General features: G+C 39.5%; 4 protein-coding genes and 1 pseudogene across 10 annotated transcripts in view; 2 read left to right on the top strand and 3 right to left on the bottom strand.

Moving 5' to 3' along the window:
* The window catches only part of INSL6 (insulin like 6), a 7,487-nt gene extending 1,603 nt beyond the window's left edge, over nucleotides 1–5,884 (bottom strand). Inside the window, exon 1 of the mRNA XM_033122115.1 lies at nucleotides 5,602–5,884. Within this exon, the coding sequence (XP_032978006.1) occupies nucleotides 5,602–5,884 (283 nt within the window). The remainder of the gene's footprint in view (nucleotides 1–5,601) is intronic.
* A 6,149-nt stretch (nucleotides 5,885–12,033) lies between these two features.
* Nucleotides 12,034–13,812, bottom strand: LOC117032388 (prorelaxin-like). Its single transcript, XM_033123892.1, has 2 exons — nucleotides 13,504–13,812; nucleotides 12,034–12,454 (listed from the first exon to the last, which is right to left on the bottom strand). Exons 1-2 carry the CDS (start codon nucleotides 13,721–13,723, stop codon nucleotides 12,120–12,122), a joined length of 555 nt encoding a protein of 184 aa, XP_032979783.1. The 5' UTR covers nucleotides 13,724–13,812; the 3' UTR covers nucleotides 12,034–12,119.
* Nucleotides 13,813–28,835: 15,023 nt separating this feature from the next.
* PLGRKT (plasminogen receptor with a C-terminal lysine) lies at nucleotides 28,836–70,703 on the bottom strand. Of its 3 annotated transcripts, none has more exons than XM_033124013.1 (5): nucleotides 69,694–70,703; nucleotides 65,730–65,816; nucleotides 32,304–32,434; nucleotides 31,626–31,735; nucleotides 28,836–29,227 (listed from the first exon to the last, which is right to left on the bottom strand). In XM_033124013.1, the coding sequence occupies exons 2-5, from the start codon at nucleotides 65,808–65,810 to the stop codon at nucleotides 29,106–29,108; spliced, it is 444 nt and encodes a 147-aa protein (XP_032979904.1). In that variant the 5' UTR covers nucleotides 65,811–65,816; nucleotides 69,694–70,703; the 3' UTR covers nucleotides 28,836–29,105. The 3 variants fall into 3 exon arrangements, with proteins under 3 accessions (XP_032979904.1, XP_032979905.1, XP_032979906.1); XM_033124014.1 differs by lacking the exon at nucleotides 69,694–70,703 and adding an exon at nucleotides 69,478–69,650; XM_033124015.1 differs by lacking the exon at nucleotides 69,694–70,703 and adding an exon at nucleotides 66,060–66,078.
* Nucleotides 50,412–51,697, top strand: LOC117032457 (tubulin epsilon chain-like; annotated as a pseudogene).
* Nucleotides 70,137–104,416, top strand: CD274 (CD274 molecule). Of its 5 annotated transcripts, none has more exons than XM_033124008.1 (8): nucleotides 70,137–70,274; nucleotides 83,261–83,459; nucleotides 88,915–88,980; nucleotides 90,469–90,810; nucleotides 96,565–96,849; nucleotides 98,813–98,917; nucleotides 100,440–100,499; nucleotides 101,714–104,416. In XM_033124008.1, exons 1-8 carry the CDS (start codon nucleotides 70,260–70,262, stop codon nucleotides 101,734–101,736), a joined length of 1,095 nt encoding a protein of 364 aa, XP_032979899.1. In that variant the 5' UTR covers nucleotides 70,137–70,259; the 3' UTR covers nucleotides 101,737–104,416. The 5 variants fall into 5 exon arrangements, with proteins under 5 accessions (XP_032979899.1, XP_032979898.1, XP_032979903.1 ...); XM_033124007.1 differs by having other exon boundaries at nucleotides 70,214–70,274; nucleotides 83,258–83,459; XM_033124012.1 differs by lacking the exon at nucleotides 90,469–90,810 and having other exon boundaries at nucleotides 70,214–70,274; nucleotides 83,258–83,459.
* The last annotated feature ends 27,079 nt before the right edge of the window (nucleotides 104,417–131,495 follow it).

Genomic DNA, 131,495 nt, shown 5'->3' with positions numbered 1-131,495 from the left:
TACTTCATTGAAATATAAAGAAATGGAGAAGTGGTTATATTTTCAATCAACTAAAAACCCAGTACAATTGGAAAGAAATTAAAACAACTCCAGAAGGTAATTATTTGGGGCTTGTTGAATTTCTATTATTGCCCTAGCCCATACATAGTCCTTTCTAGGAAGTATTTGTCTATAGCCAGCCCTTAGACAGCCATGTTTGGAAGCACATGACTCCACCCTATAGCCACAGTTGAACAGATTGGAGGTTGGCACCTGACCCCAAAGAAACCAATCTACTACAGTGGCCAGTAATCCATGCCACATGAAAAATATAAGTTGGCCCAGTCAGATATCCTTCTCTTTGAAATTAGAGCTAACAATGAAAAAAAAGATGAGTCAGTCAGAATCAAAACTGAAAGGATACTATGAGGCTTGTCATGACAAGCTAAAATCATAAAGGAACATAGAGGAGAAAAGACTCAGAAAGAAAGAAGTGGCTTTTATAGCTGATGTGATTCCTTAGGCTTTCCAGAGCCTTTTAGGTCTTGATCTTGTTTTTATAGTAACTATCCCCTTTTTCTTAAGGTTATTTAGGTGAATCTCTATCCCTTATAGTGCAATGAGAACACTCTTTAATAACTTTTTATTTAATAAATGTCTGAGATGAACTGTAGAACATTAAAACTTTAGGATACATATTAAAGAAATAATAGCAATTAGTCATCTAAGACAGATATGTACGTGATTAAAATGTCATAATTAACAGAGTATACTGAATTAGGTTGTCTTCGCAGGTTGAAGAAAGGGCTTCCTGTATGAGATGTGCCATGTTCTGTCACTTCAGCGGGGGAAAAGCAGACACTAAGAAGAAAACTTTTTCATAAATGAATGCAACTAGGGACTAGTTAATGAAAACTACCTGTCAAATTGGGAAGGGAATTTAAAGAGAAACAAGCTGTACTCATCAGTAAACAAGAAAGATTAAAAATAAATATTCAAATCAATGAATTTGAAAAAAAGCAACAGACAGAACCCAAAGAAGGAAGAAGGAATCAGTAAAATACAGAACCAAAATATATAAAAGTTTAAAAAGCCAAAGTTGGTTCTTTAAAGGATTAGTAAGGTAGATAGAACTCTAGCCAGACTAATCAAGAAAAAAGATGAAAATGAACAGGAAAAAAAGAACTACAGATATAACAGATTATTTTTATAAATGATTATTATGAGTTCTTATACATTTAAAAAATCAAAGTGAAATAGATGAATGCCTAGAAAAATACAAGATGCCTTAATTGTCACATGAAGACAAAGAAAATTTAAATATACCAACAATATTCAAAGAAATTAAAAGGGTAGTCATGGTTATCACCTCCCCAAAATGACAGATGTAGATGATTCGGAGGTGGGTTCTACCTACTTTTGAAGAACAATGAATTCTAATCATATGCAAGTTGTTACAGGAAAAGAGAAAAAGAGCAAAAGATGCCCAGCTCATTTTATGAAGCTGGTATAATCTTTATTGCAAAACTAGATAAGAACAATATGAGATTAAAAAACAAACTCATAAACCCATTTTACTTACAAATGTTTATTTGTAAGTCCTAAATAAGATATTAGTTAACTGAATCTATAAACATATTTTACAATTATATTAAGAAAGGGTTTATCTCAGAAATATAAGGATAGGTCAAAATCACAAAATCTCTCAATGCAAGTTACCACATTAATAGACTCCCATCCTTACTCCCAGCTGATTTTGCTTTCTGAAAAACTGAAGCAATCCGAAGAGAACTTGCATTTACTTTCTTCACCATTTTTTCTTATTCATCTCTTAACATCTGTACCCGTATAATCTGCCTTCCTACCTATTTCCATAGGTGAACTATCCACTCTAAAGCCAGTTCCTCCACTTATCGGCTAGATCTCATCTCCTCTATTCCAGGATATCATCACTCCAGCAATCCTTCTCTATATCCTTCATCATCAATTTTTCACTTCTATTGAATCACTTCTATCAGCAAACAAATACTTCCACTAAAAAAACAAAAACAAAAACAAAACCACTTCTCTTGGCCCTATTTACCCTGCTAGCTACCATCCTGTTTCTTTTCTCCCCTCTGTAGCAAAACTTCATAGTTTTCTATATTTACTAATTCATTTTTCTTTTCTCATTCTGTCTTAAACCCACTCTAATCAGGGATGATTTGAACCAGCAATTTTGAAGAAAAGATAGAAAACACCCAATCACAACAGCAAAAAGAAAAATGAATGCAAAATATTGTGGCTAATTTAAGGGGCCTCTGGGACAACATTAAGCATATCAACATTTGCATCATAGCAGTACCAGAAGGCGAAGAAGGAGAGCAAGGAATTGAAAACCTATTTGAAGAAATAATGACAGAAAATTTCCCTAACCTGGTAAAGGAAATAGACATACTAGCCCAGGAAGCACAGAGTCCCAAACAAGATGAACCCAAGAGGCCAACATCAATACACATAATTAAAATGCCAATGGTAAAAGACAAAGAATTTTAAAAGCAGCAAGAGAAAGACAGTTAATTACCTACAAGGGAACTCTCATAAGACTGTCAGCTGATTTCTCAACAGAAACTTTGCAGGCCACAAGGGACTGGCACAAAATATTCAAAGTCATGAAAAGAAAGGAACTACAACCAAGATTACTTTACCCAGCAAAGCTATTATTTAAAATTGAAAGAGAGATAATGAGCTTCCCAGACAAGAAAAAGTTAAGAGTTCATCACCACCAAACCAGTATTGCAAAAAATGTTAAAGGGGCTTCTTTAAGAATAAGGAAAAAAAGATCAAAACTATGAAAAATAAAATGTCAACAACTACATTCTTATCAATATTTACTTTAAATATAAATGGATTAAATGCTCCAATCAAAAGACATATGGTGGCTGAATGGATAAGAAAACAAAACCCTTACATATGCTGCCTACATGAAACACACTTCAGATTGAAAGGTACATACAGACTGAAAATAAAGGGATGGAAAAAGGTATTTCATGAAAATGGAAATGAAAGATTAAAAAAAAAATGGGGTAACACGACTTATACCAGACAAAAGACTTTGAAGCAAAGGCTATAAGTAGAAACAAAGGAGGACCCAGAAATCCCAATTCTGGGTAATTATCCAAAGAAACCCAAAACACTACATTGAAGGGACATGTGCATCCATATGTTCATTGTAGTTTTACAGTAGCCAAGATATGGAGGCAACCTGGATGTCCATCAATGGATGAATGGATAAAGAAGAGGTACATGTACACAATGGAATATTACTCAGCCATAAAAAAAGAATGAAATCTTGCCATCTGCAGTAACAGGGAAGGACCCTAGAGGGTATTGTGCTGAGTGGAGTAAGTCAGACAGAGAAAGGCAAATGCCATATGATTTCATTTCTATTTGGAATCTAAAGAACAAATGAACAAACAAAACAGAAACAGACTATTAGATACAGAGAACATTTTGATGGTTGCCAAAGGGTGATGGTTGCCAAATGGTTGCCAAAGGAAGGGTGTCGGGCGTGATGGGTGAAAAAGGTAAAGAGATTAAGAAGTACAAATTGGTACTTTTTAGTACCAATTAGTCATGGGGATGTAAATTATAGCATTAGGAACATAGTCAATAATACTGTAATAACCGTGTCTGGTGTCAGATGGGTACTAGGTCTATCGGGGTGATCACTTTGTTATAGAAATGTCTCATCACTATGTGTACACTTTAAACTAAGATATGTCAACTGTAATTGAAAACTAAAAAAATTTAAAGAATTAATGTAATATATAAATAACCGTACATAATGGAAAAAAAGAGAAAGACTATGGGTATTTAAAAAACAAAAGAAAGAAAATATTCTCCATAGTAGGCTTTGTCAGGAAAAAAGATTCCAAGCTCTTTTAAAATAACAAACTCAAGCTTGGATGCCTGAAAGTAAAATTTTGACTATAGAATACAAGTAGTGAAAGCACAGTGTTTGATGTGAGAGAAATGCCCACCCAAAATGAAGTAGAAAAGGAAGGTACTCCTTGCTCTTCAGGGAGAAAAGAATAAGGAAGGGAGAGAGAGGTGTACTAGACTCTCGTTACTTAAAAGCATTATCCAACTGGCAGCATCAGCATCACCTGGGAGCTTGTAAAAATGTAGATTCTCAGTCCCCACCCCAGATCTACTGAATCAGAATCTGTCTATTAATGGTATCCCCTAGGTGATTCATATGTACATTAAAGTGTGAGGATGACTGAATTAATGTACAAGGGGAAGACTTCAGGAAGAGACACTTCATTATAAAAGAAGGATAAAATGAGTTTATATGTAGGTAGCTTTGATGGTGGAAAATGATTAAGATTCAGTCTGAAGGTTTCTATTATTTCTGACTTTAAAAGTTTTCATTCACTTAGCAGCACTAATCCTTAAGTTCCATCCATCCATTCATTCATTCAGTCATTCAAAAAGAAGTTAACGAGTACCTATAACCTGCTTAGCACTGTTTTAACTTTGTTTCAGTCATCTGTATCAGGGTCCCTTTCTTGGCATAATAGTTCTATCTCTTCCTTAATTTCAAAAATCTTGACTTTTGCAAAATTTGTCCAAATCAAATAAATTGAATTACTTTTAAAAGGCAATAATTTAAATTATATGAATGCTATGGACAGCCTACAAATAAAGTGCATTTCCTTTTAAAATGACAAACCTTGTTGGGACTAAAATGTTAGTCACAAAATATAAAAACATAGTTGGACGATAACAATAGCTCTGAAACAAGAATATTCTTCCTAAAGACTGCTTAAAAGGATTAAGTATAAATTCAATATATATTAAGCACATATAATGTGCTAGGCCCTCTGCCAGGCATCTCAGATACAAACATGCATGAGATAGTCCCTAAACTATGGTATAGTATAGGAGGCGGGCATTATAGTAAGGAGACTTGTGCAGTGGCACAGACACAATGCTTAGAAGGACCCTGCATTTTAACGGTCCATTTATTGTCGCAGTCTTGAAGTTGTCAATAATTTTACCTTTGAACTTGTAAGTGAAGTCTGATGGGACAACGGACTGTGTGTGAGCAGAGAAGATAAGCACAAGAAAGGAAAACAGCTTTGTAGTTTAGTAACTTTAATGGCCCTTTCCTGCTTTTTTGAACAAGGGGCATTTTCATCTTGCACTAGGCAGGCTGGGCCAATTACGTAGCCGATTCTGATGGTAGTCAGAGAACTAAGTGTTAATAACTGGGGTCGAGCGGAGAATGGAGTGAGTGGCTATGAAAGAGTCAGTGGCGACTCTACAGGGAAAATGATACCCTAAGGGAGCCTTTGAAGGACAAATGAAGTTTGCCAGGTGACCGGTACTCCAGAAAGGAAAGGCTAGGGAAGCAGCAGCATTCTTACAAAAATGGGCAGATTTATATGTGCACGTTTATTTTCTCGGAGTTTAAAAAACCTTGTGTACATCCCAGATATCCTGGTTTATAAACATGTATCTGTGTACTAGGCACAAATCCCATTTCCTGGGGAAGCTCACCGTCTGGCAGAGCAGATTCGGGGCTAAGAGATGTACAGAGAGGAACAAACATGCCCTCGGTATTTAGACGTTTACCTGCGTTTGTGCCTCTCCCCCAGACCGGGAAAGTGGTTTGGGAGCTTTCTAACCGGTCGGGTATGAAGCTTTCAACCTTCTCGGCGACCTGGGAAAGCAGCTGCGTGAAAGGGGGATTCTCCTGGAAGTGGCTCCAGTCCTCTTGGCCACAGAGTTTTACTATTCCTTCCAGCAGGTGCCTGCCGCACAGCTTCCTGGCTCTGCTGCTGTCGCTCTGCTCACCGGAGAACCGCCCCGGCAGGAGCCCGAGCCACAGCAGACCCAAGCAGAGGAGCCGCGGCATCCCTGGGGCCCTCGGCCCGTTCTGCCCGGCGCACTAACTGCCGGCCGCCCCCGCGCCGGCCGCCACGACCCCGCCCCGCGCACGAGACGCGCACGCGCACGCCCCCTATAGGTCTTGTGAGCGCAGGCGGACCTCGTGAGAACGCCAAGTCGAGGCGCGAGGTGGCAGGTGTGTCCGGGCTTCCCGCGGGCTATCAGACCGTCGTAAGTAGCACGATTAATTTCATTTTTCTTGTTTTCTAAACTAGGGAGACTGATCAAATGGAACACGGGGCCCCAGTAAACCGAAAAAGCCATAAAAGATGTTGCTCCTTCTAGTGTAGCCAATTTTGCATTTTAGTGGGGCGTCACTTCAGAGAAACCTCTCGTTTCCGTCTGTGGTGTTTATCTCGGTAGGTTTGTTCACATGTGTGTGCTTGTTTGATAACTTCTTTCTCCAAATCCCCAAGCTTCATGAAGGCTGTGCCTGTGTCAGTTCTTCCTTCCCATTGTACCTTAGGGCCTGACTCGTAGTTGGCAATGAAATATGTTGAAACATGTATGTGCTAGAGTATTTGTATGTGTGTCACATGGGGCGGCCTGCAGGATCTCTGCTCCTGTTCCCCACATAAGAACGCAGGATGTGGCTAGGCCAAAAAGGAGTCATAGCACTATAGTCTCACTGGAGGCTGGATTGACACGACGTGCCACCTGCTGTCGCCTTTCCTGCCAACCGACTGACTCTCCTCGACTCCACTTCCCAACGCAGCCGTGGCAGTTATATTAGTGGCCAATGGCTCAAGGGTTACAGCTGACGGCCAACTGGCCACAGCTGACAGCCATCTACTACCCGAGCCAGCACCTTTTCACTTGAGGCCGAGAGCCTGGAAACTGCTCTCTGGGGCTCTGTCCCCACAATGTGCTTTTTAAAGTCAGATTCAAAGCTCCAGAAAATTGCTACCAGTTCTGCAGGGAGAAATGGGCCTAGGGTACCTGGTATGATAACCTTTCGGTTTGTGGGGACAGAGCCCCAGAGAGCAGTTTCCAGGCTCTCGGCCTCAGGTGGAAAGGTGCTGGCTCGGGTAGTAGATGGTCATCCGCTGTGACTAGTTGGCCACCAGCTGTGACCAGTTAGCCATTGGCCACTGATATAACTAACTGCCATGGCTACTCTAGCAAGCGTGGATTGCGGATTGCAGAGAGGTGGATTGCAGTTAGCAAGTGAGGTTGGTTGGCAGAGAAGCGGAAGGCGGGTTGCGGATCGTGTGGCTCCTCTTTCCTGTGTCTCCAACCCAGCCGCCACCGAGAATATAGTGGTATTCTCTATACCTATCGATAGCTCCGTGGGTGTTCCTTTTTGGCCTTACCATATCCTGTGTTCTTATGTGGAGAGCGGGACCAGAGACCCCGCATGACACCCTGCATGACACGGTTATAGATCATAGAGGATTGCCTGTTGCCAAATTGTAAATAGCTTGTGGTAGGGAACCCCAGAGGATTTGCCTTCTAAGAACGACAGCATTTTGCCAAACTAGGTGGGAAGGGGCAGGGAAGTGCCTCGCAAACGGTATAGGTGGCTTTGTCATTTTAAATAAAATTTTATTCGTGTGTTGGATCGGAAGGATGTACTACTAGCCACAAGGGGGCAGCCAGGGGCCATCTCAATAGTTGACTTCAGGATGCCAAAGCTTCAGGTGCCAATATTGTCAATATTCTCACCACTGCCCTTTACAATTTTATTTTTTTTCTCCCTCTCCTTTCTGTCTCCTGATTCTGTATCTTTTCCTTCATTTTTCGTCCCTCCAGCTTTGTCCTGCTGCACAGTAGTATCCATGAGTGCTGTTAAATTAATTGGTAATCAGATTTTTTTTAAGGTTGATATAATTTGATGAGCACAATTTCATTGCCTTCCTTGAAAAACAATTAATTTCCAAACTAGGGTGGGCCATGAATCCTAGAAAGAACTTTATCAGGGAAACCCTGTGAGAAAGGAAAATATTCGTTACACTGAGAAGAAGATTTAAAAAAACAAAAAATACCTCTTAAGCAATGTGCCAGAAACTGACAAATTTGATTTATTCTCATTCTCTTTGCACTTTCTATACCCTTGCCCTGCTTTATATTTCTTCATACTATTAATTACAAAGTAACATACTATATATTTTGTTTCTCTATATGTTTACTGTCTGTCTCCTCCTACCAGAATGTAAGCTCCATGCAGGCAGGGATTTTTGTTTGTTTTGTTTACCTTGATGTCATCTGCCTTCAACAGGCCTGGCCTATAGTCAGTTCTCAGTAATAACTTAATATTAATGATATTAATAACAAATAATAAATGAAATGTTAATATCAACAATCATATTTAGTGAATGAATGGATGAATGAATGAATAAGCTACCTAAGAATTGACTACTTGTTCTTTTATGCCCTATTTCATACTTACGTCATAATAATAGTTCTTTATTGCACTCTGGTGAATTTTGAAACAATCATTTAATTTTCTCTACTAGGTGTAAGCTCATTAAGGAGTGGAACCATTTTTGTTTAATATTTATTATCCAATGCCTAGGACAGTACCTGCTAAACAGACCCTTAATAAACAATGAATGAATGAACACATTCTAACTGCTAAGACTACTTACTATTTTCATTATAAAGATTCAATGAATTGATTGAATTAAACAAATTATTAGTGATAAAATTTATTTTGAATGAATATTACTGTTCTTTCTGAATGAATTCCTGACTTATTAGTATCCCATCCTAGGTATCTTACTCCAGAACATTATCATAAAATGATATCGACCTAATAGACCACATTTGGGTATTTATAAATGAGAATTTCATTTATGAAAGATAAAATGTGGGATTTTTAAGAATTATACTAGAATATTTGTTTCTCAAAGTATTTTAGCATTTTGTGTTGATATCTTGATATGGGAAATGTTATTTTCATGATTTAATCCTTTAAATTTTTAGTTTAGTAATATTAATTGTGGGCACAATTAATAATAATAACTAAAATAATTGCTTGATTAAGATACAAGTAATGTCTCTTTCATTTACTTTTCTACATTCTGTCCAATTCATTATCTGCCCCATTGTAATGGTGTTTTTCTTGATGTTTGCACCAAGTACGTATTCTTGAATACATACAAATGATATGTATTGAAAGATGTTTTGAAAGAATGATGATAATACATCATTTCTTGAGTGATTCCCACATCAGGCATTATTCTAAGTGCTTGTACACGATTTACCGCACACACTCCTTGTAACAGTCATATCAAGTAGTCCTGTAATTTCCCCCATTTTATAGAAGGAACTCAGACTAGAGAGATTAAGAAATTTGCCAAAGATAGCAGAGCTAATGAGGGGCAGGGGCCTGAGTCATTGAAAACTATGGGTCCTGGGGACTTAGAAATAGTTTGTCTCCGCAGCACAAACTCTCAACTTATTTTATATAACCATAATTTGTCAAAAAAAGATCACAAAAGCAAGAAATCTGGTTTAGTGAAAATGGTACATGATATTATAATAGCAAAGCAAATCTTTTGAGACTAAAACCCTAATCAGAGAAAAATAATAATTTGGACCCTCCACACACCAAAAAAAAAAAAAAGGATACACGAATAAACAAATAAAAACCAACTAAGGTAGTTGCCTCAGAATGGGCTTTAAAATTCACTCCATTGGTAATAAAGACATGTAGAGGCACAGCTACTAAGACTAGCTACATATACGAACTTCCAGATATTATATACTTCAAATATACTTATGTGTGTCATGAATATAAGAACATGTGGCATAGGTTAAAGGTAGATAATAATAGTACCTTCTGATAAAACTATTAATGGATTAAATGACATAATACATTAAATGAAATAATACATGAGATAATAAATGTGAAAATACAGGGCCTGAGATATAATTCTCAAAAAGTTTTAGCTGTTACAATTATTGCCATCAATGTTTTGTTGGAATGTGAGAATTAAGTGAGAGAATAGGTACAATGCTCTTTAATATAAATGTTGTATTCTTTTATATATCAGATATCAGACTACTATCTGGCAAGAGTTTGAGAAAGTGAGTTTGAAATTATTTTTCATTTTTTAAATTTCTGTTTTATACAGGATAGTATTCAGTCAACAGAGTCATGGTATGATCCTAAAAGAAGAGATTTCCCATTATTTCAGCGGGGAAAAACGTCTTTGGTATTACCAGACATAAATGAAATAAGTGAAAAATAAATAAATAAAAATAAAAAATAAATAAAATAAGTGAAATATGTTTAAGAACAAGAACCTTAGACTTCTTATTCTAATTATGTTGAAAACATAATGGAATAAAAACACTACTGGTTAAATGTTGAAATGAATGTGGAGGATTTAAATTTATAGAAGGGAAACAGGTATGGGCTGCCGTGGTCTTAGAAAGCTTCATCGAGGAGACAGGACTTAACTGGGCTTTATGCAGAGGGAGAAAGAGGAGAAGTCTGATATTTCAAGAAGACGAGAAGATAGCAGATGGAAGGAATAAAGGTATGGGAGACATGAGCAGGGCAAAATTTAGGGAAAGAACCCAATAGTTTTGTTAGGGATTAGTAGAAAATTAAGTATGGCTAGAGAATAAAAGGCCTTTAAATTCAGACGGTCCTTTAGGAATAAGAAAGGTAGGGGGTCATAGCTCACACAGGTAGGAACCAGAGGTGTTACATTTGGGGGCAGGGTTCCATCTAAAATAGAGGAAAGCGTAGGCCAGGAGTAGTGGTAGGTACTGGAAGATGAAAGTAACTGAGTCACCGGTGGTGATAAAAGACCTCAGTGTCCCACTGAAGGCCATATCATCAGAGGTAGTGATGCTGATTGTGGACTAGAGGTCCTGCCTCCAGGGCTTTTGTGGGGGAGCAGATGAGGGACGTGGCCAGAGCAAGGTCTGGGGCGATGTCTCCTGCGTCCAGGGAAGCCTCTTTGTCTGTCTGGGCTTCAAGTTTCCTGGTCAGAGCCCTTGTTGTCCTGGGTTGAACATTTCAGACAGCACCCTTCCTGGCTTCATGAGATGGCTAATGGCCTCTGAGGTTGTGCATCAGAAGTTTTACAAGTTGGTCTTGATGAAGACTTAAAAAACTTTAGAGGCCTGGTTATTATTAATCACGTATAGGATTTGAAATATGGCAGTTGCTGTCTCAATCCCTTTAAATTCTATTTGTAGGCTTTAGATGGAGATTTACTTGTTATTTAAGTTCATTTTTCTATAAATGCTGTCTAAAACTTTATGTGTATGGAATATCGAAGGAACTGCTAAATACTAAGATGAGAACTTTGTTAATTTACTACTCTAACAAGTTTCATATGAATTCAGTTGCTTTGTTACCGAAATGTTTTGTAAATTCTACAATAGTGAACAAAAAGTGCATTCTTTCCTAAAGCAGGTTTTCTGTAATATATGACATAGAGATGTTTCTTCTCTTTAGGTATCTATTTATTCTCTCCTGAAAAAAGATGATAGTGTCTTCGATGATAGAAATAAGAGAAGAACCCTAGTTTGAAATATAGCTGGGTTCATATGGCCCCCACTGAATTAAATTGATTTAGTGTCCAATCTAATTGTTTGTAATTAATAGCTCAATGCAACAGAAAAAACTTTTAAAATCTATTAGAAAAGTCCAAGATTTGTGACTCTTTGTGTATCTGATATGAGTTAATATCGATAAAAACATTATGGTCCTTTTTATATAGCCAGTGTTAAGCATTGTGTAAGTTGAGTTATTTTTAATTTTTCTTTTGCTTTAAAATCATTTGTTTAGTATTAAGTAGTGAAAGAACATGTGGATAGTAGGTCTATAGGCAAAAGTGGGTGACGGATCATAACGTATCAAGTACAAATTTCAAAAATAGACTAATCCATTCTCACTAAAGCAAGAAACAGAGTTGAGAGTTTGACTATCTATTTAAAAACAATTTTTAAGTTGACTTATTGTGTGTAAAGTGATAAAGATTTTGTTATTTTAAGTTAATAGTATTAAAAGAGCAATAACAATTATGCCATTAATAAAAACATACTTTTTAGCATAAAAGTATTTATTAGCAGTAACTACAATAATGCAAGGAATGATTTCTTACCCGCAAAATTAAAACCCAAACACTAATAATGATTTTTCTTATTCCAATAATCAGTGGGGTGACAGAGGCGTCAGTGAATGTGAACACAGGTGAGAACACAGGTGATTATTAGACGAAATACACATGAGCTTCGTCTCAGCAGTATCGAGCCAACTCTTTTCTGTAGCAGCCGTAGTTACAACACCTATCGACTATGACAGTACCGGCGCTTCTCTTTTGTGGGTAATGTTTAGCTGAGCCTGTGTTCTTTAATTCCAACTCACTGCTGTCGTCTGCTTCACTTTGTCGAGTAAGAATATTGTCCTTAAATTCTTCAGCGTTAAGATTTCCATCCTGTAATGCAGCTTGTTGCTCTCTCAGCGATGGCTGCCTCTCAGACAGTGCTGTCTTCCTCTCTTCTGACGAAGCAGGACCGGATTCCAACATACTTAAGGTTTCTGCATCTTTGGCGTCGGTCAGTGACATGATATCTAAGTTAAATAAATGGGGTGGGGGGAGAGAAAACACACGTGGATGAACATCGGGAGAACTATAACATTTTGCGTAGACACAAGGAAAGCATTGCCTCAAGAGAATACACATCAGAACAATCAGAAAGTATCCTGATACCTAAACAACTTGGTTTATTATAATTGGGCCGCTTATAGTACTACAGCCTTACCCAGGTTGTGCTTATTCCAGAGGGACCCTCTGTCGTCTCCCATTATGTCCCCTATGCAAGTTCCACGTGTTCCCAGGAAGGGGGCCTATACCTCTGTGAAACTTTTCACTGCTACTTACACTTAGCTTCCAATTTACCTTTATAAATGCCTTATAGCTAACAAAGTGTTTGCTTTTTCTTTTGAAATATATTCTAGATTTGAGCTGCGTTCAATTCTGAGGTTTTGCTTTGAAAGATAGTCCCTTGCAGCTTCCAGATGCTTGAAGCATCAGTGGGCTTTTCTGTTCCTTGCAGCTGTGTTTGTCTGCAGGACAAACTCCCCTGGCCTCTTGGCCCCTTGACGCTCAGACATGCTTGATAACCAGCTCCCACCTCACTGTCTGAGCCCTGCCATCTCAGTCACGATGCCCCGTGCAGTGGGCCCCGCCACCAGCATTCGCGCCGTCCGGCCCACAGACCTTGACTCTGGGTCCGGCGCGTGCTTCCTGCCTCTTGCGGGGCTTTGGGCGGCCTGGCCTCCTCTGTGGCTTCCCCCTCACACCCCTCCCCCTTCTTACCCCCCACCGTGCACCACGCTGTCACCCTGGCTGCCAGGAAGTAAAGGGTACCAAGTGAGACCCTTTGCTGTTCCCGCCGCTTTCCCTCTCTCTGGTGACATCTCCGGTGAGACACTTGCTAGAAAAGCAAGTTCCGAGGGAAAAGCCCCAACTTTTAGGCACCAGTCACCTGAGCCAGGTTGCGCTCAGTCAGTCAATGAGGTCTAGAGCCCGGCAGTGTGGGCCGCGGTTCCGATTGGTCGGCAGCTCGATGGGAGCCACCAATGGGAAACGTGGAATGGCCGGGGGCGGGAGCTCTCACCTGCAAGCGGTCCAGATCTGAGCCGAGGCTCCTTGGGGCTCAGAGCCATCCTGTCCCAGTTGAGATTGCCGCAGAGCCGGATCCAGTAGAGGGCTAATTCGGAGCCGCACAACTTGATAAACTCATTCTTCTTCTGGTTCCTCTGGCCTTGGATCTCTGCGGGAAGTTGGCTCAGTAGCAGGCAGAGTCCTAGCAGGTAGGACACGAACAGGCGCGGCATCTTGGCCCTAATCTCTGCTGTTCTGGGCGTGTCAGCCTTTTCCTGGACCCTGCGGGCTGCTGTGGACCACCAGCGTCGGCCAATGTGCCAATGCTGGCCTTCAGGATGCTTTCCCTTGGCTCCACCAAGCTTTTATAAGACCTAGAGTCATGTGGTCCCAACTCCACCCCTTTCCCCACCCACCTCCTCGCAATCCAATGCTCCCATCCCTCAGCCCCAGCTCTGGTTTATGCTTCCTACCTTTCCTCCATTGGCCCATCCTTCTCTTCTTGGACCTTTTGTAGTTCTGTTTTTTCCTTTTGTTTTTCTTGTCCTCAAGCGGTTGTGTATACTCATGTAAAGTTAGTCGATATTTGAAGCCTTTCCTTTATTATAAAGTTAAACATGGCCAATAGCCTGAATTATATCAACAAAAATAAAACAGAAATCATTTATATCCTCACAATCCAGATCTTTCCAGCGTGAACATTTCCTCCGTAACCTTCTAATCCTAAAAAGATTACAGATGGTTGAATTAGTGGTTTAATTATCTGGTATATCAATCCATGGAAATTAAATGAATGAATGAATGAATGAATGAATGGTTGACAAGAGAGGGAAAGCTGACGAATTTTTATCTAAATCCTTGTAAAAACATTAAATTTCTGAATGCATCTCTTAGTCTTTTACAGTATCTTAAGATCACCATGTACTTTTCCCACTGACTTTCCTTCACCTCCTCTGGGCGGTAGTTTGACAGTAATAGGCTGCTTGGATAGTTTAGTTTGAGATTTTGTTCTGTATCTATAGAGAGGAGACAACACACACACACACACACACACACACACACACACACACACAAACACAGAAACAAACCAGAAAAGAAAAGGATAAAAGCAGTGAAATCCCACAATTCCAGAAGGAAAATATGGGTAGCATGTTACAGCACCAACATCATATATATTTGTTTTATTATACTCTCTTTGCTCTATTTCGTGAGGTAATTGTTGTTTCAGTATAGCAAGCCTTTTAATTTCATTTCTTTAGAAACATTGCCTGGATAGCAACATACCGAGTAAAAGAGGGTTTTGTCGAGAAAAACAATAGCTGGATATGGAACAGCCATTCAACGTGACCTGGGAATCATGTGTAGCTCCTAAACCAGTTTCAAAATAAATGGTTCCTCCCAGGAACAGCAAACATGTATCCAAAGATTTGTTTACAATATGATACACATAGCTGTGTAGAATAATTTCATGTGTAACATGCAATTGGAATCTTTCTTTTGTCCACATTTCCAACATAACCATCCAAGTATGAAGTCTCGCTGTGGTGTACTCTTGAAATAGAGAATTGCAAAAAATGCATAGTTTGTCTGACGGACTCAGAGTCAGTATAATATGTAAATATTAGATGACATATTGCTTGAAAAGAACAGTGAGAAAGGATATCAGACCAACTAGTAATTTTCACAATCATCTCTTTTAAAGATTCTAAAAATTAAGGATCTTTTCAAAATTTCCAAAAGAATTTCTAGATTAATTAAATGAGCAGTGGGTTCAGTAAACAAACAAAAAAAGTCACAACTAGTCAGTTAACAAGAAGCAGGGAATTTGTATCTAAGGATGGTAGTATGCAAAACTATGCCATGACTGACATTCACTTTTGCTATAACGAGTATGTGCTTTGAGAGCGAGCAGGGCTGTAGGAAAGCTAGACCAGCCAAACCTGACACCATCCCCTCATTTCCACTCCAACCCCACTTTGTACAACGTAGGCTCCTGCCGGTAGGGATAAGTGTTATAGAAAATCATAACCTGTGGAGAAGTATGTTTGACATGAGTTCCCTCTCCATTCAGCTTTTTTCCAGGTGACTGTTCCCCCCACCCCTCAACTCCACTAAATTCGTTTCTGGAGATATTTATGCTGAACTCCAGGAGCACAAGTACTCTGTCTACCAAAGTACCCTGATTACCAGGGTAGGTCTGGGCGGGTGAGGAGCAAGATCCAATGAAAGAGGATCAAGTGAGGAGAAGTTAGATGGGCCTGGATAGAGAGTGGACGTGGCTAAGGGTGCAGGACCTCGGGAGGGGGTCACGCAGAGCATTCTCCCGGGTAATGGCTGACTGAAGAAACTACAGTAGTGCTGCAGACGTGGAATTACTACGAAAGACATGTTGTAAGTTACGTAAAAATGAGTATGATCAGATTGAGTCGTGTTGAAGGCCAAAGGCAAGGAAGGAAGAGAAGTACTTTCAGACTCTGGCCGTTGGCTTGAGGGCAGTGTCCAGATACAGTTGTACAAGAAAGCCTTAAAGATGGGTCTCCAAGTGGTGTCACAGACTTTGCCAACAATTGACAATACTGTCATCAGGTAGGTTTTGGAGAAAGGGCCCTTTTCTGCAGGAACTAAGCGGGAGCTTCTCTAGTCAAGGGTGGCTAGTCCCTTAGGTGGTATGTGCAAGTCGTAGGTCTCCAACGACAGAGAACTTGATGTTTGGCCCTAGCAAAGAGGCCAATAACACAGGGTGGTCATTTTTAACGCTTTCTAATTTAACTTTAAAAATTATTCTACATAGTTTAAAATAATATGCTCATTAAACAACTTTTCTAGATGGACAGTAAAGTTTAAGTGCAAATAGGTTCATTTTTTTTTCAATAAATCATTTACTCATGTTCATAATGTACTCAGATTACTTCAGCTCCACCAGGTTAATTAGAGAATTGGAGGAAGTTAGTACCCTTTGAATTAAAATAATAACTCAACGATCACTTAGGTACAAATACAGCTACGGCATGCAATAATTCTAATTTCTAGATTGCTGCTAATTGCCACAAGGCCCACTGAGCATTGGTCAAAAGCTCAGCATTATGCAATTCTTAAACAAACAAACAAACAAACAAACAACCTGCCCAAAGCTCTTGGATGGCCAGAAGTAGCGCTTTGAGACAGGTTTTCAGTAAGACAAGCAGTTTGGGAGCGGGTTTTCAAAACTGAGGTTTGAGGTATTTTTGTGGGTTGACTGTCCTTGGTGGAAAATAATCCATTTGCAAAGCTCTTCTCTGAAGTAATTGCTCCTTTAAAGTGTAAATTTAGAGAGGGTCATTGTTTGACTTTGCCTAGATGGTCTCAGAGTCCTCACAGCTGTCCAGTGAAGTGCCCATTCTCCTAGTTTTCAGAGCAAGGAGGCAAGTTGAGAGTAGTCCAGTAACAAGTGCAGCTTTGTTTCGCACACGTGCCGGGGCTGCGCTCCTCTACCGGTAAGGTTACCAGGCAAATACAGGCGTCACAGCCTTTACAGGCACAACGAGAAGACATGTTGTGTTCTTAAAACAAACAACCAAACGGAGAAACCTCTTTAAAGCCATGCACACATACGCATTTCATGTTCTGCAAAAACAGTAAAAACCTCCAAAGAATCCTTTCTAAAGGCAAAACCCAACATGTGCCCCAATAGCCAGTACTCCGTATGTTTGTAATTACTTATTCCACCCACTCAGCCGCTGGTCCGTCGTGCGATAGTATAGATTTGGTGCTACGTTCTGGTCCGTGCCTATTCCCATAGCCTCTCTGCTGCATTTTGCCTTCACCTCTGCTGGGACACAATACACACTACGCGCGGGGTAGTCAGCAGCCTGCCGTCAACAACAGTCTCTGCAGGCAAGATCTTAACTGTATCCGTCTTCCTGTAGGAGCACAGCTGACGTCACGTTGATGGCGTCCTCCTCGGAGGAGATTTCTTTGACACACTTACTGAGAACATGCAAAGGAGCTCACAAAAGGGACGGGTGGGCCATCGCCCCTCACAAGTGCAAGACCCCACCACCTGTCTTCAATTCCTGAAAATGATGTGGTAAACTGACGGCTGCTCCATCCCTGACTCTGTCAAGAAAACGCTATTGACCTTCTCGGGCCCCACAATATTGATACAAGCCCAACACCTTGACTTGTAGGGTTGTGGAGGCCAAATAGTCCGTATTTACACTATTACATAATCTCACCTATGTTGTGACTTTCACATCAGCCCGCCTGGAATGGGCCCCCTTCAAAAAACATCTAGAATCTGTCCAATTAGAAACAAAGACACCACCGTCAGTGACCTCTGAGATACCTTCACTGGAGAGGCGTCAGTCACCTCCTTTCATGCCTGTGCACCACCTCAAATGGCCATAAGTTGCCCCATGGACTTGTGATGCAAGGAACTGCGCTCTGAGGCCTTGCACTATATGCCGTTGGAACAGCACTTGCTGGCCACATTCTTAGCCTCTCCTGGAAATAGAGGCTGTCAGAGAGCCTGCGACCCGCCAGACCGAGCTGCCCGTTACGGCTTGGGTCCTGAAAGCAGCACGCCACAAGCTCAGCGTGGCTCCCGAGGACTGTCTGCTGCAGGATGGAGCCAAAGCTGGAGTCAGAGGAGCAGGTAGCCTTCCCTGTCCTCGGACCCGACCCCTTGGCACCTCGGGCGTCCCTTGGGATCAACTGAGTGAACAGAGATGGGAACTCACATACTTCCCAGGTGCCTCACCACCATGTGTGTTGCTGCCCTGTGTCCCTTAGTCAGGATGTCCCTGACCACGACTGGACCCCACCATCAGCACAGTGGGCCAAAGTTCAGGTAGTTATCTGTGCACTGGATGCCCTGGCCATTCATTACATGGCTCCATCTGCACATTTTTTCAAACTCTTAAACTCTTGGGCAATTCTGTACGAGGGCCCCAGGATACTTCTTATCCTATGTAGAATCTTCTCTTCCGTGGAATGATTGATCCTTCAGATTAGACAGTGTACCAGAGCCCCCACTCCCAACCTGGGCCCTGACCCCAGCGCAAAGTTTTCCCAATGTTGCAGCACCTTAGAGTCACCTGGGGAGCTTTAAGTACGCCTAATGCCTGCGTTCTCTGCCCAGTCAGTTAGACCAGTATGTCCTGGTATGCGAAGCAGGCATCAGTATCTTTCAAAGGCCCTAGTTGACTACTGTGTGCCAAATAGTTGGAAAGCTATCACGTCGCCCCTGCCCAAAGAATCTGGTAAAACATTTTTGGAATAATTCCATTGAATCTGTTCCTTAATGCAATCCTGAAGAAATCAGAAAACGAAACATTTTAAATGTACTTGTTTTGCCCCTAAGTGGGTTATGCAGTACTTTAAATGTGTTGTGAAGAGCTAATCATGTCAGTAATGTCAGGACATGCTACGGAATATGGTGGAAAATGTGTACGATGGAAAGGGAGATGAATTTTGTAACTTGTCTAAAGGTTCCAGCCAAAGTTTTTTTAATGAAATTTGTTGGGGGTATAACAATAATTTGTTATTGGTGAATAACATGATGTGTGTTTCAAGTGTACCATTCTATGACACTTTCTTTGTATGTCGCACTGTGCACTCACCACCCAAAGTCTAGTCTGCCTCTGTCACTATATATTTGACCCCCTTTGCTCCTTTCATCCTCCCCGTACACTGCGTCCTCCCTGGTCACCACCCTTCTGTCTGTGAGTTTGTTGGATTTAGCCTTGAAACCCTGCTCTCTGCTCACTGGCATTGCCGTAAAAACTCACCGGAGTACTTTTCTCCAAGCAGCATAAATACTCTTTCATGAAATCCTCTATATCCAAATTCTAAATTACAGGATCTGGCCTAAAAATCAATACCATTAAGGTACAATGTCAAAGTAATTTTGTTTCAAAAATTCTAAATGTGTGCATTAGTCAGATAACAAATGTTAAAATTCATTTCTTTCACTCTTTCTTTTGCTATCTTTCTCTGAATAATTTCTTGCGAAATCCATTTGGAGGGGCAGAGCAAAGGAGGTGTCCATGCTGGCGATTTGAATTTTCCCTTTTCCTAAAGCATTCCTATTCTAGTAGGAAATTGATGTCTCCGCTTGAATTGCTGAAGAGAATTTATGAAAGTCAGAAGTTGAACAGAACCTCCTTTGTCTGCCTCATTCAACTTCCAGCCTATTTCCTAAGGTGCAGGTTCAGATGAGGAAGCCGGATGGAAGGTCAGTCCAGTACCCTGTGTTTCTCTTGGCTGTTGAATTCAGCAAGTAACTATCGAGAGGCACACATTGTATTCCACCCCAGGTGTGTCTTTTTATTAGTGCTAGTGTGAAACACGTAGCGTTAGTTGGACTCATTTCAAAATGCTTAGTTCCTTGAAGGTGAAGAGAAAAGCATTGCAGAGGCCAAGTTTTCTCTGGAGTATTTTGAGAAGCTGTGTAATTGTTGAGTGTCTCAGAGTCCAGAGTGGGTTGTGAGTGTGTTGTCTCTCTCTCTCTCGTTCCATATCCTTGGTGGATACAGTTGGTTCTCCTTCTACTTAGATCTTCATCAGCAGAAAATTAATGGTTGTGGGAATGGCGGGAAGATAAGGAAAACCAGTCGCCTGTATTCCTCGCAGCCAGGCCACAGTACCCTCACATCCTGCGAGCTTTCCACAAACCTCCCTTGTCACGTTTCAGTGTCCGTTATGACCATATCTCTGATCCATTGACTTTACATGTATTGAACAGCTGTCTTTTACAGTTTTTTGAAACCCTCACCAAGCTAGAACCCAAGATTGCCAGTCTTCCCAAGGACTTGACTTCATGTACACACGTCCTGAATTCAGTTCTCCTAACACCAAATGAAACGCCCAACCCCACTCAAGCTCAGGGTCTGCTCGTCCCCATATCCTGGTAGAGCAGAAAACATGCACAGAGCGCTGCTGTACACAGAGGAAGTCCTGCAAGAGAGAATGTAAACTGAGGTTAGCAGTCCATCATTCCAGCCCGTGACACTCATGGACTTAGAAGTTGTGGACCAGAAATGTCATCTAACCCTCAGACTCAGCGACCCCACTGAGTGTCAGTGGGAGATAGGTTTCCAGTTTCTTTTGTCAGTGGTCCTGATGAATTTGTGTCGCTCCAGCCACACTTCTTACTGTCGTCCAAATAGCCAGAGGAACAAGTTAGCACACCAAATATAACTGGTGTACGAGGGGATCCTATGGGTGGCCTGGGTACGTGGGGTTTCCTTGTGCTGCACAAAGGCTGAAGGCCCGGAGTACTGAAATAACGGGTCACTGATGTGCAGCGCTCAGTGGCAGTGCCCTGGAGAGATGAAAGCTTCCGAGGGGATGACTGTGGTCACCCGAGGAAATAGGACCCTGACCAGAGAAACAAGCACCCTTGGCAAAGTTCTGCTGATCCCCAGGAGGGAGACACGCACCTAAATTGAGGGGACCATGCAGGCTAGAGTAGCCGGTGTTACGGTGGGCGTCACTGAAAACTCGGGGTCCGGCAACCTAACGCTTTGGTGCTTTTGGATTTGAAGCACAGGTTAGTGGGTAGCTCCATTAGAATAATGTGTGATGCTGAATTCCCAACTCAGTGACAGAATGTGGATTTATATTGATTTGTTAAAAATGAAGAAGTTAGGGACTTTTTTCCACATCAGACACTGCTTGCAAGCTTATACCTGTTATACCTAGACACGGTCTTTTAGGAATAAGAAAGGTAGGGGGTCATAGCTCACACAGGTAGGGACCAGAGGTGTTACATTTGGGGGCAGGTTTCCATCTAAAATAGAGGAAAGCGTAGGCCAGGAGTAGTGGTAGGTACTGGAAGATGAAAGTAACTGAGTCACCGGTGGTGATAAAAGACCTCAGTGTCCCACTGAAGGCCATATCGTCAGAGGTAGTGAATGCTGATTGTGGACCAGGGGTCCCGCCTCCAGGGCTGCTGTGGAGGAGCAGATGAGGGACGTGGCCAGAGCAAGGTCTGGGGCGATGTCTCCTGCGTCCAGGGAAGCCTCTTTGTTCTGTCTGGGCTGCAAGTTTCCTGGTCAGCGCCCTTGTTGTCCTGGGTTGGACATTTCAGACAGCACCCTTCCTGGCTTCACGAGATGGCTAATGGCCTCTGAGGTTGTGCATCGGAAGTTTTACAAGTTGGTCTTGGTGAAGACTTAAAAAACTTTAGAGGCCTGCTTATTATTAATCACGTATAGGATTTGAAATACGGCAGTTGCTGTCTTAATCCCTTTAAATTCTATTTGTAGGCTTTAGATGGAGATTAACTTGTTATGTAAGTGCATTTTTCTATAAATGCTGTCTAAAATTTTATGTGTATGGAATATCGAAGGAACTGCTAAGTACTAAGATGAGAACTTTGTTAATTTACTACTCTAACAGTTTTCATATGAATTCAGTTACTTTGTTACCGAAATGGTTTGTAAATTCTACAATAGTGAACAAAACGTGCATTTTTTGCTAAAGCAGGTTTTGTGTAATATATGACACAGAGATATTTATTCTCTATATGTATTTATTTATTTTCTCCTGAAAAAAACGTAGTTTACTTTTTAGTGTCTTCGATGATAGAATTAAGAGAAGAACCCTAGTTTGAAATATAGCTGGGTTCATATGGCCCCCACTGAATTAAATTGATGTAGTGTCCAATCTAATTGTTTGTAATTAATAGCTCAATGCAACACAATAAGCTTTTAAAATCTATTAGAAAAGTCCAAGATGTGTGACTGTTTGTGTATCTGATATGAGTTAATACCGATGAAAACATTGTGGTCCTTTTTATATAGCCAGTGTCAAGCATTGCGTAAGTTGAGTTAGTTTTAATTTTTCTTTTGCTTTAAAATAATTTGTTTACTATTATTAAGTAGTGAAAGAACATATGGATAGTAGGTCTGGAGGAAAAAGTGGGTGACGGATCATAAGGTATCAAGTACAAATTTCAAAAATAGACTAATCCATTCTCACCAAAGCAAGAAATAGAGTTGAGAGTTTTACTATCTATTTAAAAACAATTTTTAAGTTGACTTATTGTGTGTAGTTAAATTGTAATGATTTTGTTATTTGAAGTTAACAATATTAAAAAAGCAATAACAATTATGCCATTAATTAAAACATACTCTTTAGCATAAAAGTACTTATTAGCAGTAACTACAATAATGCAAGGAATAATTTCTCACACGCAGAATTAAAAACTCAACGACTAACAATTATTTTTCATATTCCAATAATCAGTGGGGTGACAGAGGCGTCAGTGAATGTGAACACAGGTGAGAACACAGGTGATTATTAGACGAAATACACATGAGCTTCGTCTCAGCAGTATCGAGCCAACTCTTTTATGTAGCAGCCGTAGTTACAACACCTATCGACTATGGGAGTACCAGCGCTTCTCTTTTGTGGGTAATGTTTAGCTGAGCCTGTGTTCTTGAATTCCAACTCACTGCTGTCGTCTGCTTCATTTTGTCGAGTAAGAATATTGTCCTTAAAGTCTTCAGCCTTAAGATTTCCATCCTGTAATGCAGCTTGTCGCTCTCTCAGCGATGGCTGCCTCTCAGACAGTGCTGTCTTCCTCTCTTCTGACGAAGCAGGACCGGATTCCAACATACTTAAGGTTTCTGCATCTTTGGCGTCGGTCAGTGACATGATATCTAAGTTAAATAAATGGGGTGGGGGGAGAGAAAACACACATGGATGAACATCGGGAGAACTATAACATTTTGCGTAGACACAAGGAAAGCATTGCCTCAAGAGAATACACAGCAAAACAATCAGCAAGTATCCTGATATCTAAACAACTTGGTTTATTATAATTGGGCCGCTTAGAGTACTACAGCCTTACCCAGGTTGTGCTTATTCCAGAGGGACCCTCTGTCGTCTCCCATTATGTCCCCTATGCAAGTTCCACGTGTTCCCAGGAAGGGGGCCTATACCTCTGTGAAACTTTTCACTGCTACTTACACTTAGCTTCCAATTTACCTTTATAAATGCCTTATAGCTAACAAAGTGTTTGCTTTTTCTTTTGAAATATATTCTAGATTTGAGCTGCGTTCAATTCTGAGGTTTTGCTTTGAAAGATAGTCCCTTGCAGCTTCCAGATGCTTGAAGCATCAGTGGGCTTTTCTGTTCCTTGCAGCTGTGTTTGTCTGCAGGACAAACTCCCCTGGCCTCTTGACGCTCAGACATGCTTGATAACCAGCTCCCACCTCACTGTCTGAGCCCTGCCATCTCAGTCACGATGCCCCGTGCAGTGGGCCCCGCCACCAGCATTCGCGCTGTCCGGCCCACAGACCTTGACTCTGGGTCCGGCGCGTGCTTCCTGCCTCTTGCGGGGCTTTGGGCGGCCTGGCCTCCTCTGTGGCTTCCCCCTCACACCCCTCCCCCTTCTTACCCCCCACCGTGCACCACGCTGTCACCCTGGCTGCCAGGAAGTAAAGGGCACCAAGTGAGACCCTTTGCTGTTCCCGCCGCTTTCCCTCTCTCTGGTGACATCTCTGGTGAGACACTTGCTAGAAAAGCAAGTTCCGAGGGAAAAGCCCCAACTTTTAGGCACCAGTCACCTGAGCCAGGTTGAGCTCAGTCAGTCAATGAGGTCTAGAGCCCGGCAGTGTGGGCCGCGGTTCCGATTGGTCGGCAGCTCGATGGGAGCCACCAATGGGAAACGTGGAATGGCCGGGGGCGGGAGCTCTCACCTGCAAGTGGTCCAGATCTGAGCCGAGGCTCCTTGGGGCTCAGAGCCATCCTGTCCCAGTTGAGACTGTCGCAGAGCCGGGTGTAGTAGAGGGCTAATTCGGAGCCGCACAACTTGATAAACTCATTCTTCTTCTGGTTCCTCCGGCCTTGGATCTCTGCGGGAAGTTGGCTCAGTAGCAGGCAGAGTCCTAGCAGGTAGGACACGAACAGGCGCGGCATCTTGGCCCTAATCTCTGCTGTTATGGGCGTGTCAGCCTTTTCCTGGACCCTGCGGGCTGCTGTGGACCACCAGCGTCGGCCAATGTGCCAATGCTGGCCTTCAGGATGCTTTCCCTTGGCTCCACCAAGCTTTTATAAGACCTAGAGTCATGTGGTCCCAACTCCACCCCTTTCCCCACCCACCTCCTAGCAATCCAATGCTCCCATCCCTCAGCCCCAGCTCTGGTTTATGCTTCCTACCTTTCCTCCATTGGCCCATGTTTCTCTACTTGGACCTTTTGTAGTTCTATTTTTTCCTTTTGTTTTTCTTGTCCTGAAGCGGTTGTGTACACTCATGTAAAGTTAGTCAATATTTGAAGCCTTTCCTTTATTATAAAGTTAAACATGGCCAGTAGCCTGAATTATATCAACAAAAATAAAACAGAAATCATTTATGTCCTCACAATCCAGATCTTTCCAGCGTGAACATTTCCTCCGTAACCTTCTAATCCTAAAAAGATTACAGATGGTTGAATTAGTGGTTTAATTATCTGGTATATCAATCCATAGTAATTTAAGAAATGAATCAATGAATTGTTGACAAGAGAGGGAAAGCAGGTGTATTATCTAAATTCCGTAAAAACATTAAATTTCTCAATGCATCACGTAGGCTTTTACTGTATCTTAAGATCACCATGTACTTTTTCCACTGACTTTCCTTCACCTCCTCTGGGAGGTGGGTTGATAATAAAAGGCTGCTTGAATAGTTTACTTTGAGATTTTATTCTATATCTATAGAGAGGAGAGAACACACACACACACACACACACACACACACACAGAAACCAGAAAGAAATGGAAGAAAGCAGTGAAATCCCACAATTCCAGAAGGAAAATACTGGTAGCACATATTACAGCACCAAAATCATATATATTTGTTTTATTGTATTCTCTGTGCTGTATTTGGTGAGGTAATATTTTTTCAATATTGCAAAGCTTTCTATTTTATTTGGTTGGAAACATTCCCCGGATAACATATTAATTAAAAGAGGGTTTGGTGGAGAGAAACAATAGCTGGATATGTAACACTCATTAAACATGACCTGGGAATTACGTGTTGGTTTTAAACCAGTTTCAAAATAAATGTTTCTTCCCATGTACAGCAAACAGGTATCCAAGGATTTTTTTAATATGATACACATTGCTATGTTGAAAAGTTTTATATGTAACATGCAATTGGAATCTTTTTTTGTGCACATTTCAAATTTAAACACTGAATTGTGAAATCTCCCTTTGGTATATTTGATATACAGAATTACAAAAATTACGTAGTTTTTCTAATGGACTCAGAGTCCATATAATATATAAATACTTGATTACATATTGCTTCACAAAAAGTACGGTAAGAAAGGATATCACACCACTGAGTAATTTTCTTAGTCTTCTCTTTTACAGATTTAAGAAATTAAGGATCTTTTCAAAATTTCAAAAAGTACTTCTAGATTAATAAAATAAGCAGTGGGTTTGGTAAGCAAAAAAAAAAAAAGAAAAAAAGAAAACTAGTAAGTCAACAAGAAACAGGGAATATATATCTAAGGATGATAGCATGCAAAAATATTACATACACTCACATAGTATTTTGCTATACCGAGTACATGCTATCATACCGAGCAGGACTGTAGGAAAGCTAGATCAGCCAAACGAAGAGAAAAAATAAACAGATTATCAGTCCATAATTCAACCCCATGACACTCGTGGACTGAGAAGTTGTGGACCAGAAATGTCATCTAACCCTCAGACTCAGCGACCCCACTGAGTGTCAGTGGGAGATAGGTTTCCAGTTTCTTTTGTCAGTGGTCCTGATGAATTTGTGTCGCTCCAGCCACTCTTCTTACTGTCGTCCAAATAGCCAGAGGAATGAGTTAGCACAACAAAATTGACTGGTCTATGAGGGGATCTATGGGTGGCTTGGTTCCCTGAAGGGTTCAGCTCCCCCAACCATGCCAGTCACTGAACCCTGGTAAGCCATTCTTGTGGTATTTACTGTGAGAGGCATTTGAGTGAAGTCCATGCCTTCATGAAAACTACTCTTCTTGGCTCTCTTATTTTCTAGGCATTTCTCAGTCCTCCTCCTTTGCCCCCAGCCAGTCTGAGCTTCCTGGTACACCTGCAGCCCAGGTACTGCTCCAATCTTCATAAACTCCATGACTGACCCAAAGTCACCAGTAGAAAAATCAACAGAGATGCTAATAGTTATCCCCGAATATTAAAAACTACTCTCTGCCAATTGGACAGTTGGTAGCATGCAGGGAACTTCTGAAATCTCCATGAGACCAAACGTAAAAGCATTTCCAACCCTCTTGCAGAACAGTCTCCAAGGCCAAGAGATACCTGAATTACAGGCCTCATTTAATAATAATTTCCCAGGAAGAGTTTGTTCCTTTCCCAGAAGAGTAGAGCAAAAAAAAACTAAGTTCTTACTAGCATCTCTAGAATATCACAATTGAACATGCATATATTAAAATTGTTGAAGTCTGTAAAATACAGTATCAAGTTCATATTGCTCATATTCTGATTACATTGGTTATTGGTTATTTTTGCCATCTGAGTCTGCTCCCTCCCCATCCTCTTCTAACCTACGCCCTTCTAACCCCACCCTAAGACATTTTCTAAGGCTATGAAATTGAGCATATATAAGAGATTTTAAAAATTATTTCTGATTTTGACTTTGTGACTTTCCTTTCAGAGTCAGGCAGCATGTTGCATTGGAAAGAATCCTTCCAGGGATACCAAACACCAAGGCTTTAGTACAAACTACCATTACCAGATGTGGAAGTTTAGGTAAATCACTAAGGGCCTCCATTTTCTCAACTGTAAAATGGGGGACCCATTTCTAAGGGTCTTCCTTTCCTCTAACATCTTGACAGTGGTTTTAGTATTTGTCACTAAAACTGTTTGGAGTAGATTTGGTGCACTGCTGTAATCTTTTACAAAGTGTTGTTAAGTAGTATACCATAAAGGATCCTTCAGCCTTACCCCCAAACACAAACTAAGTTAGGTGGAACACCATATAAAGTCGCTTGATTTGTAATCTTAGTCCCTCTACGATGGAGTGCAAACTCCTTGTTGTTGCACCCGAGGGCCTTCACTAGTTGAGCCTTCAGGCTCATTCTTAACAAGTCCCCCAGGTAAGGAATCCCTTGCCGCAGGCAAATCTAATAACCAGCAGCAAATCCCTGGGCTTGGCACTCAGGGTTCTGCCTTTAATCAGTCTCCTTCTGCAGCCCAGGATATACTTCCTCTTCACCTTGTCTTCATGGAGAACTTCAATGCATCCTTTAAGAACTGGCCCAAGTCTCTTCAACCAAAATTGTATCAAAGCCATAGGTTCATATGTCGTCAGCTGCTTCAAGGTACCAGCTATTGTATCCATGCTTGCTTCTCCCCTGCAGATTTCATCTTCTGTTCTCTTGGCCGTCTTTCTTGGGAAGTCTTAGAGCCTCTCCTTTGGCTCTTCCCTTCACCTAGAGATCCCTTTCTTGTCCCCATACCTACCTACACTTCATAGGACCGACTCATTCATCACTGTTCTCGGCTCACACGTCACCTCTGCAGAGAGGGAGTCCTTTCTATCCCGGGTCTAAAGTAGTCCCCCGACCAACATTCTTTGAATCATTCCCTTATCCCTGTTTCATTTCTGCTGAAGCGTTTGTCACTATCAGAAATGATTTTGTTTATTTCCTTACTTCTTTGTTCCTCTCCCCAGTTTACCCCTCACTAGAACTTATGCCTCTGCCTGGGGTGCAGCGACCTTGCCTACACATTCACTCATGGAGCTCCAGTGCTTACAACAGCGCCGGACGCTAGTGACAATCAATAAATATCTTCCAAATTAGTGTATTATGTGTGGTGTTTGCAACTATAGGAATGGGTATAACTCAGATTACCTCATGAGTATAGCTTTCCTGGTGAGTGGAAATGAAAAGATGGGTATCCTAGTCAAATTCCCGTCCTTCCCACTTCTCTAGCAACTCTGCTCGGAGTCGGTATTTGAATGCTTTTGCCTTTTGTCTTTCACATCTGTCTCTGCATGTGAAGAATGCTTGATGGCCTAACTTTGTCAAGGCCTTTTACAGCACAGACACTGGAGCCAAACGGTCTAGGTTCAAGTCCCAGTTCTGTCTGTATATGACCTTGGGCAAGTAATTCATCCTCTCTGGGTCTCCGTTTCCCCCTCCGTAAAATGATGCCTCATGAGATTGTCGGGATGACTACAAGTACATATACATCCAGAGCAGTGCCCGGCCGTGTGCGTGCTGGTCACTAATAGTCATCGTTTCCGTCCTTTGGAAGCAGGACACAATTGACAAATCCGAATACAACGAGTATCTGTGAGAGACGAATGTGATGGGGAAAGCATGTGAGACAGAGAAATGAGAGCAGCAGGACATTTGCTTTCAGGAATTTGAAACAATGTAGTTTATTAATTTTACACTTAGATATTTGTAATATACATACATAGAAATCTGAAAGTTATTTAGAGTACCTCCATTTTTTGTTGAGTGTTATAAATTTTATTTTAAAATAGCTTAACAAAACAGATCTTGCATTTTAACATTTTAAAATACTGAATCCATGATATCAAAATTTTGAGCATTTAAAAAGTTATAAAAACCATGATTCAAGTCAACAATTCTGTGTTTTGAGATTCAGTGGGTAAACATGATTTCATTTGTCTATGAAGAATTTACTTTGTTCCCTTCTGGATTTTTCAAGGCTTTCAAAAGTAATCATTCCTTTTGGCAGCTGCAACTTACTCTTTTCTGTTTCCAGTATGTTCTCAGCTTCACCTTAAAAAAAGTACAGACACATGCAAGGTGACAAAGGGGTACCAGCATTTTGTGAGAAGGCCCACTTGCTGTGCGCCAGTGACAAGCTGTAACACTGTGTGGAGGGGTGTCCCCAAATTTCACAGTTAAATATTTCACCCATTGTCCTCAGGAAAAGTGGCCTCCCAAAGGAAACACAGAGATGAATTCTGAAGACTCAGAGAGAGATAAATCAGATGGCAGGGATTTTATTTAACAGAAGACAACATTTAAAAATGTAGAAGAGAAAGCATACCAAGTAATATTATTTTTCCCTGAAGGAAAGTCAGGATAAGTATTAGTTGTGTTTGGAGGGGTTTGAGGTAGAGAAACTACCTATAGTCTGCTTCCCATTGCCCCTTAACATATCACAAGTGGCACGAGAGAAAATCAGGGTACTAAAAATTCTAAATTTTCAGGAAAGTTAATCTTTGACCTGAAACTACTTATAAATACCTGAAATAATATTAGATGTTCTTTAGTCTGTATATACATATATATATATGTATATATACACACACACATATATATATACATACACACACATACACAATTTCATAAACAATTCCTCCTTCAGATAACAGCTAGTACTTTCTTTGACAACTTTTATTGTTGAAGAAGAATTAGAAAAATTAATAAAAAATGATAATACACATTGACATTTCATAAACTTTGGAAATGAAGGCAAATAAATGTTTTCTTAAGTTCTCCTCTTTTAGCACACAATGTATACTCCAAATTCAACAGGGCAGAGTACAGTTTTCAAATTGTAACAGCATTTCAACCATCTGCAAACACTTTTTTCCTTAATCTTAAATCGTAAGTAAAGATCATTATAACTTGTATATAATTAGGCCGGCCACCGATGACAGACTAGATGTCCCCATGTGAGAGTATCACACATATGGCAAATCTCAGTACGTATTTACAGAATGGCTGATGATAAATTCAGCCCAACAGGGATTGTATATCTTGGGGTTTTCACTAGGTAACAGGGATAAATGTTGTAACCTGAACTTTCTTATTTTTTTCTATAATTTTTTTAATTAAAGTTTATTGGGGTGACAATTGTTAGTAAAGTTACATAGATTTCAGTTGTACAGTTCTATATTACATCACCTATATATCCCATTGTGTGTTCACCTGAACTTTCTAATGTGGTAAGTTTTCTGGTGGATTCCAAAGTTGTATTTTTTTTTATAAGAAATTCCCACAACATGCCTTGAAGGTTTAAATATTCTGTAGACTCTGATGGACCTGTAATAAAATTACTGCCAAAACATACAGTCAAAATGTTCCTAGAAAAAAACTCACTCTCCGTTAGTAATATGTTCAAAGGAATGCTGTGTAATAAGAGTTGACGCATCTTAATACTGCATATTAATTTTTATGAGGCATTGAGAATTCTAATGTCCATATAAACAATGAGACATAGTTGAGAATGATGAGAAGACCTTTGCTGTTTCAGACAACAGTTTTTAAACATTGGGAGAATATTTCCTCAATTTTTTTATGCTGTTCACAATGTAATAGCTATGGACACAACACACTTGTAAGCATAACCTACATTATTAACATCTCCTTCATCACTTTAAGTCTAGACCATAGGTTGACAAACTTTTTCAAAGGGCTAGACAGTAAATATTTTAGGCTTGTGAGGCCATTCATCTCTATTGCAATGACTCAGCTCTGTCATGATAATGGGAAAGCTGCCACAGACAATTCAGAAATGAATGGGCATGGCTGTGTTCCAATAAAACTGTATTTTCAAAAAGAGTTGGCCACTCCTCAGGCCATAGTTTTCCAACCCCTGGTCTAGACAAGCAACAACAAAAAATAAGTCAAGTCTTGATTTGGCATTTGCAGTTTTCCATGGTACACGTACTCCCACCACAGTCAACTGCAAGGTCCCAGTGGGATGTCACTGAAGTCAGAGTTGTAGCTGTCTTTTATTGTGTCTGTATATTGTACCTGCATTTCTATCATACAGATCCAATAGATATTCACAGCTTAAGAGTATAGGTAGTAGTAAGATAATTAGAAACCTATGCGTTCTGAGTATTTTTACCACTGTTTTAAATATAATTTAATGTTTATTTTTTTGCAATTTATTTCACTGTAAGTTTATATAATTTAACTTTTAATAATTATTATATTTAACAACCAGCTTATAAAATTCCTGAAAATTTGACAGTTGGTTCTCGTGAGCTGGTATGAGCTGGCTCCGGCATACCACAGTGCGTGAGGGGGCAGAAGTGTTGGTCATGGGGAGCTCAGGGTGAGGGTCTTATCAGAATCTTCATATGTCAAGGGATTATAAGGAGAGGATACTTTAACCAGATGAATCAGAAATAGATCCTCTGGTTTATCAAAGACTTACCTTTCATTCTTTGTAGAAGGGTCCCATAGCCTAGGTCATACTGGTAGGTAAGGACAAAGCTTAAGGGAACGAGAGGGAAGAGGAAGGCTGGTGTCTTCCTTTTTATTGCTCTGGTTCAAGAACAAAGAAGAATAAGTATCAAGAAATGTAAATACATATCTTTATACTCCATGAAAAAAAATGTTTTCCTGTTTTTTGAAAGAATGGCCTTCATTTCAAACGTTACTTAATCATTTGAATCTTCTTTGAAAATAGGATTTTCTTACCCATAACCCCTCACCAGATTCTGCAGTTCTTAAGGACAGGTTCTTGCTCATTTTTATTTGCTGTCGAGGCTCAGATTACTCATTGTATAACTGGTTAAATATTGATATCTATCCTTTAGGGACTGTGGAGGTAAACATGTGAATTCCTTCTATCTCGGGGTCAAGTCAGTCCTCTCTCTAACTTATGAAATGGAGAAAGGACAGAAGAAATCTAAGAAACTAAAGGCAGAAGTAACTATTACTACCATGTTTCTACAGAGTTACCTCCGAGGACTAAGCTATAATGGGGTACTTTGTTTACATATACACTATTTGGACCGAGTCCTATCTTGGCCAACTTAATAATAATACAGTGGCAAAGGCAAAAGAAGTAAATTATTTGAGAAAATTTTAAAGTAAACAACAAACATACCCAGCTGTTAAAGAGATGGCTGCAATGCCAAAAAATGTTCCAAAATATTTGAGGAATTCCCTAGACCAAGCAATCTGCATGGCCATTTGTCTTTCTCTCATTTCATTCTGCATCATTAGCTGCCTTTCCAGCTGAGGAAAAAAGACAAAATGTGGTTTAGTCATCTTTTGAATCTGAGCACAGACTTAATAACCTGCTTTTCCAGTGGATTTTCATTCTTCAATTGCTTTGATTCATTTTTTTTAACAAAATGCTCAATAGACTTTTGAAAAAGTCCCTCTGGACAGCTATCCCCAACTGTCACTTTGGCAGTGAAATCTTCCTGGAATATGTACAGAATAGGAATGATATTCACTTTCTGTGTCCTGAGGTATTGAACACATGTGGTCTGGAGCTTTTATCCAAGCCTAAAATATATGTTCACTTTAATATATCACGGGTGAGGAAAGATCTGTGTGTCTTTAAATGCAGATGCTTCCTATTGGCCTTTATTACAACGTTCACTGAGATCATTTAGCCTTCCAAATCCATCCAGCTCCAAATTGAAGTTGATTTGGAGTATCAGGTCCATATCGCTCCATGATGGTAGGGGAGTATTATTTTGAGACATCAATAGAGACTTTTCTTTGCCACCATTTTCTTGTTGCTCCAAGTCCTTCACCACTTTAGTCAGTGCCTCCCACAGCTTTGGAGTAGAAAGCAGATACAGCCCAGAACACAGGACACTGGATTTCTGCATGTATTTTTGAAACCCCAAGCATTATTTTGGGAGAGTTAGATACGTGAGAGAAAAAAGTTGTTTTTAATTCTAAAATCCTGGCATGATGTATTATTAGCAAAGCATAGAGGATAGCAAGCATAGAATTTATGATGTAAACCATAGGGTGGGGAGGAATGAGTAATAATATGACTCAGTTTCCCCTCCATTCCTTTTTTCTACTGTGGGAAGCAACTGGGAGAGGAGAATGAGATTTTTAGATATAAAGATGGGGCTTGGCTCCTTAGCCCCTCTTAGGAGTTGAAGCCCCAGGGGATGTAGTGAATTTGGGGTTTGGGGATCCCCAGACTAAGAGCACTTGTGGTCCTGCCTCCTGTTGAGAACTCCGGGTAGGGAAAACTAAAGTACAGCAGAAATGGATGCAGGGCAGATCTAGGCCTAGAGCAGACGTGAGAGAGGCCACCTCAGTCTCCCTCAGATGCCACAAGGTATGCAAAACATTTGTAAGGTTCTCGTGTCAACCTGGAGAGGGTCACAGGAGGTAACTAAGAATTCAAAGCAGGTGGCTTACCAAGGAGCCACCACAGCCATAATAGACACTTGGGTAGAGACCATAAGCCAAGGGGTGGTGGAGGAAGGCAACTGGATGTCAGAGGATCAGCAGCACCTCAGAGCACAGCTTGAAAATGGTCAGACACCCTCAGAGAAAATCACCTGGTACTGCCCAGGTTGGTCAAACAGAAAACAACAGCAGAAAAGCCTCCTCCAACCAGATGTGCCTTCTCCAATGCCCATGAGACCTGAGACCACCTGGACCTAAACCTAAATTGGTCCAGAAAGAAAGGGACAGAGAAGGGGGGAGGGCAAGCTAATTTCAACTCTTTATCTACAAAGAAATGAGTTTTACCCTAGAAATAATTGAGTCTCTTTGACCTGTCAAAATTAAATTTGCCTTCGGCAGCAGAAATTGAAGTTCATTTTGAATTCAATTAGAGGGTCAAAAATAGTGTTTTTGCACACATAATTATTTAGTATGTGAAATTCATCCTTAGTATATTACTTACTCAAATATCTTACATGATAGTTGCTAATATGCCCCCAAAGTGATTTGGTGCATCAATTAATTATTTGTTTTGTTATCAAAAGGCAACTAAAGCCAGTTATGACACAGACAAACCCAAGACCAGTGGTTCTGATCTTGGTTGCACATTGTGAGCATCTGGGGAGCATTTCAAAGTCCCAATGCCCAGGCTCAGACCTCAGACAGTTAAACCAGAAGGGACCAATGAAACCAAGACCAGTCATCAGTATTTTTTAAAGGTCTCCAGGTCACTCCAGTGTGCAGCGAGGATTGAGAACCACTGCCTGAGATGAAAGACTTCACAACCTAGGTTTTTTCAACCAAAGATCAGGCTGAAATAGTGTGAAAAGTAATCCTCTGGGAACTCTCAAACAATTGTGAACAAGTAAGGGTGGTCGAACTAACATGTATGGTACTGTCGTGGATACATGACTCTCTGCATTTGTCAAAACCCTTAAAACTTTACAGCACAGAGTGAACCTTACTGTATACAAATTTACACGTCACCCAGAAGGTCGGGGGATACACAGGATAGAATGTGGACGGTGACAAAATAATCTAATTCTATTATAAATGTATGACAGAACTTCACTGAAGGGGATAGAGGAAAAGGAACTAATCTAACTTGGGAAAATGGTATTTTGACTGGAAACTGTAGATCTAAAGATAAAAGGAACTGTACATAAATATTGTACTCTAGTTACTAAAGTGATTTCTCACAGGGTATGGGTTAACAATTCTGAAACTACACGTATAACTGGAAATGAACAAACAATAAATTCATGGCAGATGGTGGGAGTCAGGTTTCTTACAATTAGAAAGGGAGATTACAAAAAAGCAAGGGGAAAACACTAGAATGAACCATGGTATATTGGACTAGAGGCAGTGACATCAGTATGAACTCATATTTAACTTAATATAGGTACAGCTAGACAGATAAAATTATAGATATACATGGTTAGTGGAACTGTATATATTTCCTAGCTCTGTCCTCTGACACCCTTGTAGCAAAGAGCACACCCAGCAGCCAGATTTTGGTTTATAATATTACCCTCCAATAAAAGGAACCAGGGCTCCTTGGAGAAATGGCTGACCTAAGACTGGAACAGGAAATATACAAAATGAGCAAGAGCATTTTATGGTGCCAGAAAAAAAAAAAAGGGTCATGTCAGAGGGACACAGGAGCCAACCTAAAGGAGCTCCCAATGACCAAAACTGGAACAATTTGAGCAGCAAATATATAACATAGTATTGGATTACGACCCAAAGTATAAAATAAATATCCATGAGTCCATACTGACATAAATGCAGGAGATACATATCCTATACAGAAAAACTCCAAATCATTTGTGTAGATCCTGCCCTGCCAAGTTCAAGGAGGTGGAATTTAATTCCTACCCCTTGATGGTGGGCTTTGCTGTTAGTTGCTTCCAAGGAGTAGAGTCTGAGAGGGCAGGAGGAGAGAAGGGAAAGGAATATTACATTGGAGGAACCTGGCAAACACTACCTTGGCCAAGTGATCATTAGTGATGAGACATGTTGGTAGCAGGTGTCCTTGATGTGATGTGAGAAGGGCGCTTCACCTCTGTGGTCTTCCACCCAAAACCCCATAACCCCAATCTAAGCATGAGACAAACCCAAACTGGGGGACATTTTACAAAATACCTGACCAGTACTCCTCAAACCTCACATGGTCATCAAAAACATGGAAAATTGGACAAACTATTACAGTCCAGAGGAGACAAAGGAGACAAGAAGACTAAATGTAATGTGGCATCCTGGATAGGATTCTGGGACAGCAAAAGAACATTTGGAAAACACGAATGAAATATGAATATGGAATTTATTTAATAGTAATATACCAATGTTAGCGTCTCAGTTGTGACAACTATCCATGGTAATGTCAGATATTACCTGGAGAGTATATTAAGTACAGGGTATTCAGGAACTCTGTATTCCTTTTCTATAACTCTAAAACTATTCCAAAATTTCAGTTTATTTTTTTAAATTGTTATGAACAAATCTTATATTCTGGATCTCTAGTTTCCTATTGATGAGAATGGAGGCAGTCATCTCCGTACATCATAGATACATTGTGAAAACCAGCGAGACTGTATCTGCAAAACCTCTTGAGCATAAGGTTAACAAAAATCTGTGCACACCCTCTCCATGGGCAAAAAAATATTGATGAAAAACATCATTGAGCTGTAATGTTAATTACCAATTAAAACTTTGTTAATTACTCCATACTTAATAAGATTGTGTTTAAAGTCATATGTATAGATCAAACACATTTTAAAATTCAGATCAATAAATTTTGTAATTATATTAATTCAATCGTTAATTTACCAATAATAGGCATCATTTAACTAAATGTACATTCATTTTCACCCTTCTTCCCCAAATATTAAGAACTAAGAAAAAATAAGCAAAAGAGAAATGTACAAGTGTCCTTAATAATCTCTAACCCAAATCATAAATATAAATTTCTTTATTCTATTTTTAAAAATGTTAGACCTTTCTATAGAAATAATTTTCCTATCTCTGTGACTTTTTATGTTGCTTTACAGAACAATTTGAAATTTAAATGTTCCTGATTATGACTTCAGACTCTAATGATGTTATAGGCTTATCTGATACTAGTTTAACAACTACAAAACCACAATTAATTTTAAAGAGAACATAATAAAAGGGAGCTAGCTTATTAAAAGTAATTGTACATAGTAGGAAAGACCACATCTAACCACCTTTATAAAACTGTTACACCTGTTACATCTGTTCTTTCCTGTGTTACAGCTGTTAAAACTGTTACATCTGTTCTTTCTTGTGTATTTTGATTCTTCAGTTTCTTTGTTTAAAAATATTAAGGACAGCCACAAAATTACTGATCTCAGTAATTTGTCAGTCTCTTGAGCTTCAGAAGGGACAATTACATAAAGGTCCACAGACCACTTTATATAAGTTTCCCCTTAATACAATAATAAAATGATTAAATTTCACTTGGACACAAATGTTTCACAAACATTTTCAGAGTACAAAGAAGTCAATGACATTGTCCTATAAATTATCATCATTGAAGTTTCTTTTTTTAATTGGAGCCTTTCCTAGTTTTGAGAAATAATTACGTGAGCCTTGAGAAAAAAATCAGTTTACTTCTGTGTTTTCAGTTTCCAGTGGTCTTTTAGTTTATGCATAATGTGTTCACATGTAATAGAAAAGTTGTCTTTGCTTAACTGGACAATACTAAAAAGTTATTTCTATGTGTCTGCCACAAAAGAGGTTTTGTTTTCATCAGAAATGAGAATATTTTACATATGTCTATGCCTTTGTTAAATTAACAGAACCATTATAATTTTTTTAATTTATGAATTTGTCTTTTATTAAAATATATTGGGGTGACAAGTGTTAGTAAAGTTGCATAGGTTTCAGGTGTACAGTTCTGTACAGAACCATTATTGATACCATCTAAACTAAAAGTAAAATCAGAATTTCAGGTAAACAAAACATAAACTAAGATCATTTAAAAAAAAAGGCAACCATAATGAAAGTTGTGACAAGTGGCATTTAATTTTAACTTGTTTTTCTCAACAACCAGTAAGCAGTTTGGAAAGAATCTGAAAGGGGAAATGAGTAGTAAATTGAAGCTTTAAAAAAAACACACTATTTTTAAATCAATGACTTATGAAAATAATCGAATATGAACAAAATTGTAGTATTATTCAGAAGCTTAAATGCTTTGGTTACATCATCTTGTTACATAGCTTCCAGTAACTATTACAACACAATTAAATACATTCTTACTGTCAGAGGTTTGTAAATAATGAGGTTACACTAAGTAAAAAATCAGAATTGGAGTTTGGCAAAAACCTTTTATAGTAAGGTATGGATTCCAAAGTACTTGCAGATGGAATTTCCCCACCAAGACTAGAACATACTGACAAGATGAACAGAGCCTGGGAAAGAACAAAAGACCAATGATCTCAACCATTATCTAAGATTCTTTAAAGACACAGCTGCTAACAGTATCTGGTATATTAAAACACTATTAACTGAAGTCGAAGACAGTTCCACAACTGAAATAAAAACAACAGTTAAGACTATTTTCTTTTATCCTGGATTTCTTCATTTTAAAAAGTACATGTCTCTTAGTTTGATAATTAATGTTCCACTATGTCAGCCCTAACTGCACAAAGCTAAGACAGACCTCTGTGCTATGATACTTGGAACTCAGAAGCAAAATATGCTTCAAAAAATAAAGTCAGAAAGCCCTTAAGAAATGGCAGGATGTTTGTTTCTACTATATTGTGGCAGCTAATGCTGTGACCCACCAGGTGCTGAGTATTGTACTAGTTTACATACAGATTTTCCTACAAAACTGAGGTTGGTCTATGAGTTGAAGACAATGGAGTCCACTCCTCTCATTTAGTTGAAACAAAATGAGTATTATTGCAGGTTATTTGGCAATTTAAGAATTTTGAGGGGAGCCATAATGTTAATTCGCTTTCCATACTATCAGGAACAACAAAGCCAGGAGAAATGCTCAGCCTGGGTATGGAACTCTCCTAGGGGCACCCCACAGCTGCTGCTGCTTGTCACAGATGCTCAGGACCAAATACTCAAACTCCACCTCCACATTCCTAAAATACTAATCACCTCCACTACGAGGGTTATAAGAAGATACAATATCTTCTTGAAACTTTACATGTTCAAATCTACCTCCCAAGTTTCCTTCAGGATGCCTATTTGGCAGAACCAGGTCAGATGTAAAACTCAGCTGCAAGGGAGTCTGGGAAATTTGCCTTTCCAGCCTTTGTTCTGTAGGCAGGTATGTTATAAGGAGGTAGAAATGGATCTGAAGTTGAGTAATCAGTATTACCTGCCACAAAGGTATTATTTCAATTTACAGTTGAGGAAACTTGAGGATCAGAATTGGAGTGATTTTCACTGTGGCCTGTTATTAAATGGCAGATCTGTGATTCAAACCCAGGTGTGCCTGTTCCAAAGCCTAAACGTGCAGTCAACTATAACTAGTAATCAAGTCAATGTGGAAAATAGGGGCAAAGTGCAAGAATTTTATAAGGACGCTACATAATGAGCTCTAACTGACCTGGGGTACAGACTAACTGAATTATTCTGTTCAAGTCTTTTTGAAAGAGCCTCTACACATACTGTTGCCAAGTTCTCCCCCGCAGCATTTCAAGCCCCCCAGCCCTGCAGTGATTTCAGTGACCTCCACTCTCTGAATGTGAGCCTACCCATGCCCCCGTGACCCTCTCCTCATTGCTATATCTAATTCCTCAGACAACTGGAAGAGTCACCACATCCAGTAATGACCCTGGCCTGTAGACATGACCTTCTGAACATTTGAGATATGCCCTCTCTTACCCTGTTGCACAAGCATGGGTTCCGGGCTCCAGGCCAAGGGCCCTGGGAGAGATCAAGTCCAGCCTGTGGTTTTATAAGGAAACTACTATCTGTGCTCAAGGTGAAGAAGCTAAGGAAGTTCTGAAAGGTCAAGGCCTGCTCCCCGTTTATAAATGGGACACAAAGGGAAAAGGCAACCCTAAGAACAGATGAGCACTGGAGCCTTTTCTAGAGAAAGTCCTTCACATTCTGTATTTGTTTACTTTCCCCCAGAATTTCCCTCGCAGCCATTTCCTCTGGGTCTTCTCAGTTCCCCGTGATATCATCATCTTCCAGGCTCCAGCTACCATTTCTTGCGGGTGACTTTTGAATTCTAAATCTCCGTCCTAGAACTCTTCAATGGGAGATCGTATTTCCGACTGCCTTCTGGACATCTCCACTGGCAGATGGAGAGCCACCGTGTCTCTGCAAGTCTCTTGAATCCAGTCTCCTTCCTGCTCTCCCTGCTCCAGCTCCAGCTCAGATCGTTGCCCATCAACAAAGCACTGCATTACTGCCAATCTGTCTTCTCTATTCCTAGTTTCTTCTCCCTCCAACCCATCTTTATACTGTTCTCTTTATATTTATTTATGTTGATATTCCTGTCTCAAAAACAATGTGATGCTACTTTCCTGCTTTAAAATTTTCACTAACTCCTAAACATGACATAGTCCTTAGAAATCCTATTACACTTTACCTCTTGGGCTTCATGTCCTGTCCTTCATGTCTTCCCCTAGGCCCCAGCCACCAACTCTCACCCAGGCCAGGAATGTCCACCTTTCCGCTCCTTCTTACTCATGGAAAGAGACAGACTTTGGAGTCACATGGACTGGCTCCGATTCTAGCTCTGTTACTTACTTGCGGTGTGACTGTGGGCGAGCCCCCAAATCTCTTGACTTCAATTTCTATCTCTAGGAACAACATAGTTACTTTACAAGGTTCCTCTCCTAAATAAGATGGCATATTTGCAAGGGCTGGTGCACTGCAGGCATTGGTATGTTAACCCCTTTGTCTTGCCTTTTTCTTTGCGGGGGAGCAGGGGGGACAGTGGTTACCTAGACTTAGAGCCTTCTTCCTTTCCTCTTTTCCCTTTCCCTTTCTTGGATAGTTCACCTGTTTTCCTGACTTCGAAGTTCCTCTTTGCTGAGATCCCCACATCTCTCTCCGGAGCCCCATCCGCTCACTGAGCAAGGCTGCCAGGGGCAGCCGGCTCACACGCATTCCTGGCGCTACCCCAGATTCAACATCTCTACACTCTGACTATTGTTGCCTCCAGACCAGCTCCCCTGCTAGTTCCTTGTATTCCTCAGAGGCTCCACAATTCTTCCAGAGGAAGAAAACTTTAGTTTCATCTTCAACATACTCCTCTTCTTAATCCCCCAAGTATCTAGTTAGTCCAGAAATTCTACCAACTTTTCTTTTGAAATCTCCCCCATTTCTCCATTCTTGCTGCTTCCCCTGAAATCCAAGCCCTTTTCAATTTGGCTACTGCAGTAGCCCCATGCGAGCCTTCTATGTCCAGCCTGTGGTTTATGGACAGTAACAAAAGCCCAGAGGTTAATACTGTGGGCACTGGGGCCAGACTGCCTGTATTTGAAGCCTGGTTCCATCACTTGCAAACTGTGTGGCTTTTGGCGAGTCTTGCATCTCTCTGTGCCTCAGTTTCCTCATCTGTGAAATGCAGCAAATGACAATGCCTACCTTAAAGGGTTAAGTGAGAAAATACATGCAAAAGTTTAGAGCAGAACTTTAATAAGGATTCAATAAAAGTTACTATTATTTGCCTAGAGGATAGATATAAAATTATAAGATTGATTATTTAAAAATGTAAATTCTACCCATTTGTGCATCTGCTCAAAAACTTACAATGAACATTCTCAAAGATAGACCATATGTTGGGACATGAAACTAGCCTCAGCCAATTTAAGATTGAAATCATACCAAGCATATTCTCTGATCACAAGGCTTTGAAATTGGATATCAACTGCAAAAAGAAAGCAGGAAAAATTACAAATATGTGGAGATGAAACAACATGTTTTTAAAGAATGACTGGGTCATAGAAAAAGAAGAGAGATCAAAAGATACATAGAAACAAATGAGACTGAAAATACATCCTATCAAAAGTATTGGGAGGTAGTGAAGCAGTAATAAGAGTGAAATTTATATCATTACAGGCCTATCTCAACAAACAAGAAAAATCCCAGATAAACAACCTCATGTTACACCTTAAAAAACTAGAAAAAAGATGAACAAATGAAACCCAAATTCAGCAGAAGGAAGGAAATAATAAAAATCAGAGCAGAACTAAATCAAATAGAGAACAAAAAGGCAATAGAGAAAATAATGCAACCAAGAGCTGGTTCTTTGAAAAGATTAATAAAATTGACAAACCCTTGGCTAGACTCACTAAGATAAAAAGAGAAAAGACACAAATAGACAAAATCAGAAATGAAAGAGAAGTTACTATGGATACCACATAAATACAAAGGATCAATCAAGAATACTATGAAGGACTATATGCCACCAAATTCAATAACCTCAAAGAAATGGACAAGTTCTTAGAAACATATAGCCTTCCTAGACTGAATCACAAAGAACTGGAAAATCTAAATAGATCAAGCAACTGTAAGAAATTGAATCAGTCATCTGAAACTTTCCCAAAAGCAAAAGTCCAGAACGAGATGGCTTCACTCGTGAATTCTACCAAACATTCAAAGAGGATCTAATACCTGTCCTCCTCAAACTCTTCCAAAAAATTGAAGAAGAAGCAATACTTCCTAACTCATTTTATGAGACCAACATTACCCTGATACCAAAACCTGGTAAGGACAACACAAAAAGGAAAATTACAGACCAATATCTCTGATGAATACAGATGCAAAAATCCTAAACAAAATTCTAGCAAATTGAATACAACAATGCATTAAAAAGATTATACATCACGATCAAGTGGGGTTCATCCCAGGGCCACAAGGATGGTTCAACATAACACAAATCGATCAATGTGATACACCACATAAACAAAATAAAAGATGAAAATCATTTAATTATATCAGTAGATGCAGAAAAAGCATTTGACAAGATACAACATCCATTTATGATTAAAACACTTAATAAAATGGTATAGAAGGAAAATACCTTAACATAATAAAGGCCATATATGACAAACCCTCAGCTAATATCATAATTAACAGTGAAAAACTGAAGCCCTTCACTCTACATTCAGGAAAAAGACAGGGTTGTCCCCTATCATCTCTGCTTTTCAACATAGTATTGGAAGTCTTTGCCAGAGCAGTCAGGCAACAGAAAGAAATAAAAGGTATCCGAATTGGGAATGAAGAAGTTGTCAACTTTTTGCAGATGACATGATGCTTTATATAGAAAACCCTAAAGGCTCCACCAAAAAGCTATTAGAAACAATAAATGATTACAATAAAGTTGCTGGCTACAAAATCAATGTATAAAAATCCATTGCATTCCTACATACTAACAATGAAATTTCAGAAAAAGAAATAAAAAACAATTCCTTTTGCAACAGCAACAAAAAGAATAAAATACCAAGCCGGCCTGGTGGCTCAGGCAGTGGAGCTCCGTGCTCCTAACTCCGAAGGCTGCCGGTTTGATTCCCACATGGGCCAGTGGGCTCTCAAGCACAAGGTTGCCAGTTCAATTCCTCGAGTCCCGTAAGGGATGGTGGGCAGTGCCCCCTGCAACTAAGATTGAACACGGCACCTTGAGCTGAGCTGCTGCTGAGCTCCCGAATGGCTCAGTTGGCTGGAGTGCATCCTGTCAACCACAAGATTGCCGGTTGGACTCCCGCAAGGGATGGTGGGCTGTGCCCCCTGCAAGTAGCAACAGCAACTGGACCTGGAGCTGAGGTGCGCCCTCCACAACTAAGATGGAAAGGACAACTTGAAGCTGAACGGCACCCTCCACAACTAAGATTGAAAGGACAACAACTTGACTTGGAAGAAAGTTCTGGAAGTACACACTGTTCCTCTCTAAAGTCCTGTTCCCCTTCCCCAATTAAAAAAAAAAAAAAGAAAATATACACCTCATTAAAAAAAAAAAAGAATAAAATACCTAGGAGTAAACTTAACAACGGATGTGAAGGACCTATATACTGAAAACTATAAGACATTTTTAAAAGAAATGGAAGAAGACACAGAGAAATGGAAAGACATTCCATGTTCATGGATTGGAAGAATCAACATAGTTAAAATGGCCATATTACCCAAAGCAATATACAGATTTAATGCAATCCCCATCAAAGTCCCAAGGGCATTTTTCAAAGAAATAGAACAAAAAATCATCAGATATGTATGGAACCACAAAAGACCCCCAATAGCCAAAGCAATACTAAGAAAAAAGAACAATGCCGGAGGTATCACACTCCCTGACTTCAGCTTGTACTACAGGGCAACCATAATCAAATCAGCATGGTATTAGCAGAAAAACATACACACAGACCAATGAAATAGAACTGAAAACCCAGAAATAAACCCACATAAATATGGACAGATAATTATTGACAAAGGAGCCAAAAACATACAACAGAGAAAAGAAAAACATACAACAGGGAAAATAAATGGTGCTGGGAAAATGGGAAAGCCACATGCAAAAGAATGAAACTAGACTGTTATCTGTCACCAAGTACAAAAATTAACTCAAAATGGATCAAAGACCTAAAGTTAAGATCTGAAAAAAAACTGCATAGAAGAAAACATAGGTACTAAAGTTAGGACTTTGTGTTCAAAGAGGATTTTATGCTTTGACCTCAAAGGCATGGGAAATAAAAGTAAAAATAAATGAATGAGACTATATCAAACTAAAAGCTTCTGCACAGCAAAAGAAACCATCAACAAAGAGGCAACCAACCGAATGGGAGATGAAATTTGCAAACAATGCTTCCGATAAGGGGCTAATATCCAAAATATATAAGGAACTCATACAAATCAACAAGGAAAAGATAAACAATCCAATTAAAAAATGGGCAGGAGACATGAACAGAAACTTCTTCCAACAAGACATACAAATGGCCAACACATACATGAAAAAAATGTTCAACTTCATTGGCTATTAGGGAAATGCAAATCAAAACACAATGAGATATCATCTCACACCTGTTAGAATGTGTATTATCAACAAGACAAATAATAACAAGTGTTGGAGAGGCGTGGAGAAAAAAAGAACCCTCATACTCTGTTGGTGGGAATGTAAATTGGTATGGCTGCTGTGGAAAACAGTATGGAGGATTCTCAAAAAATTAAGACTAGAATTACCATATGACCCAGCAATGCCTCTCCTGGGTATCTACCCCCAAAATTTGAAAACATTTATCTGTAAAGATATATGTACTCCCATGCTCATTGCAGTGTTATTTATGGTGGCCAAGACATGGAAACAGCCAATGTGTCCTTTGATAGATGATTGGATAAAGAAGATTTGGTATATGTACACAATGGAATACTACTCTGCCATAAGAAACGATGAAACACGGACATTTGAGACAACATGATGGATCTAGAGATTATTATGCTAAGTGAAATAAGTCAGACAGAAAAAGTCAAGAGCCACATGATTTCACTTATATGTGGGATTAAAACTGAAGGCAATAAAAGAACAAGACAAAGAAAGAAACAAACACTCACAGACACAGATAACAGTTTAGTGGTTACCAGAGGGTAAGGGGGAAGGGGAGATAGCAGAAGAAGGTGAAGGGGGTCAAATATATGCTGATGGAAGGAGAACTGACTCTGGGTGGTGAACACATAATGCAATACATAGATGATGGATTACAGAATTGTACACCTGAAACCTATGTAGTTTTGTTGACCACTGTCACCCCAATAAATTTTAATTTAAAGAAATTCACATTCACTGGAGGATTTGACTAGCATTTGGTTTCATTTACAAAATTAGATTGTTAAACCTCTTAAACATTTCAAATTGCATTTTAAAATTTAATATGTGGGCTTGAAAACTTCAAAGGCCTGACTAACAAACAAAATGTTCCTTGATTATTAATCCTAATAAATCTAGTCAATTAGGAAAAAAAAGAAAATAACGTTTATGCAGTACCTAAAAATCAGAGTCCAGTTAACATCAGAAACTTAATCTCGTGATATAATAATTGTTTTTTTAAAATAATTTTTTATTTTTCAATTAGAGTTAACATATAATATTATATTAGTTCCAGGTGTACAACATAGTGTTTAGACATTTATATAACTTATGAAATGATCGCCCTGATAAGTCTAGTCCCCATCTGACACCATATATAGTCACTACAATGTTATTGACTGTATTCCTTATGCTCTACCCTACATCCCCATGACTACTGTGTAGCAACCAATTCTTTGTCCCTCCCCTGGTGACCCATTCCCCCCAACCTTTCTCCCATCTAGCAACAATCAAAATGTTTGCTGTATCTATAAGTTCATGTCTGTTTTGTTTGTTCATTTATTTTGTTTTTTAGATTCCATATATAGGTGAAATCACATGGTACAATAATTGTTAATAGGATGAATTCCTAGGGCAGGTGATCTCCAATTCTAATTAATTTTAGGCAAGGCTTTAAATTAGAAATTTCTTATTTAAACCTGATTTCAATGTGAAAACAAAAGTAGATTGTGGAAAGAATTCATTATGTAATTATCCACTTCTGGGAAATAACATTTCCAATATTCATGTTCACATGGGATTTGAAAAATAAAATAGCATCTCATTATTATAATAACCATTAATTCCTGAAATGGAAAAAAATAGTTATTTTTACATTCTGTCTTTATGGTTCTGATTTGTATGGGTCTAAGTGTTCTACAGAAAGGTGAGCCTGACCCAGTCATAACCAATAAATTTTAGATTTCCTGTTGTTTAATCCCTGTAGTGACACTTATTCCTCCTTCAATACAATGCTAAATAAAAACCCAAACTGAATAGCCACAGGTAGGGAGAAGTCAAATTGAGAAACATAAATGTAATTAGAGTTTTATGTCAAAACTTTCTTTTATAATCTTCCTGAATGTTCTTTTCTTAATAAGAAAGAGGTGCATTTTTTTTTTTTACTATGGGCTGTTTATTCACACTGACTTCTTTTGCTGCAAACGAAAGCCTAATTTGATAGTATTGACAAGCAAGCTAAGATATGAAGTAATAAAAACAATAGTGGCTCAGTTTCAGCCCTGGATTGGGGCAGGCGTTGGGGAGAGACCACAGAAATGAGAGGATGGTGGAAAGCGAAAGGCCTGAGCTTTCATGAATGACCGACTAGCATTATTGACTTTCAGTCTGGAAGAAGATAGCACTTCCTATTTCAAATCAGACAGAAAATGAATTCCAGGTGAATCAAAGCCCTAAATGTACCAAATGAAATGATAAATATATTACGAGTAAAATTTGGAGACTGTCTAACCTTAGGAAGGCAAAAAGACCTTTTCAAGGAAGAGGGGAAACTTGAAGGAAAAGATGAACAGATCTTATACATTACAAATAAAAAATTCACCACTTCATACCAACTAGGATGGCTATTACTAAAAAAAAAAAAGAGGAGGAGGGGGAGGGGGAGGGAAAGGGAGAGGAGGCGGAGGAGGAGAAAAAATGAAAGAAAATAACAAGTGTTGACAGGGGACAGGATGTGGAGATATTGGAACCCTTGTGCATTGCTGATGGGAGTGTGAAATGGAGTAGCTGCTGTGAAAAATCATACGGAAATTCCTCAGAAAAATTAAACAATTACCATATGATCCAGTATTTCCACTTCTGAGAATACACCCTAAAGCAATGAAAGCAGGGACTCAATTAGATAATTTGTACACCCACGTTCACAGCAGCATTAGTCATAATAGCCAAAGGTGGAAGCAACCCAAATGTCCATCAACAGCTGAATGAATAAACAAAATGTGGCATATATACATGGTGGAATATTATTTAGCCTTAAAAAGGAAGGAAATTTCTAACACATGCTACAACATGGATGAAACTTGAGAACATTATGCTGAGTGAAATACACCAATCACAAAAGAACAAGCCAAAATAAATCTTTGTTCTTGGCAGTTGCGGGGCTCTTAAGCCTTGCTCATCCACCCTAAAGAGAAGCTCTTGTGTTAGCATATGTTGCCCATCCCACAAAGCCCATAGACTGTAGAGAAAATCCATGCCAGTTACTTACGTTAACAACCTACTCACTTCATCATCTATATGAACAGGCAACAAAGGGCTACTAGACATTCAAGAGCAACCAAGAACATAATAGAGAAGGATCAAGGTGCATAAAGAGAACAATTGGAATGGAGGATAACAGAGATAATATGGGACAGAAGAAAACAATGTAAAGACTTGAACCTTCTTTTCCTATTCCTGGATGTATCTCTGAATGGAAAATATTAAATAGTTTTTTAGGAAGGACAGAAACCTAGCAGGAAAATACTTTGCCCTCTGGGTAATCTGTACTGGAAGGCTATGTAGAAATCAGTATTATTTTGTTACATTTATATCATTATTAGTCTTAATGTAACCAGTGGAAACCGGCTTGGATAATTCTAAGATACAACAAAGATTGAAACAATTTATCTCACCAAAATTAGGCACTTTGTTTTCTAGTAAGTTGAGGCATCATAGAATGATTCTCATACTTAAAGTTGTAAATTTTGAAGTGTTCATGCTTAATAGTGAAGATAAAGGCATAAATAAGAATATTCTCCTCCTAAAACAGAATTGAAAAAATTAGTTTTAACCAAAAAGTTTAAAATGTCATTCCATTGTTAATTTCTCTGTCGAGTAAACTTCTATCATAGAAGCAAATATTTTAGTGCTCAGTACGTATGTGAGGGCTACAGAACAAAATTGTGGGCTACCTGTTAGTGGCAACAGATGAACCACCCTATGAGGAAATGAGCTCATGTACTTTCCTCCAGGAAAGATAAAGTAACCTACCTTGCAATTTGCTTCATCTTGCACATGGCTTTCTCCTCACTCTACTGAGGTCTCTGCTGAAATACATCTTCAGAGACAGGCCTTCCCCGACCCCACATCCAGCCTTAGTGTTCATCATACTGCTTATGACAACATTGTATCTCCTTGTGTGTTGTCTGTCATCTCCATTAAAATGTACACTCTGTATGAGCAGTGACTTAGTTCAATTTCATATCTCCACCACCTCGGATAGGTGTTCAATAAATATTTGTGGAGTAAATAATGAATAAATGTATACACAAAGAAAAGAATGAGGTAACAGCCAGGCATGGAGGGGGCTTGCAGAGATTTGCCTAAACAAGTGCACCGTGGCCAGGTGAGGAGGTGCAGTAGCCTCGGGGAAGTTGTCCAAGGTGCTGCCCTGGGGCTCACTGAATTCATGGGGCAAAAAGACACAGTATTGGCTAGCACTGCTGTCAGTGGTACTCCTCACACCCCGAAGTTTGTGAACTTCTTCGCCATCTCTATGCCTAGTTCTGAGGCAGTTTGGAGGGAGCCCTGATTACTTCTTTCTCCATCTGCTTTCCTTGTATTTAAAGGGCAGGACTGTGAGCACAGAATTTGAAAGGCATAGTTGAGATCTGTGCTTTGTAGCTACACCCCTTGTTTCTGAACATGATTCATTCTTTCTTTTTATCTATCACAACTGGCAAATTTTTTCTTCATAGTTGTGTTTTGGGTTTCTATTTCTTGAAAGTGACAGTTCTTACAAATGAACGTTCTACTTGACGTGTTTATTAAAGGTGCATAACAACAAAGTGTTACTTAGAAGGGAACAAGTTTTAACAGTATTTTTTTAAAAATCTAGGTTAGATTAATAGAATTTTCTTTGCTTTCAATTTCCTAAAGCATCTAACTATGCAAATATTTAAATACTAATGATCTCTTATGGTGGTATTGATTTTTATTATACTATGTGCCAAAAAAAAAAAAAAAAAAAAAAAAACTTTTTCCAAAACCCTGCAGGTAGATTAGCAATTGCTGACGTTGAGGTACAGGGCCTACAGCTGTAGCTCTCACAGTGCTTTTGTTTGTTTGTACATAGAGGAAAATCACCCATAATCATCCATTCCAATATCATTTCTTAAGCTTTGAAGTTTTCATGTTCAAATTTTCCTCAAAACAAATATGGCTTCAACCTAATATTTTTCTTTTTGTGTATATGACTGAAAATAAATATTTTACATTATATAACTTGGCATCCAAACCATGTACAGTGATTTAAAAATCAAGTGAACATGCCCATACATAACACAAATTCAAATCCTAAATTATAATTCTATCATCATTAATATAATAAATCCAAAATTGAATGGCTCACATATTTCTTCTAATGTATCATCAGTAAATATCCTTGAACTGAACCTGCCCATGAACTTAACATCATTAATTTACCAAATAAATTCAAAGAGAACACAGAGTTTTTCTTTATTGAAAATGATCCAACCACTTCTTCTTCCAAGACAAGCACTGCATGAAATAATGTGAACCATTTCGGAATACATCAATATTATAAAACGACTCAACTTTGTCTTTCATCTTTATATGCTCATTGACTAGCACAACGCCTGGTATGCTGTCATTGCTCAGTAAGCAATGAATAAGTAAATCAGTATCAGAATATTCTCTTTGGGGTTCTATCCTGTACGTAAACATTAGTAAGAAGCAAACAGAAATGCCGACATGTCGATTACAGTGCTAGGCAGCAGCAGAATGTAATTTTCCCAGAAACATTCTGAGGCATTGCTTTGCAAATTCATGCCTAAGTTTAAGCACAAGTATAGGAGAAGGAGGCTATTGGGAGACTTTACCATCAAAAACCCTAAAAACCAAGTTAGATAGATCATAACGTAATCGGGTTAGAATTTTAAAATGTTTTGATGCAAAGGCCAGTGCAGGCTCCCAAGTGCCCTGGGGGGGCCTCCCTGCAGCATGACCCACTCGGTGGTCGTACAGGTCGGCCAGTGCAGAAACCATTTCAGCTGCTACTTTTGGGACGTGGCACTGTGGGAGCATGCCACAGTTAACCAGAGAGGAATTTATGATGAGGCAATAAGCAGCTTCTTTAGAAATGTGGATAGCAGGCTGTCTTGATTGACCTGGAGGAAGAGGTAGTAAATGAAATTCTGCAGGGACCTTTGAGATGTTTGACAGCAAGCAGCTCATCACTTATCAGTTCCTGGCTCAGGGAATAATTGGGCTTTGGGTCACAAAATTTTTGGCAGTCTTCATCAAGAACAGATTTTAGAGAAACTCAGAAAGTCCACAGAGCAGTGGTTGTCTGCAGGGTTTTTTTTTTTTTTTTAATAATACATTTCATGGGAGGAGGAACAGGATCTGGACTTGGCACATTTCTTTAAAAAGCGCTTCAGGATGAATCCCCAGAAGAATACAGACTCGTGACTTCAATATATCCTTCTGTCTTTATTTGACATCATTAGCAAAATTGACCTCATGGTGAATTCTGGAAAGTTGGGTACAACTATAAAGCCAAAGAGTCTGGATACTTCGAGTGCTGGGGCTTTTAAAAAGTGGCAGCAGAAGCCCTTTGATGCAATGACCAACACTGTGGCCAATATGCTGCTTAACCTAACACACTCTGCGAGCTTTGAAGGATCCCTTAATAGGGACCTTAATGAAATCAGCGTGAACTTAGTTCCTTTTCCTCAACTGCATTATCTTGTGTTGAGCCTAACACCTCTGTCTGCACTGGCAGATGTTAACATTCCTCCTTGAAGGTTGGACCAGATGTTTTCAGATGCCTTCAGTAAAGATCACGAGCTAATTGGGGTTGACCCCAAACATGGTTTCTACCTCACTTGTGCCCTCATGGTTAAAGGAAATGTCCAGATTTGAGATCTTCACAGAAATACAGAAAGATTGAAACCTTCTCTATGGTTTGTCTCGTGGAATCAAGAAGGCTGGAGGACCGGCGTGTATTCCGTACCTCCTGTGGGCCAGTCCCATTCATTTTTAGCTTTTGCAAATAACACATGTTTGTATGTGAAGCCTGCTTTCATGGAAGTTAGCGAGAGATTCATGAGACTCTATACAAAACAGGCTCTCTTCATCACCATCTACAAATTGAAGGGATGGAGGAAAGCTTTTTCACAGAAGCTGTGTCATGTTTTTCAGCACTCATACAGGAATATAACCAACTGGATGCCACAGAAAGCATGCCTGTGAAAGATTTATCTAGACTAAGCATAGCTGTGTAAAAAAGAAACCCAAAATATACTTTTTCTTAATTTCACATTGTTTTTGTCATCTTCATAATTTTTGTGATTCAGAAAGCCCCGTTTGTGTTTTTCATGTTAGGAAGTATTTTTATCTGAATGAGTGGTTCCATTTAATCAAATTTGTTGTGTGAAATTCATAAAGTCCTAGTACCTGAACTTCAAACACTTGTCTTCAGAAAACCCCCATTTTCTATAATTGAGAGAACAGAGTTCTTCAGCATTTTACTTTATTTATGAACTCATATTTAGGCATTTATACAAGGTAATCATGTATTCGGTAAAAATCTTGTACATATATATTTTTATATTTATTTATAAGTTATGTTTTTATATTCTGTTTAGATTCAGCTGGTTCTTTGAAAGTACTTACAGGGAGTTGAAGAACACAATATAAATATTTCTGTGTAATACCCAACAACTTCGGGGATAGATTTTATCACAACTATGAAGAAGATTTTGTTTCTTCTTTGGATAACCACTTGTTTACACTCAAAAGAATCAATTAACATTTATTTTAAAATGTATTTGTAGTAAATTATTTTTAAATATAATGCTTTATTATCAAACCAGTTGCTTTTATAACAAATTGTCCATAATTTTAAACAACAAAGATGTTTTGACTTTAAAATCTTATTTTTGAAAGGAAAGAAAATTTGCTATTGCTGGAGTTGATTGTACCTCTTTGTGTGTGTGTGTGTGTGTGTGTGTGTGTGTGTGTGTGTGTGTGATTGATATGAGCATTTAAGGCTGTCATTTTCAAATACAAAAGTTTAGTGTTCTGTCATCCACTCTGTGGCATAAACATTACTATAAAGTCAAACGTGGAAAAGAACAGAAGCTCACCAAAAACAAAGAAATAATAATTTAAACAATAAGTTTGAATGTAGGAAGGGCTGGAAAAATTATGTTTTAGATTATGCTTCTCTACGTGAAGCTGAAATTTTTCACACTGAAACTTTAACGTGATTGTCTGTTGCATGGCATTTGGAATGCAGATCCACAGTAGAAAATGACAGTGGTTCATATGTCGTACAGTGCTATGGCCTGTACCCCAGAGAAAGATTAGAAATGGCTCCAGTTCAATAAGCTCACAAATGAACAAGAATATTTTATCTTCAGTTTTTTTTTCAGAGCCTTTCACCTAGGGACCAATGTGTATTCCTCATGGATGAAATAAATCAGCATTACTTACTTCAGCCTGATGTTATATTGTTAGCTGTTACATGGCTGAAGTAACTAGGTATTTATGGAAGCTAGTATTTATTAGCTTAACTTTGTGCTAGATATGTACATAAGTTGTGGTTTTATAACTCTCTGTAGTTCCAGTATCTGTATCTGAAAGGAGACGTCAATGTTATTAAAGAAGCAGCTGCTCTGTTGTAAATTCCACGTAACATGCTTGAGTTTTAGGTCTTTTCTCTTTGGTCAGCAGTGACTCTTCTCATTTCATATGATGTACACACCCAAGGTGGGAATTGGAAAAGAAGTTATCACCTAGTTAGAGAGCTCAGTTGAGCTTAGAACAAAGTCTGACACAAAATCTCAATTTGTAACTTTAGAATGTATCTCATACAGTTTTGAGAGCATCACACTAAATCTGTAGTTGCCAGAAGCATTGTTACAGTTTAATGCATATTAATTAAAAAGTGTATTTTTAGTGATAATGATAAATGCGGATACCTTTTACATTTTAGATAGTTGTTCATAACAAAAACATGAATACTCCCATCCTTTTGTTTGCATGGTGTTGACAGGAGGTAGAGAGCACACTCCCTCCAAGAGTTTAACTGACAGGATTGTACTCTTTGTGGGCAGGGTTTAACGTAAACCACAAGGGGTAGTGAGGCCCCCAGGGGCTGAGAAGCATCAGGAAGCCATTAACACTCCTAGGCTAAAAGGGGAAAGGGGCAGACACAGTGTTCACCAGAGCCTATGAGAGATGGCTCTACGGGAGAGACAAGGCCTGAAAAGAGCAAAGGCTGTAGGAACCCACTGCCACCTCCAGAGCCACATACCTGAACTCACCATCTTGCCACCTTCCAGGCTGGTGTCTCCCACTGGCTGAGTCTGACCTGAAGCCCAAGGGTGAGGGGACCTGGAGATGCAGGGCTGAGGGTCAGACCCCCAGGATGCAGGGCAGAGAAGGGCAGAGAATGAATCTAGGAGGAGTAGGGAGAGGGGGTCAAACAGAGAAGGGCTGACAAAGTGGCCACCTGATTTGTATGTACTGATGGTTTGATTCTGCGTGAGAGAATGTTTTCAGAGTTCTGGTTTGAATCCAAGCCAAAAGTCTTAGAAAGTATTAAAGATGGCAACAAGTTTTAAATTGCTGTTTTGTTACATTTTAATGAGAAATTATGGTTATGTACCAATCAATAGTTGTGAAGTAAATGCTAAGTACTGAAATAGGTGTCAAATCTCTTGCCAAGAAAAATTGGAAACGGGAAATATTTTTATTCAATGATTATAATAAAAGCATATTTTAAATTGCTATTATAGTCACCCAATTTAAGTACGTGGTTCCTAGGAGAGAGGAATTATGTTCCCCCAAAGTACTCTGCATCTCCAGGACAATGCTACTCAGTACCTTCCTAAATGTGTGCCGAGTCCTTTGCAATGTCCCAAATACATCACAAGTAAATTGGTATTTAGTGAATTCATTTTAAACTCAGATTTCTTTTGTTGTTCTGAAATTTCCCAGGGGGAAAAAAAGCATAACAATCCTGAAATATCATATGTGCAAAAGGAATGAACAGGAAACAATTCCTTTTTGTACTAAGGTGGGCACATAGGAATACATCTATGTCCTCTGGGTCAGGTGACAGGAACCTTTTGGAATGACTTAGGTTCTGCCATGGCTCTAGAGGGGACACTTGCAAATGTCTCGTAGTGTCTCAGGGCTGAGCATTCCCAGTGGGCTGGGGACTACCCTCGAGAGGCTGTGGGGCTGACAGGCTCATTGGCCCCCTGGTCCCACGACCAGGATTGATTATTTGAAGTGCTAAACATCCTGCAAGGCAGAGGGGAACGGGAACTAGGAAAGCATATGCATGACCACAGCATTGAAGATACAGAGATGGGGAAAGATAAAAAATGATAAAGAATGAAAAATGGAGAACTAAATTAGACATGAAAGACAGAATAAAGTAGTGACAATGAGCAAATAAGAGAGAGGAAAGTAGATAAATGGGAAAGAAAGGAACATTTATTGAGCATCTCCTCTGCCATACAAGCTAGTATGTGGGTATCCTTCTCCCCATTTTAGCGATGAAGCTGAGGCTCAGAGAGCCTATGTCATTCATTCAACGTCAATATAACCAGCAGGTGAGAGAGCCAGGGTTGGCCCCAGGTGTGTCTGACTCTAATGCCTGTGAACGTCCCATTGCACACAAGGAGCAATCATATACTGGCCTTAAATCCAGCAGGCAGCAGTCTGGGGCCCTGTTTTCCCTTCTAGATTTCCCATGGTGCCACCCCAACCTGCCTGGAAGTTCTGGAATTCTCTCTCTTCCTACTCTTCAGTCTTGCACGTTGCAGAGTAAGACTGTCCCTCCATCATATGCACTGCTAACAGAGTCCCTTGCCAGGTACACAAGGACTTCAACCGCAAGAATGTTTTCATAATCATTTACAGGAAACTGTAACATAAAATTTTCTTTTTTACACACACACACACACACACACACACACAAAACTGGTTTAGTCTATAATTCATTTATGAACTCCTGAAATACATAAAAATAGACTCAAACGAATAGAAAAACATCCATTCTTGGATAGGATGACTCAACAGGTCTTCCTAATAAACTTATCAATGATGCAAACCCAATAAAAAAAATCAAACTCTTTTATAGAGTTGGACAAGTTGAACTAAAGTTTCTATGAAAAAGCAAACAGGTAGTAAACATTGAAAAGGAAATATTGAAAGGATAAACTACAATGGTATGTATTAGCTTCATTAGGCATCAAAACATACTAAAAAGCATCTATAATTACGATAATCTGGTACTGGTACATGAAGAGACCAAGTGGCCAGTTGAATAGCAGGTACATATAAAAGCTTGGTAAAGGTGACATCTCAAATCACTGGGAATAAAGATGGACTTTTTAATAAATGTTGTAGGTACTACTAGGTCACCCTTTGGGACAAGGTAAAATTAAATCCACATCTCACACCATACACAAGAACAAACTCCAAATGAATTAGAGATCTGAATGTAAATAAATGAAGCTATACAAGTAGCATAGGGAGACATGGTGACTACATCTTTAACTTTGGTACAGGGAAAGGCTTTCTAAATAAAGACTCAAAATGCAGAGGCAATAAAATAAAGTATTGTTAATTTGAATACATAAAACATTTTTTAAAATTTTCATGGCAAAAAAAAACCACACCATAAACAAAGTCAAAGACAAATGATAATCTGGAAGAAAATGTTGGCAATATATTCCACAGACAAGAGGTCAGTATCCTTAATGTATAAAGAACTCTTAAAATTGAGGGACAAGGGATTGGAAAAAAAATGAACAGACAATTCACAAAAACAAGATATATAAATGGCCCTCAAATATCTAAGAAAATGTTCAAGTTCACTAATAAAGAAATGTAAATGAAAATAAGACCGAGATACAACTTCTTGCCTATCAGACTGGCAAAAACTAAAAAGCAAGACAAACTCTGTTGGTGAGACTTTGGGAAAATAGGCGCTCTCAACTCGGTACAACCTTTCAGAAGGGAAATGTGGCAATATCTAACAAAACTACATAAACACCTGCCTTTGACCCATCCCACTTCTAAAAATATACCCTGAAGATAGACCTCCAACAGTACCAAAGGTTATTCATTGTAGCTCTGTTTGTAATAGCAAAATATTGGAAATAATAAGTAGCTGTGGTAGGCAGAATAATGCCCCCCCCCAAAGAAGTCCATATCCTGAACCTATGGCTATGTTACCTTACATAGCAAAAAGGGACTTTGAAGGTGTGATTAAGTTAAGGATTTTGAGATGGGGAGATTATCTGAGATTATCCAGATGAGCCCAATGTAATCACAAGGGTCCTTATAAGTGAAAGATGGAGGCAAGAGAGTCAGAAATTCAGGTAGCGTCTAGGAAAGGTTTCTCACTGTCTGGGAAAGAACTTGCAAATAAAGGGGAAAGGCTCAAATTAAATGTCATGCTGGATTGGAATCATACATATCAGTATAAACTCATGGTTTAGAATATATATACTTACAGGTAGATATAGAAATAATATAAGTATATGCACATGCTAGTTAGTATATGTACATATCCTTGCTGAGAGAATCTAGGAATGCCTAGAGCCTAGATCTTGATGCCATCCTCCAACAAAACGAACCAAGACTCCTTGAATAAGTGATTAATTCCAGGTCTGGGGCAAGGACAGTATAAATGGAATATCTTATGATCACAGAAAATAAGCAAATATTTTTTAATAATGGGGTATGTCAAAAGGACGTAGGAGCCAACTGGAAGGAATTCCCAATAGCCAAAACAACAACTTAAGCCATAATATAAAATAATGATGGTACTAGATTATAACCCATAGAATAAAATGTCCATGAGACCATATTTATATAAATAATTGAATAACTATGTGGAGAAGGAAAAGCTTTCCCAATAAACAAATATAAACGGAATGAAGGAGATAAAGCACAATCAGGCAAACATCATAGTAATAAGTGTTGCACGTAAGAACCACCAGTGGGTGCTAAAATGAGTGGGCAACAGAATGAGGAGAAGCAAGACACTAACATTCTCAACATATCTACCCAAAGGTTTTTATCAGTTAGAAAAGAAAAATACATTTACGTGAGTGGAGAAACCTGGTGGCCACCACCTTCATTGAGATCAAGGTTAACATCACCAGAAATAAGATATATCATCAAGTGTTCTTTGATACGACGCAGTGACAAAGATACAACAGCATTCTGTGGTTTAAGAATAATATGTAAAAAATGCACAACCTCAATCGAATCATGATAAAACATTGGAAAAATCCAAAGTGAGAGCACTACTAAATACCTGACCAGTATTTATCAAAAGTACTTATCATGAAAGCCAGGGAAAGAATCAGAAACTGTCACAGAGTGGAGGAGACAGCAATTAAATGCAGTGCAAGATCGTGGGGTTGGGTCCTGGAACATAAAAGGGACATTCAGAGAAAAACTGGTGAAATTTTAAAAAGATCAGTAATTTAGTTCATAGTATTGTACTAATAATACGAATTTCCTGGTTTTGAGCATTGTAAATTGTTACCATCAGAGGAAGCTAGACAAAGGGTATATGTAAACTCTCTCTACTAGTTTGCAACTTTTCTGCAAATCTAAAATTATTTCAACTAAAACATTTCTTAAAATATGGTTTCATTATTATTCTACATTTAGTTAATTTGTTCAAGAATAAACAAATTTGTGTCTCAAACTCTCTATATACTAGGCATTCAGTAAATGCTGTATTGAGTTAATAAATAAATGATCCTCTCCCTTGCTCAAGCAATCAAGAACTAAAAATGAATTAAAATTCACTCTGATCAGATTTATGAAACTAGAATTATAGTTGAGGGAGAAAAAGAAAATCTTTCTGATAGGCTACAACTGGATTTATTGGCCTCATTTAAGTTTGTGAACAAACCTAAAACCAGTGTGTTACCCTTGGAGAATTGAGTGTAGAAAGGGTCCTGGACCATATGATTTCAACTGATATGTGGGATATAAAACTGAAAGCAACAAAGGAACAAGACAAACAAATAAACAAAAATCAGTGGTTACCAGAGGGTAAGAGAAGAGAGGGTGTTAGATGATGATAAAAGGGATCAAATATATGATGATGGAAGGAGAACTGACTCTGGGTAGTGAACACATATACAGAGAATGTATACAAAATTGTACACCTGAAATCTATGTAACTGTACTAACATTGTCACCGCAATAAACTTTAAAAAAAAAATAAAAGAAAGGGTCCTGGAACCTTGGAAGGGCTAAGAAGCAAAGAATCGACTTAGTGGCTTGACCTTTCTTTGTCATTTTTTTACCTTTAGAGAAGTAAGAGCCTGTGGTACCAGGGACCTTTATTAATTATTTTACTTTCCTACCATTCCTGAACATAGACAGCGTACAGAAAAGTAAATCTTAAGAGTTATTTTCATTAACTCCTCTAAGTGATCCCAGACATGTTAATATCTTGCCCCACATTTAAAGAGACTTGCTGAACATTTTTAACAGTCTCTTTAAAAATCAAATAACTCATTATATTCTTTGCATTTAGACCCAGCTCTTCATGATACAGTTAAAGGAACTTATTTCCATCTGTTCCAACTTTGGTAGAGAAAGACACCTGCAGGTTGGCATCATCTTGAACATTTTGGTGGTTCCTCAGTTAGTTCAACATAAAATTATCACATGATCTAGCAATTCCACTCCTAGGTATGTATATACTCAAAAGAATTGAAAAGCAAGTGTTCAAACAAAAACTTATATAAGAATTTCCATAGCAGCACTATTCCCAATAGCCAAAAGGTGGGAAAAAAACAACAAAAACCTTAATGTCCATGAACCAGTGAATGGTTAAATAAAATGTGGTATAGCCATACAATGTAATGTTATTTAGCCATAAATACCGTGTTTCCCCGAAAATAAGACCTAGCCGGACAATCAGCTCAAATGCATCTTTTGGAACAAAAAGTAATATAAGACTTGGTCTTGTATTATATAAGACCCGGTATTATATTATATTATATTATATTATATTATATTATATTATATTATATTATATTATATTATATTATATTATATTATATTATTATTGTATTGTATTATAATTACATAAGGCCTGGTCTTCTATTATAGTAAAATAAGACCAGGTATTATATTAATTTTTGCTCCAAAAGACGCATTAGAGCTGATTGTCCAGCTAGGTCTTATTTTCGGAGAAACAGGGTAGGAATGAAACACTGATACATCAGTCCTCAGGGCTTGGTCAATTCCAGCCCAGCTTTAGCTGCTTGGGTTCACTTAACCTGTAAGGAGGAACCCATAGGTCATTTCAGGGGTATTGTGAGAACATAATTCTTCAATTTAGTGATGGGTTCATTGGTGTTCATTTTATTATGCTTCAAAACTTATAAATATATTCTCTTGTATGTATCAAATATTTCATGGTGCTTTTTTGTTTTCCATAAAGAAGAATAGCTCTACACCCTAAGAATAATGTTAGAAGTTTAATTCCTTTGAATGGGGAACATTCATGGACCAAGTAGATCTTCCAAAATGCTGCAGATAAGTGTGTTTCTCCCCCGGCTTCCCCAGTTGGGATCAGAACTCAAGCAGATTTAGGGTTGGAAAGCTGCTTCAACTATGGTGTTCTATATTTTCTTTGTCTCCTTCCTTGAAATTAGAAGATAAGTAATAAAGTACCTGATCAAGAAGGAAAAACTAATCATCTTAACCAACACACATGTTGGGAGAATCAATCCACGTGGGCCCTGAGCATTCCTGGACTTTCTTGCTGGGGAGGCCACGGATGCAGGCCCTGACTTCTCTTTACTGGGGCCATTTCTCAGGGTTGTGTTTGAGGAATGATGATATCTCTTCCCCAAGAGCAGCCTTGCTGACCACTCACCATAAACGTGGTGGATTCCACAGCTCACTGTTCCTCAGTTAAGTCAGAAACCTACTGCATCCCCCTCAGTGTCCAACTAGGCCCACCTCCATCTCCTCGGTGCAGTTTGGGGTGCATAGAAAACATGTCATTTTCATGCTGCCAGCATCCATGAAACACTAAAGGGCTAATCTGTTAACTTGCAAGTAGGGTAAAATCCCAGGCCCTTCACAGGACCTGCCTGTTTTGGTGACAAAGATGGGATGCTGATGGAGACACGGCATTCTGAAAGAGAAAGGACAAGAACCCTCTTGGTAGGTTATGGGATGTGAGAATACTCTGACATCTGGTAGGATTGCTCTCGCCTAGGTGGTAGTGAGGGTGGGAGGGTAGAGTAAGGCTCTCTCACTGTTCTGTGTGTTAAACGAGGCTGAGCAACAAAAGGTCGGGTCGAAACAGGCCACCCAGCAGGTGCTTTCGTTGTGGCACATGTTCCTCTGGGGTGAGAGATGGAAGGACAGTGGGGCATGACAGTGGGGCAGCAAGTCACACGCCCCAGCCAAGAGGTAGGCAGTATGGCTGCGGCAGATGGGTCAGGGGGTCCACAAAGCTGAAATAACGTGTCAGCACTGAGGTTACAGAACTTTGGGTAGGCTGAAACAGCAGAAGCCTGTTTGTTGAACCTAGTGGTGGGGGCCCCTTGAGACGGAGAGTAGATGCAAAGGCTTGCTTGCTGGCACCAAGCCATTCTCTCCCTCCATCTCTCCCCCAACGCCAGCTGCTTCAGGGAAGAAGGCTGGCTGTGCTGGCGAATATCAGGGAGGGGAGAGGAGGGATTCAGATGTTTATGGCTCTGTTGGATGGAGGTACCCACGTCTACTTGGTCCCTTACGGCTGGAGGGTGAGCTAAGCATCAAGTTGGCCCAAAGTGCTGAGGATACATGTATGGATGAAAAAGGGACCACATACTAAACCTGACTAGCTCAGGGGAGCCTGCATGGTGGACCCTACAAACTCAGAGAGCGAAAGTAACCGCACAGGATGGTCTGAACACAAAAATTCCTAACTGAAAGCAGATCATGGTGGGTAGTCACGTCCTAGGCCTGTAGCTTCTTTCTATTATCTTTTCGTATCTCAGATAACATGCCTTTGAACTCTCAGAATAATCTTTTATAGCCCCTCGTGGCACAACCGCTGCACCAGAGCATGAGGCCACAGAAGCCCTCGCTGTCATCTTGCTCCCCACAGAGCATCTCTGTGTGCTGCAATGTTAATTACTAACTATCTTGTACCCAACAATCTAAAAGAAGTATGTGTTTTTCCATTTTGCCTTTTTTATCTAATCCCAGAGATTTCCCTGCTTTGCTTTCTCCCATCTTTAATCTATTACCATTTCATGTAACTTTCCTTACTCTTCTCCTTTTATTTTAACGTGTAAAATAAGCCGCAAAACTGCCATTCTCCAGAGCATTTTCTCAATCTATTGAGATTTTGCTTCCTGGCATATGTCATCAGTTTGGCTCAAATAAACTCATAAAAATTCTCTACAGGTTTGGATGTTTCTTACATGGACACAGGACAGAGCAATGGCACCAGGAGATGCTAAAAGAATGATGCCCCTGAACCCCAGTGCTCTCCAGAGGCCAGGGGTACCCAGGGTAGGAAGCAGCACCTATTCTGCGATAAGGAGCCAAAGGGCAAAAAGCTGCCCTCGCCCCTTTGCACCACACAGGTTCCCCGAGCTGGGAGACAGCGTGATTCCTGAAACTGTTACGACAGCCCCTGAAGTACCTGTGTTAAACTCTTTGGTCTGTGTTCCCACACAGAAGAAAAATCACTGGAATTCAACTGATAGGGTTCGGACAAAGTTTGCAGCAAGGAAGGGAAATTAAAATGACCTTTGAACGGCTTCAAGACACTACAGTTGTGTCCCCCGCATATATGTGTATAAAGAAATTGATGTTACTTGCTTATATTGTAAATATTCATAGTGATGAGAGGACACGCTGCCATTCAGGGATTCCCTGACCTCTTCCAGCTGGTCTAATAGAAACAATATAGAATCCCAGAGAAAAAGAAAAATCACAGCCAATCTCCAGAGGCCATTGCTAAGTACAGCAGCACCACCTGCCGGACACAAGCACCAAATACATCCTATGTTAGTTTCTAGGGCTACCATAGCAACGTGCCACAAAACTGAGTAGCTTAAGCAACAGAAATGTATTGTCTCAGTTCTGGAAGCTGGAAGTCCACAATTAAGGTGTCAGCAACGTTGCGTCCTTGCGAGGGCTGTGAGGGAAAGATGTGTTCAGGCCTCTCTCCTTGATTTGTAAATGGCCAATTTCATTTTCACATGGTATTTTCCCTGCATGAGCGTCACTGTGTCCAAATTTCCCCTTTTTATAAGGACACCAGGTGTATTGGATTAGGGTCCACCCTAATGACCTCATTTCCACTTGATTATCTCTGTAAACACTCAATCTCCAATAAGGTCACATTCTGAGGTAGTGGGAATTAGGACTTTAACATATGAATTTGTGTGTGGCGGGCAGGGGGGGTGACAAAATGCAACCTGTAACATGCCCCTTTCAAAAATGCAAGGCAGCTTTTGTCCATTACTGACCTCTTGTTAAAAATGACCCATGGAGGCCTTGCGACTCTCAGACCTGACATCCCCATTTTGGGGTGGGTTAACTAGTTAGAACAAGACAACTACAAGGAAAAGGGCCCATTTGCTGCTCAAATTAAAATGTATTTGAGGGCACGGCTGGCCTGGCCTTACTGACGTCGCAAATTTGCATAAAGTAGCAGCTAACCCTCTGGGAAAACCTTGATCCCCCCACTCTGCCACCTGAAGCAAAGCTACTGGCTTAACAGGGCCTTGGATTCACAAAGATTCTCTGAAATGCCTGGGCCCGGCTCCCCTTTGATTCAGTTCAGCTGAACATTGTGTTGTCGACAGTGCTCCTGACGGTTTGACCTCGGCGTCCGCTATGGTGGTCGCTGGGATCAGTGGGCAGAAGTCAGGGCTGTTCTCAAAGCTCTGGTCGTTGGCGCTGAGGGGCAGGTTGTCAGGACGGGCAATCCGCCAGAGGCCCTGAATGTCCCAGCACATTCTTGCTGGGTTGGCCAAGGATGCAAGGCCCAGACTGCTCTTTGCTCAAGGCCATTTCTCTGGGTTGTGTTTGCAGTGAATAGGGTTTCCAGGTGGGACTTCCCACCCGTTCTCAGGAATATTTTTCGCTTTCCCGTTACCGAATCCCGAGAAAAGTTGGTCAGGAAATCGGGAAAATCGGCTCCTTGAACCCAGTAATACCCACAATGGGAAGTAAATTGCTAGGGTTTCCAGGTGGGAGTTCCCGCCCATACTTGGGAATTTTTTTGCTTTTCTGTTTGTGAATCCCAAGAAAAGTTAGTCGGGAAATCGGGAAAATCGGCTCCTTGAACCCAGGTGCTTGGTAGTATCAGCTGTCACTTTGTGGAAACGATTCATCGTGGAGAACAGACAACAGTTTATATCTCAGGATTCAGGAATGGGAAAGCAAAAAAAATTCCTGAGAACAGGCGGGAATTGCTGCCTGGAAACTAGCAGTGAACAGCCTTGAGGAATGAGGTAACCCTCCCCAACCCCACCAGCTCACCACTCACGATAAAAGCAGTAGATTCTCCAAGTCCAGTATTTCTCCAAGGTGCCACAAACCCACTGCAGGCACAGCACCAATTTAAACCCATCTTTGTCACCTCTGTGGGACTTGCGGGGCATGGGGAATTGACACCAGCTGCAGGCTTACGCTGCTTGCTGTGCTATGAGTAATCAAGTCCTCTGTCTCTAACACAGGTGTCTCCTGTATTCTGCTAGCGTCCGTGAAATAGTAACAGGCTGATTTGTTAGCTTGCAAGTAGTGTAAAATCCCAGATCCTTCACAGTCCCTGAGTTCAGGGGAAATGATGTAAGAGTAAAAGCCATGTGCTTTCCAAAGGTCCTGGACAAGGATTCTCTGAGCATGTGACGTTCTTGGCTGGTTTGTATGCCTAATGTTTGGTCTCCCCTAGGTCACTTTGTTCTGTTACAATAATTCAGTTGCCCATTCTTTCAATTGTTCAATTCCCCCAAAAGACATTAGTATCCTGCATAAGACACTCTTACCACTTTTTAATAGCAATAACAGCAGCAAAACTTACAGAGTGTGAGACATTGTTCTAAAGGCTTGAGGCATTGTTCTCTATACCTTCTCTATACTACCATCTTTACTCCTCAGAACAACCCTCTAAAGTGGGTACTACCACCTCCAGTTTACACATTAGGAGACTGAGGCGCAAATCGTACAGTTAGTCAGGGCTAGAGATGGGATTCAAACCCCGGCAGTCTGGCTTCAGTGCTCACTTTTCACCACTCATTAGACTGCCTCAGAGTAGGCCTTTTTTATCCCAGGGCCATAATGAATGACAGGCCCAGAGATCTTGGTTTGAAATCTTAGGAAGATAATGCCAGTGAAACTTTTAACACTTGACTTTGACATACAGCATTTTAAACTACTTTTTGACACTGTATATTAGACAATTAGACAATATTCCTCTTTGCTTTGATCTTTTCTATCCAGCCTATGTATAAATGCAGTCTCCAGTTTTCATACTCTGTATTAGTTTCCTATTGCTGTGTAACAAATTATCAAACTCAGTGGCTTAAAACAACACAGATTTATTATCTTACAGTTCTGGAGGTCAGAAGTCCAAGATGAGCTGGTGGGACTGACTTCCTTCTGGAGGCTCGAGGAGAGAATCTGTATCCTCGCCTTTTCCATTTTCTAGAGGCTGCCTGAATTCTTGGCTCATAGTCCTTTACTCCATCTTCAAAGCCAGCAGCATAGCATCTTCAATTCTCTCTCTCTCTCTCTCTCTCTCTCTCTCTCTCTCTCTATCTCCCCCTCCTCCCCCACCTCCCCCCACTTCCACCGCAGCCCTCTTGGTCAGTCTTTCCTTTATAAGGACCCTTGTGATTACATTGGGCCCATCCAGATAACCCAGGATCTTCTCCATCTCAAGCTCCTTAACTTAATCTCATTGCAAAGCCCCTTTTGCCATGTAAGGAAAAAATATTCACAGAGGGGATCAGGATGTAGATATCTTTCTTTTGGAGGGGTATCATTCTGCCTACCCTACTCTCTAAGCAGTTGTCCCTTTATAGTATGGAGATTTTTACACAAGTATCTGCATTGGAGATTTAAACAAGCCCATTTACTAGATAATTAACAATCCATGTCGTCTTGGCTTTGAGAATGTAGCCCCGAGAACATTTTACCTTTTGGGGTCAAAGAGAACATACTGCTAGAACACATGTGTTAGAAACCTTAACCAATGTAACAACATAAAAGCTTAACTATTTAAAAATGTACCTGAAGTCGAGCATTCATAAGCATGAACTCCTGTTGATTTTTCATGTTTTCATTCATAGATTTTGAAAATATAAACCCCATCTTGACCTAAAATATAAAAAGGAAAAGAGGTTTAATTAAAACAATATGTTCTACATGCATCCTTGTATGCTCTGAGTGGGTCCTTCGTGAGCTTATGGCAATGTAAAAAAAAACAAAAGAAAGAAAGGAAAAAAAAAAAAAAACAGAAGAATCTCTGAAGTGGCAACACAGCATGGATTCTAGTCCCTGCTCCTAACTAGCTGTCTGATCTTGGGAAGGCTTAACTGGCCGGGCACATCATTTACTCACCCAAGACCAGCTGATTGAACTGGATGACTTCCAAAATCTTCTGCTCTATAAGCAAACGGCCCCATGTCTCCTGATGTTGCTTCCTACTGTAAATCTTGAAGACTGAATACTTAAAAACAAACAGAAAAAAAACCCTCTCTTTTGTGAGGTTCAGGGTAGAAACCATCTATCCTTTCACCTTCTGTCCAGTTAGATGAGAGAATCTTTGTTTCTGAGGAGACGCCGTGTGCACCTGGAGGATAGGTTTCTCTGTGCTCCTGGCATTGTGTTTCAGGACCAGGTTTCTCAAGGTCACTATCGATTCTCTTCCTGTAATCCCTGCCCCTCTCCACATACCCCCTATTTCCATCCACCCACTGCTGACATCCCTTGGCCATCCTCCTCTAACCTCACCTTTGTTCTCTTCAAGCTACTGCTGACGTTCTCAAAATGGGAAAGCAAGGATAAATACCCTGGGAAACACAATTTTTAAATGACTATACGGTGTTGCCTCTCTTGTTTATCTTACTTAAGAAGTTCTTAAGTGGGCTGTCAACTCTAGGTGAGCCAGAACTCTAATTTTTTGTTCTTAATCCAATTGGGTAGGTACAGAAGACCTTCAGTTGTTGATTTTACTTTCAGAAGAATGCAAAATTAAAGAAAGTTACAACTGCTCTACCCTCCTCAGCAGTGTTGCGGATTCTCTTTGGTAGGCTGTTGGGCAGGGTGTGAACCCTGGCTCAGAGTGGCCAGTCTTAACACTTTCTACCCAGCATTCTATAGAAAGCCAGCAGAGTTCCTATTTTCCATATCCTATCAGGAAACCTTGGGTTCTGGCTCACTGGGGAGAAGGTGGGGGACGGGGGGCATTTGCATGCCAGGTGCAATGAGTTGTCCTTACTAGTGGGGCTCCAGGTGAGTGGGAACTGCAAGGCAGACTTCAGCGGCTTTCCTGGATTGTGGCCCAAAGATACACCCTAGAATTACAGGGGCCTCTGATCAGAGTCAGCATTAGTGCTGGGCACGGGAGGCCAAATCACGCCCAGAAAGAAGAAGCCTGGAACAGGCCTGGGAGGTCATGATGTTTCTCTCCCTCCCTGCCACTGCTCCACTCCATCCTGTGACCAGAGTTGGAGGCCACCCACTGAGAGTGGGGAGATTAGCATACGTTTTCTCCTTTCTACAAACTCAGACAGCCCTGTGTCAACCGTTTCCAATGGCCGACCAGAAAGGCAGAAGCAATATATTATCCATCTTGGCAGTCTCCATGGTGTCTCTTTCCCATAAAAGTTTGCAGAAAGCAGTAAGTGATACAAGAGAAGCATAGCTCAGGCCACTTGCCGTTTCGTATTTTTCTTCTGCATATAAGACTGGAGAATTGAATTTTTACATACACTGCAAACATTTATAAAGAAAACAATTGTCCTCTAATCACGTACACTCACACACACAGTGTCACAGAGCTGTGTCTCTTATAGTGCTTCTATTTATTAAGGGGTGGGATCTTCCCTGAAGTGCAAGGACAGCTCTCATGTCAGCCATCTAGGTAAGAGAAACTATCTGGAAAGTTAGGATTTAGGCTTGCGTGTTTCTGGGTCTTGCTCTCTTGGGTCTGGATTGTAGTTTGGATGTGTGAGGAGACGTTCCCAAGGGTTAAAGGTAGAAGCTGAGCGGGGAGAAGAAGGGTGATGTCCTCAGGGGAGATCACACCTGAAAATGAGTGCACCACACCTTGTAAACTACATACTGGAGTTCAGTATTTTCAACCTTCCCCATACTAACAAAGCCATTTTCCAAAGTCTGGGAGGTTCCTTAGGGTGTCCAGAATACTCTCAGTGTTCTCTCTCCCACTCACAAAATATATATCAGAAATGATGACTAGAGTTAATACTGCTGTATGGAAAATAGGACAGTTGTTAAGAAAGTGAATCCTAATAGTTCTCATCACAAGGAGAAAAACTGCTTTCTTCTTTTCTTTTTATTGTATCTATACTCGATGGTAGATGTTAGCTGAACCTATTGTAGTCATCATTTCACAATACATATAAGTCAGTACATCAGGCTGTTCGCCTTAATTGTATATGGTGATGTATGTCAATTATTTCTCAATAAATCTGGAAAAAAAAAAGAAGCAAGAGTGATCTTGCAATAGGGATAACTTTGAATTCACTCTATTATATAAACTAAGTCTTTTGAAAATTCCACTTTTTCTTAATTAAAGTTTATTGGGGTGACAATTGTTAGTAAAGTTACATAGATTTCAGGTGTACAATTCTGTATCACACAATCTATAAATCACATTTGTGTGTTTACCACCAGAATCAGTTCTCCTTCCATCACCATATATTTGATCCCCCTTACCCTCATCTCCCACCCCCCTCCCTCCGTACCCTCTGGTAACCACTAAACTATTGTCTGTGTCTATGAGTTTTTGTTTCTCATTTGTTTGTCTTGTTCTTTTGTTGTTTTGGGTCTATATATCACATATCAGTGAAATCATGTAGTTCTGTACTTTTTCTGTCTGACTTATTTCGCTTAGCATTATAATCTCAAGAGCCATCCATGTTGTCACCAATGGTACTATTTCATCTTTTCTTACTGCCGAATAGTATTCCATTGTGTATATATACCACAACTTCTTTATCCATTCATCTATTGAAGGACATTTTGGTTGTTTCCATGTCTTGCCCACCATAAATAAAGCTGCAGTGAACATTGGAGCACACTTGTCTTTATGGATACATGTTTTCAGATTTTGGAGGTAGATACCCAGGAGAGGGGTTGCTGGGTCATATGGTAATTCTATTCGTAGAAAATTCCAACACGTTTATCATTGGTGACAAACGTCTTGATACTTACAACTTAGACACCACTGTGTCTCAGCGGACTGAGAATGCTGATTTGAATCCCTGCTGCCTTCATTTCTCCTTTGATTACTCCTGAGACCTTAAAAAGCATTCTTTAACGCTCCAGCCCTGCCTCAGCTGTGCTATAGATTACAATGGAAATTGGGTATTTCTAAGGAGTGTGGCGGGGTGCAAGCCTTCCTCCAGTGGCAACCTGGATTTGATTTTATAGAGGATAGATAGATAGATGATAGATAGGGATAATCCCATGATCTCTGTCATCCAAATTTCTGCGCTGACTCATTTCCTGATCAAATTACACATTAACTATCTACATTTATGACTGGTTGCTTAATTACAGTCATTTTCAATAAGTCGTGTTCCATTCAAACTAGCTCACTTCCCCTGCAAATTCCAGCCCGGAACCGCAGCTTCCGGGAGGTTTTTCCCAATTTAACTCCACCCACACTCCCAGGGCCCCATTACTGTAACTTGGGTATTTCCTGCATAGTATGCTGACTTCCCTCGACAATGCTGTCTACTTTCCCCAACTCGATTACAATGTTACGGGAAAGGCCAGGAGTCCTGGCCACCGGAACGCACGGACTCTGCCCGAATCGAAGTTGGTGACACCTGTCAGCACCAGCGGCAGGAAGAGAGCCGAGGGCGGGCGCTCGCAAGGAGCATGCGCGCAGCGCGGCCCTGCACGCCCGCGGCCGGGAGCCCGGAGCCCGCAGACGCGACCGCGCAGACCCGCCCTCTCCACCCGCCTACGTCCGGCGCGGCCCGCGCGGGTTTTGCTCACTCACTGGGCAGCGGACGGCGGATGGCGGCAGAGTCCTTCAGGCTCGGGGTCCCCTAGACAGCGTCGGGAACCGGGCCTCGCCTCGCAGATGGACGAGCCTTGACAGTGGATTCCGATCCTCAGCCAATCAGCGCAGCCGTTGACTTCCTTAAAGAGCCCGCACGCCTGACCTGGCCTACACCAGAATTTTGCCTGGAAAAGGCAGGTCAAAGGGGCAAAGTCAACAGCAGCGACTCAGCTGTGAGATTTTGAGGAGGCAGAGGAAGCAGAACGACAGTCTCAAAGACCTCAGTGAGCCTTGCCAGTCACCTACGTGTGTAAGAATCCCTGCTTCTGCGCTGCCCTAAGCCTCCATAGACTTTCATGAGACTTGAATGAGCCGTCATTCTCCAGAAATTATTGTCAACCACCACTGTTACGTCTGATCCAGGAAGAGAATGTGTCCCATGAGAGGTTGTCACTTAGCCATGTAATCCACAGTTATAAACATTTTTTAAGGGCTTTTCTACTTGCAGAATAGGTTTAATACTGAGAGTGGACAGGAAGCCAGAAGAGGAAGGAGACAGGACCATGCACTCTATCAAGGTCAGTCTCCTAGGGACAAACACTGACAGGACAAATGGAAAATACCCAGCACATCCTGTCTACAACCTTGGGTTTATCATTTTTCGGAAGTCCTAATTCAAAAGGAAGAAGTGCTTCCACTACAGGGCCCAGCTATGTTTCTATTGAATTGGAAACTGAAATTGCCCCCTGATTATTTTGGCACCTCATAGTGATAGAATTGGGATAACTGATCCCGCTTACCAAGAGGGGGATTGGGTTCCAGCTATAGGAGGGCAAGCAGAACTGTGCGTGACATCCAGAGATTCCCTGGGCACGTCTTAATTCTCCCATGTGCAATAATAATGATCATTAGATAACTGCATGTGGGGACAGAGCCAGGAGAGCAGTTTCCAGGCTCTCGGTCTCACGTGGAAAAGTGCTGGCTCGGATAGAAGATGGTCATCAGCTGTGACCAGTTGGCCATCAGCTGTGACCAGTTAGCCATTAGCCACTAATATAACTGCCGTGGGCACCATAGGTTGGTTGGTTGGCAGAGAAGCAGACGGCAGATTGCGGCTCCTGCTTCTTGTGTCTCCAACCCAGCCGCCAGCGAGAATATAGTGGTATGACTCCCCTATCTATGGCTCCATTGTTGTTCCTTTTTGGCCTCACCATATCCTGCGTTCTTGTGCGGGGAGCGGGACCAGAGACCTTGCATGACACTGCAGTAACCTGATAAATTCAAGATCACTTAAATTTCAGATCATGCAGAAATTAAAGTGTTGCATCACCAGACCAGGTGAAAAAATCCTGATCTACCAAGGTACTGCATAGGGCAAGGGAAACATAAGTGAATGAAGTACGAAGCTGTGGTTATCAATTTTAGCCTAGCAACAAGCTGTAGAGGCAAGGACCGTTGTAGGTAGCTCTGTATATAAAATGTTAACTGATATTTTTCCCTGCCCCTCTTTCTCTATTACTTTATATGAAGAGTACTGGTGGAGACAAATATTATAATTTAGTTTCTAGGTCATAGTATGCCCAAATTGACATCGCCTCAAAGCAATATGGTGGTTGGCAGGACTCTGTAATTCTCTCATCTATAAGGGATGAGTTTCTCTCATCTGAGCAAAGGGCAAGAATAAATCCCAGGTGGCAAAACAGGTAGACTGGGTTTTCTATTTGCCCTCCCTCGTATCCACCTTCCTCCCTTCCCTGCCCCATTCTTTACCTTAGAAACTGACCTCTTTGGCAAACATCACCTGGGCTCTCCGCTGGTTTCCATTTATTTAGGTTTAAATGATGCAGGCATCTACAGAGATTGGAGGCAGGAGGAAAGGGAGGTAGTATGTGTTTTATCCATTCTTCTCTGTTTTGGGTTGAGGATCTGGCAGTGGCTGTGTCCCTCGACAACTGTAGCTCTTGACCAGGGACCCTCCTCAGTGGCTCCAGCTCACAGCTCTGGAAATGCTTTCCTTCCTTGCTGTTTAGCCTAGAGATGGGATGGGCTTCCCGCTCTTACACCAAGACTTTCAACTTGATGGTTCTTAACCTCAACTTGATGGTTGGGACGCCTCAACTGAATGATTCTCTTAACCCTACCCACACCCCTTTAAATAGTGTCTACATTAATATCTCTGTAGTCCAACCAACTGAGTAGAATTTAGATTTCTGATGGAAATGCAATGGATACACTTTAAACTGTATGCTTACATTATAAATACTCTTGTATGGATGATATTGTTCACAATTTTAAAATATAAGTGAAAAAAGTAACCATGAGAATATATACCCTGGTAATTGAGATAAATCTTGGTATAGATATTGAACACATTTTATAGAATGTGGGGTAAGAGGATTAAAATCTATTTCAATAGGACATGAATATAACTTTAACTGGTATGTGCATTATTTCTAATTGTATGAATTTGTGAATGTATGTGTGTATGTTTTGACACATACATACAAATAGGTGCTGTTTAATATCATTTTGCATCATAGCATAAGGATTTTCATGTTGTCAAATAGCATTCATATGTGCCATTTTTAATAGGTATAAGACTTTCAGGATATGTGAATACAATTTCCATTGTTAGATATTTCTGATTTTGTTTTGCTACTGTCAATAACATCATATGACCATCTTCATACATATAGCTTTTTAATATTTTGCCTGGAAATATTGGATTAAATAATGTAAATATTTTAGAGGGAGTTGATGTAAAATCTTCAACTCATTGAAAGCCTCCTACTCCAGGAAAGGAAAATTATTCAGTATTTTCCTGTGTATCCATAAAGTAGTTTTTTAAAAAAACAAAGTTTAAGACATGCCTAGAAGTAATTCTTTTTAACAGAGATGCTTGTGCAAGGAGTGTGAATTTCTCCATTAATATGGGAACCAGAGTTAGCCAAAAACTTAGTCTGTGATGGAAGGCAAGTTGTAGCACAGTGTGTGGAATTGAAGCTAAAATCTCTTCAGTATTAATATTCTGGAATGATTTTGCCCAGGCTCTGGGGAACATAGTCTGAATTTTAACCTTACACTTAAATCATGGACCACCTGCAGCCTGGGCGCGATCTGAACCATCAGAGCAGCCCAGAGCTTCGTAAAGCCTTGTCGGAACTTTGTCAACAGTGACACCATGTGGCAGTGTAATATAATGACAGCAGTGGACTCGAGATCGTGTTCTCTTCCTGCCTAGAAATTTTTAAATTGAGATATAACTTATATATCATAAAATTCACCATTTTAAAGTGTACAGTTTTCTGTCTTTTAGTATATTCAAGAGGTTGTACAACTATCACTTCTATCTAATTCCATAACATTTTCGTCACCCCAAAAAGAAACCCTGTACCCTTAGCAGTCACCCCATTCTCCCCTTCCCCCCAGCCTTGGGCAACTCCTACTCTGCTTTCTACCTCAATAGATTCACCTATTCTAGACATTTCATATAAATAGAATCATAAATATATGGCCTTTTGTATCTGGCTTCTTTCACTTAACATAAAGTTTTCAGGTTTCATCCAAGTTATAGCATGTTCCAGGACTTCATTCCTTTTTATGGCTGAATAATTTTCCAATGTGTAGATATAACACATTTTGTTTACCCATTCAAAATTGGTGGACGTCTGGATTGTTCCCTCTTTTCTTGCTGTTGTTAATAATGCTTCTCTGAACATTTGTGGACAAGTTTTTGTACATATGTTTTCAATTCTCTTGAGTATATATGTACAATGTTTCCCCGAAAGTAAGATCTAGCCGGACCATCAGCTCTAATGCGTCTTTTGGAGCAAAAATTAATATAAGACCCAGTGTTATATTATGTAAGACCCGGTCTTATATTATAGTAAAATAAGACCAGGTGTTCTATTAATTTTTGCTCCAAAAGACGTATTAGAGCTGATGGTCCGGCTAGATCTTATTTTTGGAGAAACACGGTAGGAGTGGAATTACTGAATCATACAGTAACTCTATTTTCACCTTTTTGAGGTTGTGCAAATAGACAACGCCACAAGGAGTAAATAAGGACACTAATTTCACCATGCACTTATACAGTGGTTAACACAGACATTGGAACAGAGTACCTGGGTTTGAAATTCAGTTGTGCCACTTCCTAGCTGTGTAAGCTTAGCCCAGTTACTTAAACTCTGTGCTTCAATATCCATTTCTCTAAAATAGGGGCAATAATAGCATCTTTTTCATAGGATTGTTACAAAATTTTAATAAGCTAATATATGTAAATCACCAATACGAAATTCTGACATTAAAAATTCTATATGTTTAGAAAAATGCTGTATGTTTTACTATTACTGCTATGTTTATATTTATTATAATTATTGCATTTTGTTTTGTTAATTTAATAGGTGAAAAAAAGTGATGCTATACTTTGTTGAGGTTTGCCATTGAAATGGAATAATCAGAGGTCACAGTAATTTAAGGGGGCAGCAAAGTCGAGGAAAGCTTTTTTTGAGCAGGGGGATATTATATTTCAGAGTGTAACCTGAATAAAACTGAGGCTTCACATGGTTCGGTCCAAGCATGTAATAGCATGCTAAGAAAACATAAACTGACTGCCGAAGCATTGAAGAATAATATTTAAGCTTTCTTAAGGAGTCTCTGCAAATGTTCTGTGCAGCATATTGAACAAGAAACTCCTCAAATCTTCTCTAGATATTTCTCTCTTTCCAAATTTTTTCCACTCAAAGTAGCTGCTTATATTTCTCTTTTTTTTCAACCAGGAGTCCTCCAAGCTAACTTCCTTCTCCTACAGCCCGTGCAACTCACATGACCCTGTTCTCAGCTTGTGACTCTCGCCTCCTGCATCCCTAAGAAAGTCAGCCTGGTCTCCTACCCTGAATGCCTTTTTTAAAAAAATGGAAAACAGTCCCCGAACTCTGATGAATAAAATGACCTACCTCGTTATGTATTCCCTCTCACAGCTCTTCACGAGACACAACATCTTTTTGTGTCAGCCAGGGACACCAAAAGACCATACGCAGACCTCAGCGTCCATTCTTTTTCTCCTCCTTCTGTGGCAAGCATCCCCAGAAGTACTGCATAGCTTGGCCTGGCAGTGTCCATCCAAGTTCTTCCCAGCAAACCTGGGAATGAGTGTGTTGATGTTAGAGTTTATTCTACCCCATGCCAACTCCCCATCTTCCTTTTGCCATCCAAGAACACATGAAAAAGGAAGCATTAACGGGGTTAAAATTTGTGTGGTTACAGCACGCATTAACTATTCCTTTTACCAAAATAAAGCAAATGGGGATTATATGTGAAATACAGTGTGATATGTGATGGATACCCAATGATTTTGCTTGAGACCAACCCTACTACACCAGAAGCAAAGAAGGATGAGCTTTTTCCAACCCCAACCTAGGCTAGCCCTCACTGGGTTTGGGGAAACTGCTTATTGGATCATTGGGTTTGGGTTTGGGGCCTTGACTTGAAAGAGGTGGACATCAAGGGATAGAAGTATACCCACAATGCTTCTCACTTTCCATGTCTACCTTAATATTTGAAACCATAGTGTCACTATCCTATCTCACTCTGAAAATGCTGCTACAGTTTGCTCTTTTGCTCTGTCATCTCTGATTAGCACAAAATCAGCAGGAATTTCTGGGTTGGGGCCTTCACTTGTCTATAGATGTCTATAACTCTAGTCCGTAATTCACACATTCCTGCTTGGTTTGTTCATGCACAAGCAAGAATGAAACCTACGCTCTCTTCTTAACTCTCCACTCTGCCATATTTTGTAAGGAAGTAACACAGTTAGTTCATCCCCAGAGTTCACACACACCCCTTAATGCTGACCCCTTAAGGCATTTTTCAGCCTCTGGGACTTTCCCTCTGCGTATCTTGTCAAAAGAATGCTCTAAGCTTAACTGAAAACCTTCCTCTCTCTTCCGTGCCACAAGGGTTCCCGTGCATTTCTTCAGCTTCTGCTAGGAAGTGAACTGGACCAGCCATTTTGCAGCCAGATTAATAGCAAGTTCCAGGAATAGGACCAAGGCCTTGGACTGCTCCCAGAATACCTTTACCAACTTTCCATTTCGAGCAAGGATTGTAATTTATTCTTAAGAAATGATGAGTCTTTTGACTGCTTAAAACCAGTTTTCCATTGGTCATTTAACAGGAGAGTTTTTGTTTCATTTTTAGACTTACCGAATTTAGGGAACTCACAAATATTGTGAAAGCCTGAAACTCTGGCTATAACATCCTACTCTGGAATAGCATATCAAAGCAAATATATCATCCTTGGTTGCCTTTTTCCTTTACTACTAATATCCATCATCAAGTTATGTTAGTTCTACTTCCAAAACGTGGTTTACAGCAGCAGCTCCTAAACGTCTCCCAGCTTCCACATTGGCCTCTCTACATTTCATTCTTCAGACCACAGCTAGAATGATACTTTTAGAACATCCATTGCAATTAGTATCCAACTTTCTTCCCTTGATCCTCAAGGCCCTTTGTGATATGATCTGACCCATCACCCCGCCCGTCACACTACACTCCAGCCACAGTGACCTTCTTTCCATCCTCAGAAACTGCGAACTTTGTTCCCTCCTTATTGTCTTGGTACCTGTTGACCCTTCTGCCAGGAATGCTCTTCCTGCAGATCTTTGCATGGTTGTCTTCATAAACGATTTATCCAATACCTCCTCCCCCGGCCACCATAACTAAAGGGGCCTCGCGTCCAGGCATTCTACCATATTGTCCCACCTTTCTTGTCTTTTTTTCTTTTAAATAGGACTTTTCAGTATCTGAAATTTCTGTTTATTAGTTTATGTTTGGACTCTCTCTCTCAGAACACAAAGGCCTTGATATCCTTTCAGGGAAAGGTGTGGAAAAGAAACAACTCATTCTTTCATGATGAGTCTATAATCATGAATGGCAGATTACATGGGTTCTCCAGCCAGTTCACCTGGATATGACTACATAATTGGTCATTGATAAACCACTTACTCATATCAGAAAACAAAAATCAATTGTTCCATTCAAGGTACGGGTTTTAAAGACTTAGACTTTCAGAACTCATGTTGTTCTTGGTTTAAAACCACGTATGAGTAGAAAATAGTACTTTTGGAGGCAATTCCACAAGGGGCATTTAAACTAAGTCACGTCCTTAAAATAGTGAAATGACTCACAAGGGGACTGATTCATTTCTATAACATTCACTTAGGTGTTTAGTTCTAGGATATTAAATCAATAAAATATTTCCCAGAATCCTCTGAAAGGGCATCTCCCAATTGCAAACTCTATTTTTAATGGCCTTTAGTTCATTTATTGAGATTCCTTGAAATTCAATTGTTTACCATAGAGTGTTGCCAAATTCCCACAGCATTTATCCAAGTCATAAGTATTATTTTTAAAAGATTTTTATTAAAATATAGCTAACATGCAACATTGTTATTTTCAGATGTACACCATAGTTATTCAACATTTATATACCTAAAGAAGTGATCGCCATGATTAGTCTAGAACTATCTGACACTGTACCATGCTATCACAATATTATTGACTGTATTCCCCATGCTGTACCTTACATCCCCATGACTTGTTTGTTTTATACCTGGAGATTTGAACCTCTTATTCTCCTTCACCTTCCCCCCCCTTTTTAATTTTTTCAATTACAGGTGACAGTCAGTATTATTTTATATTAATTTCAGGTGTACAGCATAGTGGTCAGACATTTGTATAATTTAAGAAATTATCCCCCTGACCAGTCTAGCACTCTCCTGGCACTATACATAGTTATTACAGTATTATTGACTGTATTCCTTATGCTCTTCCCTACATCCCCATGACTACTGTGTAACAACCAATTTGTACTTCTTACTCCCTTCCCTTTTTTCACTCATCCCCAACCCCCCTTCCATCTGGCAACCACCAAAATGTTCTCTGTATCTATGAGTTTGTTTCTGTTTTGTTTTCTTATTTTGTTCTTTAGATTCCACATATAAGTGAAATCTCATGTCTTTCTCTGTCTGACATACTTCACTCAGCACAATTCCCTCCAGGTCCATCCATGCGGCCACAGATGGCAAGAACCCATTCCCTTCCCTGGCCGAGCAATATTCCATTGTATATATGTACCACCTCCTCTTTATCTATTCTTCCATCGACAGACACCCAGGCTGCATTCACATCTTGGCCATATAAACAATACTGCAATGAACATATGAGTATGGATGCACACGTTTCCTCAAATTAGCATTTGGGTTTCTTTAGATAAATACCCTGAAGTAGGATTACTGGGTCCTTCTTTGTCTCTTGTTATAGCCTTTGTTTTAAAGTCTATTTTGTCTGGCATAAGTGTTGCTACCCCAGCCTTTTTTTTTTTTTCAGGAAATATCTTTTTCCATCCCTTTACACTCTGTGTGTGTGTCTTTCAATCTGAAGTGAGTCTCTTGTTGGTAGCATATGTAAGTGTCTTGTTTTCTTATCCATTCAGTCATCCTATGTCTTTTGAATGGAGCATTTAATCCATTTACATTGAAAGTGATTGTTGATAGATATGTAGCTATTGCCATTTTATTATTCGTAATTTTGATTCTTTTTTTTAATCTTAAAGAAGTCCCTCTAAGATTCCTTGTAATATTGGTTTGGTAATGATGAACTCCATTAGCTTTTTCTTGTCTGGGAAGCTCTGTCCTTCGATTCTGAATGATGGCTTTGCTGGGTAGATGAATCTTGATTGTAGGTCCTTGTGTTTCATCATGTTGAATATTTTGTGCCACTCCCTTCTGGCCTACAAAGTTTCTGTTAAGAAAGCAGCTGACCATCTTATGGGAGCTCCCTTATAAATTACTAGTTGCCTTTCTCTTACTGCTTTTAGGATCCTCTCTTGGTCTTTAACCTTTGCCATTTTAATTACAGTGTGTCTTGGTGTGGGCCTGTTTGGATTTATCTTGCTTGGGACTCTCTGTACTTCCTGGACTCGTATGTCTATTTACTTCACTAAGTTAGGAAAGTTTTCAGTCATCATTTTTTCAAATAGGTTCTCAATCCCTTGCTTTTTCTTTTCTCCTTCTGGTACCACTATGATGTGAATGTTGTTATGCTTGATGTTGTCCCAGAGGAGTTTCTTAAACTATCCTCATTTTTTTGGATTTTTTTTTTCCTGCTGTTCCAGTTGGGTGTGTTTTCTGTTACATTGTCTTCCAAATGGTTGATTTAATCCTCTGCTTCATCTAGTCTGCTAGTGATTCCTTCTGGTGCATTCTTCATTTCAGTTATTGTATTCTTCACTTCTGACTGGTTCTTTTTAATGGTTTCTATATCCTTTTTTATGCTTGCTATCTCTTTGTTAAAGTTCTCACTAAATTCCTTGAGCATCCTTATAACCATTGTTTTGAACTCTGTCTCTGGTAGGTTAGTTGCCTTCATTTTGTTTAGTTCTTTTTCTGGAGTTTTCTCCTGTTCTTTCATTTGGGATGTATTTCTTTGTTTCCACATTTTGGATGCCTCGCTGTTTGTTTCTATGTATTAGGTAGATCTGCTACAACCCCCAGTCTTGGCCAGGTGAACTTATGTAGTAGGTACCCTTTGGGGCCCAGTAGCACAGTCTCCCTGATCACCTGCGCTGGGTGCTCCAAGAGTGTCCCTTGTGTGAATTGTGTGTGCCCTCCTGTTATAGTTGAGCCTTCATTGCTATTGGCATGTCAGTGAGTGAGACTGACCATCAGGCTGTTTGGCTATGGGGTTTGGCCACGTCCACAGCTTATAGGCTGTTGTGTGGGGAGTCTTACCCCACTGAGTGGGATTTGCTCCAGTGGGCTCTGGTGCCTGTTGAGACCACCCTTTGTGAATGCCATTTGTGGTGCTAATTGGGCAGTGCTCTGCTGTAGTCTGAAGCCAACTCCAAGTGTGTTGGTTCTAGCTGCTCTTGGAGAAAATGCCTCCGGCATTGGGTGGGATAGGATTCCAGTGAGTCATCACGGAGGAGCAGTGGAGCTCACCAGACCAATAAGATTCAGATTTGTCCGTAAGACTAGCGGGGAGGGCTCAACATAGGAAAGATGGTGCTCGTTTGCCATCTGTATAGGAGTAGAACTCATCTCAGGGAAAATGCTGACTGTCCTCCAGCCCTCATGCCACAGCCACACAATGTAGTCTGTCCCCCGACCTTATATGTCTCCGATACCCGCCCTCCGCCCTCCCCCCACACCGAGTTACTGTTTCTCTGCTGGAGCCCAAGATGAATCCCTGGGAGTGAGAGAATTTGTGTGCAGGCCCTTTAAGAGGAAGCCTGGGTTACCCGCCGCCTTCCATCCCACTGTTTTTCACAGCCAGATGTTATAGGGGCTTCTCTTCCCAACTAGTACTCTGGACTGGGGAGGCTGGTGTGGGGCTGGGGTCCCTCTCTCCTCTGGGTGGAACCTCCATGGCTGAGATATCCATCCAGGTTCTCAACCCCCACATGGAGGTTTGGGGATAGCCATTTCCATGTCTCCACCCCTTCTTCCAGTGTTGACATGGTTTCTTGTTTATATCCTTAGTAATAAAACTTCTGTTCAGCCAGACTTCAGATAGCAATCCAGGTTGATTTTTCTATAGTTTAGTTGCAATTTTAATTTGGTCATGGAAGGAAGCAGGCATAGTATTTACTCCACCATCTTTGATTTCCAAGTCATAATTATTTATGTCTGGGTTTATGAATTCCTTGAGGACAGGGGGCATTGTTGGAGGACTCATCTTTGTTTAAAACTACCCACACTCTAGAAGCTTCCTTTGCAGGTAAAGTCTCTTTACCTGACCAGCTTTTCCCCAGCTCAGGATAGGAAGGAAGGAGACAAATAAATACAGTGTAAATGAAAGAAGCATCTGAGCATGGGTGTTAAGTGATGACAGCTGCTACCCCTGGCCATTCACACTTGTTAATTACTCCTGCATCTTACACAGTTGTATTGTATAACAAGGGCAAAGTATTCCACTCCATGAAGCCTGTTTAGCACCAATCTATGGGGGTATGAAAAAATGGCAAAGATAGAGGCAATAGAACATGGGAGTTGGTGGATGGGGACAGAGATATAGGGATGAGTATAACATAGGGCAGTAGTTTACAAACCTACACAATCAAAACTAGAACATGGGGACAAATCTGGGTATTGTCTTTATATAATAATAAAATGCAAACAAAGCCGTTTGTCAATTTTTTTTGTTTGTTTTAAGTATCTTTATTAGATCCTGTTTTTGATGATCAAGAATGTCTATAGGAAATTGCTTCTTCACTGGAAAATGGCTAGCATCACTTTAGCCCCAGTTCTAAAACACTGCAATCGATCCTCCTTCTAAGATCAGGACAGACAAGGAACCTCTTTCTTGTTTTAGGGGCAAAAGTGAAAGTGGAATGGGCAGAGGTAGAGTGAAGGGTGATATTGATACCAATTAACCAAATTAGATGGAGGAAGGGGAGTCATTACTGCACTTGCAAAGAACTCCTGCTTCATTTCTCTCCTTAAACATTATGCAATCAATTTTGAAAACTTCAGTGTGCACATGAATCACCTCAGGTTGGTGTTGAAATGTAGACTCCCAAGACCACTCTCCAGAGAACTGGATTCAACAGGTCCTGTTAGAACCTGAAATCTGTATTGAACCACCCACCTCAAGTCAACTGTGATGCACGTGACACTCAGAAACAGCACATCAGCAGGAATGAGTTTTCACCCCTAACAATGAACAAAGTAAGAGGGGCATGAATGGGAACTAGTGATACTGGAAATGATCAGCATGTCTAGTTCTTCAGCTCTGGCTTCCAACTGCTCTTCTCCTATCTCAGCGCTTCTCCATCCACTTCGCCCAAATCACAAAACCCACACGAGGTTTTAAGACTAATGCCCCCCTGGCTGTTTGGATTTTCATATTTTTTTTAAGTGATAAAATCTCTTTTTCTAAACACAGCCAGTTTTTCCATTTCCAGAGTATATCAAAGACTTCATTAAGAAGCTTGATAAACTATGGGAAAAATGAACGGCTGACGGGTGAAAACAGGTGGGTGAGATGAACAAGATCACAAATCCTCAGATTACTAATATGTAAATCACTGAGCCCCAAGATGAACAAAAATTTTCCCTTCCCATCAACAACTTGAGAGAAAGACAAATTCCATTTGCCTCCTGCATTTCCTATTGATCATTACATAGACCTGAACATTGCTGTGGTAAAACAAACAAAACTAAACATCCCCCCAGTTTTAAAAATCAGAGAGACCATCTAAAAGGATATTACTTAGTCCTGACTAGTAAATTATTTGCTGAAGATTACATAGCTAGTAGGTTGGTGCAAAAGTAATTGTGGTTTAACAGGTTAAAAATAATTGCAAAAACCGCAATTACTTTTGCATCAACCTAATAGTTAGTGATAGGTAGCTCTAGAGCCAGTCTTTCTGACTTGATAGTCATGACCACACTAGCAGGTCATGAGCTATACGTCCTGGGTCTTGACCGTCATTTTTAGAAAAATGAAATAGATTAAATAGAAAATATCAGAGGAATTAAACTTGGGGAAACACTGCTCTATTCCACTATGTAGCATCAAAAAAGAGATTTGCCATAGGGAGCATCTGAGCTGAATCTCCAAGCCTATTACAATTTTATTGAGGCCAAAGAGAATTTCACATTCCCCACCAGATGTTTTAAGGCATTATCATCCCCAGTATTTTTCAAAGTTTAAACAATAAAAATAGATGCTATTTATGAGGCCAAATGAGTCCGGGCTCGTGCTGCCTGCACGGCTCAGCCAATAGACCGACACAGGAGATGGGTCCTAGAATAAGCGTTTATTATCAGAGCACCAGTGGTCTGAAAAGCCAACTCCAAAAACTGCCTTAACATTCTCAGACCAGCCTGGGATAATTAAGGGAAAATCGGGACATTCCTCCAGAGGCCACGTGATGGTTCCGGGCGGGGGCGGGGAGTAGGGGGGGGATTAGGGGGGGCTCGGAGACTTCCCTCAGGCGATGTGGCTCTCCAACATGGTCATCAACCCAGGAGCAGTGATGACAGTAACCTGGAAGGAATGCCAGGCCATAGAGCATTCTTGGGGGTGACTCCTGATGGGAAGTTTTTATGACAAAGCAATTTAAGTTTCTTTATGTCGAGGAACTCTGAGGAAGTTTCCAATACACCATTTAAAAATATATCTATTATACACACACACCTACTTTCTAGAATAAAAACCAAAGGCGTACTGGTGTGTAGTTTTACTTTCTAATTTATGTTGCAGAGTTATATTAAGTTATGTCAAGATGTTCTGTATTCTTGTAAAAGCTTTTATCAAAAGGGGGGGGGGGAAACCTGATGGCAGAATTTAAGGTGTCTGGATTCTGAAGGTAACACCAACATCTGAAATCTTTCTGATGATTTCAGACATTGCTTTGCTTTAAACCTTTGCTTTAAAACATACCGGACGTTGATTTAATTCTTGAAACTTTTCATTTAAAAGGCTGATTTATGGGAAACCGCAGGGATTAAGTTTCACTTTTGGTTTTACTATATATTTTTTTTAATTCCAAAAGCAGAAATACTTGGAGGTTAAAGGTAAGAAGAGGAAGCTGTCAGCCGACTCATCAGGATCCGGATTCTCCCCCACCAACCCCCACTCCCCACCCCGAGGTGGGCGGGGCAAGTTCGTAATTCATGTGAACGCTGCGGGCTCATTCAGTGATCGCAGCCACCGGCTCAGCGACCCCAGTCTCCGCGCGAGTCTCCCCGCCGCAGGTAGGGAGCGTTCTCTAACCTGGGATTCACCTCCTGGTCGAAATCTCCTGCCATCTCCCTGGGCACTTTAAGGATGTACACGGTCTGTAGACCCTTTCTTTGAGATGGAGAGAACAGAAGGGAAAAGGGAAGCTTGATGGTGAACAGGTAAAACGTTTGGCGTTTCTCTAGGCGGGATTCAGTTTTGTTTAATATCACTCTTGTAAGTATGTTTGTGCGCGTTCATAAATATGATCCTAAGGTAGGTAGTGGGTGTAGGGGTAAATTTCTAGGCAGGAGGTCGGGACACCTGTGTCCAAATCAGTCTCAGTCACTCACTAGCAGTGTGCTCTGGGTAAGTCAGCACATCTACAGCAAATCCTCAAGTCCTTTCTTTCTGTGAGACCCAGGATACTGGAACCTGAGTTCATTGCTCTGTCTGCGCTGGGGACCTAAGGGGGTCCTGAAGGAGGAACAGAGGAACATTAAAAAAAAAAAAAAAGTTAAGACATTTCTTAAACACATTGACCTTGGCTTATGTCAAAGTACAATTTGGGGTTGTCTTATATCACAGGGAGTACTTTAAATACTACTATTCCACCTTGCTTTTTGCACCTAAAATAAATACGTATACATACTGTGGATGATTTTCTATAGATGAAATAGCCTTCTAAAATGTTATTTTTTTTTTAAATGGCTGTATTCCATGGTGTTGGATAACAAAATAAAATGAATCCCCGGTGCTGGGTATGAAGGTTATTTACAGTGGTACACTATCTTAGCCATTCACTGAATATTATTGCACATAAGTCTCTGGGACATTGCTGGTTATTTCCTTCAGGTAAACTCTTAGAAACATAACTACTTAGTCAAAGAGTCTTAATATTTTAAAGGCCTTTTAATGCAAATTGAAAATTGCCTTCCAGAAAGATTGTTGTGCCAGTTCACATTGGCAGTTTTTAAGAACTATGATACTTTGAAGAAAAAAATTAGCCTTTTTCAGGGGAAGAGGATGGGCAGAGGTTACAGGACAACAATTAGAGTGCAATCTTAAAGGAAGCCCCAGAAATACTGGGGGGAATTGAGGCCCCAACCTGGGCAATTGCCATCTGTCTCAGGGTCACTGAGAAGGAGTTTGGGCACAGGATTTAGTCCAGTTAGATGGGTTAGCAGTGATTTAATAGATCAACCCTCTTAGATCAACCTTCTTGATCTATTAATGGGGAGAGTTTTCAGCTCACTTGCAGATACTTTATCAATCTCTAAGAATATTTTGTTTTTTGAAATCCAATCATAGTTCAGATACATTGAGTAAAAATGAAAGGAAATCCTACACCAGAAGATATTAAGACACTCATTGCTCCTACTTTTGAGAAACAAAGCTTGAACTCTTTCCCTGTCTCTTCCTCTTATTCTTTTTACCCTTGGGAGATAGACTAGTATGAGTTCCATAGTATTATACTGGGCTCCCCCTAGGGACAAACCTGCTTCCCCATCCTGAATGAACCAACTCTTCTTCTCTAGTTCACATTTCCTTGCTCTTTGAATATCTCAGTTCTTGTCTGGGAATTCAGATACACATTGGCAAAATTACTCGTGATCCATGAGTGGATTTAATGCCCCTCTGATTTATTCAACAATTCTTTGCCTGGAGTTAGGGGTTTCTTAAATTCTCTTCTGCCCAATAATTGTATTTGTGTTTATGATATCACATTCGTATTTTATAATTGTGTTATATCAATTCTAGCCCAAAGAAAGGACAGCCAGATAGCTGTGGTGGCAGTCTCATTTCAACAACATTTGTGTTCTCACAGACCTGCAGGCCATCCTTATCCCCATCTACAGTGCAGACAGTAAGGAGAGAAATAAGTATTATGCACCTCACACTAGCAAGAGGATGATGGCTCGTGTAACTCTTTTTGTATACGTACGTGAACATGAAGGAGTCATACAGGTTGGTAAGAAAACAGTAAAATAGGCCCAAAAAATGATCAGATAATTCACAAGTAAAGCAATCAATTCACATGAAAAATTCAAGTTTTAACTTTAAAAAAATTTAACAGTTTTATTACAATATAGCTAACATATAATACGATATTAATTTCAGGGGTATACTATAGTTATTCAACATGTATATTCACCTAAAGAAGTGATCACCATGATAATTCCAGCAACCATCTGACACCGTACCACGCTATTAGAATATTATTGACTATATTCTCCATGCTGTACATTACATCCCCATGACTTAGTTGTTTTATGCCTGGAAATTTGCACCTCTTATTCCCCTTGACTTTCCACCCCTTTTTTAATTTTTCAATTACAGTAGACATTCATTATCATTTTATGTGAATTTCCAGTGTATAGCATAGTGGTTAGACGTTTATGTAATTTAAGAAGTGATCCCCTGACTAGTCTAGTGCCCACCTGGCACTACATAGTTATTACCATATTATTGATTATATTCCCTATGCTTTACTTTACATCCCCATGAATATTTTGTAACTACTAGTTTGTATTTCTTAATCCCTTCACCTTTTTCACCCTGCCCCCCAACCCACTCCCATTTATCACCCTGATAAATCTAGTACCCATGTGACACCATATATATTAAATTATTTTTTTAAGATAATTTCTGGCCTCGCTGATTACTTCTTGTGCTAATAATAGGCAACTATTTTTTTCAAGTTGTACTTTTTAAGTAAGCAAATTAGAAAAAATGTTTTTAAAACAATATCCAGTGCTGGATAAAGATCCAGTGTAACTGGTACCAGTTATCCACATGAATCAAGAACCAGGAAAATGTTCTTTCTCCTTGATCAATAATTCCACTTAGGCAAATCTATCCTGAGGGCCTAGTCTGGGGCCTGGCGCGCAGTAGACACTTAAAAAATATTTGCTGAATACACAAACACTTTTGACATTTTAAAAATTGGAAACAATCTTATACCTCACAATAGAAGCACTAAACATTATGGGACCACTAAATAAGATAGTTATGAATATCATGCAGTAAAATGGAAAATATTTGGTCATAATATTAAATGAAAAAATGGGTAGTAAGTATATGACAAGGTTATAATTGCTTTTTAAAAGATTCATGGGGGAAACAACTAGAAGAAAAATATATGCTAACATGCTCACAGAGGTTGCAAGTTTTCTCAGCATTGGCATTATTGACATTTCGGGCCAGAATATGTCTGCTATGGGGCTTTCCTCTGCGTTGTAGGATGTTTAGCAGCATCCCTGGCTTCTACCCAGAAGATAGTAGCAACTTTCCCCTTCACCCCATTTTGACATCCAAAAATGATCCCAGACATTACCGGGGTTAAAGTGATAGAATAGTATGTAGCTTTTCCCTTCTTTTCTCATTTTCTGTAATGTATTTATTGCTTTAATAATGAAGAAAAACATAAAAATAAACAAATATTATTCTACCTCACTTCAGATGTTTGGGATTTGGTGTTCTTTCCACTATACTACTCTGCCAAATCCTCTGCGACTTGGCAAGGTAAAGTGGTTCATTAAATTTTGTTTTTAGGATAATAAAAGTAAAATATCCATTCGTTTGAAAATTAGGACACAGGAAAACTCTAAAGGAATCATTTACAATCTCCTCTCCTTTTTTTCTTTTCTTTCTTTTCTCCTGCCCTTTCTTCCTTTTAAAAAACTACAGAGAGATGAACACCCACCTAGCCTCCCTCTAATGTCACTCCTAGAGATAACCAGTCAGCATCTAGGTATGGATTTTTCTGGACATACATGTTTAAACATACACACAGAATTTTTTTCGACAAAAGTGGATTTCTGCTACGTATACTGTTCTGTAGCTTACTTTCTACACCTCTGCAAAATCAATACATATATATGTACTTAATTCTGTCCCTAATGGTATTACATTGTATGAATATACCGAAATTTATTATCACTTAGATTATCTAGGGTATTCTCAGTTTCGGGCTAATATTAGCAATGCTATCCCTTTACATATATTGTTATGTATATGTGTTTTTGTTTTTTGTAGGACGTATTTCTAGGAGAGGAAGTGAAAGCTAATATGACATATACTTGTACATTTAAATTTTTCATAGAAATTACCAAATTACCCTCCAAAAAAAGTTTTACAACTTCATAGTCCTACCATTAGTGGATGAGAAAATCCATTTATTCATATCCTCAAAAATGCTAAATATTAGGAATCTTTGTAATTTTGGTCAAGCTAATAAGAGAAAAATGGTATTTCATGTCTTAAATTTATTCCTTTTTTATTGGTTAGGTTGAGCAGTCTTTCCTATATTTAGATGTCAGTTGTAGTTCTTATTCTCTGAACTGTGTGTTAGAACCTTTTGCTCATTTTCCTGTTGGGTTGTGTGTAGTTTTTTTTATAAATTTTTAGGAGCTATGTATTAGCAGCATTAATCTTTTGCCTTATATATGTGTAGCATTGATTAGTTGAGCCTTTGTGAGTTTTTAAATGTATACAGAGGTCAAAGAGACCCGAAGAGGGAAAACTAACTTTCTTCTCAAAGTGTATAAATGTATGTATAACACAAGAGAGAAAATGTTTTGTTAAATAGACAGATTGGCTGAAATCAGTAAGTCTTCTTTATGTATTCCCTAATTGAATACAAGCTCCAAGAGAAGAGGGAGTTTTTTTTCTTGCTCACTGCTGTTTCCCCAGTGCCTAAAATAGTGCCTGGCACAGAGTCGGTGCTCAGTTGGTGTGTGCTGAGAAAGAATTGGGAGAATTTCAAGTAGGATGACAAAATAAAGACTAGAATCTAGGCAGATGCCCCTGGCAGAGTGGCTGTGAGTCATTCACATGTTAGTATGAATTAGTCAAATCCAACTGTTTCTCCTTCTCATTCTCCCTGCTACTAATGGAATCAGTTTATTGCAGGAATAGTATTTATTATCTGGAATAAATGAAGGATAGAAGAGGAGATTTTTGAAGGATGGCACCTGGAGGAGAGCTGACATGGTTGGAATAGTGATATGGAAGGCTTGAATAGTTCAAGGGTATGATGAAAATATGCAGCTGCTGGAAGGTTGGGGGAGAATTGAAAGATGAGAGATGTGTAAGTCGGATTCTCCTTGCTTTGAAGTTTTATATAAGGCAGGTTTGAATTTCTAGATGTTAATATTATAGAAAAAAACATGAAATAGTTGAGAGGATTTTGGTGCAACATTTTTTTTCTTGACTTCTTTTGAGTGTGCATTACAAGTTTTTCTTCAGGGCTTGTAATTAAATTTTTAAATTCTCATCATAGTAACTTTTGAAACTTGGTTTTATATGGCTCTGGGATGTTAAGTGACGGTACTGAACTTCTAAATCCCCTGCTGCAGTTCCGTACTTACAAGTCAGTCATTGTCTGGTTATCAGAAGACTGTTTCAATTAGAACTGCCAAGTCCCATAAGGTCTGGGTATTCAACTATTGAGTAAAACAGTTTTCTTTTTGTGTTTTCCAAAATTAGGTCATTTCAGAAAAATGAGGATATTTAGTGGCTTTACATTCATGGCCTACTGTCATTTGCTGAAAGGTAAGACGCCAAGCCAATCCTTTTGTTAGATTCTACATTTAAAATATTTTAACCAGAAGTTAAAAACTAAAATAACTTAAAATGGATATATATTGTTTAATAAATAAGATGTTGTATTTTTTCCTTCTTTATTTCATAAACATATTTCATAAACTCCTATCATAAGACAAAGATAAAGGCAATATGGACAAACTGAAAGAAACAAAATGAACCCATTACGCATTTCCCAGGTATAAATACTGACAATATCTTGGGAAATGACCTATGTGTATACTTTTATGTATTTGTTTTAAACAAGGGCAGGATCATTCTGTCCACCTAGAGTGTACTTGAAGGAAGAATAATAATGTACATGGGAAGTGTCAGGGTAGCACGACACTGCCATCCCCCCGAGACCCTCCCTAAGTCTCCATACCCACGTACCGCTGGCCAGACAACTGATCAAGAGTTTAGGGCAGTAAGAAGATGGGACTACAGTCTTGCACTGAATAAAGATGTTTCGGTCAACAATAGACTGTGTATATATCATGGTGGTCCCATCAGATTGTAATGGAGCTGAAAATTTGCTGTCACCTAGTGATGTCATAGCTATTGTAAAGTCACAGTGCAGCACATTACTCATGTGTTTGTGGAGATGCTGGTGGAAACAAACCTACTGTGCTGCCAGTCGTATATAAAAGTATAGCACATACAACTGTGGACATATATAATACTCGATAACGATGCTAAACGACTGTCACTGCTTCACATATCTACCATACTATACTTTTTATCATTATTTTAAAGTGTACTCTTTAAACTTATTTAAAAATCTTGCTCTTAAATATTATGCCATGTTACGTCTGCCGAAGTCATATATATGTGCTTATTACGTCTCTTGAGTGCATCTTTTTCTCTTGTGCTTGATTTACTCTCATGTTGTTTTATACAGTAACATGCTATGCAGGCTTGTGGTCTAGGAGCAACAGGCTATATCATCTAGCCTAGGTGTGTAGTGGGCTATACCGTCTAGGTTTGTATAAACGCACTCTATGATGTTTGCACAACACCGAAATCACCTAATGATGCATTTCTCGGAATATATCCCCATCATTAAGCGGCACATGACTGTATTGGAGTCTGTCATTCAGATTATCAGGCAGAAGGCAAATAGTTGTCCAGTTAAAGGACATTGTGGGGTTGTCCACATGAAACAAAGTCTTCTGGTTATCAGTACACTATCACCATATAATATTTCTACAGTAATGTATGTTAATGAATTTGGGGACAAGTTGCTTTAACTAATTTTATTATTCTAACTCAGGGATGAGATATAGTACCCCAAAACATGTTTCAAGCCTACTGGATAAAATATGTATTTTAGGAAAGTAAATCCTTAGACAATTTTCACATTAGTGACCAGATAAAATGTTTGTAAACCGTGTACTCATTCTGTAAATTTTTTGAGGAATTTTCCACCTTCTGAAGATCGGTCATCTTTCTTTTCAGCATTTACTATCACAGTTAACAAGGACCTCTATGTGGTAGAGTATGGCAGCAATGTGACAATGGAATGCAGATTCCCAGTAGAAAAGCAATTAGACCTGTCTGCATTAATTGTCTACTGGGAAATGGAGGATAAAAAAATTATTCAATTTGTAAATGGGAAGGAAGACCTGAAGGTTCAGCACAGTAGCTACAGCCAGAGGGCCCAGCTGATGAAAGACCAGCTCTCCTTGGGAAAGGCTGCACTTCAGATCACAGATGTGAAATTGCAGGATGCAGGCGTTTACCGCTGCTTGATCAGCTATGGAGGTGCCGACTACAAGCGGATTACTTTGAAAGTCAATGGTAAGAAGTATTATAGATAAAAGAGGCTAATATTTATGAAAATTGTAACCCATTGAGAACGTTGCCTTCTTGAAAGTCCAGCCTTACTCTCCACAGCAGCAGTCTGTTTGTTCATTCATTCACACACTCATCCATTTCTTGAGCACCTCGTATTCGACGGTCCCTAGCAACCCAGAACCAAACATGACAGAGCCATGTTCTACTGTATGTTCAGTTTTCCTACAAATAAATTTCTAGTCTTTACATTTTATTATTATAAAAGTAAGACATGTATTTGCAAATAATTCAGATACTGTGGAAGGGAATAAAATGAAAACAAAAGTGTCCCTCCTCCCTTCATGACCATCTTCTGTGGCACACAAACATAACCAGGTAACTACTATTTATGTGCCCCTTCAGGAAATTATTATTTTTTAATTCAACTGTTATTTTTTCATTTTATTAGGTCTGCCAGCATTTTCCTTCCTTTGAATCTCTCTATATCAAACCCAAATAAATATATTAAAGACAAACCCCACTGTAAGGTTCACATTCAAAAAGACTTGAAGTCAATCTATGAAGGCAAAAAATAATTATGTCAAGTATAGAGCAAACTATTCTTCTTTAGCGGTGGTATAAACTATGCTCCCTGGGCATACATTCGTCTTGAAAATCTATACCAATGTTATCTTGGAGTGTTAAAGAGGAACTGTGAGTGTCAAATTCCTGGGTACTGACCTACAACTATGTCATCAGGTCACCAGGGTTCAAAGTTTTGGGCGGCAACTAGCTAAGTAAAGGAAAACACCTTAGCTGACCACTCTGCTTTCACTCTTAAGATTCCTAGAATTGAGAGCTGAAGGATCCCAGGCAAGAGCTGCTAATCCAAACTCCCAAAGAACAGAAATCCCCCAAAGGGTGTTCTGCTCACGTACTTCTGACAGTGACACCCCTGTCATTTGAATCCCCCTTCCATAGCCTATTGAAATTAATTCCTGATGTTGAGTTGAGATCTGCCCTCTCTTCTTATAGTTTTGAAATTATCTGCCTGCTTCTTTTCTTCATGTGATGACCTTTTAATATGTGACTAGCATTAAATCCTCATCCCTGGTCTTTCCAGTCCTGGACTAATTACCATCAATCTGAAGGGCGATAATATAAGCATAAAAAGTTTACATCTATCATAAAGAGATAACTGATCATTATACACTCAAAATCAAAATTATATAGGAATTAGGAGAAAGGCTTTTATTTTTGTGGTATGTTAGTGGGTTTATGATTCTGGCTCATTAATGCTATTGTCAAGAAGATATCACTTCTGTTGTGGAGTAGATTTAATTTTAATTATATTTTATCATATGCTTCTCCAGAACAGTGATATTCATGGATAGTGGGATCCCAAGTTGGGATTTTCAAATTTTCTTCAGTCCATCTGCAAATATCAGTCACCTACTGTATTTCAAGGCATGAGAGAATTATCTAGACTTACCCCTATAAACAGCCAGCATTGCTGGATCTTGAGTGGCAAGGAAGAGCATAAGCCTGGCAGTCAGGTAGAAGGATGTATAGGGTGTAAGTTTCTGCTTCCAGAAAAGGTCTCTCATTAGCCTGTTGGGAGTATGCAGAGAGTGGGTCAGCTGTCCCTGTAAGTGAGGAAATGTGTTTTTCCAGGTCATCTGGGTTTTGTAATGTCCTTTGTGGAATTGTAATTTCCTTTCCTATGGTGTGACACATTAGGAAATCTCTGGCTCTGATGGTTATTCCAAGGAGGAGTTCCTGATGGAGCAAAGCAGATAACCAACATCTGATTTGTTTGAGTATTCCATTTTGTATTATAAGTTGCTAAATTGGCATCCTTGTCCCAATCCATCTTGTTGTCATTTCCATGTAGTGGTCGTAGGCATTGAATTGAGCTGTACTGAGAGTGAGCTAACCACCAGTTTTCAATTGCAGTGATGCAGTGAGCTATTCATCTCAAGGAAGTAGAATTTCTGAGTCATCTCCATAAGCAAATGATTTCACAGTAACATTGACAGGCTTCTCTTCCCATCACTGCAAACATGTGGTAACACAGCTTCCCCACAGGGAGTTTACTCACCATGGGATTTTAAAGGTGAAACATTTCAAAACTGAAATTTGGAAGAGTTTAGTTTTGGATTAACTCAATTTTTATCATCACTTTGGATGTTACTATACTTAAATACCAGACTGTCAGGTATTTGACTTTCAATTGAAAATGTTGTTTTTCCTTAATGGTTGAACCTAATAGCAGGGAAAATGAAGTGCCTCTTTATACTTTCATGACCTTAAGTGGGATTAGGCAACTGAAAGAACAAATATTGCATAGTTAACTTGATAAAGCTAATTTGTTCATGTGGACCAAGGATTAACTGCTCTCATTCCCCACCAACCCCATCTCTCCCCCAGATTTACCAACCAGCTCTGTTTAAGTTTTCTCTATAGCTTTTATACCCATCTAATATATCATGTAATGTATCATATAAATGCACCTATCTATTTTGTTTATCAACTCTTTCCTCCTTCTAGAATATATGCTCCACAAATGCAAGGATTTAGTCAGTTTTATTCATTTCTGTATCCCTAGAACTTGGCATATGAGAGTAGTAGTGTGACAAGAGCACACAAAAAATACTTGTTGAATGAATGAGTGACATATTCCCTCAAATAAGATAAGCCTAAACATTTTGAAACATGAACAGGTTTGGATATGTGAAAATTTATTTCCAAGACTGCTCATCAGGAACTGCCAGTACTTTCTAATGAGTGCACATAAGTGGTAGTAGTAAGAAAAGGGGGCGGACCATCTCTAGTAGTAATAGTAATAGTAACTAACATTTAGGTAGTATTTATGAGGTCCAGGCACTGTCCTGAACACTTTGCCTATATTAACTCATTTAATCCTCAAATGATTCTATGGGGTAGCGTCTTCATCATGTCTAAGAGGCATGTTTTTCACACTTTGTATCTCTGAAATCTGAGGGTGTCTGTCAATAGATGGCATCTTAGAGTCAATGATATGTGATGTTATTCTTATTTTACGGATGAGGAAACTGAGTTCCAGAGAAATTAAGCAATTTGACCAAGTTCACTCAGTGGTTAAGTGGCAAAGCCAGGTTCTAAACTTAAGCCATCTGGCTCTGAAGTCTCTGTGCTTCACAACCAGGTTTTACTGCCTGTATTTGTACTTTTGGAGTGTGTATTGAGTTATATATTAACTTCAAAACTGCGGTGAACTTTTCTTGGTCTTGATGTGACCATTGCATTAGCCCATGTGTGCTCTAGATCTAGTAAACCAGGAGCCAGCAAATGTTTTTGATTACCTACCCCATCAATAATGCATGTTAAACTAACGTGTGTGCGTAGTTATGAAGAATATACTTGTGCTGATACATAGGTTATATCCTAAGAAATGATATTTTTAGAAGGCAAAATAAATTGAACATCACCAATTTCATATGGTTCAAGCTAATACATTATACATTATGTAAGTGTACAAAAATAGGAATTTAAATGTATGAAGTAAAATTTAATAAATAATATTTTCAATTTCTTGCTAATTATGATGCTTCGCTATCATTAGCTAATATTTTTGGGTATAATACACCTTAGGTGAAATTCATCATTAACAAAGATAGATGGTCTTAATCTTTTAATCAACACTTTGTCAGGTTCAATTAGTTACTTACTGTTTTAACTTCACAAAATTGTGTTTAAAAGTGTCTGTGCTGGCATTTCCTTTTGGTTTGTGCTTGAATTATTAGTATTATCTTCAACCCTCAGTTTCTTTGTAGGAAACTTTTTAATTAGTTGTTTATTTTTTAAACAGGTTAGTTTAGTTAAACTTAGATGAGAGAATCTGAAAATCTATAATAAGCCTAAATGAGTCACTATCCTTCCTTGGGTATCATAAATCTCCCCCCTTTCCACAAGACCCTCATGTGGCACACAAAGTGAGGCCGTGTCAATCAGTAAAGCTTATTAAGTTTATGTTGTTTCTTAATTGTTATGATAAAAATGCATATAAGTGAAGTTCTAATATTTTCTTCCTATACCCCAACACATGTGCCCCACTTTGGAGACTAATATAGTGGATATTTAATCAACGAGTGGAATGAATCCGCTCATTTGTTGGGCCCTTAAAGTTGCACCACATTTATATATGTGCCAAGGCATGAAACAAGATTCTCCTTTATTTTTTTAAAATGATAATAGAAGAGTAAACAAGCAAATATTTTACCTTTAACATTTTATCATTAATTGCGATTTTAGGCTTGAAATTTTAATTGCCCAGAAATCAAGCTATGTGCTACAGACCCTGTTATGACAAATATTATTTCATGAAGTATAATCAGTGGATTCATTTTTAAAAAAATGATTCTTACACATGACATACAAGATTGAGGACTCAAGCACTGATGAGAACCATTATGTATGTGTTTTCAGTTGTGATTATGTTGATTTCCATTGTTATGTTTCCATTGATTGTGTTTCCATTGTTAATTTTACTGATAGAAGAGCACAAAAATATCACATCATTTCAGTTTTGTTTGTTCCTGGCTGTTTTGTATTAAATCTCTGTGAATATATGAATGTATCATATCACAAAGCCTTTGTTATGACTTTGGTAAAGGAATGCAGAGTTAAGTCTCTAGGTGGACCACTACACTAAAGTACGAGGAGTGAAATAAAGATTATACCAACAGAATAGTAACATGCTAACATACTTGTAATGAATAAATATGAATAAAAATCTTAGGTGATGTAAATGCATTAAATAATAGTACACTGGGTATGTTAATCCTTAAACGTTCCCAAACCAATGATCTAAAATTTAATCAAACTTTCTTCCTTGTATGTAATAACTATTTAAATGATTTATTATAATAGCCAGCATGAAAGGTTTTGAAAATGAGTATTATAATGTGGTATTCTGGATAAGATCCTAGAACAACAAAAAAAAGGACAGCAGGGAAAAACTAATAAAATGGAACAAAGTGTGAAGTATGTACCATGGTAATGTGTGAACAATGGGAGATCCTGGGGGAGAGGTATGATAGAACTCTGTATGTACTATCTTTGCAACTTTTCTATAAATCTAAAACTATTTTAAAATAACAAATAAATTTCAACTTTAAAAAGTTTCATCCAGGAACATGTACCAATTTTCACAATGACATCATTCTATTTTCATACCTAATTTCTGATCCGTGACCTAAAGTTGAAAAAGTGAATGGCACATCAAAATTGGATTTTCTATTTATTAAGTAGTCTAAGAAAACAGTGCTGGCCAGCTGGAGAAATTCATGTTTATAAAGGCAGCATTACAACAACAAAAAGTAAATATCCAGGAATAAATTTAAGAAGAAATATGCCCTATGTAAAAATTATAAAACTTTACCAAGAAACATGAAAACTTGAGTAAATGGACAAACATGTCTTGTATTTGGATAGAATGACTACTCATTTAAAGATGACAATTCTTTTTAAATTAATCTATCTATTTGAGCCCAATAAAAATAGCAATATGATACATATAGCAAGGTAATTGTTCCTGTAAGCCCAAACTTGGCCTTATGAACAGAAGAGTTGAGGCAAAACTAACAGGGGTTCCCCACTGCTGAGACCTCTGAGCATTGAGTTTATTTCTATGAAAACCAGCCTGGATTGATAGTCTTTCTAATACAGACAACACCAAACCACACATCTACTTCTGTGCTAAGTGAAAGCCCTGACTTCTTTTTGCTCCTGACCTAGCCCGATACCGCGAAATCAACCAGAAAATTTCTGTGGATCCAGTCACCTCTGAACATGAACTAACATGTCAGGCTGAGGGTTACCCGGAGGCTGAAGTCATCTGGACAAGCAGAGACCACCAACAACTGAGTGGCGAAACCACCATCACCAATTCCAAGAGAAAGGAGAAACTTCTGAATGTAACCAGCACACTTAGAATCAACACAACAGCTAACGAGATTTTCTACTGCACTTTTCGGGGATCAAGTCCTGAGGAAAACAGTACAGCTGAGTTGGTCATCCCAGGTGATATTCTGAATGTGTCAATTACAATGTGCCTAGAGCTATTACCAGACACCTAGCATGATGCCTGCTCATCATAGTCATTCATTGTTTGTTGAATGAATGAATGGTTGAATGAATGAATGAATAGCACTATATTTACAAAATGCATCCTGCTCCCTCACCTCCATTCATCCAAGTCATATTGCTATTTAATAAAGATTCAGCAAATATTTATTGAATATGGCCAATGCGCTAGGCATTGGAGGCTTATAGAAGAGTAAGACAGTTCACACTCTCCAGGAAACAGATCAGGAAACAGGAACTGCTCTTGTGGCTGGGGGACTTAGGGGAGCACCTGAGAGGAAAACTCAACTAAGGCCATGTTTCAGGGATCCAAAGCTGAGCACATAGAGCTGCTCCTTTCTTTCCAGGGTTTCTATGACAGGGAGCAAATGGAATGTACTTTTCTATCTTATTCCAAATGGGAGAGATCCTTCCTCTCCATCTGCCTCCCCCAAGGTTGTCTGTGACATTCCAGCTCAAGGCAGTCTGCTTAGTGTGTAGGACATAAGGCTGTATGTCCATGGGCAAGTTACTTAGCTGCTGCATGCTTCACTTTCCTATATGGTTATAACCTATCAAGTTATGTTGTCCCAGGGATAAATGAGGTACAGAGCATGACAACGACTTGAGATGCTTGGCATGTGCAGATTCAACTTTTTTTTTTTTTTGTCACCCTGCCCTACAGAAATGAGGAAAGTGGGTAAGGCAGGATACAGTTTGATGAAAGGCTCAGACATTTAGAGAAAGTGAGGTGAGAGAGCATGATGTTAATATGAAACCAGAGGTGTTCTGAGAAGCGCTTCTCACCGCCCTCCCCCACTAGATGTGGACAGTAAAGCTTCAGATACTTCAGAGAAAACAACTGAAACATTCGGTAGGAAAGTCAGGCGATAGGAAAATAAAATCCAGAGTGGTACTGTGAACAAAAAGAGCAAAAAAGTTTAGATAATGAGAGATGCTGTCACTGGGGTAGCGGTAGAAACTGCATTAGTGGGTTCCTGCCAGTTAAAAGCTGTTTTATGACAATTTATTTGTGGGAAGACCTGGGATTACTCACCTAACTGCTTAGAGTCTGTTTCCTCATCTGTAACCTGGGGATTTTCTTTTAATACCTGACACACCTAACTCATAAGCTTATTTTGACACTCAAATAAAATAGATACGAACAGGCTTTATAAACTGTAAGCTGCTAAACAAAGTCTGGCTGCTTTAAAGCTTGACCCAGGTAGTCAGGGATCATGACTAATGGTGGGAGGTGGGAATTATCATTCTCTGAGCACCATTTGCCATGGGACCCCTTTTCCTTCTTTCATGGGCCCCCAGACAGAGCTTGGGAGATTGGTGAGAGGTACCAATGATTAGATGTCTCAAGATGTTCAGATTTTGGAGAAAGAAAAGATAACAAACATTGGTCCCTGATCATGACCACAGACATAAAGACGTAGGAGTTCTTTGGCAGTGCTAGCTAGTTCATGTTCCATCTTTGCCATGTACAGTTAGCTTCTGTATTAAAGAATGCAAGACAAAGTGAAATAATCAAGGCCGCCATTTAGTACTGAGCCACCATTCCCTCTAGTCCTATGCTAAGTACTTTGCACACATTAGCCTCACAAAAGTTATCATTTCCATTTTGTAGGCTGGTTAAAGGACTTGTCAGAGATGTCAAAGCTAGTGAGTGGCAGCAGAATTTAACTCCAGGTCCATTTATCCAAAGCCTGGGCTTCTTCCACTTTTCCAAGCTGCTCCCATTTTCATATCAGAAGTATCTCACCATTCCAGCCATTCATTGGCCAGGAACTTTGGGTATTTAAGAAAATTAACCTAAAGCTAACCTAAATTAAACTTCAAGGATGATTATTCTCTTGACCCCTTCTCATCGAAATTTTATCTTTAGTTTCTTTTTGTTGTATTCTTTTTTTAGAACGACCTACAGCTCCAGCAAATACAAGGACTCACTTGGCAATTGTGGGAGCCATCCCGTTGTTACTTGTAGCCCTGACAGTCATCTTCTGCCTAAAAAGAGATGGTATTTCCTTTATTGCAATGATCTCAGGGGGTGTGGGGGAATGTATGGGGGTGCTACTGTTGTTCCAATGGCACTTAGTAGGCAAAGCCAAGGATGCTAAATCTGCTGTAAGGTGCAGGGCAGTCCCAAGTCACAGGGAATTGTCCCACCCACAGTGCTAGCCATGCCCCCACCAGGAAACACTGATTTATAGAATATTGCCTTCCTATTAGCCATCCCTTTCAGGGCCAATTTTCAGTTATGCAAAGTAGGTGCTAGCGATGCCACTGTGTGAACCTGTGGATCACCTCTTCCTCCTGTCCTGCTCATTTTGCTCTTCAGCAGTATCACCTACATTGGAGGGCAATGGTGAACACGGTCGTAGCATTTCTGAGGGGGTGAGAGTTGGATCGTAACTGCAGGGGAACCTGACTTGCCTTTGCAAGGTGGCATAAAGACATGCCGCTGTTTAGTAGCAATTATAGTGAAGCTGTGCAGGATTGCTGGGTGAAGACCCATGTGTACAGGATGGGATGGGAGAACAGGTATGTAAGCAGGCTGAAAAAGACCAAGTGTGATACAGGTTCTTTCCATTTTATAAATAATCACAGACTTACAGGAGAGAGAAAGCTAAAATGCCTGTTAGTTTTGGTTAACTTTGAGTCTTGCAGTTAGTTGCACTGTTATATTGAGCTGGTTTCTGGGCCCCAGAAACCAGCAACTATTTGTGTAAGTTACACAAATAGTTCATTCTGTAGAGCTGTGATACTTTTACCATAGAGTAGTTTGCAAGATTTCTGGCTGAGGGTGTTACGTAGTTTTCTAAATCTCTCTATTTACTTGCAGCCACAATGAAAATATAGGAAAATGAGTCTATTCAAATAATTTCCTCCCATTTTAAGATGATTCAGAGTAAACAGTTCTCCATTACTTTGAGAAGTATACCAAGGGAAGATTCACATAGAGCTATCTGATGACAAAAATAGAGAAGTAGAAAATGGAAGGGAATTCCAGTAGTCGTTAAGAAATTCCCCACAACCCCTTAAGAGGGTAGGTGGATGTGGGAAAGGAGTATAACTGAGGGAGTGAAGGCTGCTGTTTCTATAGACTAAAAACAGAACGGAGACAGTTAACCAGAATATAATCGATTTTCAATGATAGGAAGATCCCGAGATAGAGTTGATTTGTTCAAGGAAGTCATGGTTGCCAACTTGCAGTTTGAATATTTCCTTTTGAAAAATAATTAGTTGGCATTAGAAATGACTAGAAAATCAAGGCATAATAAATTACCTCAGAATATGGTCCATCTCTGAGGGAAGGATGGAAAATAAAAGTATATACTCCTAAAGAAAATCTGGGAGCGAAAGCATGTGTCCTCAACTGTTGACTTAACCCCAGGGGTTGGGACCCAAGGAATAAGAAGTCTCCCAGATTTCCTCGGGGATTAAAACTGTTTCGTAGGAACCTGGAATTTAAACTTAAGTCACTGTGTGGGACACAGAATTGTGTTTTGTGGAAATAAAAATGATTTTTTTTTTTCAAGTGAGAATGATGGATGTGGAAAAATGTGGCACTCAAGACGTTAATTTGAAGAAACAAAATGGTAAGATTATTAGCAGTGATCGGGGAAGTTGAAGGAAAAGGAAACAAAAAGTTAAAGTAATAACAAGGAGAAATTTACCAGCCATAATCTGCCCTCCCCCCTTTTAAAGAATGCTGGCTGTTATAACTGCTGGCTTTTTGCCTCACAACTCTCATATAAGAATTCCTTCCACAGTCTGAGAAGATTTAGGGATGGTCCTGGAGAGGAAAGAACGATGAGCGGCTTTGTATGTGTTTTGGGGGTGGGAGGGCTGGAGATGGGGAGGAGGCAGGTTCTCTCTGCTAGGTTTCTATTGCTTGGCTGCCTAACTTCTGCAACGGGACCAAGTTGACTTATGTGAATGGGAGATGATAGCTAGCTAGCTAGCTAATAGATGATGGATGGATGGATGGATGGATGGATGGATGGATGGATGGATGGATGGGTAGGTAGATAGATGGGTAGGCAGATGGGTAGATAGATAGATAGATAGATAGATAGATAGATAGATAGATAGATAGATAGATAGACAGAAGTTTTGTGTCGGGCACTGTGTTAACTGCTTCATGTGTGCTACCTCATTTAATTTCCACACCCCCCTCAAGTCAAAGAGATAAATACTAGGATTATCCTCCTTTATAGTAGAGAAAACAGGGCCAAGAAGATAATGTAAATTGCCCCAAAACACACAGCTGGTAAGTGATAAAAATCAGGCTTTCAGGCCCACTAGCTTGACCAGAGAACCTTACTCTTAACCTATCTGCTTAATTCCATTTTGCCACAAATGTCTATGTTTATAAAAGGTCAGAACCACCTTACCCAGCTGATTGAATTAAAAAGAAATTTATATGAAGGTGTAATTCTTTTTAATGTAGTTGGAAACCAAACTTCACAAGAAGCCCAAGTTTAATGTAGTCTAATTAGTTTGGACAAGCTCAGGCAGGGTTCATTTTGTGGTCCGTAGATTCCTTTGTGTTGTTATAAAGCTAATGAGTGAATGTTGTGTGAATTATCCTAGGCTGAGCAAGCATCCCAGTTTGCCCAGGACTCGGGGGTTTCTCAGGACACGAGACGCTCAGTTTTAACACTAGGACAGTCCTGGAAAAACCAGGATGGTTGGTCACCCTTTATTATGTAAAGATAATTGGGCAAAAATATAATCTGCCTCTTTATATTCTTGCATATTCATTAAATCATCTAGCAAATGTCAAATATTTCCCATTATTACTCTCCAGATACACAATTTGAGGAGACGTAATCCAGCATCAAAATTGCTGATCTTAAAGCAGGGATTCTCAGCCTGTCGCTTGAGTTCGTCAGGGCTAAGCATGACCAGAGGTACACAACGGGCCAGGCCAGTGGGCTGCAGAAGATGTAAGACCAAAAAGGCCCAAGCACTGAAAATGGAAGCTGGGAAAGCAGAAGAGGAGAACAAAGAACGAGGGAGTTATTACAGAAAGGATAGCCTGGAAGGAATCCTTGGTACTTCAAAATGACTGGGAGACTCATTGGTGCATATGAAAAGGAGAAAGGACACTTCTGAATGATGAGTGTCCATGCAAATTGTCCATCACTCATCCTAGGAAAACAAGTAGAGATTCCCTGATTTAATGGTCAGTTCCTGCAAAAGTGCCCTTTGCCTTCACTCAGTGTCTCGATTTGTCTTCTGCGTCATTGGCAGTTCCTGTGTTGCAATCGTATTTAAGTATGAGTTATTCCTATTTATTTTAAAGCTGTAGGATCTTGTCATGTGAATGTATTTATAAATGATTTATTTTGAAGATATATTATAGAAGTTAAAATTTTGTCACCAAACTAAATTTACTGCTTAACGTCGTGTGTGTCCAGTAAAATGTATAATATTTGAAAGGTGCTTTGTATCCTCTATGAGTATTGGTACATAGGTAGCATACAGAACAAACCATTGGTTTGTATATTTAACTCACTGATACTTTGGATGACTTGAATAATCTTATACTCAGACCTTAAATGTCTCAATAATCTTATTCTCAGACCTCAAGGTAAAATATGTTACGTAGTATCTGTTGCATTTAGATATCAGCTTTACAACTATGTACATAATATATACATAATCTCATTTAATTCTGTAACAACTGTGTTGTGGTAAACTCTATGATTATACAGTTGAGGCAGTAGAGAGAGATAAAATAACTTGCCCAAGCCAGTAAATAGCAGACCTCAGATTTCTGGGACTGTCACTCACTGTCCTTTTAGAATACAATTTATAGTTGTGTTTTACTTTAAGAAATTCATTCATTCAGCAAACATTTAAGAAATGTCTTGGCATGTCAATCCCTGTGCCAGGCAGTGAGTCTACAGATGTGAGAAAGATAAATTATCTCCCCTATAGGAGCTTATAGAACAATGGGGGAGATTGGTAAGAAAATTCATCATTCCAGTTTAGTGTAGTGTCATAGCATAAGGTGTTGGAGGAGAAAGGTAGTGTAAGGAAAAAAGTCTAGAAATGCTGCCAAAACAAGGGGACACTCTGGTGGGCCAGTTACTGTGGTCTTAGATAGTTGAAAATACTTAAACATTTTAATGTTTATTCAAATTCAAAGCAATTTTAGTTTATGAGAAGTCAATATCTTTTAAAACAGTGGCAATAACTCTTAAATTCCTTTCCTATCAATATATATTTGCCCCTGCTTTACTTGCCTTTACTACGCAATCTGATGCTTTCTTATATACTGTCTGGTATTGTATAGCAGCTCTTTTTTATTTAAATGCAGTTGAATTTTGAATTCATACCTTTCCGTTATTTAAAATTCAGAAGATCCGATAGAAAACATTAAAAAGTCTCCATTCCTTCTTCCTAGTCATCCAGTTTCCCTTTCTAGAAGCAACCGCCTTTTGTTTATTATTCTTCTGAAAATATTCTATGAGTATATGTGGAAATGTATATAAAAAGTGTATTTTTTATTTCTTCCTCTTTCTCACATAAGTGGTAACACATAATATACCTGCTGTGCACTTTGCTGTTTTTTATTTAATATATTATTTCTTATGTAGCAGCTACAACACATTGGAATTTCCCAGAAGTCAGGCACTATTTTATTTGTTTCTAGGTCATCTTTTCTATAAACTCTTAGTATCTTTCATAAGACTTGGTACGTGCTAAGTACGTACTACACCTACATTTTGACAATCAGCATTTGTTGAGTACTTGCTTTATGAGTAAGTTTGGATTTGGTTTATTTTGTGTTTCTCAAAGTGGGACCTATGGGTTCTCTAGGGTACATTGGGTCAACTGAGTCCTACAGGGTAACTTTATTACTAATTCTGTGTGACAGAAGCATATCTGGAATTTTTTCTTTCTGTTTTCTCTTGAGTATAAACTTTACTTTGATGTTGCACTTGCAAAATTTCATGTTCTTTTTGGAAATTCCAATAGAGTATCTTGTCCCTAGATTCTCATCCGTACCGGTAAAGGCACATGATCTGTGCTTAAACCCATGAGTCTTGCCGGTTCTCATCACTGCACTGACCTCTTAACATGCTGCTTTCCAAAGGCATTGAGATTCTGATGCCCTCTCAGGAGCTCCCAGAGTATTCCTTCCCTCTTAGCTATTTCCCTGGATTGATGACAAGGAAAACCTTCTTCGCTTTGCCACGTGTCAAGGCTGAAGAAACAGAATCTCCAACAGAATGTCTTCTGTTGTCTTTTTGCACATGCTCATTTGGACTGTGACCCCTGTTTATGTGAAGTACAAGCGAGGATTTTGGCTGAGCCAGACATACGAGTACAGGCCACTCCATTCCTAAGTCTTAATGCCGTTTCATGGTGTTGGATTTATAAGGCATATTATCCCTTTGTCTTGTGTTTCATTGTAAATGGCATAGGCAGAGATGATATCTAATTCTGCGTTTGGTTGTCACTGTTTACACCTGCATTAATTTAATAAAATATTCTTATTTATTTGGTTTCCAGTGTACCAGCATGTCCATTTTCTTGTTTTCTACATATTTTATAAAACCACTCCCAGGTTAACATCCCAGTGGAGACGGTCACTTGAAAGATCTGCAGCCACCTTCCTAGTTCTTTTCTTTCCATAGCTTCTGTGTTTACACAGCACACCCTTGAATCCTGCATGATGAAAAATAGCAAAAGAATTATTTTTTAAAAGAACGTGTTGAAAAATTTTATTCTCTCTCGCTCGATGGCTTCTTTTAAGGACCGTGTCAAAAAGAAGAGTCAAAATCGTGTCCTCCTTATTGAAGATCTGAGGGAGGGAGGGAAGGTGGAGGGGAAGGAGTGGTCAGGAGACCTGTGGGAAACAGAGGGGCTTTCCTTTATGAGAGTACTCTTCTCAGATCAGTAAACATGGATGTGTAAGCCAGTGCATATGAAGCTGGATGTATTTCAATCTTCAGTTTCTGAAAAGGAAGTGAGAAACCTAGAACGAAGCCAAGCTGAGGATTGAGGCCAGGTATTGGATGGGACCATAAGAGGATTTATAGTTTTAAAACCAAATGACAATACTTGTCTTTCAAGGATGTGTGAAACTTTTAATATGTCATCTAGCTTAATTAGTCATCAAGGTTACTTCAAAGAAACTTTTGATCATTTCTCTGAATCAGACACTCTCAAAAAGTGATGATATTTCTAAGAATGTGGGTCAGATCGACATTTAAAAAAAGAATCTTTATAAAGAGTATCTTTATAGAAATGATGATGGTAGAATATTTATATCAGGTGCTGGGCAACCAAAGCAATAAAAATGGGTGCTGGGCATCAGGATATCCCACCTTTCTGACTAGTCTTTCTGGCTGGCTTTGGTGGTGATGGTTCTAGCTGGAATTTTGTAATATTGGAGGGGTCCATATTATACAAAAGTTAGCCTAAAAATGGACCATAACCTTTCATTAAACTTTTACTCCACTCCCTTTTACAAGCATGTGACTATCTGCCACAGTGGACCAAATATATTTTTATCTAACTATTTTAGAAAACACATCAATTATTTCTATCTTAAAACTTAGAATTCAAAATTAGGGCCAGTCCGGTGGCTCTGGTGGTTGGAGCACCATGTTCCTAATGCCGAGGTCACCGGTTCGATTCCCACATGGGCCAGTGAGCTGTGACCTCTACAACTAAGATTGTGAACAACGGCTCTCCCTGGAGCTGGAATGCTCACGTGAGCTGCTGTGTGCTGCCATGAGCACGACAGCTGCCGTGAACTCCTGTGAGCAACTAGACTGAGAAACAACGGCTTGAACTGGAGTGTAGGGGGGTGGCGGGTGTGGAAGAAGGGAGGGGAAAAAATAATTCAAAATTAACTTTTACACTATTGATATCCCTGGCCAAATTTGTGAAGACATGTGTTCCATTTTTATGTTTTTTCCCTATCCCAGGATCCCAAAGTTTCAGGAAAGTTAATAAACCAACTTACCCCTATTATAATTTAAATATTTCCAGAATTATTTATATTTTAAAAGAAGTTGAAATTTGAGAAAACCAACGCAATTGTTAGTGGTGGGATTTTATCATTAATAATCAGGATAATTATCGTTTACTGAGCATGTACTCTATGCCAGGTACTAAGATTTACGTATGTCATCTTATTTAATGCTGTGGGCTGGCAGTGAGGTGTAGCAAACAAGGGCATCACGTTTACCTGGATGGCTGCCAAATCAGCAACATTAAGGAAAATTGGGGCACTAAAAAGGCAAAAATAAGTAAATAAGACTGCATAATTACACTGATATTACTGGGAAACTTTAAAAAGAGAGTTTTGATTGTAATTCTTGCTGATTGTTTGCTTACATCCTTCCTTCAACAGAAAAAATATATAAAATGGCCATTTAGAAGTTTTATATATATATATATACATGAGGTACGATTACATAATTTTGAATGGAGAGTAAGTAGCCAAACATTGACTACATTGAAATATACACTTCTTAGTTTCTTAAGTGTCGTGAAGCTATCATATTTTGGCTCCATTTTCCCACCAATTTATGATCTGATTGCAAATTCTAAAGAAAACTGCAATCGGATGGATAGGAAGTGCGGCATATCCATTTCTATTCAAGGACATGTTATCAGTGAACACAGGTTCCCAACTGCCTCCTTCCATTCAGTGTGACCTCTGTAGGAGATCTCTTCTTGCCGGAAATGAGAGCGTCTAATCCTGTCTCGCTGGGGAGAGAGCCTGTGAACATGGGCAGCAGTCTGGAGTGTGGAGTAAAATCTCACCCACAGCCCCAGGATTCAATCCCTCATCACAGACCTAGGCTGGGGACCAGCCAAAGAATCACACACTCTTACATTCAATGCTTTGAAACTTCTGGGGATGACTACAATGGTGGTTAAACTGAGTTCAGAAGTGTTCCAGTACCTACATTTTGAGGCGGGATGATTTTCAAGATAAGAAATAAGTGGATTTAACAGAAGAAGGCTTTGTGGCAGGATTGCAGTAAATCTCAACATATTAATCTAATTTTTCTCTGTGTATTTCCCTCCACCTCTGCTCTCTTGGTTTGCAGTCTGAGGGTCAATTTCCTTCCCCAACCCATGCCAAAGCTGAGAGAGAAAGTATCACTTTGATGCCTGAAATTCCACTCACATTTCCTACAATTCATTACAAACATCTCAGTGGGTCACAATTACTCATTGCTTATCTTTTACTGGGCATTGTGGGGAAGTTAAAGAAATACTAAATGCTGTCATGGAGCTTACAGTCTGAGGAGACGATAAGCATATATTCATGAAGAATTAAATAATAATTCAAGTGTTAGAGAATATGAGACTTTAAGAAAATGTCTCAAAACTGAAAAGAGAGCACAGCCAATGCTATGAAATAGAGGAAGGAGGATATCCTAGGTGATAGGAAACCTTCAGCAAGGAGGCCAGACTCAACCTGGACCCTGGAGAATGAAATGGAGAAAATGCCTACCTCTGATAATGTGTGCCTTAAGTCCATTCAGGCTGCTATAACAAAACACCACACACTGTGGCTTGTAAACAACAGTTTATTTTTCACAATTCTGTAGACTGGGAGTCCAAGATCAAGCCACCAGCACAGCTGTGTGCTGCTCAGGACCCTCTTCTGGTTCATGTGTCCTCAAGTGGTGGAAGGGGCAAGGGATCTCTGTGAAATCTCTTTCATAAGAACCCCATCCCATTCCTGAGAGCTCCACCCTCGTGCCCTAAGCTCCTCCCAAAGGCCCCACCTCCTGATACCATCATCTCTGGGGGTAGGATTTCAACATGGGAATTGGGGGGAGAGATGGACCAAAACGTTCAGACCATAGCAGTGTAGAAAACACCTTTTTTTCCTTTTCATAAAGGATACATTTAATGATCGAAGAAAATGTGTGATCCCTTACATTTCTATGGAAATCTAAATTGGGACAACCTCTGAAAAGGATAATTTGGCAATACCTATCAAAATTATAAATGACACAGCAGTTCTATCGATAGAAATTAACCCTACATATTTTCATATGTGTAAAATCACACACACACACACACACACACACACACACACACACAGTAGCTTTCTTTATAATAGCAAAACACTGGAAACAACCCAAATGTCCATCAATAGGGAACTGATTAAATAAATGTGGTGGCACATCAAAACAACAGAATACTGTATTGGACAGCCACATAAACAAATAAAGAAGTTCTTTCTGTAGTAATATGAAACAGATCTCCAAGGTACATTTATTGTTAAATAAAAGAGGAAGGTATAGAACAGAGTATGCTAGTGGATACTACTATATTATATATACAACATGTATACTATGAACACTTACTTTGCATACTAGGTACTTAGTATGTATATTATGTACACTTAATTTGTATATTATGTACACAATCCTTCCAGATAAACATTTTGCACTTTTTGAGAGGGGAAAAATATATATAGATGTATATTTGCTTGTATATGCAAAACATGTATATCAGAAAGGGTGCATAAGAGATGGGTAAAACTGTCTGCCTTTGGGGTGGCATATTGGGTTCCTAGTGGGAGAATTTTACTAGGATAATCTCTTGACTTTTGAATCGTGGGAACATATGACCTATTCTAAGTAAATAAATTGTATTCTTTAAAAGCCTAAGCTCAATTATTTGTCTTCCCAGGATTTCCATGTACTTTGAAGGAAATGATAACACTTGTTAATGTATAAAGCCAAATAAAAACATCAGTAGTGAGGGAGTTTGAACAACTAAGCTCAACCACAGCTGGATGTCTGTCTGGACTGGAACCCAACCGATTTGAATTATTTCTTTTCATTTAATTTTTCCCTATTTTTCAATGGCTCTGGTGGTTCCACTCTAGCATAGCCTTAGTATGTGGAAGCATGATCAGGTAGGTCATTTATGGCTTCTGTTTAAGCAGCTATGGGTTTGGATCCTCATGATGTAAATTATAAACAAATGAACTAAATCATCCCACTGTTTCTGCTGCCATAGACATGAAAGATGCTTCTATAGATATGAAGTAACTAAAACATTTGAACCTTGGAAAAGCTTGCAAAAATGATCCCAACTTATATTTATCCAATCTGAGAACTGAGTTTAACGTGAAGTTTTTGCATAAAAGCCAGATGAAGCTTTTGGTCAGCATTTTAGGGGATATTGGTGACTATCAAAATCCCCAAACCTAGGCTTCCCCTTTCAGCATCTTGGCTTCTCCATGGGAAATTTTGGCTGCTTGCCTCCAAGATCCAGCATCCAACCTTTGACAAGATACAAAAGCTCTTTTTGCCTAAATACCTTGCAGTGGTGAAAACTGAAAAGGAAAACATGTGGAGAAGTTACTCAGTAGACAACAAAATTTACATAACTGAAACTGATTAAAGAGCTTTTGTTCTTGTGAGAATTAAAGACAATGCCATGTCAAGCTTGAGTAAAAAAAAAAAACAACTAACATCAGCAATAGCACATGACTAAAAGCAGACTTCATCTATCAACCATCTTTCCCTTTCTGGAAATACATGACTCAGCAATCTTGGGGTAGTTGTGAAAGCTAATGTATGTGAAATCAAATAAAAATGATCCTTTCTAGGATACTGAAAGTGTTTGGGGTCTTTAAAACGTGATTAAAATGATTCAGGCTTCTGGCAGAAAAACTGAAAACAAAACAAAATAAAGCATAAAACCACCAAAAAGATAGAAACAAACACCTGCTTATACATACCACTGCTGTAAGACTTGCTTCATTCCAGGTGACAATGAAAGGGAAAAAAATCTAGCCGTAGTGAGAAATGTATGTATATTTAGGATGAGTGAGAGATTGCTTTAAAGACCTGGACTCAGTCAGACCCATGTTCCAATTTTATTAATTCTATGACTTTGAGTATGTAATTTTTTAAATGATTTTTTTATTAGTTTCAGGTGCACAAAGCAACGTAGTAGTTAGATATTTAAACCCCTCATAAAGTGATAACCCACCCCCCAAGCTGCTACCCGTCTGATATATATCTGTTACAATACCATCGACTATCTTCCCTATGTTGTACTTCACATCTTGTGACTATATACACCTATATATTTACTTACAGATGGCATTCAATATGATTCTGCTTCAGCTCTTCAGGTGTATAGCGCTTTGGTCAGGCATCTACACAGTCTATGACGTGATCCCCCTGATAAGGCCAGTGCCCATCTGGCACCTTACATGATCTTTACAACATTGATTATATCCCCCATACTGTATGAACTATCAATTTGTATTTCTTAATACCTTCACCTTTTTCACCCTGACCCTAACCCCATTCCCATCTGTCACCCTGATAGATCTAGTACCTATCTGGCACCATACCTACTTATTACAATATTATTGACTATATTCCTTATGCTATAACCTACACCCCCATGACTACTGTGTAACACCCAGTTTGTTCTTCTTAATCCCTTCCCCTTTCACCCATCCTTAACCTCCCTCCCATCTTAAAGAAATCCCTTTAAGAGTCCTTGTAATACTGGTTTTGTGGCAATGAACTCCTTTAGCTTTTCCTTGTCTGGGAAGCTCCTCATCTGTCCTTCAATTTTAAATGACAGCCTTGCTGAGTAGAGCAATCTTGGTTGTTGCTTTTCATCACTTGAAATATTTCTTGTCACTCCCTTTTTGCCGGCAAAGTTTCTGTGTTTCTGAGAAATCAGCTGAGAGTCTTCTGGGGGCTCCATTGTAGGTAACTAACTGCTTTTCTCTTGCTGCTTTTAAGATTCTCTCTTTGTCTTTAACCTTTGGCATTTTAATTATGATGTGTCTTGGTGTGGGTCTCTTTGAGTTTATCTTGTTTGGGACTCTGTGCTTCCTGGGCTTGTGTGTCCATTTCCTTCATCAGGTTTGGGAAGTTTTCTGTCATTATTTCTTCAAAAAGATTTTCAATTCCTTGCTGTCTCTCTTCTCCTTCTGATACCCCTATAATGTGAATGTTGGTACGCTTGATATTGTCTCAGAGGCCCCTTAAACTTGCCTCAATTTTTTGGATTCATTTTTCTTTTTGCTGTTCTGGTTGGGTGTTTTCTGCTACCTTATCTTCTACATAGCTGGTTGGATCCTTTGCTTCATCTAATCTACTGTTGATTCCCTGTAATATATTCTTTGTTTCCATTATTGTATCCTTTATTTCTTACTAGTTCTTTTTCATGGTTTCCATCTCCATTTTTATGAGATCATTGAGCATTCTTATAACCAGTGTTTGGAACTCTGCCTCGGATAGATTGCTTATATTTGTTTCACTTAGTTCTTTTTCCGGAGCTTTGTTCTGTTCTTTCATTTGGAATATATTTCTTTGGCTCCCCATTTTGGCTGCCTCCCTGTGTTTGTTTCTATGTATTAGGTAGGGCTGCTATGTCTTTCAGACTTAGTAAATTAGCCTTATGTAGTAGGTGTGCTGTGGAGTTCAGTGGCGCAGTCTTTCCGGTCACCTGAGCCACATGTTCCAGGTCTGTCCCTTGTGCGGGTTGTGTGGCCTCCTCTTATAGTTGAGCCTTGGTTGATAATTGCACATCAATGTGAGGGGCTGACCCTTGGGCTCACTGGTTGTGAGGACTGGCCTTGACTACAGTGGAAAGGTTGTTGTGCAGGGGCTGATCCTATGGAGCAGGATCTGCCTCAGCAGGACTCTGGTGCCTGTCCAATCTGCCCCTTGGGTGTGTTTTAGTTGGAGGCAGCTAGGTGATGCTCCAGCTCATTTTGAAGCTGGCTGCTGGGTGTGCCAGCCCCAGGACCACCTTGGAGGGGATCCATTATAGGTCAAGTTCAGCCACAGCCTGTGCCCCACCTATGTCCACACAACAGGAGCCAGAAAGAAATCCACAGCTGTCTGCTGCCAGTGCTTTGCTTGGAAGCACCTTTGAGAAGCCAAGCTGTGAACCAAGGCCAACTGCTGCTACTGCCGACTTAGGACTACTCAGCCAGAGGACACACTCAAGCCAGATGCAGCTTGTCTGGGTTCCCCAAATCTTTGAGGGACTCTAGGAAAGTGCAGCTTGAGCCAAGGCAAGCAGACATTGAAAGCAGCCTGGGTGTGCCCAAAAGTTGGGCAGGTCCAGGTCTCAAATCACCTGGGCAGAGCGAATGAACAGCGGAGATTCAGAAATGGAGGCCACCTGTGTTCGCGCGCCAGGAAGGAGAAGCGCTCAACAAAGAAACAATGGCCTCCGCCAGCTTTCCCGTTCAGGAGAAAGCTGCCTCTCCAGCCCCCGGCCCAAGACAGATGACTCAGTTCCCCACCATATGTCCCTGCTGCCTTTCCAGTTGCTGCCCCAGCCCTGGAGCTCAGAGCAAGTGATTCCACGGGTGGGTAAGTCCGAGCACAGTCCGGCACCTGTGTGTGTAGCCTCACTATTTCACTCAATCACAATCTCCGCTGTTTTTCACAACCAAAAATTATGGGGACTTCTCTCCCCAGCACTGGAACCCCGGGCTGGGGTGGGGCTGGTATCTTTCGCTTGTTTGGGGATGGGGGGACCTCACAGCCAAAATAGCCCTCTCAATCTTTAATGGTCGGTCACATGCGGGTGTGGGACCAGCCCATTCTGAGTCTCTGACCTTCCTACCAGTCTGGAGGTGGCTTCTTCTGCATGTCCTTAGTTGAAAGGCTCCAGTTCAGCTTGGTTTTAGGTGATTCTCAATAATGGTGGTTTTGTAGATTAGTTGTAATTTTGATGTGGTTGTGAGAGAAGGTAAATGCAGTGTTTACCTAATGTGCCATCTTGGTTTTTCCTGTTATTTTTTTACTAACCCTGTTTTTTTAATGGGTAAAATAGCGTAACGACTAAATGAAGCAGCATATCTAAAGTGCTTAGAACATGCCTGGTGTGATCAATTTGTTTATTGATGCCAAGAAATTAAATTATTTTAAGGTCTAAGAGCTACGAACCCAGCCAGACTGTCATCATTATGGATGACTTAAAAACTTTTAATTAAAATTAATTCTGTATTTATTATTAAAATTTTATTTATTTTTAAAAATTAAAAAAACATTTAAGTTAAAGTGTTTAATTTTTCTTTCTATACTTAAAGTTAAAATTACTGAATTAAAGTTGTGCTGGATTGATGTCTAAGTTGATAGTTTTAACAATTTTGAATTTTTTCATAGTGTTAAAATGAACTAGAATTTCTTTTCTTTTTCAATTTGCACATTTCAAATTCTGCCATTGACCCCTTTTGATTCATCTGGGTCCCTTGTGTCAGTTAATGCTGAGCTACTGTAAAATAGAAGTAACTTATGTGGGATAACATTATTTAGGGGCAATTTAGTAAATGTTTATTTGGATAAACCATGTTTTGTTTTGTTTTCAAAAAAGATGCTTCGTTCTTTGGTAATTTCAGAAGAAACAGCTTTCTAGTGGAAAGCAATTTTTCTTTTTACACCTCAAATTTCTGTTAATTGAAAACAAAACATAAAATAATGACCCACTTTGGTTTCTAACAACGTAGAAATGAGCACACCATAAATGAGAACTTACCCTCTTTATTGAACATTCGTGGGTATTATTTTTGAACTTTATTGAACACCTACAATGTCCCCTGGGTATTAATGGAGGAAACTACAGATATGACTCAGACATTCACACTGCTTTTAAAAACACGAAGATTGAAACATTTTATTAGTTATGGGCATAATTCCTCCTCCTTCTAAAACAAAACCAAAGACACAAATAACAGTATTTGTCAGCAATACAGATATAAACCATGAACCACAGGAAAACAAAGCAGTCTGAATTCAATCTTTACACTTTCTATTGCTTGTTAGATTTTATCAAACCTTTGAGAGTTTGTTCATGTACTTTTGGTGACTCATTGATTCTCATGCACATGTGGGTTTTTATTTTTGTTTTTGTTTTTTAAGGAAGGCGCAGCTCACAGTGGCCCATGCGGGGATCAAACCAGCAACCATGGTGTTATTAGCACCATGCTCTAACCAACTGAGGTAACCGGCCACCCCTACCATATGGTTATTCTTGTAGTTCCAACTGTTCTGGTGCCATATCACAGCATTAGAGCATATGGTAGAGATATAATAACTCTTATTAATTTTTTAAATATTTACTATATGCTGGGCAATGTTCTGAATGCTTTATTAATTCATTCAGTCTTTTTAAAAACTGTATCAGGAAAGTACTGTCATTATCATCTCCTCTTGACAGATGAAGAAATGGAGAAATGGAAAGTTTAGGTAACTTGACCAAAATCATGTGTTGTGTAAGCTATACATTTCGGCTTCAGAGCGCAGGCTCTTAAACTCTACACTATGCTACACCTGAATAATTGATTGAACCATGTTAATTAAGAGGTTTCAAAGTGTAATACTATTGGAGCAGTATGGGATATACTGATAGCTGCCCAGGTTAGACAGCTCCATAAGGAGTCTGATGTTTGTTTGCCCATAAATTTTTGTTTTTCCAGACAATGGGCTAATCTGAGTAGTGCTGCTATAGATATTCTACTATGTGTCTTTGATGAATCTTTGAACTCATTTCTGTTCAGTGTATACCTGGTAGTTCAATTATTGAATCGTTGGTATAAACATAAGAGTGGAATTTATGGGGCACAGTGTGAAATTGCTGGAAAATGTACCTGTTTGCATTCTCAGCATCAATGAATGGGAACTCCAGTTGCTTCACATTCTCAGCCACATTTCGTATTTTGCTTGTTTTATTTTAGGCATTCTTGTGGATCTGGAGAGGCATCACATTATGATTGCAATTTGCATTGCTCTAATGACTGATGGAGTTGAGCTCTTTTAGTATGCTTATCAGCCATTTGGCAACAAGTGTTTTGTCCATTTTTCTATTAGGTTGTCTATGTTATTGATTTTGTAGGAATTCTTAACAGATTCTAGATGTAAGTCCTTTGTCAGATATAGGAATTGAACGTGTCTTCTACACTGTGAGTTGTTTATTCCCTCTCTTAATGGGCTTTTTTTTGATGAACAAAATTTCTTAATTTTACATAATCTAATTGATCAGTTTTTTACCCTGTGTCTGGTAATTTTTGTGTGTCCCGTTTAAACAAACTTTGCCTACTCCAAAGTCATGAAAACCTCTTCCATGTTTTCTTCTAAAATTCTGTTGTTTTATCTTTCACATTTAGATCTGAAGTCCTTCTAGAATTAATTTTTTTGCATATCATGTGAGATAAGGGTCAAAGTACATTTTTTTCATATGTATAACCAATTGTTCCAACACCATTTATTGAAAAGACCATCCTTTCTATCACTGTATTGCAGTGTCACCTTTGCCACAAACCAGGTGTATGTATCTATATCTGTATCTATATCTGTATGTATCTATGTATCTATATCTGTGTATGTATGTATGTAAGTATGTATGTATGTATGTATGTAAGTGTGTATGTATGTATCTAAGTGTGTATGTATGTATGTATGTATCTATCTATCATCTATCTATCGGTCTATGGACTCTGTACATTGATTAGCTCATTTGTTTTTACATCAAGAAAATTCTGTTAAAGCAGTATCAATGAGTTTGAAATTTGCCTCTTGCGGTAGGACACCACTTGAGGTTGTGATTTTTTTCATCTGCAGCTCTAGTCATGCGAGAGCCCACTTGATGGAACCCACTGAGGATTCCATCCTGTGGGTATTTATGCAATGCAAAAGATACCCCCACCTCTTTCTTCTTTGGAGAAATGTTTATTCAAGTCCTTTGCCCAATTTTCAATCAGTCGTTTTTGTTGTTGAATTTTAGGAGTTCTGGATATTAATCCTTTATCAGATATGTGATTTATAAATACTCCTTTCCCTTTTGTGGGTTGCCTTGTTACTATGTTAACATTGTCTTTCAATACACAAAATTTTAAAATTTTCATGAAGCTCAATTTGTTGCCTTTGCCTTTGGCTTCATATCCAAGAAATCACTGCCAAATCCAATGTTGTGAAGATTTTGTCCTGTTTTCTTCTAAGAGTTTTACAGTTTTAACTCTTACATTTAGGCCTTGGATCCATTTTGAGTTTTTTGTATAGGGTATCAGGTAAGTGTCCAAATTTATTCTTTTACACGTGGATATCCAATTTCCCCAGGACCATTTATTGAAAAGACAGTCCTTTACTCATTGTCAAAAATCACTCGATCATTTATGCAACGGTTCATTTCTGGGCTCTCTATTCTATCCCATTGGCCTATATGTCTGTCTTTATGCCCGTTCCATACTGTTTTGATTATTGTAGCTTGGTAGTAAAAGCTACAGTATGAAATAAGGAAGTATGAGTCCTCCAGCTTTGATGTTCTTTTTCAAGATTGCTTTGGCTATTTGGGGGGGGGGGTCACTTGATATTCCATATGAATATTAGTATGGATTTTTTTTCTTTCTTTTTTTTTGCAAAAAGCATCATTCCATATGAATATTAGTATGGATTTTTTTCTTTCTTTTTTTTTTGCAAAAAGCATCATTGAGATTTTGATAGAGATTAAAGTGAATCTGTAGATCACTTTAGGTAGTATTGACATCTTAACAATATTAAGCCTTCTAATTCATGAATGTGGGATATGTTTCCATTTATTTATGTCTTACTTAATTTCTTTCAGCAATATTTTGTAGTTTTCATTGCACAAGTCCTTCATTTCCTTGGTTAATTCCTAAATATTTTATTTTTGATGCTATTGTAAATGGGATTTTTAAAAATAATTTTCTTTTAAAATTGTACATTGTTAGTGTATATAAATGCAACTAATTTTTGTGTGTTGACTTTGTATTCTGATACTTTGCTGAGTTTATTTATTAGTTTTAATGGGGTTTTTATGGAATCTTTACAGTTTTCTACATGTGAGATTATATCATTTGTGAACAGAGATAATTTTATTTCTTCCTTTCCAATTTTGACACTTTTTATTTCTTTTTCTTATCTAATTTCTATGGCTAGAATTTCCAGTACTATGTCAAATTAAAATGGTAAGAGCAGACATTCTTGCCTTGTTCTTGATCTTAGTTGTGAAGCTTGCAGTCTTTCATCATTGTGTGTGATGTTTGGTGTGGATGTTTTCACATATGGCTTTTATTATTCTGAGGTAGTTTCCTTCTATTCCTAGGTTATTGAGTGTTGCTTTTTTTTTAATCATGAAAGGGTGCTGAATATTGTCAAATGCTTTTTCTGCATTGATTGAAATGATCATGTAGTTGTTTTTTTCTTCAATCCATTAATGTGGTGTATTACATTCATTGCTTTTCATATGTTGAACCATTCCTGCATTCCAAGAATAAATCCCAATTGGTCATGATGTATAATACTTTTAATATGTTGCTGAATTCGTTTGCTAGTATTTTGTTGAGGATTTTGCATTAATGTTCGTAAGAGATATGAGTCTGTAGTTTTCTTGTAGTATCTTTGTCTGACTTTGATATCAGGGTAATACTGGCCTCAAAGAATGAGTTAGAAAGTGTTCCCTCCTTTTCAACATTTTCCAAAAGTCTGAGGATTGGTATTAATTCTTTAAATGTTTGCTATTATGTTGATGCAAAAGTAATTGTGGTTTAAAAGGTTAAAAATAATTGCAAAAAATACAATTACTTTTGCACCAACGTAATAGAATTTACCAGTGAAACCACCAGGTCCAGGGCTTTGCTTTGTTGGGAGATTTTTGATTACTGATTCAATCCCCTTACTAGTTATAGGTCTATTCAGATTTTCGATTATTTTTTATTTAATTTTGATAGATTTTATGTTTCTAGGAGTTTGTCTGTTTCATCTAGGTTATCCAATTTGTTGGCATACAATTGTTCATAGTACTCTCTTACAATCCCTTTTATTCGTATTTCTGTAGAATTGGTAGTAATATCTCCACTTACATTTCTGATTTTAGTGATTTGAGTCTTCTCTTTTTTTTCCTTAGTCCATTAGCCAAAAGTTGTCAATTTTGTTGATCTTTTCAAAAAAACAAATTTTAGTTTCATTGATTTTTCTATTCTCTATTTTGTTTATCTCTGCTCTAATCTTTATTATTTCCTTCCTTCTTAGAGATTTAGGTTTAGTTTGTTCTTCTTCTTCTAGTTAAGTTGTATACTTGGGTTATTGATCTGAGATATTCCTTGTTTTTTAATACGTGTTTATAGCTATAAATTTCTCTCATTATTACCATTGCTTTCACTGAATCCCATAAGTATTGTTATGTTGTGTTTTTGTTTTCATTTATCTCTAAGTATTTTCTAATTTTTCTTGTGATTTTTTTTCCTTGATCCATTTGTTGTTTAAGAGTATATTGTTTAATTTCCACAAATTTGTGAATTTTCCAGTTTTATTTCTGTTATTGATTTCATGGTGTTCAGAAAAGATACTTTGTATAAATATCATATAAACGTACCTATTATATCATATCCCTATTCTGGAAAATATCCCATGTGCTCTTAAGATGAATGTGTATTCTGCTGTTGTTGGATAGAGTATTCTATATATGTCAGTTATATTTAGTTGGTTTGTTGTGCTGTTCAAGTCCTCTATTCCCTTACTTATCTTCTGCATGGTTGCTCTACCCATTATTGACAGTGGTGTGTTGAAGTGTCCAGCTATTATTATAGAACTGGCTATTTTTCCCTTCAATTCTGTCAGTTTTTGCTTCATACGTGTATGTTTCAATGATCTGTCACTAGATGTGTAAATGTTTATAATTGTTATATCTTCTTGATGTGTTGAATCTTTTATTAATATATAATGTCCTCCTTTGTCTCTTGTAAGCGTTTTGGTGTTAAAGTTGGTTTTGTCTGATATTAGTATAGGCATGCCTGCTCTCTTTTGGTTACTATTTGCATGGAATATCTTTTTCCAACCTTTTACTTTTAATCTATTGGTGTTTTTGGATCTAAAGTGAGTCTCTTGAAGACAGCATATAATTGGATCATGTGTTTTTATTCATTCTGTCAATCTCTGTCTTTTGATTGGAGAGTCTAATCCATTCACAATTAAAGTAATTACTGATAAGGAGGGACTTACTTCTGTCATTTTTCTATTTTCTATATGCCTTATAGCTTTTTTTGTTCCTCATTTCCTGCATTACTGTCTTCTTTTGTGTTTAGTTGATTTTTTTTTTTTTGTAGTGAAATGTTTGAATTCCTTTCGTGTATATCCTATAAGTATTTTCTTTGTGATTACCACGGGGATTACATTTAATATCCTAAAGTTATAACACTCGAATTTGAGTTTATATCACCTTAACTTTAACAATATATAACAACTCTGCTCCTTTGTAGCTCTGTCCCATCCATTTTGATTACTGAAGTCACAAAATTACATCTTTATACATTGTATGCCCCCAAACATAAACTAATGATTCTTTTAAATGCATCAGTTTTTAAAATTACGTAGAAAACAAAAAGTGGAATTACAAACTGTTATTACAATAATACTAGCTTTTATAATTGCCCAACGTATTTCTCTTTTTTGAGATCTTTATTTCTTCATTCCTTTGAGTTACTGTCTAGAGACACTTCATTTCACCCTATAGGTCTTCCTTGAACATTCCTTGTAGGGAAAGTTTAGTGCTAATGAATATCAGCCCACTGGCTTCTGGCCTCCAAAGTTTCTCATAACAAATGTGCAGATAATATTATTGAGGATCTCTTGTGTGTAATGAGTCATATCTCTCCTGCTGTTTTCAAGATTCTCTCTTTGTCTCTGAAAGTTTGATTTTAATGTTTCTCAGTGAATTTCAGAACTTAAAGTTTGTTGAGCTACTTGGATGTTTATATTCATGTCTTTCATCAAATTTGAGTTTTCAGCCATTATTTCTTCAAATATTCTTTCTTCCTCTTTCTCTGTTTCTTCTCATTCTGGAACTCACATGATGCTTGTGTTGGCCACTTGATGATATCCCAAAGGTCTCTCAGGCTCTGTTCATTTTTCTTCAATCTCTTTTCTTTTTGTTCCTCAGATTGGATAATTTTGTTGTCCTATCTTCACTCCCTGCTTATTTCTTCTGCCTACTCAAATCTGCCTTTGACTCCCTCTAGTAAATTTTTCATTTCAGTTATTTTTATTATATTCAACACATGATTTTTAAAGTTTTCTTCAGGGTTTCAAACAGCTTAATAGACTAGGAGAGCATAGAAGAGCTCAGTGGAAGGTTTTTATGAACCAGATTTGGAAACAATGCACATAATTGTCTCTCCCATTTCATTGGTTTGAATTTAGTCACATGATCATACCTAATTGCAAGGGAGGCTGGAAAATACAGTCTAGATGGAAGAAGAGGAGTATATGGACTTGGGGGAAGAGCTATTGGTGTTGACTACAGCTGAGTCTCTAGACAAAATCATATTTGTGTCCTAGAAGGAACAGAATGTATTGATTTGCAGTATCTATAATGTCATCATCTTTTATCAAGGTTTCTTTATTTTTAAGTAAAACAACTTTTTGAAGCTGGTCATTGAATACAGTCTAAGAATATTGATGAGGACATTCTTCACTTCTTTAAATAATAATGCTTTCTAAGGAACACTAGGAAAATTTTCCTTTTGGTCTTAATGCTAAAATAGTTGTTTTCCCAAATAAGAAGTTGCTTTGCCTTGCCCTCCCCGCCAAACTTGGAAATATAATTAATTGTTTAACTTAGAAAGCTAAGAGCCAATTTTATTATTTCATTCAATGGATACTTACTGAGCATTTACTACATGTCACACTTTGAGCTAGATACTGAAGATATAAGAGAGAACAAAACAGAAATGGCTCCTGCCTCGTGGAATTTGCATTCTAGCTGGGAGTCTGCAGATGAAGGTGGAGATATATAATAAACAAATCAGTGACTATATACATGCAAAAATACCAATAAATAAGACTCCAAGGTAAATGATAACAGAGTCAGGAAATTACTTTAGATAGGAAGGTTAGGACAGAGGTTTCTCTGAAAAGATGACATTTAAACTGAGTTAGCCATACAAAAGGTGGTATACCTCCAGCAGGAGGTATAATATGCACAGAAGCCTTCTGGTAGGCATAATCAAGGGATAGGAAGGAGTCCAGAGTGACTTGGGACTGTGAATGAGAGAGAGGGGGGCATAAGATGAGATTGGAAAGCTAGCCATGCAAGACTCTGAGGGCCATGGTATGGAGTTTGCACTCCATTGTAAATGCAGTGGGAAGTTGTTGAAAGTTTTAAGTAGGGGAATGATTGATCCAACCTGTGATATGACATCACTTTTGCTGCAGTGTGGAGGAAGCTTAAAGAGGCATGGAAGCAGGGAGAACCGTTAGGTAACAGGTGTCATTACGCCTGGAAAACGCTGAAGGTAGCTCAACCACAGCAAGCCTGAGCTGTGTGACAGGGAGCGTATGTTCCTGCTGTGTGCTCAGGGAGAAGAAGAAACTCTGGGGCATGGGCTCTATTCTTATTTCCCTCCCCTTTCTTGGCCCACTTCTCATTTGTGCTCTTTTGTTGTAGGTTAGAAACCCTTGTAAACAGCCTTAAATCCTTTCGAGATATCCAGGATAGCCATAGAATCCAAGGATATAATCTCTCTTTGTTTCAAAAAAAAAAAGATTTTACTATATTACCTAGAAAGAAGAAATATTATTTCTTATTGTTTCTCAAGAGGGTTGGTATTTCTGGGTAGATAAATTAAGAGGATTACGTTGTGAAGACACTTGGGTCTTTTAGAGAAAGTGGATCCAGAGAACCCAAATTGCTACTAGGAACGATTTATGAATGTAAGTCATGGAGCTTGGAAAGAAGTTTCTTTTTGACATTTCTCCTGGATTATGTGAAAAGGAGACACTGGGAAATTCTGCAGACTGTCAGAGAATCCTTGCGTTTGGTGGCTCTAAAGAGAGGAGTTACAGCTAGGGAACTGAGGAGTGTATGTGGAGAGGGAGAAGTAAGACACACGACTTCCTCTAAGTCAGGATTTTGGTTGGGAAAATGCTCTGGTTTGAACTTTAAGAAGTTACTGGAAATGAATAATTTGACACACACTCATGTGCACGCACACGTCTATTGAAAAGCAAAGATATAACAAATGGTTTGTTTTGCAAGTGAGCTTGTGGAAAGTTAAAGTGCCATGATTATCCTTAAAATCTCCTGCTAGGAAAGAGGGCTGTTGCCTGCTAGGTACGTATGGGTATGGGCAGGGAATGAATACCCTGGCTGTTATATCAATAATGGAAATGTGCTGTTCCCCCTGCTCAGGCCATTCCTCCCAGTTTTTTTTCTTCCCGTGCACTGCACGATGGCTTGCTGACTCTGTCCACTCTTCGGTCCCCTTTTCTGGCATCCCTGTTTCTTCATTCTTAGTATCATATTATGACTCAGGCCTTCTGAGTGAGACTCTGGCAGTCTTTAGTAACTCATTTGACTGAACTATTTTCCTATTTTCTGAAGCAGTGAGTTCATAATTTCATGAACTTGGACATACAGTACACGGAGTAAAATGTTTATTAAATCTAATTACTTAATAACATTTTTAGAAAATCACCAATTTGTGGAGACAAATTGTATATGTATGAAATGTATATCTACATAGATAGATATAGATATACACACACAGAGAAGATGTGCATGCAGAGAGCTCAATAGTGTGTATGTCTATTGGATGCAAAGTAGTTGCTGCCTATGAGGAAGAGAAAGAAGAAACAGGAAGAGAAAAGTAAAGCAACCAGAGTTGACAAAGAATAAAAGCAAAGATGCCTGCATACGTCCTACTATTTAATGCAAAACATATCACTGTCAGATAATGTCACAAATCCCCCAGCTAGAATCCCCAGGGTTCTACCACTGAAGATGTTTTCTTCCCCAGTCCCAGGCCTGGAGAGGCTCCATTCAATCCTCTTGTCAGCTTTTGATCAATCTTAAGAGGTTTCACTTTTTACAACAGGCTCAAACACTCCCATTAGTTTCTCTAATGCTACACTGATACATATAAATATACATATATACATATGTATATGTATATACATATGTATATATGTATATGTGTGTGTGTGTGTGTGTGTGTATAGATTCCTGATTATTTTAGGAGTGTTTGGTTAAAAACAGAATCGCAGATTCTTGTTAATACAGATATATGAAGAGAAACAATAGTAAATAATGGAAACCCAGAGCTGGACAATAGGGGTTAAATCTCAGTTCTCTTATTTACTCAATGTGTGAGCTTCAGCAAATTGTCTACACTTTGCTTCAGTTCTCTTATTTATCAAATAGGACCAATGAGCCTACCTACCTCCTAGGATCGTTATGAGAGTTAAATGGGTTACTACACATTTAGCACTTAGAGCTGCCCTGACGATATGTAGACCTCTGTGAATGTTACTCTGTGTTACTGCTTTCCTCTTCAGTTAGGAATTACTAAAAGTAGGAGTAGACTGCATATTCCACGACTCCCTCCTGGTCACTCCTCTCCCACAGCACGTCTGTGTAATAGAATGCTCCACCCTCGCACAGCATCTGAAGGGATCAGAAGGGGAAGCCGGAGCCAAATGTGTGGAGTGGCTGACGTCTAGTTTAGGGAGCCCAGGCAGGCATTTACTCATCTTCCTCCACCTCTGAGAGGAGCCAGTCCAAACTGGCCAAGCGGGATGCAGTCCAGCCTGTGGCCATGTCCTTTCCACTCTCTATTCATCTTTCATTACTCTCCAGCCAGTAAAAGGTGCTGAGAACTCATGGCCACCACTCTTGTTTGTGGCCTCACACTCCAGCTTCGTTTGCGAAGGAAAATGTTCAGGATCACTGGCCAGGTGATAAGGTAAGTTTGGGGCTAGGAAAAATCTTCCCCAAGCCTGATTGGAGCAAAATTCCCCTATACATTAATTATACCCATAGGTGGTTCCTCAAAAGTTAAGTAACATTTTACAGTTGAACTTCCTTTACCTGATTTTCTAGAAAAGCTAGCTATTCAAAGAAAATGTAGGACACTGATGTTCTAATAAAGAGGCCAGTAAATTCTCTCACAGAGTCACTTCTCAGACCTGAAAAATTACCTAACATAGGAACATGTTGGAGGCCTGTCACAAGGGACAGCCTCCAAATATTTGCCCTCCCACAATCTAACCATTGGCCTAAATGCCTTTCCACAACAGGTCCTGCGTAACTACAAAAGCCACATTTATGTAACTACTGTCAAGCCATCTGACTAGCCAGTCTGATTTCCCACAATGAGTTGCTTTGCTGGGACATGTGTCTTCAGGTGCATACCTTTTGATCAAGAGATTCCACTTCCAGTAAGTTTTCCCAGGGAAATAATCAGAAAAGGACTCAGAGGTGACTGTATGGGATCATTCATGGTGCTGTTGTTTTGTAATATCAACAATATTGGAAATAACCTAAGTGGCCATCACTAGGGGATGGCTTAAATAAATGATGATGTAGCCATACAATGAAATACTTATTAGTATTTACAAATAATCATGGGATCTATAATTATCGACATGGAAAGGTGCCCACAATATCTTTGATGAGTGATAAAAGCAGTTCATTGAACAGCATTCTGATATAATGACAGTTTAAATTAAAGTTGCTTTCATATAGATGTATCCAGAGAACTATGGAGAATTATGCTCACCAAAATATGAATAGTGATTATCTCTAAGGTTAGGTATTTGGGTATTCTTTCTTTCTTCCTTTCTTCCTTCTTTCTTTCCTTCCTTCCTTCCTTCCTTCCTTCCTTCCTTCCTTCCTTCCTTCCTTCCTTTCCTTCTCCTTCTCCTTCTCCTCTTCTTCTTTTGTTGTTGTTGTTTAAAGAATATTTTACAATAATACAATGGGTCATTTTGCAATCTGGAAAAAACTAAGCTTTTCACATTCTAATTCTGGGGGAAAATACAGCTAGGTTTTAATCATGTTTCGGGACTGCAATTTTGGGTTGGCCACACCAACCAGGTAATAGCATATGAATAATATAATTAACATCTATTGAGCACTTACTATGTACCCATAGGCCCCGTTCGAAGCACTTTCCATGTCTCAAATCATTTATACAACAACACTATGAGGCAGGTCTTTCATGATCCCTGTTTTACAGATAAACAGGCACCAAAAGAGAAAGTGTTTTGTTTAAGGTCTCAGCGCTGGTATAAAATGAAACAGGGATTTGGTCAGAGGTCTCTGGTCATGACCCCTTGCTGCTCCCCATATAGTTCACCTGCTCCTTATCTTCAGGGAAGGGGCTGAAGCATGAGAAGGAGAAGGGAGTGATGGGAGCAGGACTCTGTACTCTTCTCCCTGCTGCTCCTGAAGGCTCTTCAGCCTCCCACCAGCCATCTGTTTACTTAACCCTCTAAGCTTCAGTTTCCTCTTTTGTAAACAAGGAAGATTGCTAAGGCCACTCAACTCAGAATTAGTTAGTTCCTTCTCTATAACATATATAGACACAGTAACTACTCGTATTGTGGCACAAATACTGCCTTCCCACCTTCATCACCAACATCCAATCCACTCTCAGGCTGAGAGACCCCAGTGTCCTCCAGTGGGAAAGTTGTCAGAGCAGGCTGGCAGACCACCGAGCTTTCTCTGTGCCAACGATAATTCTTGTACTGACTCATGTCTTGTTCGAGAGTCTTGTACAATAATTCTGTTCATTTGTCATCCCCCACATCCCTTAAGGCAGAGACAATGTCTTGTGCACCTCTGCTGTGCATCCCCAGTGCGGGGAACATAACGTTGTGCAGTTAACAAACAATCTTTGTGGAGGGAACAACAGGAAATTATGTCATGTGACATTATGAGTTGTACATTCCAAAGTTGTACTTAGGGAGAGCAGTGCTCGCACATTAATTTCTTTCTTTTCTTTCTTTCTTTCCTTTATTTTTTTTTCCTGTTTTCCACCTCATCGGACAATAGCTATAGAGTAAAAATGGTTGTTAAATAAAGAAGTCACTAATTTTTAATATGTGTCAACATAAGAAACATCCAAACCTGTAGAGAATTTTTATGAGTTTATTTGAGCCAAACTGATAACAATTGCCAGGAAGCAAAATCTCAACGAATTGAGAAAATGCTCCGGAGAATGGCAGTTTTGCAGTTTATTTTACACATTAGAATAAAAGGAGGAGAGTAAGGCGAGTTACATGAAATCCATTGGTAGTAGATTAAAGAGTGGGAGAAGGCAAAGCAGGGAAATCTCTGGAATTAGATATTATAGAAAGACAAAAATGGAGAAACACACACTTCTTTTACATTGGCGGGTACAAGATAGCTAATAATTAACATTACAGCACACAGAGATGGTCTGTGGGGAATAAGAGAGCAATGAGGGGTTCTGTGGTCTCCTGGTCTGATGCTTGTGGTTGTGCCTTGAGGGGTCTGGAAGAGGGATCACTCTGACATTTCAAAGGTATGTCATCTTAGACACAAAAAGACAATAGACAGGCTCACTTAAGGTAAAGATTGACCTTTGTTAAAGAAGCTGCAGGCCTAGGACGTGACTACCCACCATGACCTGCTTTCAGTTCGGCTTTTTTGTGTTCAGACCATCCTGTGTGGTTACTTTCAGTCTCTGAGTTTGTAGGGCCCCCGCCATGCAGACCTCTCTTGAGCTTGTCAGGTTTAGTATGTGGCCCCTTTTTCGTCTACACATGCCACTTAAGCAAAAGGGACTGGCAGGCCCTATTTTACATTAATTAACTAATTCAAGAAATTTTAGGCCTTCTATATAAATTATAAAATGTTGAACTCCTTCTCTTACTTCAGGTATTTTACCGCCAATGTAACTATATATTGAAATCACTACAATTTGTCTTTGGGTACTCACCTCCCTTTTCTCCCTGTTACTCCTTTTCTTCACAAGGGTTACTGTGACCCAGGGATTCCCTAAGGCTGAGCCACCAATTAGGGTAAGTTACTTCAGAATCACCAGATCAGAATTTCGAAAAATGCAGATTTCTGGACCCCACCCCTGGAGATTTTGAATCAAGATGTCTGGGTGCCCAGACAGCACTGTATTTTTAAAGTTCCCCAGGGGATTCTGATTTGCAGCCGGGTTTGGAAATCAATGATTTGACCCCAAAACATGAGTCAGTTGTCTTCTCTTGACTGACTGTATTTGAGGAGATGAATCATCATTTCACTTAAAAAAAAAAAAAAAAAGCAAAAAAACCTAAAAAACCAGGGTCCGCCGGATGGCTCAGTTGGTTAGAGCACAAGCTCTGAACAACAGGGTTACCTGTTGGATTCCCACATGGGCCAGTGGGCTGTGCCCTCCACAACTAGATTGAAGACAATGAGCTGCCACTGAGCTTCCGGAGGGGCAGCCGGATGGCTCGGTTGGAGCGCGAGCTCTCAACAACAACGTTGCCAATTCAATTCCCGCATGAGATGGTGGGCTGTGCCCCCTGCAACTAAAGATTGCAAATGGTAACTGGACTTGGAGCTGAGCTGCACTCTCCACAACTAGACAGAAGGACAACGACTTGGAGCTGATGGGTCCTGAAGAGGCGCACTGTTCCCCAATACTTCTCAAAAAAAAAAAAAAAAAAAAAATTTAAAACAAAAACAAAAATCAGAAAACTGATTTGAAACCAGCCAATGTGAGAACCTCTGATTTCCTTTACCTGAGTTTGGACCAAGATGCATCTGCTTCCCCAAATCTAATGGCCAAAGGATATTGATCCAGGCTTCAGGAGATAGAATCCCTCCTCCATTTAGTCCTGGGAACTTGCTGTCCTGATCAGCCCTGGATAGGGAGTCCCTGGCTGAATCAGCTGTGTGATATAGTGATCTATAATAAATACATATTTGGTCTTTGTCTCCATTTCCAGCACAGAGCTCCTAAAACCCTTGGAATATCCTAAGTGTTGAGAGCTATAAAGGTGTCCTTTGTTATTTTAATGAGGTACCTGCAGGTAAGGTTGGGGGTGGGTTGCCAGGAGAATCAACCCTGAGGGCTGGACATTTCAGTCCCACCCCTGACCTCCTAGGAGGGGCTGGGGGAAGCTGGATCAATCACCAATGGTCAATGATTTAATCAATCACACCTATTAACGAAGCCTCCTTAGAAACAAAAGGAAAAGCCTCCGAGAACTTCCAGGTTGGGGAACCAGAACACTTCCGCGTGCCACTGTGGTGGGCCCAAGCTCCTTTGTTTGGGAAGCTCCCTTGTTCGGGATCTCACCCTATGTAGCTTTCTATCTGGCTGTTGATTAGTATTCTTTAATATCTTTTGTAATAAATCAATAATCTAGTGAGTAAACGGTTTTCCTGAGTTCTCTGAGCCACTCTAGCAAAATAGTTGAACCCAAGGAAAGGGTCTGGGAACCTTCAATCTGTAGCGATCAATCAGAGGTGTAGTAGATCACAATCGGGGCTTGCAATTGGCATGTGAAGTAGAGAGCAGTTTTGTGGGGCTGAGTCTTCAACCTGTGGAATCTGATTCTATTTCTAGGAAGACAGTATCAGAATTGAGTTGAATTGTAAGACACAGCTGGTGTCCGAGAATTGCTTGGTTGGTGGTGTGAGAAAAACCCACCCCATACATAAACACTGGAATTGGATGCAGAATTTTAGGCTGGCTCAGGGGATCCTTTAGTCCCGAGTTGTTGAGACCACAGCAGGTTCATCTTACAGCCAGCCTAGATGTCTGGGTCCAGCCTATATGTCCTCTCAGAGACGAGCCAGGACCAGGAAGAAGAAGAGACTTTGGGAAGCATGTACCTTATTTAGATCCTTGAGTTTACCTTGTCCTTCTCCCCCACAACCACCCTAAAAATGAGGTCAGGCCTGGCTCAGCATGCAGCTGTATGGCTCTCAGGCACTTATGCTTTTTGTGTTTTAGAACTGTCTGCGGGAACAGATACCCACTTGAGCAAAAAGCACAATTCCACACAGGTATCTAGCCAAACCTGAGGCTAAGACCAGAACCCAGACTGCGGAAGGGACTGGAACAGGATGAGGATTCTAGTCGGGGCTGCCTCTCTTTCTCCTTTGCTTCTTTCTCCAGTCACTTAAGAACTTCTCTGGCCTACGTGGTTGAAGATGTTCTCCGCCATCCCACATACACATCAGCTCCCACAGTTACATTCTGCACTTTCTTTCACATGAGGTAACAAACTTGCAATCTCTTAGACTCTCTTCAAATGCCCAGGGAAAAGAATCTGATAGGTTTGGGGTCAGATGCCTATGGGGGTAGGAAGTAAGGTAACAGTTCAGATATGGCCACTAGGAAAAAATTTTATGATCTGGAGAAGTTTCTAGAGAAGAGGTGGATCACTGTGCCCTGAGAAGACACAAAGATATCTTTCACCTGGGATGGGGATGAAGAGACAGGTACCTGACCTTATGCTCTTAACCAGAAGAGCTGCTGCAATGGCAGAACCGCTTATGAACAGGTGAACTGTGGCGTGCCAGCCGCCACAAATCGAACAGTTCCTGAATGGGGGAGTGGGAATGAAAAAAGACACTCACACAAAATGATGATGCGGCCGGTCTTCAGTGATCCTGAAGCGCGGAGTTTACTTTCCTTTACCAATATAAACCACCTGTGTACGTGCAGCTTAACAATCACGAGTGAGCATTTCCTCATTGAAAGTAAAATTTGCAACTTTTACATATGAACTACAGACTCACTGAAACTTTCCCAAAGTCATTATCTCAATGACAAAGCCCACCAATTACCCTGATAATCATCAGTGATCTGTGTCCGGGAACTGGCCGTTCCCACTTCATTCCTTAGCAGCTTGCAAGCACCCTCCAGGTGTAAGCAGAGACAATGCCTTAAGAGCTAAAACAAGTTAACCATAAACTGAGCCAGTCTGCAAGGCTACAGAATAAACAAGAAATCATGGCTCCCCACAGTGAACTGTAATGCCAGCCCAGGGCCATTGTCCTGGCCTAGGCCATCATCAGAGGCATCAGCTTTCCTCCCCGCTACCTCTTTTTGTTTTTTTATTAGTTTCAGGTGTACAAACCAATGTGAATGACATTTACACCCCTCACAAAGTGATAACTCCTCCCCCACTACCCCTCAGATATTGTGTATAACTGTTACAATACCACGGACTATCTTCGCTATGCTGTACTCCACCTCCCATGGCTGTGTGTGTGTGTGTGTGTGTGTGTGTAAAATTGTAGTTGACACTACCTCTTTTAGTCAAGCTTCAGAGCACATGTCCCTTTCTGAGAGAAATTACCCTGCCTTGTCCAAACAATCACTCTAGGAAACCGAGTTTCATTCTGTGTGACCCACCTCCTACACCTGCTCAGTGGGCCAAAGAATAGTCAATTTGTGGGTGGGCTCATGACACAGGATATAGCTGGCTTCAGGGGGCTATCAGCCAATCAGATGCTGAAGACAGAGGCAGTAAGGCCTGAGCTAAAGGGTAAGGAAGTTGCTAGAATCCATGATGGGAGATGTAGGGTTGAGGAAGCAGAAACTCTGAGAAAGCAGACTCAACAAGGAAGAGAAAAAGAGGTTCAGAACACAGGGAAAGAATAAGGACATCAGCAGTGAGAAGGGAGCAGATGAGATGTGCAGAGAGAAATAGAGACAAACAGAGGGAGACACAACTTCATGAACCATGAGAAATGGGCAAAAGAAGTAGCTGGTGCTGGTGTTGACTTGTTTCTGACCCCTGCCCCCCTTCCTATGTCACCAGTTTAATTGAGGAGTCTGAGTTCATTGAAATGATTTATTTTTCTAATAACTGTTGTCAACAATATTCTGTTAAATCTCCTAGTTGGCTGGGTAGAAGCAAGTATTAATCTCTATGTAAGAGCATTCTCCAGCTTCAGGGATGTGTCCAACATCCTCTTCTCCCAAGAATGAGAGGGGACAAGGGCAGTATATGTTCCCTCTAGGCCCCCAGAACCAATTCCTTGTCTCTAATCCCTCTCTTTTATTTTTCACTGTTAAAGGCCAGTCCAACCTCTCCCGTCTCCCTCTCTTTTCCACTCTCATTTCCTGACCCAATCCTGCATCTGGGAGACTCACCTGAGTAATTAAGCCTTACTGAAATTTGAACTTTGTGACTTCAGTAACTTTTTTCTCAATAAGCAATCATCTCTCCAGTTATTCTTTCTTATTCAGTAACATGGGGGGAGCTGGGGCTGAAAAGTTACTTAGTCAATAGCTTATATCAAACCATTACATTTATAGGAAACTTCCCTTTAATCTAAATTTCTTTCAGGGAATGAGCCAAACCTGGACCTCCTTCCTTCTAAAATTAACCAGCCTTCTCAGTTGCTTTGGCCAGAATATCTAGTCCACAACTTCCCTTCCCTCACTTTGAGGCCAGGCCTTCCTTAGCAGGCAGAGATCAGGTGGGATTCCAAGCCAAGTGTGGGGCTTCTAGTATAATGACGAGGGGCCAACCTCCAATCCCTGGGCTGACCATGACTCAAGGAAAGCCAATCAAGATGGCTCTCAGGAGGACTCCTCTCTCCTTTCTTCCCTCCCGTTGCCTATGACTTTCTCTTACCTCTGAATCCCCTATCCCCATTTCCAAAAGAGGGGGCTTGTCATTGTCATTCCTTTTCATCACATTCCAGATAAACTCATATCAGCACCTTGATTCCTGACTTTGGGGAGGTTGCTAAGGCTGGTTCTAGATAAACTGCTGGCTCTTTGCAATTCTTACCCCTTCCTGAGCTCTTGCTTTTTG

This window comes from Rhinolophus ferrumequinum, chromosome 12 (genome assembly GCF_004115265.2).
Source record: "Rhinolophus ferrumequinum isolate MPI-CBG mRhiFer1 chromosome 12, mRhiFer1_v1.p, whole genome shotgun sequence".
NCBI classification, from domain to species: domain Eukaryota; kingdom Metazoa; phylum Chordata; class Mammalia; order Chiroptera; family Rhinolophidae; genus Rhinolophus; species Rhinolophus ferrumequinum.
This window is presented reverse-complemented; position numbering and strand designations above follow the sequence as displayed.

Coding starts and splice junctions, on each gene's coding strand:
- LOC117032388 (XM_033123892.1), bottom strand. CDS start 13,723: ATGCCGCGCCTGTTCGTGTCCTACCTGCTAGGACTCTGCCTGCTACTG. Junction 12,455..13,503: donor CAGATCTGGACCGCTTGCAG/GTGAGAGCTCCC, acceptor TATTTAACTTAG/ATATCATGTCACTGACCGAC.
- CD274 (XM_033124007.1), top strand. Junction 90,811..96,564: donor GATTACTTTGAAAGTCAATG/GTAAGAAGTATT, acceptor CTCCTGACCTAG/CCCGATACCGCGAAATCAAC. Junction 98,918..100,439: donor CTTCTGCCTAAAAAGAGATG/GTATTTCCTTTA, acceptor TTTTTTTTCAAG/TGAGAATGATGGATGTGGAA.
- PLGRKT (XM_033124013.1), bottom strand. CDS start 65,810: ATGGGGTTTATATTTTCAAAATCTATGAATGAAAACATGAAAAATCAA. Junction 32,435..65,729: donor TTATGAATGCTCGACTTCAG/GTACATTTTTAA, acceptor TTTTTTCCTCAG/CTGGAAAGGCAGCTAATGAT. Junction 31,736..32,303: donor GCCATCTCTTTAACAGCTGG/GTATGTTTGTTG, acceptor TTCTTGAACCAG/AGCAATAAAAAGGAAGACAC.